The 144,179-nt window shown below is 37.2% G+C and overlaps 3 protein-coding genes and 2 long non-coding RNA genes across 5 annotated transcripts; 2 read left to right on the forward strand and 3 right to left on the reverse strand.

The window, feature by feature from the left end:
- Nucleotides 1-3,286: 3,286 nt before the first annotated feature.
- On the reverse strand, nucleotides 3,287-89,070 carry gas7a (growth arrest-specific 7a). Its single transcript, XM_065263160.2, has 14 exons — nucleotides 88,963-89,070; nucleotides 80,287-80,407; nucleotides 63,740-63,808; nucleotides 61,171-61,256; nucleotides 57,437-57,505; nucleotides 45,031-45,120; nucleotides 42,887-43,002; nucleotides 42,123-42,197; nucleotides 39,579-39,657; nucleotides 37,840-37,971; nucleotides 15,778-15,901; nucleotides 10,581-10,660; nucleotides 10,127-10,225; nucleotides 3,287-5,565 (listed from the first exon to the last, which is right to left on the reverse strand). The coding sequence occupies exons 1-14, from the start codon at nucleotides 88,963-88,965 to the stop codon at nucleotides 5,452-5,454; spliced, it is 1,257 nt and encodes a 418-aa protein (XP_065119232.1). The 5' UTR covers nucleotides 88,966-89,070; the 3' UTR covers nucleotides 3,287-5,451.
- On the forward strand, nucleotides 20,141-22,560 carry LOC135744883 (uncharacterized). Its single transcript, XR_010530871.2, has 4 exons — nucleotides 20,141-20,218; nucleotides 20,329-20,500; nucleotides 21,193-21,365; nucleotides 21,523-22,560. It is a non-coding gene; the product is annotated as an uncharacterized lncRNA (long non-coding RNA).
- Nucleotides 70,435-73,632, forward strand: LOC135744814 (uncharacterized). Its single transcript, XR_010530862.2, has 4 exons — nucleotides 70,435-71,050; nucleotides 71,708-71,775; nucleotides 72,683-72,799; nucleotides 73,488-73,632. It is a non-coding gene; the product is annotated as an uncharacterized lncRNA (long non-coding RNA).
- Nucleotides 89,071-101,650: 12,580 nt separating the features above from the next.
- LOC135744807 (immunoglobulin lambda-1 light chain-like) lies at nucleotides 101,651-103,930 on the reverse strand. Its single transcript, XM_073814163.1, has 4 exons — nucleotides 103,822-103,930; nucleotides 103,428-103,745; nucleotides 102,803-102,832; nucleotides 101,651-102,135 (listed from the first exon to the last, which is right to left on the reverse strand). Exons 1-4 carry the CDS (start codon nucleotides 103,901-103,903, stop codon nucleotides 101,816-101,818), a joined length of 750 nt encoding a protein of 249 aa, XP_073670264.1. The 5' UTR covers nucleotides 103,904-103,930; the 3' UTR covers nucleotides 101,651-101,815.
- Nucleotides 103,931-132,771: 28,841 nt separating this feature from the next.
- Nucleotides 132,772-134,948, reverse strand: LOC135744809 (immunoglobulin lambda-1 light chain-like). The gene is made up of 4 exons (XM_073814164.1): nucleotides 134,872-134,948; nucleotides 134,484-134,795; nucleotides 133,895-133,948; nucleotides 132,772-133,313 (listed from the first exon to the last, which is right to left on the reverse strand). The coding sequence occupies exons 1-4, from the start codon at nucleotides 134,909-134,911 to the stop codon at nucleotides 132,991-132,993; spliced, it is 729 nt and encodes a 242-aa protein (XP_073670265.1). The 5' UTR covers nucleotides 134,912-134,948; the 3' UTR covers nucleotides 132,772-132,990.
- Between the last annotated feature and the right edge of the window lie 9,231 nt (nucleotides 134,949-144,179).

The following is a 144,179-nucleotide window of genomic DNA, read 5'->3' on the forward strand; positions in this document are numbered from 1 at the left end:
TGATGATGATGTTGATGATGTTTTTTCAAGGAAATTACTTACCTACTTTTGTACACTATTGTTACAAAACAATCCTGTTTAAAAATTGATATTCCAATCAAGCTTTAATTACTTGATTGAGTTCAGAGTAAGGTTAAAGTCCTGAGACTGCAAACCAGTTTAGACTTACTAAACCTGAGTACAAGAAATGGCTTCAACCTCAAGTGTATCTTTATTATGTTGATGCTGCTTACAGCCAAAGCCCTAAGGACAAGCCCAAAACACAGCAGCTTACCTCTCTCTAAAGCCGTCTTTAGCTCAAGCGTATGCGTGGCCTGGTTTCAGCACTGAGATATTGAGCTTCAAAACAATGGCTGTAGATCTGCTGCTGACCTAAAGAAAACCAGGGACTAAAAGGTTAAGTGTCACTCCATATATGCCCAGCATTTTTTCCATTTTGAAAGTGTCCACGTATTCTAATAAAATAAAACATAATTAAAAAACATTATTAAATTAAAGTACATCAACAATTTCATTGTTGCATTTTTCTTAAGTCATTTTTCTCTTTTGCTTCAAATAGTTTTAATATAAGGCTTGTTCGACTTCATGCGGCGCTGTAAGAACTGACAGCCAGATGACGTCAAAGTTCCGCGAGAGCGATTTAAAAGCAAACTCCTTGTATAATTTCGCGAATTGCTCTCGCGGTCCTTTGCCGTCATCCGGCTGTCGATTCTTGCGCCGCTGCAAGAAGTCGAACAAGTCTTTCGTGTGATAATTCAAATGGCCTTTTTTCAGTTCACGTAATTTGGCTCCAATAATGTCTCCAGAAGCACAAGGTCACATAGCACACTGTAAAAAAACGTTGCTGCCTTAAAATTTCTTGTTAAATTAACTCAGATTTACAAGTCATGTCAACAACAATGAGTTGTCACAACTTATAAAATATAGTTGAGAAAAGTCAACTTAATTTTATAAGTTATAACAACTTACTATTAGTTATAACAACTCATCTCTAGTCAAGATAAATAATAGTAAGTTGAAATGACTTGTAAATCCGAGTTGATTCAACAGAAAAACCTAAAGGCAGCAAAGTATTTTTTACAGTGCAAAGATCGCAGCATACACTGTAAAAAATTGTCAGAATTAGAAAAAGTTGTGTTAAAATTGTTGTGTCAACTAATACTTTTAAGTTAAATTAACTCTGTAAATGTCTGTAGAAATGAGTACACTGTAAAAAAAATGCAGCATGAAGTTAAAACAATGTGGTTTTGCAAGTCAATTCAATCTACTAATTTAACTTTTGGCTTAAAAAGTTGACATAACTTATAAATTCAAGTTGAAATAACAAAAAAAAATGTGTTGATTTAAAAAATATGCTGTGAATTTGTTTACAGTGAATTACTGGCAGCTGTTTTCAAGTAACTCACTGTATTTATGTAATTTACTGGCAACAGTTTGTTTAAAGTTAAATGAACCTTAAACATGAACAAGTCTTTATCTTTACAAAAAAACTAAAGTACCAACATCTTGCAAAGCATTCTGGCAAACTAAATCTGAAGAAAACAAACAGAAAAAAGGTTGATGAGGATTTCTGGTTCCCAGAATGCTTTAAATGATGCTGTTATTTTAGTTTTATTCTGTAAAGAAAAAAGTTCATGTTTAACCTCCTAAGACCCCAGCTTTGGTCTGACTTGCATTTTAGATTTTGTCCAGCTATTTTGGGGTTAGGAAGAACCAATAAATATAATAACCAAATATTTTTCTTTGAACCTGAAGTAGTGTTATTGTCCATGTTCATGTACAACAGGTTCCAGTTATACAGAATTAAGTATTGTTGTGCAAAAAGGAGGTTAATGTTCATTTAACTTGGAACAAACTATTGCCAGTAAATAACATGAATTTAAATCTACAGTAAGTTACTGGCAAACACCTGCATAACCACAGCAAGTTTTAAGGTTTTTACAGGGTGTAGTACTGTAAGTTGAAAGTGAAATATGACATGTTTGTCAACTCTTTCCCCACCAGCGTTTAAAAAAAAAGTTGCCAGCCAGCGGCAGCATTTTTCAGGATTTTTGAAGTTTTGATTTGAAGTTTAATGCCTTCCAGAAAATGTTCTTCTTTAAATATATAAACATACAATATATCAAATGAAAGAACAGACCTTTGCTTTTAAAATAAAAAACATTTCATCCTACCTTCATTTGTTCTCTTTTTATCACCTCTCAGATATGGGTAGGTTTCTTCAAAAACACAAATTTTTGAGCAAAAAGCTGAGATAATTACATTTTTGTGAAGAACTTTTGATAGAGATCAAATGCAGAGCAATCTTTAAAACATACACGGAGTTCTTTATCTTTCACGTGAGGTGTTACTTTACCGGGTTGTAAAAGTTGCGGATGTGCGCCACCTGGTGGATAATAGCGGTATTGCGGAAAGCCGGAAATTCTCGTCATTGGCAGGGAAGCATTTTCTTTTAATTGACGAGATAACTTGTCAATGGCGGGGAAAGAGTTAAAGCTCGGTACACACCACAAGATAATTGGGCAGAATTTGGGGTGATATTCCCCCTTGCGACAATCCTAAGTAAGGGCCTGATCGTCTATGTGGTTGAACCAATTATCTTATCAGATATTACTGTGGTGCATGGTGTGTTAAGATAATCTGAATCTGTCCGATGACAAACGCACACACACACGAGCAGGCAGCCATAGGCCGGGAAGCAATAATAAGATGCCAATCAAACTACCAAGTATTACTAAACTTTTCACCATAACTTTTTCATCCTGCATTGCATGCTGGGTATCTTTATATTACATATGCTTTGTAGAAATACATGCACTCTAAAAATGGCTGGGTTATTTTTGACTCATAAAGGGAAAATATTGGACAGAACACGAGCTGGGTTAAAAATGTACCCAACTACTGGGTTATTATACCCCATGAATGCATAACAACAACCCAACATTGGGTCATTTTTAACCCAGCACGTGTTCTGTCCAATATTTACCCATTATGGGTCAAAAATAACCCAGCCATTTTTAGAGTGTGTTCTTGTTTGTTTAGTTTTTTCCAATACCATAAAGTCACAGTAAAAGTACAGTACATTTGAAAAATATTTACTGAAATTGACAGTAAAGAGTTCAGTTTGATACAAGAAAAGTCCTACTAACCTGGTATACTGTAATCGAATCAAACCCATTACTCAAATTAAGCTACAGGAACACTAAACACTGTTCTAAACAAGAAACTGATGATAAACAATTTGAGTATTTTTTCTTCACTATCTCAACAACATACACTGTAGTCATTTCCTGGGCATATTCAACAAAGACATTTTATTTTCGTAACATGTTGATAAATGAATATTATCAATGAAGACTATTAAGTTGAGAGCAAAAAATCAACATATACAATATAATATATTTATATTTATATATATATAAGATCTACTTTGGACCACAGAAATTCAGCTGAACAGAATACACAGAATGCACACCACTGACATCAATTCAATACGACTTTTGCAACATACTTCTAACAGCTGGGCAATGCAGTACAGTAAAACTTGTCACATGCTAAACCGAGCAAATGTAAACCTGTTATACTCTACAGTATGCAAGGTGAATGATTGTTAGTAATAAACTCATAAATCAATAACTTGAATGCATATCCTCAGGTGTTGCATGTTTACTTCTCAGATATTTCATATTGTCAAACAGTGTTTAGTTTTTTTCATAGCGTACAAGTGTGATAAAAACAAGTTTGACAACTGTAGTAATTTTACACATGAACTTTGAATATCTTCCCTGCCTCGAATGTAAACAACTAATAGTAAAATATAAATACAAATCTCAGAGTTAATATAATAAACACACAAATATTTTCTTTTCCCAAAATGTGCTGTAAGCTGTTCTTCAAACTAGTGTTATAAATGTCATATGAAATCTCTCTTATAGCGTTTGAGAAATTAAAGTAGTTTATCTGCCAGTAATAGAGCTGTAAAGTTTGACCAGTGATCAGCTGCCTGTAACATTGTGCATTCAGTGTAAAATCATAGTATACCATCAGGCAAACGTTACGTACACATATGCATGAATATATGCATATTAATATGCAAAACCTCTAAATATGCATTAGAGATTTCATAAAAATACACTCTGACAAAGACTACAGAAAAATGACAATGCTGTAGGATGTGCTTGACGACAATTACAGACACACACACACATTTACAATTATTTACAAACACTTAACAGAATAGATTGTGAACATTCCAAGGCAATTTTACCTTTAGGCACTAAAAGGTGTTACACAAATCATAATTAAATTGCAATCCAGCTTTGATTGACACCATATAATTTCACCCTTAGCAAACACTTTCCTCTAGAAATTCATAAAGTGTTCAAATTAACCTAACCATCTGCATAAGGGGTCTTAGCTTCACCTCAGATAAAGCATATGACTTTTCTATCGCACCCTGGGTTGTCTTCCATGAACACAATCAATGGACTAACCAGTACCACTCCAATAACACTAATTTACCATTAACCATACAGAACTAGTCCTACATTAAGACAAAACATGCTTTTCTGAAAAAATATGAAAATATATCAACTCCATCCTTATAATGTATTTGACTGATAATGCATCTGTTCAGACCTTGCTCAGGAAGCCTGTAGATTTGCCAGCAGTTTGTGAAAATAGCATTCAAATTTTGCATTGCATTCTTGTTGCAAAACAACTTCTTAGTACAATACAGATTTAACAATATAACATTTCATAGACAATATAATCTGTTCTTCCCTTAAATTTGATGCTGGTTATTTCTGCTCAAGGTTCATTTTTAAACTAGGTCATAGGGGACTGAACATCTCTAAAGCATCCTGGTGAATGTATTCAAATTGAAACAATCATATAATGTGCGTTTCCATACATCATTCAAGCATAAATATATCCAATTAGACGACGAGTTTGAGTACATGATTTCACTTTTACACCAAAAAGCAGAAAGAAAAATTGGTTGGATGAACTTTTGTAAATCTTTTACTCTACAGTTCTCGCTCTGATATTTATCAATGATGACACTTTTTAATCATATTCAGAGACCGGGAAGTAGCATATTAGAGTTATTCACTACTGTATATACTGTATATTTATATATATATATCTGTGAAAGGACATGCGTGATTATATGTTAAAACACAGCACAGGATGGCTAGTCAATATTCATAATGCAATCTGATCTTTTGCTGTGCTGTAGTCCCGTTCATCCTCACATTGAGAAACTCTTCTGTAAAGCTTTGATGTTGTATTTGTTGCGTTTTCCAGCAGTGGAGATCCAGAAAACCCGCAGTGCTTCCAGTGGAGATACCTGTATGGCTTTGGCTGAGGTTGAAGTACTCAGGTAGACAGGCATGCAGGTAGTTTCATGTTTAATGTGTACGTGGTTCTCATACAGTAGGTCAGTGTTATCTAGATGTCCATGTCCACGGGTCTCAGTTCTCCGGTCTTATGTTCTTTCACCCACAACTCTCTGTCTTTGGCGGGGTCCACACTTTGCAGAAGCTTGTCCACTGGCTCCAACGTCTACAACACAACCACAAAAACAATCAGAATAAGTTACACAACATTGGTCATTGAAAAATAAAACCTATACAAGCAGTGTCTTTATAACCATGCCTTTGCTGAATTATTTTTTGCACAATTATTACACCATTGTGATTAATGGTCATTAAAATACTTTATACCACGGGTCTGTTGAATGCTGTATTCTGAAATGTTCCGTGGGTATGCGTTAATTTCTGATAACCGCATACCTAACTTGTCAAATGTCTTAAAAATAGGCACCAGAGCAATATTTGTGGTAACTGTGGTATAAGAGGAATAATTGACTCCGGTCCTTTGAATTATAAGAAAATAATGCACACCCGCGGTGTGCCGCATTGGACCTTGGGTGTGCATTATTTTCTTATAATTCAATAGCCCGTCGTCATTTATTCCTTACTTATGAATGCCCTAAAAGACAGAAAGTAAAAACGCTACCACTTAATAGTGTAAACAGTAAAATCAGGAATGGACTATTATTCTCAATGCTTATGCTCCAGTGACAACAGGATTCAGAGCAGCATATATGTTACATTGCAAAAAATGATGTGTTAATTTTTTGCACATTGTGTGTTGCATGCCATTTAAGGCGTTATTTCATATTAAAATAAATGAAAGGGCCAACACAAGTTACGGGAGTAACGCGTTACAAAGTAATTCCGTTACTGTAATTCCACTACTTTTAGCGGTAATGAGCATGTAACGAAGTATTTTTTTTTTTAATCAAGTAACCCAGTTACAATTATTGAAATTTAAATGAGTTGGTTACTCGCGTTACTCTATTTTGTGATCAATTAACACTTTCAGACAAGACATTTCTGATTTAACATCACAGGACTGTGGTGAGCGGCACAATGAATAATAACACAGAAGGTGTGTAAGGTTAGGGACAACACATTTAATGGCACCTGATGAAGACCTGAGGGTCAAAACGTTGCCTTTACAATAAAAACTTGTTTGGAGCAGTACCTTTCAGTACTTCACTTTGCATTACCCATTACATGAAAGTCACCATTTCCAGCCATTATGTTTCTACATGCTTTAAAGAGCACGTTTAGTCACTATGATGGGTGCATCCCAATTCAGGGGCTGCGTCCTTCAAAGGCCGTATTCAAGGGCCAACAACGTCATCAGGACGCAACGAGGGCTGTCCCAATTCACACATGCAGCCCCAAAATGCTGCCTTTGTGTTTCCCTAAAACCAAAGATCCATACATGGTTTTTCACGGACTTGGCTATCCCAAGATTCAATGTTTAAAATAAACATTCATAACTGTAGTTAAATAAAAGTGTATAATTAAGCAATTTTAAGGTCCTTGTCACTGTTTTATATTAAAAATGTAGTCATGTAAATTAATATTATTGCTGCAATTGTGTGCATCAATAGCATCATATTCTCTAAAAAAAAAAAAAAATTGGCTCCATATTTATTTTTTTAAGTCCGAAACGTCTCTGCTGACAGGCATGGAGGGCGGGAACAGCAGGTGACACAACTCTCTCTGCAGGCTAGATTGCCTCATTTCAGTTCACTTCGTGGACTTCTAAAGCTGCAACCTTCAAAGATCGAGTCTCGCCTTCAAAGTTTGCATCCTTGACCCAGACCCTGAGTCACACTAGCTACAAAAGTGAGCGACAGTAAGTATCTAAAAGCATTAAAGTGCCCATATTATGAAAAACTCACTTTTTCTGGGTTATTTTTTGTCTCTGATGCTCCCAAACGCATACAAACTTGGAAAAAAATCCATCCATGCTGTTTTGAGTGAGATACAGGTTTCTGAATGTCCTCTGCCTTGAGTCTCAGATTGCGCAAGTTAAAACTCAGCTCCGTTGTGACGTAACAAAAAGTTTCGTCACATTCAGTTTGAATTTACCCGCCCACCACCCCACTCGCAGGTCTCCACCCACCAGGTAGCTAGAGAGCATAGAGCAGTCACTTGAATGAGACCCTCTGTGCTGTTATCATCTCTCACGGAAATAACAGCGCTATTTGGATATTATGGATTATACTCCCACCTACTTTTAAAAACAAAGTTTTAACGCGTGGCTATTGGAACCCGGAGTAATCTTATATACAGTGTGTTACGACGCAAACAGTCCTCAGATTGTAGGCGATAAGACCTTCATGCGAAATCTGATGTAAACAACAGACTATGTATCTATATTTCATGGATTATACGCATTTGTGGACAAAAATGGTCATTGGATGTATTTTATTGGACTTTCATGGATCATTCACACATCTGAAACAGACTGGATTCGATTCGCGATCGCGTTGTATCATCACAAAAGGTAAGAAGTCACATTATATTTTGCATGTTGTCATCTTCTGTCACAAAATACTACATTTATGATGCTAGAGCTAAAAGCTTTTTGCCAAACTAACCGAGACCGGTGGCCGGTTGCATAAACCTTAAAGACTAGTCTTAAAAGTTAGTCATGAATTTAGAAAGGTAGATTTGTTTAATTCAAATACAAATAATAAGACTGATTAGCCCTAACCAATTGCTAGTTAGTCAGAATCATTCTTAAGACGCAGTCTTAACATCGCGGCTATGTTTATGCAACCGGCCACTGGCCTTACGCCCCGGCTTTTCTGACCAGGCGAGCCTCTAATAACTTTACGGTCCGCATAGATATATACACGGTCCGGACCTCCCGCTAGCTTCTAGCAATTAGCACACGGTCCACAAGCAGTATACATCCCCCGCCAGGTCTTAATTTCTGTAATTTGCGAAAATAATGCGTTTGAAAATGTTTATAACGGGAATATGTTAGTATTGTCCTGGGAAAACGAGTGTATTGTTGAGACTGCTATATCACAATTTACGCTGGAATCTTTGTGTGTCATGATGAGTTTGACACACCGAGACTGGGCCTTACCGCCCCGGCTTTTCTGACGAGGCTAACCCCCGAGCCTCTTATAACTTTACGGTCCGGACCTCCCGCTAGCTTCTAGCAATTAGCACGCGGTCCACAAGCAGTATACATCCCCCGCCGGGTCTTAATTTCTGTAATTTGCGAAAATAATGCGTTTGAAAATGTTTTATAATGGGAATATGTTAGCATTGTCCAGGGAAAACGAGTTTATTGTTGTGACTGCTAACGTAACATCACAATTTACTCTGGAATCATTGTGTGTCATGAGTTTCTTCTCCTGTAGTGTACTTATTAGTGATACTTTTCTGCATGATTTATCTGTTGGCAACATAAACCGTTAATAAAAATAATTTATAAAATAATAACACAGTATGGTCTGTACTGCTCACGATACCACTGAGCACGCGCACGGGCACATGACGTTAGTAGTGGGGCGTGATCAAAGGAGCAGCAGCTCATAAATATGTAATGACTAGCTCAAAACGGCACAATCTGAAATGCCCTGAAACAGAGGCTACTAGAGATGGGTAACAATCTTTTCCTACAAGCTATTTCGAGCAAACAACTTTTGAAACATGCTTTATGGAACTCATACACCTATATAACTTGTGGAAAAGCAGTCATAACATGGGCACTTTAATAAAAGTCACTTCAGAGGTATTTTTAAGTTACAAGAACGATGTTTTTGGATTTAACAGTATTTATTTCTCGATAAAAGTTACAAAATATATGAGATAAAATGCAAAACTTATCAGATATATACAGAAAGACGCATATTCCGCCATCTTGATTTATTTTCTTCGACTTAAGCCACTGACCTACGTCGTGCTGCCCTTCACTCCGATTGGCAGTTGCTTTGTTGCATCGCTCAGCATTTGCATTAAATAGCCTTCTTGTCTATTTTGGCCCCACCTTGTTCGGTGCAGCAGTGAGCTCGTCGCTGGCAACCCGCCACTCCCATTGAAAATGAATGGTAGCCTGTCGCTCTGTCTCTTGTAGCTAATGTGACTGGGGGTAAGGATGCACCCATTGTCTCAGACGATGACATGTTTGTCCTGTGGTGGCTATCGTAGCTTCTCTATGCACTTCGAAAGGGAGGGGCGAGCTGTGGACTGAGCCGTTGGTTGCAAATCACAGTCTCACCACTAGATGTTGCTAAAATTTACACACAGCACCTCTAATAAAAGTGATTTACACAGATTACAGATCATGTAGAAATGGCTCAATGAAACTTATCTTTCCTATGAGTAGTAACAAGCTACAAAAAGTGTTAACTTCTGCTTAATGACACAGAGAATATCTGTGTTGGCAATTTCATCAGGTGTCACAGAAAACATGTTTGAGATCCATCTGTTGCTTCATATTCAGACTGTCACAGACAGTCTGCTGTAAATCCTGCTGTAAATGTCGCATCGCAAAAGCTGCCTACACTTAAACTACAGTTCTACAGTAAGACTTCTTGGGTTGACCTTTGCTTAAGACAAACTTTGCTTTGAATTTATACTGTATCTTAGGATCATGGAGTGTGCACTGAGAACAGAGCAGATTATATGTACAAAGAAGTAATAAAATGTGAAGTAAAAATAGTACCACAAAGCAAAGCCTTTAGTGCTGGATGTGAAAGGCTGGTTTGACTGAGCATTGCCGTAAAGGGCAAGTTACTCACACTTTGGTTGAACATGTCTGTCTCATGACGCAGTGTTGTGTACTGGCGCAGGTGTTGCTGTATCATCTCCACCCGCTCCACCTCCAATCTCTCCAACTCCTTTAGGGCACAAACACAGAAAGAATCACATTGAAATATAAGGTGTTTACTTGGTTTTAAAAACAGAAGGTTCCAGCTCCAGATTTCAGAATGGATGAAAGATGATAATAAAGGTCCATAGTTGAAATCTATTTTAATGTGTGCATTGGCCACATTGCTTTAGTATTTTATTATTATTATTATTTTTGCTTTATTATTTTTTAAGTTATTAGTTATACAGCATATACTACAGGTCAGCAGGGCTAGACTGTGTGACTGTGAAAGAGGAAATGCCAGCAAATTAACACGTGGTGCCAGTCAATGAGGTGTCATTTCACACAAGAAAACTGTGATGGAAAACATGATTTGTAATTACCATGCTTGTGGTGACCATCTCTTCAAACCATTTCGACTGAGCTTGATTGTAGAGGTCAACACAGCGCATCAGATCATCACCTATTGATATCAAACACAAACAGAGCATTATTATCAGTCATAATCAGTTACAATAACAAGAACACTGTTTAATAGATTCTCTAAGTGGACAGAAGATCAATTGGATAAACGAAGATGCGTAAAACAACCATGTGCCAGTCACATGGATCATAGCTCCACCTAATGTGTGATTTAGTTTTTATCTTTTAAATTCTGTCTTTCATCATTTGCAATGTTAAGTTGCATATTTAGCGATTTTGTTCTGACAAAAAAGCTTGCACGCACTGATTTAGCTCTTTTTGTTTAATACCAATGAAATGATTAAAGTGACATTTGTGAAAATAAGGAATTTTAATCACTGACTGACTAATAACCTTTTCATTGCCATTAAAGTGAAATTACTGAAACTCATTTACAAAAAAACATGTCAGATGCCCAGAGGGTTTTGCATCTGAACTCCTAATATACAAGTGCAGTATAATCAGGGTTATGCTTAAAACAAGTAGCGAATGTCAGGGCTAGTAACACATTTAACTCCATTAAATATTTTCTTAAAATCAATATATTTTTGAAAATATATTTTTGTAGGCACACATCATTTCATGTGTTGATGTCAAGAAAATTTTTACTAACTCTAAACATTTAACTGGTCGATCTTAAAAGTTTGAATGAAATTGATACTGTTGTACAAATGTCTTGATCTTGAAGATTTATAAGGCTTGATGCTCACAATACAAACAAAACTATTTAACTGCTTGGAAAATAAATACTGTTATCAATATATGAAAACAAACTTGGTGCTTATCAGCTATATTTATCTTGTAGGATTTACTGGTTTACTGAAGGCACAGTGCTTTTCTGTACCAGCAGGGGGAAGACTTTATTCATTTATTATTATTTATGTTACCCTGTATAATACATCAAGCACATGCTTAGCCTTTTAATAACATGCATAATTACAGGTAATCTGAGGCAAAAGGAAATCTATTGGCACCTTTAGACAGATCGCTCCATCTATATGTAAATGAGGCCCTGCCTTTAAAAGATATTTTCTTTAGTGAATTAACCCGTCAAGAGTTATTGAAGGCAAGCTGCTATTGACGTATGCTTAATGTTTGTCCATTGATTTAGACTGGGAACAGTGCGTATGAGAGATTCAGAGAGAGAGAGAGAGAGTGTGTGAGAGGTGGGGGTATCATACATCATACAGTGTTTTTTCTATTGAGCTCAGCTGCACAGAAAAACACTGTAAACATCTTGGCAGTGACACAATTAAACACAATCTACTGCACTTAAGCATTGCAAGATCTCTGCAAACAAAGCAAGCAAAGAATCTGTATTTATTTTTAAAACTATTCAACCCTGACTTATTTCATTTCATATAACTAAGTAACTTCAATAAGGAACTCATACTAACTGAATTTTCTGCTGAACCATGATAGTGGTGTTTGCACATGCAGACTATGGTGCTTGTATATGGAAGATCATGAGTGCCACTTAAAATGTTACAATTCAAACTTACAAATGAATATAATAAATAAATCGCTTTTTAAAAGGAAAAATCACATACATATTTAAAAATGTTTCTTAAATTTATGTTTTAAACTGTAAATAAATCTGAATTTGAGTCTGGGATTATCAGCCAGTTAATCTTGGAGTAGTCTTAAGCCCTGTCTGGGAAACCACCCCTTAGAGGTTTTCAGAATAAAATTAAGTTGGGTTTAAATGTCAGGAGTTCCTGCTGCTGGACCTTTTTTGGTAGACCCGCCCCACACACACACAACCCAGGCAATGATGTCAGTTAGTAGACATGCCACTTACTGCTGAAGTGTGTTTTGGTACTCAGCCCGACTCCTTTTTCTAAAGTGTTTTTCAAAAATCAAGCACCCCGCCTTTAAGTTCATTGTAAAACGTAAATTAAACAAGTAGTTTAAACCCTATTAAGCCTAATTAATAAAGAGTGCCTAATTAGCCTAATAATCTATTTAAAGAGTGATTTGTTTCTTTAAATGTTCTATTTTAATTATTAAATTGATAAATTGATTTATGGTTTTATGTTAAAGCAACACTATGTAGTTTTTTTTACCTTTAAATAATGTCTCTAAAATTATTTCAGTGATAGAACAACTTTTAACTGGACAAATTGGACTGTTGCTGCAATCTGAGCAACCTCCTAGCTGCTACAAGCACACTCTGAAAGTGGCAGTGGAGGGTAGAGCACACAGCCCCGCCCCTCCCCCTGCCTGCAGAAGAGTGTCGATACCAAGCGTGCCGCACAAGCCCTGAAAAGTGAAGCTAAAACGTCTCGATCGCCCCCCAGTGACTGGTCCCAGTATAGGTCATAAACCCCGCCTCCCCATGTTATTCAATGGGACTTGGGACCAACTAAAAAAATTAATTACACTTCAATTATCTTTTTTCCGAAGCTGGTTTCTGTCATTTACTGTAGTTTTTATCACGCTGATGTAAATTCAAATGTTTGTTTTTAAAATAGGTTTGTGTTTAGTTAGTTATTTAATGATATAAAAACGGTGGTGTCACGTCATGATTGACAGCTGTGATATCGTGTGATATGCGCATTCTACGAGAGCGAGGGCGGGGTTTTGACTTCGCAGCTTCCCTTCCTGCTCACTAGTGCGCATGATTGGTCCCGAAATCGCTAGTGCGCAGACTCAAGACCCAAGATGTCAGCGCCATATCGGGACACTTGCGGCTTCACTTTTCACCAATGGAAGAGAGTGAACAGGCGTCGTCCATCTTTTTTACAGTCTATGGTCGATACCATGCACTGTTGCGCTTTTCAACCACATGGGGGAGCTGTAAGTCATTTTTACATGGAAACTACATAGTGTTGCTTTAAAGCGGCACTGGTCCTCTATACTTCACTCTAAAAAAATGGTGCTACTACAAGCTCGTTATCATAGGGGAACCATTTTTAATGCTATTTAGCACCTATGAAGAACCATACGGGGTAATATAGCACCATAATATAGCAGGTGCTATATGGCACTTAAAATGGTTCCCTTATGGTTACAAGCCAGTAAACCACTTTTAGCAAAGTCTGTTTTTGAGTCTAACTTGTGTTTTGTATGCAGTTGCTATCATGTTGTAGCTTTTGACCATTGATTAATGTGTGCATATTACTTATTTACTTTACTACTCTTTGCAATGTGTTTTATTGTAATTAGAAAGTCTATTTGTGTACCTTTTTAACTAGAAGGTCTATTTGTACATAGTGTTTCTTTTCTGCACCTTTGAAAAAGTTAGCTTTTCTTTTAATTCCATTTTATATTTACCTTGTGAGAAATGCACAAGGTTTCCAATGTACCTGTACTGTAATTTTACATGTGCAAATAACTATAAACTAAACTAGCATGTTACCAAGGTGTTCTGAGTGGTTGCCAGAATGTTATGTACTGGTAAGTAAAAAAGAGTTCAGTATTAACATTTCTCCCTGATATTGTAACTCCTAAACATGCCTTGCGCCCCTCCTTTATTCCACCTCCTTGAATCATCCACCAAAAAATTTGCCCGTCAATCCAATCTTATTTTACAGGAAAACATACAATTATCTGAATGAAACTCCACACCTAAACCAAGTGTTAATGTGGTGAAAGGAGGTCCTAATAAAACATTTGAATGAGATCTTACAAATTAATACATCTTGTAAATTAGGCACATACTGCTAGACGATAGTTTATGTTCCCATGTCCAAAAAGCACAGTACTTTTTTGGTGATCTCCTGGTGACTAACCCGGAAGTGCTTATATTATTAATTAAGTCTTTTATGCAAATGAAAAGCATAAACACCTTCATTCATCACACAGAGAAGAGGTGTTTCAGAGGCTGTGCATGTTGACTGTCAGACTCATTCAACTCCTCAATACTGCATTAGACATTCCTGCCAGCAGGTCGTCCCTAACCTCAAAAGTTGAGAGACACATCCTACCAACAAGAGCATGTGAACCTCACAGCTGCCAGGACTTCTTACATTTAGCGTGAGAGACGGCCCAGGAAGAAACTCTTGTTTCTGCTGAATATGAGGCTGTATAAGCTGAATTTTCTCATTGCAAAAATAGATCATTACTCTATGCCTTTCCCAACTCAACGTCTGGAACCAATCCGGCTTGGCTCTTCTTAAAAATCAGCTTCTGGGATCCATCCAATGTCCCCTTCATCCCATGCACTATTCTTTCCCATCCTGGTCTTGCATCATGCTCAAAAAACACATTCCCAAGTCAACAGTCTCAGCCAGGCAATTTTTGGCCCATGCAAGATTACCTTATAAAAAGTTTCTTACTTGACATAAAAAAAGACTTGACGCTGGATTACAGAGGGATTGTTTAATTGGCAAATGAGCCATCAGCCATCCAGAGTAGAAGAGAATAACTTGAGGGTTTTAAAGTCTAGACCCCTATTGAAGAAGATGTCAAGCTTAATGCCTTTGTTTATCTCTTATAGCAAAATGGCAAAATGAAAGAACATAGCTGGGATTTGAGGACTATGATTGGACAGATGAAGGGAAACATCTTGTTTGGTTTCAATGAAACATGGGAAAGTGGCAACAAAAGTAGTTCATATGACTCATCCAGTACATCTCAAGTCATCTGAGGCCTTGATGCAAAACTTTGTGCAATGACTAAAATTCAAGTCGACATTCATTGGAAATCTTGGCCTCCGCAGCTTTCAAACTCGAAACTGCTGCTTTAATGAACTTTCACATTTTGAAATATATCCCCACCTGAGTCTCAGAGCTTTCATCTGAGCAAACAAATAATCTCGCATGTGTGTAATGTAGAGATCTCAACAATGTCTCAATCCAAGTTTGCCATCAAATGTAACATTTCAATATAAACTCCAATCTTATCAATGTCTACTAAAGCCAAATTATTTGAGCTATAATTTTATAGCATCATACTCTTACATTTGCAAACTCCATTAAAATGGAAACCCCAAGCAATACAATGACTGTTCGCTTATAAACTTAAACGTTTCTATCTGTAATCCCTCTTGTATAATATAAATTTAGTAACATTTCAGATGAATAAACCTGCTGTCGGGTATGTTCCTTATGGTAACATCAAACCAGCATCATTTAGTTTTTGTTTAATGAAATAAATGAGTCTGGACGCTCTGACCTGCTTGTGTAGATTTCCGTCTGGCCTTCTTGATGTCCTCCTCAGTCTTGTTGCTCAGTTTGATCTCAAGCTGCTGTGTTTTCACCTCCAGATCCTTTTGTCTGTCTGCCAGAGCCCTCCGTGCCTGCAACACATATCAACATATGGGTGAAGACTGGACTGAAACGTGACTACATCTGTGTATCTACAGTATGTCAGTTTAAAGTCGCCATAAAATGGAAGTGGAAATGGTCTTATTTTCCCCGTGGTGACGTATATTCGAGTGAAATGGCTTCCGAATTTATAAAAGATAGGGCTGGACTTGAATACATCTATTGAGAATTGATTGGATTGTTGGAAGTTGAGTAGTGTTGCTATTTGCTAATCGCTGTAAACTTTTCTCGGACCCCGCAAACCTGCTATAACCCATAGGTGTGTTTGACTGGGGTGCGTTTCCCAAAGCATCGTTAGCCAACTACTGTCGTAAGTTTCGTTGTTACTGACAAAGTTCAACGATTTGGTGTTTCCCGAAACCATAGTTCAAACGAATACTTGTGTGGTTTGAACGACAGCTCTTTGCCTGTCATTAGAAGCATAGTTCCTTGTTATTATAATATGTAGACTTACACTGATCATGCCTTTGAACAAAATAAGCAAAAATATGTAGTGCATTCTATATCCATCATTCTAAATATATACAAATTTAATTTTACATCTATAAGTTAGTAAATACGTTATTTACAGCAGTAATCTGACATCAAATCGATTTGAACAGATTAATTAGTACTCCACCTCCCACGTGACATCATCAACTATGTTGTTAAACTAACATGGATCAAACTATGAATGTGCGACAAAGTTACTATGCTTTCAGGAAACAGTCATGACAAGGTAGTTCGTTTCTCCAACTATGCATCGTACTATGGTGGTTCAGCAGCGAGTTGCGTCTTTGTTCGGGAAATGCACCCCAAATCGGCGGCTGGCTTAAAGCAGTGCATGCCGTTTAAAAATTTTGTCCGACTTGAGCTGCTGCCCAGGGCATGTGACTGTGACGTATGGTTTTAAAGTACAGCGAGAGCAATTTGAGAACAGCAGGCGCATCTTTCTTGCAAGCGGCTGCACGGAGTACTGATGACAATTGGCTTTTCGTGATTGGTCACCTCACTGATGATAACGATCATGTGCATTTCATGTTTAATGCAACCTTCACTTTCACAACATTATAAATTCGTATTTTTAAAACAGGCAAATGAACAAAAAATAGAAATGAAAAGTAGCAAAAGACGAAACTATTGGTATTTTAATAATATGTTTCCAGTTATTTTCAGGGCATACCTGTATAGTGTAAACAGCAACTAAAATATCCATTATAAAGGGATTCCGTTTTTCAACTTTTATTAAAAGATTTGAGTTTTTGACAAATTCACCAACTAATTCACTTCATTTGTGATTAAAAAAAGGAAACACGGCACACATGTCACTATGGCAAGCAGCTCGACTGCAAGCAGGAAAACCTCGCAAATAGGTCTGCAAAGCAACGCATGAACTCGAACACATTGTTTTGAGGAGGGGAGGGATTTGTGTTTTTGATAAAAAAAGAATCTAAGTCACAGATAAGTCATTTGTAAAAAAAATACCACAATATTGTAAAAAAATACCACTATTTCATTGTGACTTTGGGCTCTATCTTACACCCGGCGCAATGCAGCGCAATGCGCGACGCAAGTGTCTTTTGCTAGTTTCCACCCTGCGCAATTATCATTTTCACGTTGTAGCAACACTAAAGACTTATTGCTCTTTGCTCCCCCTACAGGTTAGACGCGTAATTGTTTATTACCACTGTCGTAAATACTGCAGCATAGCTGGCTCTGATTGGATTGTATCTGCCGTAAAGCAAGTTTTTGTAGTTTTCACTCGAACTACAGGACCACTACCCGACGGTTGGAAACTTCTTTAGTGCGGTTTTGGCCGATAGAGGCCTACAAAGCGAATGTGAAAGTGCCGTTCACCCTGTTTCGAGTGGATGAACCACTGAAACTTTTTTGGAAACGTTATTTTAAGGTAAAAAAAAACTCTTTGGTGTTTCTTTAAATAGCAAATGCATTTGCGCCCCCTTTTGCGCCCATGGGCGTTCTGGTCTGAAAACGAGGTGTGTTCAGGCGCATTGTTGGCGCGTTGTTATTTTGAGACAACTAAAATAGACTACTCCATTGACCAACTAAAACCTGGTATAAAGTCTAAAGTCAATGGCGCAATATGTTTTTTTGTTATTTAAAGAGCGCATTAGTAATATGCGCCTATAAACGGGACGACAACGCGGGTTTGTTTATCATATATGTAGGGTTGATGTTAAAAGTTTGTCCTCTAGAGGGAGCTGTATCTTGTGTGTTGTATATCTGGGTTCAGAGCACTTCCTTTGTGGGGGTGGAGCTATGACCTAGTCACATTTTCTCTTTCCTGTTGGAAAGGTAAGATATGCTCTGTTTCCCTCTTTTGCAATCCTTATAAATAATTCTTTTAAAATGACCATCCATGTTATTTGGGATCATTTTCTAACTTTATTGCTGTTAGCTAAAATATACATGGAGTTATTGAAGGCAGATGAACATTTAAAAGCAGTATTTTGTGCACTTATGTGTTGCACCATGATGTCTGGCCTATCCCATGTTATTGTTTCATTATTTTACTTGATTTAAAGACATTTCATTTTATATATATTTCAATATGTTTTGCATTTTTTGTATTTAATTGGATTTGACTTTAGTTTTGATACTTTATTCGAATTTACTTGCTCTTATATGCAGTTTTCTTCATAATTTGTGATTGTAACACATTTTCTCTTTCCTGTTGGAAAGTTGGAAAGCTGGGTGGTGATAAGAGTCTGCATCAGAGAAAATAAAGAGAGCTGCCCTGTTCAACCATCAGTCAAGCCTTGTGTCCTCTCCTTTCCCATAAAATTTAAACACAACGCAGAGACTTCTCACTACAGGCAAATAGGCGAGGGGACAAAGCACAAATAAGGGTTACATCTTTGGTGCCGTGACCCGGATGACTGATTTCTATTTAAACTGGAGTAAGCTCTCTGATTATGAGGTAGTGCTAAAAAATATATATATATGCTGTTGATGATCTAAAAGTGAACACACAATATTAATGTAAATTGTGGACTGAACTAAATTTCTGTTGGAAAAAAAGAACTGTTTTACCTCTGGATGTTTTTGTATTTGAATACTACACTGTAAGCAATTGCCATAAATTTACAGCCAATTTTCAACACTAAAATACTGTTTTCATGTTAAACAGTTTAGTACTGTAATTAGCAATGCATTGTGGGCTGCTTAAATTGGAGCAACAAGACAGAGGCCCTCAACAGTAAGTTCATGTTTTAAATTACAGGACAATACAGTATTTTCTCAAAAATGCATGTTGACTGGAGAATTTGGAGCACGGTCAGAAGCAATATTAGTTTTATAAATTGAGGCTAGCCTTTTGCTTTTGGTCAATTTTCTTTAAAAAAATACAGAAGTAATTTGTCATTAACCCCTGGATGGAATTTCGGGAACCATTATTTGGATTGGAGATTTTCCAGAAGAGGACGTACAATTTAGATGACGTGCTGCACATTCTCAAGTGTTCTTCATCAAATTCATCGGGTCTTGCATCTACAAATGAAACGGTAATTCAAATCTTATTCATATTGCCAAAAATGCTTGATATCAACTGATAGAAGCTTCTCTTGCTAGGGATTTAAACATGTCATTGAACAGTGAGGCTTAGATTTGAATAGCCAAAACAATATTACTTTTGAGTGGTATTTTGTTTAATTTTGGTAAAGTTAGCCGTAGGCTACTTCTGAATTTGAGAAACAACACTTATTAAAAAATTTACTTTAACCAAACCATAGGATTATTTGAACATCGACTATCCAAGATGGTTTTGGTGAGTTTTATTTTGTTTGTGTCGACTTTTAATGAAAAGTGTTTTACAGTTAACAAGAAAATAAAGCTAATTGTAGTTTGGTTAAAGTTGAATAGTCAAGGCTTTGCATTTTTCTTTTTAAACGCCTAATTGGTGTGAAAATATTGTCCTTCTGGACTCTTTGTGAATGCAATGTGTGTACTAGTTTGTGGGAGTACTACTACATATGTAAAAAGAGAGGTGTAAATATTTTTTTGGCTCAAAGGAAGCTGCATGTAAGCTACGTGTGACAACATGGAGTTAAAAAGATAAATTGTTACCCTTAAAATTTTGAATGTCAAATCTATTTAGAAGTTTGATTGTAGGTACCTCGTTCACGTCTTGGTTACATTCCACCTAGTGTTTACTAATTATTGTCCTTTTATAAATTTATTTATAAACTTATTATGGTAAGGATAATGTATTAGTTCCCTTCAGGTGTCTGCCACTGCAGCTGACGTTGAGACAACTCTCAGTCTTCCTGCAAGTCCTCGCCTGATACCTGGTAATATACATTTAATTTAGAATCATTGATAGACACATTGTATATTTTATCCATTCATCTTGAGTTTACAAATGTTTACACAAGGTAACAAGTATTACCATGTTGTTAAGTTTCAAGTGCAACAAGGCAAGTCACAATTAAGGGTTGGATGATCACCTTTAAGGGCTCTGAGGGCATCACACCAACATTTGCAATTGGACTTGCTGCTATGTTTGCAACCTACTACATTTTCAGCCTTCAGTATCAAGATGAGACAGCCTGCCCTCTGGAATTCATTCAGAGGTAAACCCCTTCAATCCCTGCCATCATTATATAGATATATACAATTAAATTAATGTGTTTGTATTTTATGCATAAAATGGAATTAGTACTGTACATTTCAAGCCTCAACACACACACACACACACACACACACACACACACACACACACACACACACACACACACACACACACACACAGGGTATAGACTTTATTATAATTCCATTTGATGTCATTAAAGGAATAGTCTACCCTTTTGCCATATTTAACTATGTTATTACCTCAACCTAGACGAATTAATACATACTGTATCTATCTTTTTTCAATGCGTGCACTGTACAGCGTGTTGTGAATGTGTTAGCATTTAGCCTAGCCCCATTCATTCCTATGGTACCAAAAAAAAGTTTTATTTTGTGGCACCATACTTACTGGTATAACTCCTCATGTAACAGTCTTTAAATAAGGAAAACATGGAAGTGTTTGGTGGCTTCCCTGTTTGGTACCATATGAATGAATGGGGCTAGGCTAAATGCTAACACATTCACAACATGTTGTACAGTGCACGCATTGAAAAAAAGATAGGTATGTATTAATTTGTCTAGGTTGAGGTAATAACATAGTTTAATATGGCAAAAGGGTAGACTATTCCTTTAAATCCACTCAATTTGTGCAATGACGAAAGACAAAAAAAACTATTAATTGCTTTTGATTTAGGCACTTCATTGATATAAATCAAGAGAGAGGAACAAATGCCAAAATCATCAGACAAGATTGTCTCTAAGAAGAAAGGTGTGATCGTCCAGAAGTCATCTTCTGCAGTTAAATACACACGTGGCCATGCTACTGAAGAATCTCCTTGACTTTTTAATGGAACTTCATATAGATCGGTGAGTATATAATCTTTCTCTCATTTTTTTGACAGTCTGGCATTGCCACAATTATACTGGTATTTTTAACTTTATAAGCATTCGCTTGGAGTTTATACTTTACATTCGTGATTGTTTAGTTTATTTATGAGTATGATTGTTTTTTGTTCTTTGACAGTGGCAGCACTGGAATAATGCTGCAGAGAGGAACAGCGGCTACTAAAGTGATGATCGTCTCTTCTGGATCCACAAGAACTAAGATGTAAAAACACAAACCTACCTCACAGGACAATTTTAAGAGGTAACCTGCAAGTCTTGCAGTGGCACATGTGCCTATACGGTTTCATCCTAAATGTTTTTTATGCTTATTATTGATACATCCTGACAAAATGTTCTACTGTACTATAATAGTTTCAAAATGGCCTTAGGTATGTTTTCAAAAAGTAAACTATAGGTTATGCCCTTCACATTTGGTTAGGATTAGGGGCAGTCTCTGACGAGCAATTTAAGAATGTACGTTTATTGCCATAGTCTAAAGCAAGAAACTACTGTTTCTGTTTACTACTAGAAAGCTATTTCAACATTGTCCAACAGGATTTATTTTCTTTCCTTTTTTGTATTCATGTTGACATTGACATTTCTCTTTGAAATAAAGGTGTTTGATTTGAAAGTTTTTGTTGCTTATTTTGCATAATATTCACAATAATGCATATCTTAAGCAGTTGTCTTTAGCCCTGGGAATTCATTGGGCAAGTTCATGGGAGACTGATATTTTAAATATCAATGAAGAATTTTTAGAGACTAAATTTATGTTATTTCAAAAATGCTGCATATTTCTGTGATTATTTGGAAATTACAATAATATTGTTTAGGTTGTTACTTTAAACCTAAACAATATTATTTTAGTTTCTAAATAAATCACAGAAAAATGCATTTATTTTTTACTGTATTAGACTGTGAAATTATTTAACAGTGTGACTACAGAAGTATTCTGTATTTCTGGTTTACAGACTACTACCGTAAATTAATTTTACATATGAATACTGTAAAAATAACGGTATACTGCTGGCGTCTCTGCTGCCAGCTCTTTACTGTAAATTATATAAATACAGAACAATACAGTTTTTCTGGTTTACAGACTACTACCGTAAAGTCATTTTACGTATAAATACCGTAAAAATAACAGTATACTGCTGGCGTCTCTGCTGCCAGCTCTTTACTGTTATTTTACAAGGAAATTTTTTACAGTGTAATTTTTTGTTGTAAAAGATTTTCAGTTTAAAACTATATTGATATTGTTCAACCTGTTCATGAATATTGTGATATAATTGAGTTTATGTATTAAGAGGTTTTCTTTCTTTTACAAAACAAGAAACAAACTAAGAAATACAAATACAAATTCATCTACATTACATTACAATACCATCACAGTTTGCACATTTCAGTCTGCAAGCACAACACATCGTACATTACTGAAACATTGCTTGTTGTGGAGGCAAGAAGGACCATAAAAAAAAAAAAAAAAAAAAAATGCAGAGATCTTTTGAAGACACTCCTTGTCGACCACCTGCCTGCCCTTCATTATCAATAAGGCAGCCTTTCCAGGGCACTCCATGGTTACCATCTGACCAGGATAGAATGCAAAAGTATGAAGTTAACATGCCTGTTGATTTGATTACAGAACCTGTATCCCAGCTGGATAATAAGCTGTTCGTTGATAAGTCTGTAAGGCCCAAGAGGACACTGCAAGCTGCTTATGCAAAACCTGTGTCACCATTAGCAGTAAGCCGGCACCAGGAGGACAATAGTTCCACACCTTCTATGCAGTTTCAGCCCAAAGTACATGTACAAGCCACAGCAAATCCTCCACAAGATCTCCCAGTCATCATACACATGCCTTCAGCTAGCTCCATTCAACCAACTACATTGACCACTAACTCCCAGGTGAGCATGCACAGCAATGTTGTAACCATCCAGACCCCACTAGCTCTTGCCAATGGACTGCCAAATGACATGCCCCACTCTCCAAACTACTTATATAAAGCTCCAGTATCAGCGGCATCACCCAAAACACATTTGTCTTGCTACAATGGGGCAAACCAAGTTCCATTTAATACCTCTTATCCATTGTCAGCTCCCACATGTGCATCTCCTTCTAGCCAGCACCACTCTGCTGCAGCTGCAGTTTTACCTCAGACCAACTTGCATAACACTTTGATTGCCATGCAGGCTCCTCCCTCCTCCTCCTATGGTGTTCCGCTAGCCATGTCCAACACCTTACCTGACTCGCATCTGCCTCCAGTAACTGCCATCTTAGCTGAAACTAACAAGCCTCAGAGAACAGACTCCATACCATCACATGAAACTTCAAGTGATAGGCTGCATCCTGTGCATTCTAGCCATGTTATTGTGCCTTCCTCTTCTCCTGCCTATGCCCCTATCGCAATGTCATCATATCCTGGTTCACATATGTATGCACAACAGCCTCACCTTGTGCCGCAACCTCATTCTGTGCCCCTGCATCTGTCTGATCAGAAAGCTGCACACATCCATGTCCCTACACTGACCACAGCACAACCCGGCTTTACACAGACACATCAGGTGCGAAATGTACAAGTATTCAGTGGTGGTCCAGACTGTAGGGTTCTTATTGAAGATTGGATACGAGACATGCAGTATCTCCTGGATGCCGGGGGAATGCCACAAAATTTGTGCTTTGCAACAATAGTGCGACATTTGAGTGGTGAAGCTAGAAAGCTAGTGCTGAACCTTCCTCCTCCAGAGCAATATCCAGGCAGAGCTTTTGAAGAATTAAGAGCTGAGTATAGTGATATGCAGACATCTTTGGACCCGTTAGCTGACTTTTATGAAAGAGGCCAACGTCCTGGTGAGGCAGCGTGCTCATATGCCATAGCACTGGAGTCTACCCTACGCTCAGTAGAAGAGACACAGTATGGAGGCCAACCGTTTCCAGATCGAGATGCCAAACTGACACGGCAATTTATGAGAGGGCTGAGTGATGAAGAGGTTTATCACAGACTTGCTCCAATGAAGCCTAGGCTCCTAAGTTTTCGTGAACTCCAAGCAGAACTTCGTAACCTGGCTCGTGAAACAAAGAAGTTTCAGATGCAGCCAAAAGCTAAAAAGATGTACAATCAAGTTCAGTTTACACCTACAAATGGTCACCAGAGTGGAGAAAATCTAAGAACTGAGAAAGGAAACCGGTCGAACACAGACCTATCTGAACTTACAGCCTTGGTAAAGAAACTGGTAAGCAGCCAGGAGGACCAAATTAGCAGGCTGACTCAGCTGGAAGCCAGATTTGGAGCTTTACCCAATACTGCGAGTTCTCAAAGACCTCAAGTAGTTTATGATGATGCAAGCCGAGGAGTGGTATGCTACCGGTGTGGAAAACCTGGACATATTGCTCGTCTCTGCAGGACGGTGCTGACAGATGATGCTGCTGGAGCTGAGGGTTTGGGTGAGGCAAGGAAAGATTTAAACGCGTAGAGCCTGTGGTTACGGGGGCGACCACAGGCATTGAACAGGTTCCCCAAAATCATTTAACAGGCAACCCCAAACCAGCTGGATCACCCTTGGTAGGACCATGTAATGAAGGAATGGTAGAAGTGAATGGTGAAATGTGCAAGGCTCTCATTGACTCTGGCTCTCAAGTGACTACAATTACTGATGAACTCTGGCACAGGCACCCTATACTATGTTCCCAGAAACTGCAACCTTCTGACATCCCAATTGAAGGTGCTGCTGGCCAACCTGTAACTTATGTCGGTGTACTTCTCATCAACCTTAAGTTTTTAGGAAGAGCATACTCGAATGTTCCCGCATTTGTTGTCCCAGTGACAGAGTATCGCTCCAATGTTCCATTGCTCATTGGTACTAATGTCATAAGAGCTTCTAGAAATGACCTCCAGGCATCATATGGAAGACAATATCTTGCCAAGGTGAAGCTGACAAACCCTGAGTGGCACTCGGCTCTGCTGGACATAAGTAAACATGAATCTGGGGGAGTTAAAGGCAAAGTGGGTCGTGTGCAATATGCTGGCCACAAAATACAAATCCCAGCTGGTAAGGAGCTGGATGTCACTGGCAGAATTGTAGGTGGACCAAAGAAAAAGCTTCATACAGTTCTTGTGGAGAGTCAGTCCTCTTTAAAGGTCCCAGAGGGTCTAGTAATTGCCAGGCTGCTTGCTAATGTGAAACGGGGGCGTGTTCCTGTTCGTGTTCTGAATTTGTCTGAGAAAGATCTTGTCATCAAACCCAGAACCTTCCTTGCAGATGCTTTCATGGTTCAAAGTGTTGTCGAAACAGAAGGGGAATGCCAAATGTTTAGTTGTGACCAATGCATGCCTGAGACACATTCTGTGAAGAGCCCAGTGGTGGAATCATGCCAAAGTCAGCAACAGGTAACCAGTGTTGGGGCAGAGAGTGAAAATATGTTTGGAATTGATCTTAATGATGCAGCAGTGGAAAGTAAAGAGCAGCTTTCACTACTGAAAGAGTTGTTGGAGAAAAATGAGGATGTCTTTTCCAAACATTTCATGGACTATGGACATACCACCACTGTGCAACATGAAATACCCCTGGTGGATCCAAAACCTTTTCGGCTGCCTTATCGAAAGATACCCCCCTCACAGTATCAGGAGGTTCGGCAGGCCATATCACAGATGGAAGAGGCAGGAGTTATACGTCCAAGCAAAAGCCCATATGCATCTCCAATTGTTGTGGTGACCAAAAAGGATGGTTCATTGAGAATCTGTGTGGATTACAGAAAACTCAATTCTTGCAGTACTAGAGACGCTTTTCCACTGCCAAGAATAGAGGATGCATTGGAAGCCTTGGGACAGGCAAAGTACTTCTCAACTCTAGATCTTACATCTGGCTATTGGCAGGTTGAGGTGGCTGAACATGACAAGCATAAAACTGCTTTCAGCACCCCCATGGGGTTATATGAGGCAAATAGGATGCCATTTGGTTTGCAAAATGCCCCCTCAACCTTCCAAAGGTTGATGACCTTCTGTTTTGGCGATCTGAACTTTGAAAGTCTCCTGATCTACCTCGACGACATAATAATTTTCTCTAGAACTTTTGAAGAGCACCTTGAGCGGCTGAAATTGGTGTTTGACCGGCTCCGCAAACATGGCTTAAAGCTAAAACCACAAAAATGCAATCTACTAAGAAAGCAAGTTCAGTACCTGGGCCATGTAGTGTCGTCAGAGGGCATACAAACTGATCCTGAGAAAACAAGTAAAGTTCGAGAATGGAAACGCCCATCAAATGTGAAGGAAGTGTTGAGGTTTCTTGGCTTCTCGGGGTACTACAGACGATTCATTAAGGGATATGCAACACTGGCAGCACCGTTATATAGACTCACCTCTGGAGACCCTAAGAGAAAGAAAAGAGGAGTTAAAGAGTCATCAGTGCCTGCAAAACCATTTGAGTGGACAAATGAATGTGAGGCAGCATTCGAAGCTTTGAAGGACAGCCTTACAACTGCCCCAGTTTTGTGCTACCCTAACTACAGTTTACCTTTTTTGCTGCAAACAGATGCGTCCAGGGATGGTCTTGGAGCAGTCCTTGCTCAAGTTCTGGATGGTGCAGAGCGAGTAATTGCATATGCAAGTCGGGGTTTGAGTCCACCTGAGACCCGCTATCCAGCACACAAATTAGAGTTTTTAGCTCTAAAATGGGCAGTGACTGATAAATTCTATGACCACCTCTATGGACACAAGTTCTCTGTCCAGACAGATAACAATCCACTGAAATATGTAATGAGTACAGCAAAATTGGATGCTACAGGCCAGCGTTGGGTATCACAACTTGCTATGTTTGACTTTGAGATTGAGTATAGGCAGGGGAAGTGTAATTCTAATGCTGATGCACTGTCAAGAATGTCGAGCCAAGAAGTCACAAAAGCCCTTCAGTCCTGCCCACAGCGAATTTCTTCCACACAGCAAGGGTTGGGCAGTGGAGCTCAGTCTGGGGAGCAAGAGACAGATGTTAACCAGCAAGAAGTGAGAACTGTGTTTACCAAAACCAGAGAGTTGTCAGAGCAAAGTGAAAGACAAGCAGATCCCTTTAATGGAACTGGAACTGATGCACTGCCTGCGATGACAAAGCTGGAGCTCAGGAGATGTCAGCAAGAGGACTCTGTTATTGGGCCAATCTTACACTGTTAGATACTGAACAGTAAGCCTAGACGAACTGAAAGGTTGGATAAAGGAAAGCATGCACTTCTTCTCTTAAAAGAGTGGAGGAGGTTGGTGGTCAGAGATGGAATTTTGTATAGGCAAGTGAAAAATGTTCAGGGACAGCCCATTGACCAGTTAGTCTTGCCAGAAAAAATGCGGCTCTTAGCCAAAACAAGTCTTCACGATGACTCTGGTCATTTTGGTTTTGATCGCACTATGAGTCTTGTCAGGGAACGTTTTTTCTGGCCACGAATGCATCAAGAAATCAAGGCTTGGTGTGAGCAATGTGAAAGATGCTGTCTCAGGAAAACTCCAGGCAATAGGGCCCCACTTGTGAGCATACACACTAGTGCTCCCATGGATCTTATCTGCATGGATTTTCTTCTTCTAGAGAAGTCTAAGGGAGGAATTGAGAATGTCCTGGTGATAACCGACCATTTCTCACGATTTGCCCAGGCCTACCCCACAAAAGACCAAACAGCAGTCACAGTGGCAAAGGTGCTGTGGAAAAATTTCTTCTGTCGATTTGGTTTTCCAGCCAGACTACATGCAGACCAGGGGCGCAATTTTGAGAGTAAAGTGGTGAAGGAGCTGTGCAAACTAACTGGAATCACAAGAACACATACCAGCCCTTACCATCCTCAGGGCAATGGGACCACAGAGAGGTTCAATAGAACTCTGATGAATCTGTTGGGCACTCTTGATCCTGATAAAAAACCTCGGTGGCATGAGTATGTTGATGCACTGACTCACGCTTACAATTGTACTCAACATGATTCAACTGGTTTCTCCCCATACTATTTGATGTATGGCAGACATCCCAGGCTCCCTGCTGACCTGATTTTTGGCTTGTCCACTGCCAAAGAGCCTTGTGAGTACAGTGAATATGTCCAAACCCTTCATGAGTGCTTGACTTATGCTTATGATCAGGCAAATAGAATGTCAAGGCATGCCAAAGATCTTCAGAAAAAGCACTACGACAAGAAAGCAAAAACATACAGTTTCCAACCTGGTGACAGAGTAATGGTGAAAGTGTGCCATGTCGAGGGGAAGCAGAAGCTAGCTGATCGGTGGGAGCCATGTCCATATGTAGTGGTGAAGAAGCAGCCAGGAATCCCAGTTTATGTGGTCTGTTCTGAAAAAGGTGATAAGGAAAGAGTCATCCACCGAAATCTTCTGTCTCAGTGTATGTTTTTCCCAGTGGGATCCAAACTCCCAGAAGCCAACAATCAGGAAGACTCTTATGCAGAGGAAACATGTGAAATGGAGTCCAGTGCCTCTGAAGTAGGAGAGGAGGATGCAGAGACAAATGAGGAAGGAGCAAGAGATGTAACACAAATAAGTATGGAATCATTGGACATGGTGGAGGAAAGGAGGGAAGTGGATGTGTGCCAGTTAGTAGGAGCAGAGAGTGAAAAGGAAAAACGTGGAGAGCAGATGCCTTTGGAAGCTACCAGAACCGAGCAGCCTGAACGGAGATATCCTAAACGGAAAAGAGCACCTCCAAACAGACTTTCCTTTGAGATTCATGCCCTCGAAGAGGAAATTGACAAGGATAAGATAGAAAGAGGAAGAAATATCTGGAAAAGAGCTAAAGCAAAAAAAGAAAGACTCCTCCACAACATGCACATACATGCACATTCTACAAACACTACATAAAGCTGAAACACTCAGAATGTTTTTTTGTTTTGTTTTCTTATTGTCTGTTTGATGATGGGGACACCATCATTTAAAAAAAGGGGTGGATGTAGGGTTGATGTTAAAAGTTTGTCCTCTAGAGGGAGCTGTATCTTGTGTGTTGTATATCTGGGTTCAGAGCACTTCCTTTGTGGGGGTGGAGCTATGACCTAGTCACATTTTCTCTTTCCTGTTGGAAAGGTAAGATATGCTCTGTTTCCCTCTTTTGCAATCCTTATAAATAATTCTTTTAAAATGACCATCCATGTTATTTGGGATCATTTTCTAACTTTATTGCTGTTAGCTAAAATATACATGGAGTTATTGAAGGCAGATGAACATTTAAAAGCAGTATTTTGTGCACTTATGTGTTGCACCATGATGTCTGGCCTATCCCATGTTATTGTTTCATTATTTTACTTGATTTAAAGACATTTCATTTTATATATATTTCAATATGTTTTGCATTTTTTGTATTTAATTGGATTTGACTTTAGTTTTGATACTTTATTCGAATTTACTTGCTCTTATATGCAGTTTTCTTCATAATTTGTGATTGTAACACATTTTCTCTTTCCTGTTGGAAAGTTGGAAAGCTGGGTGGTGATAAGAGTCTGCATCAGAGAAAATAAAGAGAGCTGCCCTGTTCAACCATCAGTCAAGCCTTGTGTCCTCTCCTTTCCCATAAAATTTAAACACAACGCAGAGACTTCTCACTACAGGCAAATAGGCGAGGGGACAAAGCACAAATAAGGGTTACATATACATGAATGCGCAGCAGCACAAAAACGCTTTTAAATATAAAAGATTAAAGGATTGAATGTAAAAGATTATTATTGAGTCTCTTGGACATAATTGAGGACCGATTATGAGACATTAGAACACGTAAAGAGCTGCTTCACCTGTAGCCTGTTAAGTAAATAAATGCTTTGCTTTAAACAAATGCATCTGTTTTTAAATGTTTTTTTTTTAAATGCTACCTCACAGATTTATTGTATATGATGAGACTGTACCTGTAGATATAGTGAGATGAAAAACAGTTTTAAGTAATGCTTAAAAAAAACTGACGCTGTCCAAGTGCTGAAACGTGCGGAGAGCCGTTTGTAAATTCTTTATCTCCTGTTTGTTACAAATAAAGTATTTTTAGAGTACAAACCTTTTCTTACATACTTGTAAATTATTTTTTGATGATATTTGATAGCCATACATTTAAAGCAATTAAAAGCCTGCTTTTTTACTTCCATGACTAAAAGAAAACGGGTTTTAAAGGTTTTAATAAAAAATAACAATTTCAATAGAAGTGAAAAACAACACAATTATTTAACATTAATCTTAAACTGGGGATCTTCTTCCTCCGCTTAGTTTTTCAGTTTACAAAGTCCGTCATCTAAATAGTGATTAGACATAGCGCCAGCGCAACTGACTTTTAAAGGGGATGAGAGCTGAGACACTCATTGGTTTATTGCACGTTACGCCCAAAATAATCCCATTACTCATTAAAAAAAGGACCAACCCTTTTCGACCATGCGCTCGGCGTACAAACCATTTTTCCCGTCGTTAAATTAGCAAAAGTGGATTCGGACACGCCCATTTAGAAGTTGCGCTGTGCGCTTTAGACAATTCGCTTACAGTAGATCGTTAAAATAGGACCCTTTGTGTCTAAACATGTGTCAGCCAGAGATGAAGCTGATGCTTGGTTTATCTCTTCTCTGTCTAACCACTAAAGCCTTTAGTTTATTCACTGAGGAGTTTCTAAGGTATTATTCAATATTAATTAATATTTGCTAAGGTAGTAGTTTGTTTGTTACAAAAAACAGAGAAATGCTGGAAGTGCTTCTTATGTGTAGAAGTGTGTAGTTTGTTTGGTGTCTGGTGAACACAGCTATAAAGTTACAACTAAAGTTTTCCCCTGAAAAATCTTACATAGACTTTCTTTGCACATTTACCTTGCATTATCCAAATACCTTGGACACACACTCTTTAAACTGTGTTGCCATCAGTCTGCTACTTTAGAGCTACGGTTTTCCCTCATGAACAGTTAAAAAGCCCACAAAGCCTCACTTCAATACTCCCATTGAATATATAATAATATCCTATTTAAATTCATTCTTACAATTTATATTGGCTCATCTCATTACCCTATGTGCAGTTATGCATACAGTAGTATCTGTAAATATTAGTATATTAACAGAATCTTCTGTATAATTGCCTGTATATTATTACTGTATATATTTTGCATTTTACTCTTTAGTTTCGTTATTATGTGTCTTGCTGTTGTATTTAAAGGTGCGGTGAATTAAGTCATATATGTGACCAGTCACGGAAAGTAGGGACACAAGTCGGATCTCAGGCATTTTGAGTTATTCATAGATTCTGAAAGTGCAGTTTCTACGCTTTCTAACGATGTGTAACACATGGAAATCTGATAAGATTTGGAGAAGTTGTGGCCATTTGAATGTAACACATTCAAGAAGGAGAATGTTGAGAAATTTGAGAAAGAAAAAAGTTAACACTTTCCCTTTTCCCTGGCTAGAGAGACAATAGGGCTCATTTACATCTCATTTAGCTAAGACATACCCCCTGTAAAGCCGTTTGAGATAGGCTACAGATGTTCTAAGCATCATATGTAGTATTTTATTACAGAAGTCCGAATGAACAACATGCAAAAATAAACAGGACTTTTACCTTTGTGGGGATCACAAGTCGAATCAGTCTGTTTCAGATGTGTGAATCATCCAATGATTTTTGTCCACAAATGCGTATAATCCGTGAAATATAGATATATAGTCTATTGTTTACATCAGATTTCGCATGAACTTCTGGTAATACAATATAATATACATTCTGAGGACTATTTACATCGTAACATGTAAGGTATATCAGATTACACCCCGGTATTTGCGTTCTGTTAAACACATGAACCCGCCTTCAAATTTTGTATTTAAAATAGGGTCTCTGTGTAACTTATGAGTTTTACTTCATGCTGCGCTGCAAGACGTCAAAGTACCGCGAGAGCGAGTCGAAATTAAACGGTACTTTGACGTCATCCGACTGCGGCGCCCCATAAAGTCAGTGACGTGGCTGACGTACGATGCGGCTGACTGTTATTTGTTCCGCCCCAGCTTCTTTTATCTTTCTTTTGTTTTGTGCGCCCGAGCTTCATTTACAGTCTGGGGAGACGCACGCTATAAGTTTGAAAAAAATAAATAAAACTAAGCAAACATGTCTGAGGAACAGTGCAGCGGGGTCACTACAGTCACGTGACTTCACGCTCGAGCCGGAAGAGAAGACAATGCTGAATAAAGTCGTAATTCTTGCTATTTTTGGACCAAACTGTATTTTCGATGCTTCACCACAATCTCATTGACCCACTGATGTTACATGGACTACTTTGATGATGTTTTTATTACCTTTCTGGACATGGAAACCGTACATAGATTTTCAATGGAGGAAACAGAAAGCTCTCGGACTAAATCTAAAGTTAAAACATCTTAAACTGTGTTCCGAAGATGAACGGAGGTCTTCCGAGTTTAGAACGACATACGGGTAAGTCATTAATGACATTATTTTCAGTTTTGGGCGAACTATCCTTATTCAGTAGTCACGCTGTTCCCTGTGGGGGCGGAGGCGAAAACACAAGCTTATCCAGTATGTAAATATACACACAGACAATGATGCCCCCCGCTGCACGCTAGAATCTCTGGAAAAACAAGCCTATTTCAACCGCAAAATTTACGCTTTTAAATATACATAAACTGCTATCTCAAACATTGAGAGGCTTCTTCGTGATCTCAACTAACAGATTCTGCAATAAAACGAAATTCACAAATTTTGAAAAAAAAAAACTTTGATTCTCATTTTCTCGAAACTTGTGCTGCCGACTTGTGCCCCTGGTTTCCGTGACGGGTCACATATACGTTCATTGTACTTAAACAAACATCTGGTAAGTTTCAGAAGTGAAAATTGCATTGTTATTGAAATATCAACTGTAATTGACACCAAGCCCAGCAAACGGCAGGTTCTGGAATGTGCCAATTTATAACATTGTATTTTAAACACTGCCTTCAAAGAAGAATGGCAACGACTACTTTTTTAGCCCCACCAACAGGTTCACGTGTGACATAGTAGGGAAGTAACACAAGTGGCGAGAGGGAAATCAGATGTTGTCTAAACTACAAACATGTTATTGGAGACATAATATTGTGCAGAATACAAAATATTGTGCAGTGCCTGATTGTGGAAGAACACAGTTGCTGCATAACCTTCCCTTGGAATCTGATATTTGAAAAACGTGGTTGATGTTCATTTTTTAAAGGGCATCTATGGTCCGATTCATGTTTTTACATTTCCTTTGATGTGTATTAGTACTTGTTAACGATATGCAAAAGGTTCAAATCCCAAAGTAAACGATGATGCGAGTTATCATCTCCAACATAAATCTCTTTTCTTGGACTACAACAAACACACGGATTGTAGGCAACAGTTTACTTCCTGGGATTGGTGATGTAGACAAGACCAACATATTCCTCCCGCTTCGGACTCACAACCTGTAAGTTAACTCCTGTCAGCATTGCATTGTGACCGAATCTTTAAAACATGGTAAGGAGCGTCAAATTTCCGACTGACGTCAGAGGTATTCAGATCAATCACAGCGTACAGATTAGCTGGCCAATCAGGGGCACAGCGCTTTTCAAATTGATGAGTTTTGTACAAAATCTGTGTGTTTCTCTGTGTTTCAATCTGAAGCTACAAAAATGTTCGGTATTGGAAAATAATGTTTTTTTACCATTAACCACACAGACATATTGTATTATACCAAATACACAAAATAACAATGTTTTTGAGCAATGAAATAGGTGCACTTTAAGGAGTTTCAGCTCACGTTGGTAAAACATTGAGCGAACAAGCCACAGGTCGATGCTGGATTTGCAAAGAGACTGTGATTAAAAAGCAATGCTGTTTTATCAATATCGGATCCGGACATAGGAACCGTATGTGAATAAAACACGGTCAAGCCAGACCCTATTTAGATTCTGATGCGCGCTTACTGTGTTGTTTACGGTTATTTCTAGGCCCATCGCATTTGAAGATTTGTTGTTTGCTACTTCACCCATACATATTGTCATTTATGTGAATCATCTAATTTTTCCACATCGGAAGTTTTTAAAACAATTTCCCACATGTAATGATGGAGGAGTTGAAAGCTAATTTACTATGAAAAACTGTTATCCAATCAAAACAGTGGGTGTTTATTTCCAAGTTGTCAATGTGGCCCACCCATCAAAACAAAGCATTTCATAAGCCACCCTTAAAACCAGGGTACAAAATAGCCTATACGTATTGCTGTTGATGTTTTTGAATGTAAAAAACACACAAACATCATAAGTAGACCTTAGACAACAGTATAAAACAGTAAAAACGCAGTTTGAAGCTTTACATCCCTTACGAAAAAGAAGTTTATTCAAGTGTGCTTAAAGTATACTTCTTTTAAACTTAAAATAAGAAAGTATACTTTCAGTTTACTTTTTATGTACTTCTCTAAAATGTACTTTAGGTACTTCTCAGAAATATACTTAAATTGTACTGAAGTATACTTGACCTATACTGACCGAAATGTCTAAGTATATTTGGCCTATACTTGTTTACTGACATATACTTAAAAGTATAAAGTAAAAATGCAACAACGAAAGCTACATCAAGAAAGCAGCAAAAAGCCATATGGATAGCCCTTTAAATAAATATACTTTATTGTAATTCAAGTATATTTAACTTTGCAATAGTACATTACAAATATACTTAGCAAGAAATGTACCATCTTTGAATATATTGAAAGTATGCTTACAACATATTTGCTTACAATTAAACTTTTAATATATTTCAAAATAATTATAATTTAGTATATTTTCTAAAAGTATACTTTAAAAAATATACTTGGAGTTAAAGTTCTGTGCAATTTTTAAAGTATACTAATTTGAACTTATTTTAAAGTTTATTTTAGGTATACTTTATCTGTTTAAGTTATCATTATAATAATGCACTGACAGCATATTTATAAAATACATTATTTAGCATCCTTTAGAAACAGTATATTTTAAGTACATTTTGAAAGTATATGTAGTGTACAAATGTATATTATCTGTATGGAGAATCTTTAGTGTTATTTTCTGATTTGAAGTTGTATATATATCTATATATATGGCTGAATCCCCTGAATATTAACTTTCGTTCTGGAATGGCCCAGTTCTGGATTACAGACAATAGCACATAACTGGCCCAGACCTGGGCCAGAACAGGCCCTACAAACAAGCCTACGATGGCCCTTGCAGCCCTTACTTAGCCTCCAGGAAGCCCTCATGCAGAAAAATCCCCAGAGTTAAATAAACACTGCTGGATGTATATATTGTCCCAATCTTACAGAGTGTTAAAAAGTAACAATGAAGCAGAATTAAAAGCTCTGTTATCCTCTCTCACGATCTCTGTCTGAAAATTGCATTTTACATCTTACTTGTAGAGTCATTTTCTTACTTTAGGTTTAGATTTTGTTCCATTTAAAGTCACCCTTATTGTGATTAGTGTTTGTTTTAGTTGGACTTGACTCTTGACTCTTCCGTTATTTAGTTTTTTGATTGCTTAAACTCTGTGTTTTAAGACATGTTGTTTACAGCAGGGAAAATACAATAGAGCAACTCTTTGATGGTGCACTGTTAATAAAGTCTAAACATCATCAACTAGAAAACGTATGTATTAATTTAATGTTTGAACCCTTTTCAGAAGTATCTTTCTCTGACAATAATGTGATACTACAGTATGAAATCCAGCTCTCTCATAGCAGTTTGTTATTCTGAAGAATTTTGAAACACTGACACTTAAAATTAACCGTTTGTTGTGTAGACACACAAACATCAAGAATCAGAGTATGAATCACAATGATGGTGACAATAAAAGGAAAAACTTCATGCTGCAATGCATGCTGGGTATCAACAAATTACACATCTTATCCAGGACTCCCATCATGCACTGCAGCATGGATAAATAATGAACTTTTTACAATTTTCTTTGTCACCATGGTTGAGATTCATACTCTGATTCTTGATATTTGTGTGTCTACATTACACACCAGTTAATTTTAAGTGTCATTGTTTCAAAATTCTTCAGAATAACAAACCGCTATGAGAGAGCTGGATTTCATACTGTATTATCACATTATTGTCAGAGAAAGATACTTCTGATAAGGGTTCAAACATTAAATTAATACATACGTTTTCTAGTTGATGATATTTAGACTTTATTAACATTGCTAACCACCATCAAAGAGTTGCTCTATTGTCTTTACCCTGCTGTAAACAATATGTCTTACAACACAAAGTTAAAGCAGTCAAAAAACTAAATAAGGGAAGATTCAAGCGTCAAGTCCAACTAAAACAAACACTAATCACAATAAGGGTGACTTTAAATGGAACAAAATCTAAACCTAAAGTAAGAAAATGACTCTACAAGTAAGATGTAAAATGCAATTTTAGGTTTCAGACAGAGATGGTGAGAGAGGATAACAGAGCTTTTAATTCTGCTTCAGTGTTACTTTTTAACACTCTGTAAGATTGGGACAATATATACATCCAGCAGTGTTTATTTTGCTGCATGAGGGCTTCCTGGGGGCTAAGTAAGGGCTGCAAGGGCCATCGTAGGCTTGTTTGTAGGGCCTGTTCTGGCCCAGGTCTGGGCCAGTTATGTGCTATTGTCTGTAATCCAGAACTGGGCCATTGAAGGGCCGTCATTCTTCGTTGTATGTGGGCCGAGGAAAACTGGTTTTGTGGGCCGGAGCTGGGCCGGAACAACATTGCTATGTGGGAAGCAGTATACATTAAGTAACCTACTAGTTTACTTAAAGTACAGTAACAGAACACTTGCTTGTACACTTTCAGTATATGACTAGTAAACTACTAGTTAACTAAAAGTATATTAAAAGAACACTTGGAAGTATACTTGCAGCACACAATAAGTAACCTACTAGTTTATTAAGAGTACACTAACAGAACACTTGCATGTACACTTTCAGTATATGACTAGTAAACTACTAGTTAACTAAAAGTATATTAAAAGAACACTTGGAAGTATACCTGCAGCACAAAATTAGTAACCTACTAGTTTACTAAGAGTACACTAACAGAACATTAGCATGTACACTTGAATGTCTAGAAAACTACTAGTATACTCATGAGTTCACTTGCAGTACAAATGAAGAACTAATTGGGCACAGGTTGTACACTTAAAGTTGACTACTCTTATATCATAGTACACTTAGAAGTATACTTTTATATACTAAAAGTGGGCCAATTTAGTCCCAAGTGGTATTCAATCAGTACACTTACAAGTATACTACTAGAACATAAATGTTAGTACACTTACTAAATAATTATACTTAAAACTATACTCCAACATTACTTAAGTATACTTAATAAAATGAACTTGAAGGTATACTTCTTTTTTGTAAGGGATAACAATGACGACTTCTTGTTAGTGCAAGCACACTTGACAATACAGCTCTCTTTACGATTCCGATTTAGGAAAGATTAAAAAAATAACAAAACCAAATTATTTAAGAGTCGTACCTTCTCTACTCCAGCATAACGACTGACAAGCTGTTTCCTCAGGTCGGCAATGTGGTGGTCGTATTTCTTCATGTCCTTTTTAAAGTTGTCCCCTCTGAAGGTCAGTAATGGCTTCTCTACTTCACTGTGGAGCTAAGAGACAAACCCCTCTGAATTAGTAAATCTCTTGAGACCCTTCACAAGCTTTGAACCCTGGCACCACAAGACCAAGCATTGCACATCTGAGCACAGATAAGCTCTTACTTTATTTTGGCAGATATTTGGAGCAGGTTCTTTACTTGATTATTGTGCTCTCCAAATGAGGAGTTTTTAATTTGTCATCTCCAGAGGTTTGAATGTAAATTATACGTGATCTGAAGGAATAAGACAATAAGGAATAAGAAGGAGTGTGCAATAACCTCAATCTTCCTGCAATTAATCACCCACATTGAAGCTAAATGCAGCACAGTTGTATGAGCGAGGGGAAGCACTGCAGTGAGAAAAGATGAATTGTGGCAATCTGAAGGAAGCTGTGTAGCATATTATATAGAGCAGCTAATAATATCCAGGGGCCTCATTTATCAAGCGTTCGTACGCACAGAAGTGAGCGTAAAGTGTGCGTAGGAACAGTTTTACGCAAAGTGTGGAATTTTTCAAATTGCACTTAAATGTAGAAATGTGTGTAAATACACGCACACCTCGGAGTATGCGTACACAGAGCATCTTGTGGTAGAATAGCGATACTACACAGGACCGTCCATCCCCAGCGTTAAAAGAACACTTTGTCTATTTATTATCCACCCCCAGGTGTTAAAAATGATTACTGTTAATATAGTAACTGCAAATCAGTGTTGAAGTTAATTAATGAAATTAGTTTCTAACCCCATGTAAGAAAGCTCCGTCAAATGCTTGACACAGTGCAATGGCTTATCTTGCATTATTGAAAGACTTGGCAAATAATCCACTCCGCCGGGAGCGCGTTTTCAAAGATCGCGCCGATGATGATGGTTATGCGGCTGTCCAAGTTATGTCATTGTCTGTCCTCCTACAGTTTGAGTGATTTCACGTAGGTGTGCTGTGACGCGGTTTTTTTTTTTTTGGCTGATAATTTAATGTCAACCCACTTTTTTATTTCTAGAAGTGTTCTCATACCAAATGGAATTAAACTCACTGGTAACATGTTCCCATGCAGATTTGTTTTCTTTTGTTAGTCATTCCTCCCTAAGTGAACCAAACAGATGTGTTATTAACCTCATCCACCAGTAACTCAATTTCTGTGTCTGTAAAGTTCCCCTTTTACGCTCTCTTTGCCATTATTGCGATGAGGGGAAAAAGCACAACCACGTGACTTATAACGAGAGGTGGCATCTGAGGCATTTCGGAATGGAAATGACCATGAACGTGCATGAGCATGGTGCCTAAGAACACATGGGATTTATCATCAAGGATTACTTACTGATGTGCGTACGAACCACGTGCCCATGTTTGATAAATCCCGATTTTTTTGTACTTAGGCACATTCTAAATTTCATTCGTAGGTACAAATATTGAGCATTTTCTATGCAATGTTGATACTGTAAATGAGGCCCCAGGAGTGTAAAGAACTATTCAGAACTACAGAAATGAAATAAAGGCATGACTTTCTCTTTCTAGCCAATGCACACGTTTGAAACAATTGAATTCAATTGTGCAGGATCGTATTTGGATCTTATATCATCACTGTTGAGAAATGTCATGAGACAGGATGTCTAAGTGCCCACCTTTGAAGAAAACTTGAGATGGACCTCAGCTTCATCGGTTAAACTCTTCTTAAGTTGGGCCCAAGCGTCTCCAAGGGTCCTAAATCACACAGTAATAAGGATGTTTAACACAAACCATATTTCTACACATAATCTCTGTTTGTTAACTCTGATAACCAGTCAAATATTTGAAACACTTGTTTTTCATCATCTTGGAAACTTTTTCAAATTTGTGTAGACAAATATGAAGTACAGTATGTTCACATGTTAATTAATTTAATTAATTTGTTTTTAAGTTAGAGGTGATTTACTATAGACTTTACTTTGGACTTCACCAAAAACCTTATTATAGATGTTGCTGTAGTCTTTGCTGTAGACTTTACTGAAAACTAGAGACTTAATAAAAGACTTTACTATAAACTACGAAATAATTTACTATAGACTTTACTGCTGATTTTACTACAGATTTGACTACATACTTTACTGGAGATTTTACTACATACTTTACTAAAAACTTAACTTAGTACAGACCTTACTGTAAATTTACTGTAGACTATTACAGACTTTACTCTAGACTTTGCTTTAAACCTTACTACAGACTTTAATGTGGACCAAACTACAGACTTAATTGTATAATTTACCACATATTTTACTGTAGACTGTACAATAGACTTTATTAAAGACTTTACTATATGCTTCACTGTAGACTTTATACAGACTTTGCTGTAAACTTTATTACAGACTTTGCTGTAAACCTTACTACAGACTTTACTGTAGACTAAACTACAGAGTTAACTATAAATTTGACAGACTTTACTCTAGACTTTGCTGTAAACCTTACTACAGACTTTAATGTGGACCAAACTACAGACTTAATTGTATAATTTTCCACATATTTTACTACAGACTTTACAGTAGACTTATCTACAAATTTTACAGACTTTACTGTAGAATTTACCACATATTTTACTGCGGACTTCACTGTAGACTGTACAATAGACTTTATTGAAGACCTTACTATAGGCTTTACTATAGGCTTCACTGTAGACTTTACTACAGACTTTGCTGTAAACTTTATTACAGACTTTGCTGTAAACCTTAGTACAGACTTTACTGTAGACTAAACTACAGACTTAACTACAAATTTTACAGACTTTACTGTAGAATTTGCCACATAATTTACTGCAGACTTCACTGTAGACTTTACAATAGACTTTACTAAAGACTTTACTATAGGCTTTACTATAGGCTTCACTGTAGACTTTACTACAGACTTTGCTGTAAACTTTATTACAGACTTTGTTGTAAACCTTACTACAGACTTTACAGCAGACTTATCTACAAATTTGACAGACTTTACTGTAGAATTTACCACATATTTTACTGCAGAGTTCACTGTAGACTTTACAAAAGACTTTACAAAAGACTTTACTATAGACTTCACTTCAGAATTTACTGTAGACTTTACAATAGACTTTACTAAAGACTTTACTATAGGATTCACTGCAGAATTTACTGTAGACTTTACAATAGACTTTACTAAAGACTTTACTATAGGCTTCACTGTGGACTTTACTACAGACTTTGCTGTAAACTTTATTAGAGACTTTGCTGTAAACCTTACTACTTCAGACTTTACTGTAGACTACACTACAGACTTAACTACAAATTTTACAGACTTTACTGTAGAATTTCCACATATTTTACTGCAGACTTCACTGTAGACATTACAATAGACTTTACTAAAGACTTTACTATAGGCTTCACTGCAGATTTTACTGTAGACTTTTCAATAGACTTTTCTAAAGACTTTACTATAGGCTTCACTGTAGACTTTACTACAGACTTTGCTGATAACTTTATTACAGACTTTGCTGTAAACCTTAGTTCAGACTTTACTGTAGACTAAACTACAGACTTTACTGTAGAATTTACCACATATTTTACTACAGACTTTATTGTAGACTTTACTACAGGCTTTGAACGTTGCACTTGCAATCTCAGACTTGCACTCAGACATGTGCTTTTTGAAAGTGATGTCACGTGCAGGCAAGAGCTTGACAAAAAACGGAAAAGTTCACGTTGCCAGTGGATGCTGGAATTGTTAAATTTACTTAATGTAACAAAAATATTTTCCTTGTAACTGTCCCAGGATTAGTACATTTTATATATTATTTGAAACTAAATTTAAATGTAATTTCACCTAAGAACATCAATATATTAACATACATCAACAGCACTATCATCTCTACGTTCAATGCAAAAAGGGAAAAACATGGACGATTTTTTTCTTTGTTGGCAAGTTATACTGTAATACCACAATCATTTTAAAATAGCCTAATGTTCAAACATGAAATCTGCAATTCGTAGACACATATAATAACATTTTTAAATATCAGAAATTAAAATTCTTAAAAACCCTAAATATTAACAACAATACATTACAGGACGTCACTGCCAGGAAGCGCATGTGTCTGAGATTGCAAGTGATGCAGTTACACCCTGTTGCAGGCTTTGCTGCATATTTTACTACAGACTTAACTGCATGCTTTACTGTAGACTTACCCTTCCTCTTGTGCTGCCATAGGAAACTGAGAGAGCTTGGCGAGATTCTTGGCATATTCCTCTTCGATTTTTATCCTAAAGCACATTTCAAGATGAGATAACAATGTGACATAAGGCCACACTATTGGCACAAACAAATACAGAATTACAAATACAGAAAACATCGGATTCTCAAGGTGAACAGTGTCATATTTATTTCTACAGGGATTTTACAGGAAATAAACAAAAACGATCTTCACTGATGCTGCTAATGTGAAACAGATATAAATCAGAGAGGTATGGTTTATGTTTTAGCTTCAAGCTTCTTTTGAGATGTTCAGGGTTTTTATTTAGAGCTTTGTAGCTGCATAATCACTAGCGGAAAAACACCACAAATAACCTGGAAACATTCCTCTTTTTCTAGGACAGGCAACATGATCATTTGCTAATGTCATTCCAGCTACCCGCTTGAATGAAGACCTTAACTTTATTTTTTATTCTCTTGTATTTATCCTTTCGGCCTGACTAGTTGCAGTGGCAAACACTATGTGCAACCACTGTTCTAAGAAAGTAATGGCAAATAGTTGCACTTCTGATTTACTGTGTTTCTTTCATTTTTCTAATAGAGTCACACATCATGCCTTTCAAAGAATGAAACAACATGGGAAACATATAGTCCAGTCAAGTGTAATATTTTGTCTGAGTTGGCACAGTGGCTTGGCGAAGGGGCCAGTGAATACAGAGTAGAGTGTTACATAAGGCTAAATGAGAGACTGTCTGCCCACCTTTCTCTGATGAACTCTGCCATCTCTTTCTGCATCTGTTTGCCTTTCAGCTGTTTCTGCAGCAGAACCTCGAACCCGGACACTGTGGTGGTGCCCTGAGGGTCCCTCTTATCAGCCTGCAGAGGATAGAGAGGTATTACACATGGCTGTGACATCACCAGCAACAGACTGTCAACAACATGTGACTGCGATCAGTTGTGTGTGAGTCATACTGAATCAGAGTGTGTAGGAGGGGGCGTACAAGCTTGCGGGTGTGTGCTTCAGATAAGGGCGTGTATAGGTCGTGCAAAGTATGACTAATGTAACATGAGTGCCCCTGATGCTGTGTTTCTGCATACTGTAGCATGTCAATGTGTGTGTGTAGGTTTAAGAGTCACACATCACAAGAGTGTCATAACCTCTTCACACGCGTGGTTTAAAAAACAACCCCTACTGAACTCATTCTGACTACTAATGTCAATCATTTCTTGTTCTCACACTTCATTACTAAGGCTGTGTTTTATCCCTATCACTATCCCTAGTTTGCTGAACCAGTTTATTTTGAACTTGAATTTGGGTACTAGCAAAGGTTTTAACATAGTAAAAACAGGGATACCAATGACTCGATTTGCAAGATTATGGGGGCGTGCATTAAAGTGTTGATTTCAGTAAGTAAACGTATGCAGATGCATTATTTTGTGATAGTTATTTTTGAGCAAATGCTTCAGGGCACTGGAATAAATGTGGGAATTGGATAGCCATAGAAATTCAATTCCCAAATCAGTATGCCAATATCCAATTTTTAGAATGAAAAGGGAAGCACTTTTTTTCTTTTTTTGATATAAATCACACCCTGATTGGATCAGCTTCGCTAGAGGGATGAAATTTGCAACAAGTTCACTAGTTACTGAATGAGGGGGATGATGGAGTATGGACTGTTTAGTCCGAATAGAAACTCCAAAAATAATTTTTAATTTTTTCACATCTTATCTCTTAATGGTTTAATGCACATAACTGATAGCAAAAAATGCAATTATATTTCCAAAAGTATTGGGATGCCTGCCCAACAGGACTTTAATGACATAGACTCAAGTACATTAGATTTTTATATGAAGTCTCCCCCCATTACAGCTTCCACTCTTCTTGGAAGGCGTTCCAAGATGTTGGATTGTTTCTGTGGGAATTTGTGGCCATTCATTTTGTAAAGCACTAATGAAGTCAGGCACGGATGTGGGGTGAGAAACCTGGCTCACATTCTCCATTTCAATTCATCCCAAAAGCATTCAATGGGGTTGAGGTCCGGGCTCTGTATGCTAGTAAAAAATGTTTACAGTGAACTCATCAAACCATGTCTAATGTGTTTAAAAGTGCACTGTTTATGGTGCACATCCACAAAGGGAGTTAAACTTTACTAGTACATAACTTAGTTTAAGTCTTGCATTTTGTGCAGATATATGCATGTTGTATAATACATTTATGTTGTATATAAGGCTTAATATTATGTAGAGTGCGTCATATAGAAAGCGCATCAGTTTGTGTTTATTAACCCTTTAGTTTCACTTCATCACGCAACTTTTCTTATTAGAGGTTTCTGTTAAGAACATATTTCAATATTTATTTCAATAATTCAAGGATTATTAGGAACACCATACTAATACTGTGTTTGACCCCCTTTCGCTTTCAGAACTGCCTTAATTCTACGTGGCATTGATTCAACAAAGTGCTGAAAGCATTCTGTAGAAATATTGGCCCATATTGATAGGATAGCATCTTGCAGTTGATGGACTGTGTGTGTGTGTGTGTGTGTGTGTGTGTGTGTGTGTGTGTGTGTGTGTGTGTGTGTGTGTGTGTGTGTGTGTACCTGGTAATTATCACGTTGTGGGGACCAATTGTCCCCATAAAGATAGGAATACCAGTGTTTTTGTGACCTTGTGGGGACATTTTGATGTCCCCATGAGGAAACAAGCTTATAAATCCAACAGAATGATGTTTATTGAAAATGTGAAGTAGCAGAAAGGTTTCTGTGATGGTTGGGGTTAGGGAATGGGGTAGGTAAGGGGAATAGATAGTTTGTACGGTATAAAATGCATTACGTCTATGGAATGTCCCCACAAAACATGGAAACCAGAATGTGTGTGTGTGTGTGTGTGTGCTGTGTCTCTCACCCAGAAATAGTCGCAATAGCTCCATTCATTGGGTTTGAGTAGCTGTTGCTCTGGTGTGGATGTGGACACAGGAAAAGTGACGCAGTTGATCTGTGGAGAGATAACAGAGGGATATTGAGTGAGAAAAAACTGGTGTGTGAGAGACTCACAAGGGAGAGAAATGAAAGGTCATGATATAAAAGTGCAAGACTGGTCACATACAACACAGTTGGCAGTGTATAGTTCATAACACACTGCAGGCTATTGAACATTTCAGAACATTAGCACAGTTTTCTTCCAATTCAAAAAGGAAGTCGGCGTGCCGTCCCTTTAAAAAGGCATCAGTATTTTTCATCTGTTTTCCCAAAAGAGAATGATTGTGTTTTGGACAATAGGTGTTCAGTTGATAGGGCATTGCAATAGTGCAAAATGGTCTGGGTTCAATTCACAGAAAAACAAAGTACTGACGTACTAAGAAAAAAAATTATAGCTTGAAGTCGCTTTAGATGAAAGCATCTGCAAAAATGCATGGATGTAAACATAATGTAAATGATTCAGTTTTATGCAAAATGGTTATTATAGTCAATGTTTAGGAAAAAAATTGTTTTTAGCCTTGAAACATTTTCGTTATATCTCTTGTGTTTAAAAGGCTCAACATCTAAAGGCAAAAGCCTGTGTGGGTTGTATGATCCAGTAAATACAGAAGCAATCATGCAGAAGACAATGTACTCCGGTACTAAAGACCACATACTAAATATATGTAAGAAATAATGTGATCATATTAGTTATACTGTATTAATAAGCAACAATTAAAAAATACCTCAAAGATATTGCAAGGCAATGTCCCTCAGGGAAATTTTGCAATGAACATTACTAAGGGGGCTGTTTATGACAGCTGTGTTTGTTGTTTAATATTTTGGGAGCAAATCAACTGAAACAGGGCATTATACCCCGGAGAGCTAAAACTCTGTTGTACATTTCTGCAAAGTGTGCAGAAAGTGGCATGCCATTGTGAACGAAGATAGAGATTCATCAGAACCACAAAACAGCCCAAGTTGTTAAGAGTAGGATTAGTCCCAAAAAATCTCATACGACGCAAACCCCAAAATGCTGGCTTTGACTGTCTCAGACTGCAGTTAGTGTGTACGCTCATAAAGTGTTTGAGTATACACTCTAGGGTCCATGGCGTCTCCAATTAGCCTGTAAGCACTGCAATTATGTAATGCTCACCATCTGTACCGCCTCTCTGCCTCGGCCAAAAAGGATATGCTGCCTACCGTAGCCCTTCAATGCATAAACACACACTCGCATTTTTTCTCTGTAAAGGCTAAAATTGTGTTTTGATAATTCAACAGTATGAGCATGTTGCATTTGTAACAATTTAAGTCTTTGTACCTTAAATGTAGCCTTTTAAATTCATTTTATTTGCAATTGCATTTATTTACTGTTGAACTTCAAAAGAAATTACATTTTCCACTTAGGGGCAAAAACAGTTATTTATTATTACTAACCCTGTAAAGCCTCAAAGGTACTTCAAAGCTGGTTGAATGATTTTAGTTGGTCTCTCATACAGAGTTTAGCTGGTTAAAGGAAAACACCACCTTTTTCAATATTTTACTATGTTCTTACCTCAACTTAGACGAATGAATACACACCTATCTTTATTCAATGCGTGCACTTAATCTTTGTACAGCGTGTCGTAAATGTGTTAGCATTTAGCCTAGCCCCATTCATTCCTTGGGATCCAAAAAGGGATGAATTTAGAAGCCACCAAACACTTCCATGTTTTGATGATACATGAGTAGTTACACAAGTAAGTATGGTGGCACAAAATAAAACATGGTGATTTTTTAAGCAGATAAAAAATTATAACTATATTGTATGGTGGAAGAGCACTTAGTTTGCAGCATTTCGACCTTGGGCGCAGTAATATCATCACTCCTGACTACTCCCCCTTTCGCTCAAATTTCCGTCAATATTACTGCGCCCAAGGTCTACTCGTGTAAGTCTTTAAATAGGGAAAACATGGAAGTGTTTGGCGGCTTCTAAATTCATCCCAGTTTGGATCCTAAGGAATGAATGGGGCTAGGCTAAATGTTGAGGTAAGAACATAGTAAATATTGAAAACTGTGGTTTTCCTTTAAGCTGGTGTTGCAGGCTGGATTTAGAAGGGTTTTGGCCACTTTTTTAGCTGGTCAGGCTGGAATACCAGCTGACCCTATAACCAGCTTTTCCAGGCTGGAAGGACCAACTTAAATCAGCTACTTCCATCTTAAACTAGCTAAGACCAGCCAACCAGCTTAGCCAAGCTTCCAGCCTGGTTAAGCTGGTCGGTCAGCTGGTCTTCCAGCCAAGCTAAAAAAGGCCAAAACACATCTGAAACATTGACCTCCATATAGTATTTATTTTGCCTGCTTTGGAAATCAATGGGTACCATCAACTGTGTGCTTACCATCATTTCTCAAAATATCTTATTTTGTGTTCAAGAGAATAAAGAAACTCATACAGGTTTAAAACAAGTAAATGATGCCAGAATTTTGGGTGAACTATCCCTTTAAGATTACATACGTTTACAGTAGAATTCAGATACAATATAATTAGCTTAACAGGTAAACATGAAGTAAACTGCCCCTCATTTAGGAGTAAAAGTCTATTGTGGGCGCCATATTGTCAAAGTGAAACAGGTGCATAAGTGATAGAGCAAAATGTGGGACGGAGATCAGTTTACCTGTCTGATTAGTGATTTAACAAACAGATTTAATGCACGACACAGTATTTACAGATAGTATTCTTCTGCTTTGACACAATATTTTACTATAACTATATCATTTTTAAATATACTGTATTTAGGCTCGATGAGGCCAATACATAATTACATTGAAAACCTGACTGTAAGACTATGAGACAAACCTATTTTTAGCACACTTTTAAACAGATAACTTGAAAAATATATATTTTTTTTAAATGTATGAACAATAAAAGGTAAATGGATGATGCTTTAATTTCAACACTAACAACATTCAGGTAAAATTATGTTTTTAATAACATGCCATATTCACCACAAAAACAAATACTTAAAGGTGCCAAAGAATGCATTAAAATAATATGTTTATACCTATCTACATAGAAGGTATGTAACTTTAATAAGTGTAAAAATTATCCAGAGATGTTTTTACATGTCCATTTACAACCCTACGATTTGTCCTTTGAATGAAATTGTCTATTTTTGCCTATTTGGAAGGGTCATGAATAATAATATTGAGCTCTGCTCTGATTGCTCTGCTTTGAGGCTCATGTCAGTAGCTCACATTAGCAAGCAGACCTTATTTTTGAGCCTGTATCAGACGGCAATACAGATTTTGAGGAAGAACTAACTATTAATACCATCAATACAACTAATTGTTTGGAGATTGTTAATGGACGTTTCTGAGTGGTAAGTTTGGTTTTTTTTCAGTATGGACCTGCAAAACTTAACTGTAAAGTCAATAATAGAACTTCAGCCTAAGCGCTATAGCATTAATTAGCAGCGCTAACTCAGCAGTCACAACTTTGTTTTTAGCGTTTACCAACTTTAAAATTAATTTAATGGGTAATTTAATGTTTGGGGGGGCGTTCATCTCAACTGTGACATCACAGTCAGTGTTGTGTTGAGATAGGCCTGTTTTCCAGCGGTCTTGAAGTGAAATATGACAAAATTCACTTCGTATCAGTATCATGAGGACACGCGTATCATAAATAGCTCAGTTTACTTAGAATAAACCAAAACCACAGTGACAGGTGTCAGCACATGCATTGCATGCTGGGAAATACATCTGATTTCTGAGGACTACAAGAACATAAAAATTGGGTTGATAAATTAGGACTAGCTTCTGAGCACAGCCTCTTATAGCATGTATCTATGCACCTCATTAGCAATGTTTTGGGCCGATAGCTGCATAGATAAAACCATTTAAAGGAATTATGTATGTGTGTGTTTCCAGCTCTGGCCAAATGCTGTTCTTAAATATTCATTCAGCAGTGAAATTTAGAAATAAATAGCCTAATTCAAATCTACAGCCAGAGAAAAAATAAGAACCACTCATGTTTTGCCTTTCATCATCATTTCTACATGTATCGTGACTATTTCAGACCAATATCCGTTGAATTCCAAAAAAGCAAACCTCAGGAGTGACATAAAGTCCCCCAACAGCAATAAAGACTGCACTCAAATCCATCAAATATTCATTCATTTTGAACTATTCCTAAGACTTTAGCCTTGTATTGTTGAAAAATACACGACCTGTACACGACCTGCAAAACGCGCAATTACAATCAATGCAGCGGATAAACGGGCCATAGATATGCACGCTGATAACACGCTCACATCCACTCGCCCCAGACGCCTCCTAATCTGATGGCGTTTGAGGTGATTTAGTCTATCGGTCCTCGTCACTTTGTTCATTTCATGCCTGGAAGATCATGCTGATTGTCGTGGCTAGTAGATTTTCCATTACAGTGCCATCACATCTATCACTCCTGTTGTTCATCCCTTTCCTCTCATCTTCCCCAAAATGAGCCCATTCATCAGACTCAGGCCCGTCTCCTCTCCTTTATAACTCCTCAGTGAAGTAAGCCGCCCTTATCAGCAGCTTATTACACCTTCTGTCCACATGTTTGAAATACAACCACATCCTCATGCTGAAATTCAGCCCTCTCTTCCACCTAAGCAATAACTCATATCAACATTTTGGAAACTGCGCAACTGGTTTTGGATCAGTGCAGAAATGGATAATACTCACGATACTGTGGTGGATTGGTGCGGGTGGTTCTGTATGCAGAAATGTTTTAAAGCCAGTGGGTGAGCTTTAACATTTTAAATGCATTTCATATAATTGTTTTCTGATTTTATTGTTCTTTTAGATGACGCAATTCATGCACATCATATAACCACACACTGGGGTTCAGGACACCCCCGCAGCCTCCACAGTATGGAGCTTCATCAAAATCTTTTGAGCCAATCATATTCAAGGTGGATTTGCCCAGCGGGTCAGGTTTTGGCTGGTTAGCAGTTAGGTACAGCTGGTACATGCTAAAACTACAGCAAACTCTGGATTAACAACATGTTTCGCATTGACAGCCATTAAAAAAGCTGTGTATTTTTGCCAAAATTAAAGAGAAGATTTTTTTGAGATACACTGCAAAAAAAATCATTTTCAAGAAAAAAATCTTAGTATTTTTGTCTTGTTTTCAGTAAATATATCAAAAAAATCTTTAGTTAAGATGCTTTTTCTCAATGACCAAAACGACCCAAGAAAATAAGTCTAGTTTTTAGATCAAAAATATAAAATTTAAGTGATTTTGTGCATAAAACAAGCAAAAAAAAAATCTGCCAATAGGGTAAGCAAAAAAATCGTGAAAATTACCCCATTGGCAGATTTTTTTTCTTGTTTTATGCACAAAATCACTTAAATTTTATATTTTTGGTCTAAAAACTAGACTTATTTTCTTGGGTTGTTTTGCTTATCAAGAAAAAGCATCTTAATTTAAGAATAAAGAAGACAATATACTAAAAAAGTTTTTTTTTTTTTTATAATTTTTTGCAGTGTATACCAAATGCTATACCTGGGAAACATTTATTTTATTTTATTTTATTTGGCATAAACATAAGGGAATTTAAAGATGTGATACATTGTATTCAGCAATAGTGATTCAAGTTCAAAATGCAACACCGACACACAAATGACATTGTATGTGGAGCCTGTCCATGGGCGTAGATTTAGGGTGGGACGCTAGTGACATGTCCCTAGCAATATTCAGGGAAGACTGAATTGTCCCTATCAATAATTTCGACCAAACAATTAATCTGTATTTATATATAACTGTCCGTCTTATTCTTGTGTTTTCTATTTTTTACTTTACTTTTTTAATTATATATTTTATCAGGAATCATTTAAATGAGATTAAAAATATTTTGCAATCCCGTTCTGTAAAAATGACGCTCTATGTGGTACACAAACGGTTAACAGCTTTCGTTCTCTGCAATGCCCGCCTCCGTAACTCACATCGCTAAAATGATTGGCTTTGCATTTCTTTAGTCCCGCCTCTCTACTCACATTGGTAATATGATTGGATTAGCATTTCTTGAGTCCCGCCGCTTTAAATCACATCACTTTATGGGCTTGTCTTTACTCGCTACGTGTGTTACGTGTACTACGCGCCAAAGTTCACTCAACAAGACGCGCGTGATTATTCGGGCTACAGGTAAGTGAGGAAGAAAGTATTATTATACCCACTGTAACTGTTTCATGCACAAAATACGGAACAAGTTGTGTCACATAATGATTCAAGGACAGTGTTTTCAACAATACACGACAATCCCATGTTAACCTGAGGAGTTGCAAACTTTTGTCAACCTTTTATAAATGGGGTAGCAAGGTTATTTACGGGGTCCCTAATCCATTAAAGAAAATAACCTCAACATGGTAAAAACAGGAAACAGCATGATATACTTACAAACTTCAACACTGGGATTTTTTTGGCAAAATTAAATTAAGAATTAAATATTAATTGCATATTCTTCATTGTTATAAAGTAAATATGGATTCATGTTACAATGTGATTTTCTTTTTTTTGACAAAGACTTAAACAGTTACTGTATATTACGAATTATATTATATTAACGAATTGTTATTGTTTATTATAGTACATTAAATTTGGGATGACACTGGGGGTGGCAAGTCAGATGTCACTGAGTAAAGTGCATACTGAGTTGTCTGTTGTTTATGTCAAGTAAACGGTGATAAACAGTTTTTGCAATGCGACCATTTTATTTATGTCCCCACCAATGCCAGAATCAAACCTACGCCCTTGAGCCTGTCTAATGTTTTTTTTGAGGGGGTCCGTGCAAATGTGCAACCATATGCACATATGTAAGCTAGTCTGGTGTATGTGATGTCTATACCTGTAAAAGCTTTTTAAAGTCTTTTATTATGTGCTTATATTTATTTGGGTAAACAAAATGACTTACACAGCCAGCTCATGTCTGGAATCAGCTCATGAACCCGCTGCCCCAGTCTCTTTTTAAATGGTGTAAAGAACGTGACTGTTGGAAACCTGCCATTTCTGCTGAACGACTGAAATGATAGCAAACGTAATGATAGCATGGATCATGCATCAGGGACACAAAATCACTCTGCAAGCAAATAAATAATTCTGTGAAAGACCAATCCGGTCAGCAGCTTTCAACCACAAACATACGCATACAGAGATTTTAACCATTGCTGAGACTGTAGGGCGCTCGGCTTCTGTTGCTAAGCGACAAATTGCTTCTCCTGTAAGGGCATCTTTCTCCCCTTACAAAACAATATTTGCTTTACACCAATAATACGTCACATCAGTTTTTAAAGTGTACGTTTTTCAAACATATCTCGTGTGAGCTGCTCTCATGTGTTTCTGGTATATTTTTGTTTACAATATTCAGTTGTACATGTGGCCTCTTAACAGCCAGCGCTACGACAGCTGACAGCCACCTATTATTTCAAGCACAGTTAAGTGCATGGTGATGGAGTGCAAACGTGAAGCAGTCAGCCTTCTGGTTTCACATTAGTGATACTCAAGAGATACTGAAGGTAAGCAAAAGGTGAAAGTATTTTAGGCTCAAACATCCAACAGCTCTTTACTATTGATTCAGCGAGTCTCCGGTTCAGTGGTTGTCATGGTGAACAGCTTGTGAGTTACAAAAACTAAAAATATGATGTAGTATATTTATGGAAATCCATAGATGCATTACACATTCAGTAACATGGTAAGTAATATTGATATTTTTTTCAATGCTTTTTGCCAAGTGTGCATTGCCAAGCTAAATACAAAAACATTACTATAACTACAAAATGTGCAGCATCACATTTTAGTGATGTTATGAAAAGGTAATGGCTGTATAGAACAGGGTGGCCAATGATAGCAAATAAGTTATTAACTCAAACTGGCCAGATGTCAGGCTGGGAGGTATATTAGTCTTTAACTAGGTACTGTAATACAACAGCTGTTTGCATTATGGTGCAGTTTGATCGCCATATTCAGATAAAGACTAACCAAAGCATTTAAACACGGCTGAAAATGACAGGCAAACTGCAAAAAAATATTTTCAAGTAAAAAAAATCTTATTTATAGCACTTAAAGGTGAAAAAAGGCAGATTTTCATGATATGTCCCCATTAAACCTTAATGAAATTAAATCGTAATTTCTAATTCTAATCAAATGACTTCTAGACTTCAGTCTCCTCAAAAAAAGCTCAAGATATTTTTCTTGCCGAGAGAGGTCACACTAAACACGGACCGATGCCCGAAGAAGACATTTAGTTCTGAGAACTCTTTTGTGTTTTTAATTTTGTATTTCCTGTTTTTTTCTGTTTGTATCTTAATAAAAAGAGTGAAACATAAATATGGATGGACATTAAAACATTGCTTAAACAACAAAACTGGTGGTAGTGGCCTAAGACTTTTGCACAGTACATCTGAAAAAATTCATGTTATGTTTAAACAATTTTTTTAACTTTTTTGGATGAATGGCCACTAAACTGCATGATCCATCATTCTAAGAAACTGATTTTCTTACTTTGCTAGTTAGTTTGTGAAATCATTCCACTCAATCAATATACCGTATTTTCCGGACTATAAGTCGCTCCAGAGTATAAGTCGCACAAGTCAAAAAAATGCGTTATGAAGAGGAAAAAACATATATAAGTCGCACTGGACTATAATTCGCATATATTAAGAAAATGATTATTCTTCTAGAGCAGTGGTTTTCAAACTTTTTTAGGAGCGACCCTAATTAAAAAAAATAAAAATTATGCGACCCACACTCTACCCCCCCCTTAGTAGCATGATGCAGGGCGGGGCCGAAAGCCGTCAGAGTGAAGTGAGCCCGGTGAAACGTGCACGCGCGCATCTTTATGTACATATAACTTACCTAATGAGCAGACCCGACCCCAGACACAAATTCACGGACGGGCATTTCATTTTTTCAGGGGGCACAAATGAGATCAACCTCACTGCAATTCATAATATCATTCATTATGATAATGGACAAAAAACGAGGAAGAACTGACATACGCTGCGCAACACAACGAAGGAGTCGTAAAGGTTGGACCTAACCTACTGAAGCAGTCTAAAAACACGTCGCAGGGCTCTACATCAACACTTGTCCGCTTATATGGGACTAGTAACATTAGGTTAAAACGCAAATAACAATCACCAAAACACGATCATGATTCTGCATCCTTTAGTCTCAATGGCAACCAAAAGTGCATAATGTAATAACGCTAAGTTAAACAAATAAGCGCAGCAAACACAAAGTGAGCTAACAGTGGGTTAAACATACTGCGGTAAAAATGTGGAGTTTTAAAAAACATGATACAGTTAAGCAGCATCACATCACGGTTGAAAATTTACAGATTTCATATGACAGTTCACTAAACAAGTAATTAATATTTAGTCACATATATTTTAGACGCAATGTTGACTGTTTTTGTTTTTTCAGCAGCGAAAATAGTTCAAAGATAACAGCAGAACCATAACGTGTCAGTATTACTGCAAAACTCAACCGTGTCTTAACGGTGGCGCTATGCTTAGCAAACAACTACACATTTCCGCGCTCACTATCGACAAACCAATCAAATACCTTTAAAATATATATATTTTTAAATCAGACCAAACTCATTTTTATTTTTATTTAGGATTTTTTATTTCCCCCTTGCATCATTTAAAAAATTTCTGTGACCCCGCGCGCAATTTAATACAGTAAGCTGTGCACGCAAATGGGTCATGTGACACAATGCTGGAGTATTTTTTTATTTCGTGTATTTAAAAGATATTTTTTACTGTGCTTTTATTCAAGTGTGTTGTAATTATTATAGTTTTTATAATAACATTGAATAAATAATTTTAGTAACATTTTTTTTTTAATCTTTCTGGCGACCCAGTTTTTAATTTCAGCGACCCACCAGAGGGTCACGACCCAGGGTTTGAAAACCACTGTTCTAGAGGCAGTTTGTTTGTTAAGTCTTTTTCCATTGTCTTTAAGATAATGTTTCAGTTAACAGTTTTTTTCAGTGGTAGGCTACAGGAGCAACATATAGCGTCCTTTTGTAGCTGTAGATGGTAATGTTTTCTTTTGGTGCATGTTAGTCAGTATGAATTAATTTTGACATATAAGTCGCACCTGACTATAAGTCGCAGGACCAGCCAAACTATGAAAAAAATGCGACTTATAGTCCGGAAAATACGGTAATATTTCATTTTCACTCATGTATCTGTTCAGCAGGAATAATTGATGACAGGCCATTGAATTATAAGAAAATAATGCACACCCAAGGTGGTTATGCGGCACAACACGAAGCGGAGTTACACCACAGGTTTTTTCGAATAATTCAAAGGACCAGAGTCAATTATTCTGCTTATACCACGGTTACCAAAAAAATATTGCTCTGGTTCCTATTTTTAAGACATTTTAAAGGTTAGGTGTGCAGTTATTGAAAAACAATCAACACCCATGGAACATTTCTCAACCAATCAGAATAAAGCATTCAACAGCCCCGTGGTATAATGCAAGATAAACCTTTAACATTGATCATGTTTATTGTATGATTATGTCAAGCTGACTGTACATTGTATCTTACATATAAAACATCTATGGCTTCAATCCAAACAGAATTCCTTTGTCTGAAGAAATTACTCTGTTATTAACACAGACCATGTTTGAATACAATCTACATCCTTCAAAACTTTCTAAAACACAGCATATGCCGTCCGTACAAACAATAACAGGACGAAGGACAGCTTTCTTTCATTTCTCATTCATTTTCTCACTTTGTCTGTGTTTTTTATTTCGACATCCATTAGTCTGTACTATTGCCTTTTGTCACCATGGAAACTGGACTAGCCAAGTCTTCCCCGGCTCTCTAGGCTTCTCTAGTTTACTCTTCCCCAAGTGGGCGGTCTCTATCTCCTATGACGGACACCCTACCTGCCCTATACACGCACCAGAATATCCAGCGCTCCCCAATCTCTCACCACTATCACGGTGCAGGTTACATAACACAAACCAACCCCCATCTGTTTTAAACCTCCTATGTGAATACACACAGTTGAGCTGAGAAGATCTTCATTATGCACATTAAACATTTAAGGCTCTCAAACGGCTCTGTGTTGGGATTTATGGTTTTATAAAAACCTGTAACATCCATTGAGCGCTTTTAAAGCACATCCTGAACGTTTAAATAGTGATTATTCCATAAAATTCCTCGGCACCTTCATTTTTAAGGCGGTTAGGACTAATTAGCTATAAAAATCATCACGTGTTAATAAATGAGAACATTTTTATGAAATACAGTAAATCAGCAGGCCATACGCATCCAGGCATCTCAATATAAGCTTAAGACTTTCACTGCGAGTCTCAGTTGTGAACACATCTGTGTGAAGAGTGACCCCGCAGTGTCATGAGCGTGCAACATCTGACCCTCATCGCTCTGATTTACAAGAAAAAGCTATTTTATTCTATTACACCGGTGTGAAATTCAAGCTTTTGATGATGTTTCCAGGTAAAGCTGGATCAAAGTGGGTTTCAAATGCAGCTGGAAAGCCACGTGAACGCACGCTGCATACATAATTTGAAAATGAGTGCAACGCCTCCGGGCACTGTGTGCGTACGCAAGATCTCCGTCGCCAAACATCAGCCATGTCGAATTTGGATACGGTGGTCTTCGCAGAGCTCTCATTGATATTTGCAAAGCTCTCTGTTTAGTGCGTTTGGCATATAGGGTCTTGTGCTGGCCTACAGCGTCTGGAATAGTAAATAATGGTCTTTTAGGGAAATCCGAGTGTTTCAATGTGTGTGCAAGAAAAGCCAAATTAGAGGGGTGCTGAAAAGAAAATGCAAAAATATGATTTATGTCGCGCTCTGATCTTTTCTTTCAAAGCCCTCAATTTCCAGATCTTGGGATGATTCGTTGAATTAATGCTTCCATTCTGTCATCGAATCCATAAAAACGTTGTAGTGCAAAACAGCAACGATGTGATGTGGTAGTCATAGTGCAACTTCCATCGGCATCACTAAGGAAACACATAGACATGCGCAGGCACAGATATACACAAACGCACACACAGTCAGGGCATTGAAGAGAGTGAGTGGCACGGCACAGAGAGCAGATGTTTCACATCTGCAAAACACTTCAGTCCACTGATTTAAAATCCCAGGGGCCAGTTAACTGCAAAACTCTTACACACTGGACCTATCTGATCCACATTATCATTAATAATTATCAGTTCAGGTGCCAATGCTAAGAGCCCTATAGAGAGCATCCACACAGTGCTTTCAATAGATGATGCTTCTTCATTATACAGTTGTGAATATGTGTGTAAATGAATGCACTGTAGGCATTGTCAATACTCACTGTGATTTTGGTCTCCTTGATCTCCTTCTCTTTATTCTGCCTCCTGGCTGGGGAGGTGGACCCAGGGCTCTGGGGGGACAAACACGAGGCATCGTCAAAACTGCCCTCCGCGTCAAAGCTTTCCTCCATCTCGATCGCTCTGTGCCTTCTCTCACTCTATTCAGCACTTTCGCTCTGGTACACGCTCGACTCCGGCACACAGTCTGAATGCTCTGGCTCTGTTGCTGTGGTGAGCGAGATGCAGAGTGGAGCGCGTGTGCGTGTGTTTGGTGGGGGGCGTGAGAGTGGGGGGTGCTCAAGGGGAGGGGGTGATCGTGGAAGCATGACGGAGTGAATGAGAGAGGGAGAGAGACTTGAGGAATGAGCTGGTGAGGTACACAAGACGCTCAGTAGATAAGTGTGTGACTCTCATAAAAACAGTCGGGTATAAACAAAACCACAAGAATAGAATGATGAGTTATATTTGGAGCAAAAACATTGCTTGTTTTTAGAACCATTTTAATGTTTTTACATTGCGACATTAGATTAATAGCAGGTATGCACACACTGTTGAACATTTCTGTATAAATGGCAGCTGTTTGCCAGTAACTTACTGCAGATTTTACATTTATGTTATTTACTGGCGACAGTTTGTTCAAAGTTAAATGAAAATTGAACATTAACAAGTCTTTATCTTTACAGAATAAAACAAAAAATAACAACCTCATGTAAAGCATTCTCAACCTCAAAATCTAAAAAAACAGAAAATGATTGATGAGGATTTTTGCTTCCCAGAATGCTTTGCATGAGCTTTAATTTGATAGTTTGTATTCATACAACTATTTATAGTTTGTATTCTGTATTCATCACGGTGCAAAGTTCGTCACAACATGTATGTAGCCCGTCGTGTGTGGTTCATAATTTCAAAATATGTGTTCTGCGTGTCGAGTGATCCTATGTGCATCACATGTCTAAATAAGTGTTTGCTGCAGACGCGTCTAAAGGGTTTATAATAAAAGAGAGGCTCCCGTTTGCCAGAAACTCGCATAATATCAGGTGTAATCAGAGTTTACTGTTAAGGGAGTGTCTTGCGTGTATTTTGTGAACGTGAGCGTCTCTTTTATCATAAACGATTATGACACGTGTGCAGCAGGCACTTATTTTGACAAATATTTTGCACATGGTTCACATGGCGCAACAAACACATATTTTGAATTTGCGCCCCTCGGAAGAGCAGCCACGAGCTGACCCTGATATTCATTCAACTGTTGCCAGTAAATAACATACATTTTAATCTACAGTAAGTTACTGGGAAACAGCTGAATAACTACAGCATTTTTTACAGTGAATGTTTCCAGCACAGTAACAGTTTATCATTTATTTATTTATTTACCCTTTATTATTTTTTTCACATTGTAAACTCTGAAGTTCAGTGTTAATAAATATATTATTAAATATAGTGGTGTAAACTTAATTTATTTGTAGTATATTTGGAGTACCTGTAACATTTTTTTTTTTGCTGTTTAAGTTAAGTTTAAAGCACTCATAAAAAATAATAATCATTATTATTATTCTGATTGTGCACCTTGTCCAATTTACTTAAATCAAATACGTTAATTCAACACCTTTTTTAAAAATTTATTGAATCAACTAACCTGATTTATTTAAGTTATTTATTTTGAGTTGGGACTACATAAATGATTCTTGTTGTGTTAAAACAGCACTAGAGAAACTGGATGAGGCATGCTTTTCATTTTAATAAGGCAACTGGTTTCCACAATTTTTAAAAGTAAAATTAACTAATAATTTTTTTTTACAGTGGACGATCACAGATGGTCACACAAAAGCATAATAGCTCATGACTGAAACAGTATTTTTTCGTCAGGTTAATGCAAATAAAAATGGGGGTACCCAAGAGGTATACTCAAAAATACTATACTGGATTTAAATATTAATACAACTTAACTTAAAATTGTCATAAAAGAATATTACAATGTAAATAAATCATAATTGTGGCATAATATGATTCATTTTCTTTATGCAGACTATCATATAATATTTTTTAACTGCTTTTTGGGATTAAAAAAACACATTATTTGCCATAAACCTCTGTACACTTGCCAAATAAAACTTAAAAATTTAACTTAAAAAATGCATAGGCATTCCTTATCACCCAACATGACGCAACCAGGAAGTAAAAAAATAAGAGATTGTGTCTATCATGCATGCATGAGAAAGATCTACACTGTGAAGAAAAACTGAACTTGAGACTGAGATACAGTATAGCAATGTGATGGAAAACAAGAAAGAGACAACAACAAATTCGGGTGTCATAGAAGAAGCATATCTGGTTCCCCAAAATAACCTTTCAGTCTTAAAATATGCATTGCTTAAGTCTATTAAGCCACCTCTTGGTAAAAATAATACTGTTTGTTTAAAAAATAATATAGGCACACCTCTCTGTAAGTATCCCTTCTAAGTGGTAAGATAAAAAAATCACAAGAAATTAGTATTTAAAGAAAGAAGATGCAAATCTGCAGAAACAGCACCACGGCCCCTTCTTCCTCTGACATGTACGTGTGTTTAAATGGAGCGTAGCGTAGATGAGGAGAGGGGGAGGAGAGAGAAAAATGGGCATGCGATGAGCACCGAAAGGCTAATTACCATTGGAGGTACGGCTGCAAACAACAGCACGCTGTCAAAACAGACAAACCACATGACCTGCAAAAACAAAGCCATTTCTCACCCTGTGTGTGCTGATGTGAGCTTATCTTTAAGACCGGGTGATGCTTGAAATGTATCTCTATTCAATCTGAGTTAGCATTAGTGAATGGAGAAAAGTGGGTGTATTGTGTCCATGGTTAGTGCCGGTTTGTGTTTTTTGAGCTCAAGACCCTGCATCACCATCTCTGTGTAAGCAAGCATTACAGACTGTGTGTTTTATGTGTGCAGGCAAAAATTTCCCAGCATGCAATCTAAATACATTAGCGCACTCTCATGCTTCTGCAGTATTAACTGTGCCAAGTGTATGAACACAATTATTAGATTCCCGTCCTTCTCATAAAGAAACATAGTCAGTATATGTCCAAAAACCAGCATGCATCACCCACCGCACAAGCCGATGACATCTCACAAACACGTTATGTCTCTCACCGTCCTGCAGAACATTGTAGAACAGGCAGAGAACCTGCTGTTCGGTTCCTCGACGTTTCTTCGCTTGGTCCTGTTCTGCACCCAACACTCTTTTCCTGGTCCTATCTGCCTTACTCTTCCCTGCTCCGATTAAACCCAACACCTTTCCAATCTTGGCCTGAGATCAAACTCAAAGCCTGTATCAGGATCCAGAACTGGGCCGACCATATGGCCCCGATCCTTACTGCTCCTATTCGGATGACACAAACTGCCCTTGTCTGGCTGCTAGGCAGTCACGTGAGCTGTGGATAGTTTTTCTTGGCCCTGGCTCACTATCTTCTTTAACTGTTAGTGTCCCCAGATTGGCACAGATGGTACCAGATCTACTGACTAAGAGACTTTTGTCTGAATCTGGGAAACAGTGGAAGATCACATGGTTTGGTGTTTGCAAATCATTTTGGTTACTGACTGAAAAAAATGCCAACTAACAGATTTTCTTGGTGAGACAGAGTTATTTTGAGGTGTTATCCACACATAAGCAAGTGAAAACGAGCCAATTATCGGCTTTCAATTACGTTTGTTGTCACAAGACTGTACAATGTTTAAGCAAAGCTGAAGTGTACCTGGTTGTTCATGCTGGTTTTCCTCAGCAACACATCTGGATGCTCCAACACCTTCCCAGTGGCTCCAACATTATGACGCAAATGTACTACAACAGGGAGATAGGAAGTGAGTCAAATCGAATCTAGTGCCTAAAATTGAAAGGTGACATTTTACAAGACTTTTTTTAAGATGTTTTTTGTGTCCCCAGAGTACGTATTTTGATGTTTTAGCTCAAAATATCATATAGGTAAATTATTATAGCATGTTAACATTGTAATTTTGTGGGTGTGTCTTTTAAAATGCAAATGAGCTGATATCTGCACTAAATGGCAGTGCCGTGGTTGGATAGTACAGAATAAAGGACGGTATTATCCCCTTCTGACATCACAAGGGGAGCCAAATTTCAATGACCTATTTTTTCACATGCTTGCAGAGAATGGTATACCAAAACTAAGTTACTGGGTTTGATCTTTTTCACATTTCTAGGTTGATAGATGCACTGGGGACCCAATTATAGCACTTAAACATGGAAAAAGTCAGATTTTCATGATATGTGCCCTTTAAAGCTGGCAACCACAAGAGTCCCACAAAATTTCGACCCATAAAACATCATTGCTGAGCCTCCTTGTGCGAGGTGACAAATCCAGGGGATTGTACCGTTAATGAACGTTGACTTCATAAACGCTCAGTAATGACGAGTTAAGGTTAATATGCAACATAATGCATCATATCCAAATGTTAACCCTATCACTGAGCCATGGCATGCAGATGGCCATCGATGAGCTCTCTGAGGCTGAGCAGTCTGTATGTGCGTGTCATGTCCAGCGGTTAATTTTTGTGATGATGGAGGCTGTGGCAAAGTGATGTATTTTGAGTTGTCCCTCTCCTTCCCTCAGGGTGGAGGAAACGCACCCAGTTATAGCATTAATAAGTCGGCCTTCACAGATATCAGCGCTGACATCCATGCATACACTACAGATCTTCAGAAACACTGGGACATTTTCTTCCAATGCGGTTCACATAATTCATCGTGTTTCAGAATCCACAAGTGTTTATGACAAATTGACAGTAAAGTGAATATACAAATCATGTTGTCATGTAAAGTTTGATTTCACACATTGATGATTTCATTCTTTGACATGATCATACTCAGTCAATGTTAAAGGTTTCAAGGTTATATTTTCACATAATATTCTTTACATTATGTAGGATGATTTAAGATGTAAGGTTGTCAAAGGGCTAATGGCATTTAAATGCAACACAGACCTCATGTGGAAGAGAACTGTGAATTGGTGTGTACATTTCAAAATAACATTTGGAAAACCAAAAAACAGGTAAATTAAAGTAATCCAAATAGTGTGATTGAGTCAAGATGTGACTGGACTGTTTCATTCAGACTGATCTCATGGAAAGTCGTGTTATAGTCACGCAAAATTTGATCAATTTATTTGTGTCCATGGCAAAAAATTCAGCTTTGTCTTTATTGTGACACTGACAAATTTCTAGTTTTTCGTGTGCATTGCACGACTTTCTTTTTCGTTTCATTTTATGTATTGTTTTCTCATTGTTTTTCCTATTTTCTTACCATTGTCGCTTGAGTTTGGGGTTAGAATCACCTTCTGTTACCTTTTTAGACATCCTTACCCCAACCCCGACTCTGACTCCAACTCCAGGCGAGAATAGTTTTAAAACAGAAGATAAACAACATGTAGAAATCAATACATAAACGTACATCCTAACTCAAACCCCAAATCTAACCCCAACCCCAAGTGACCATGATTTAAAAATAGGGGAAAAAAGGAGAAAACAATACATAAAATGACACGAAAAAGAAAGTCGTGCCACGGACACGAAAAACTATTTAAATTTTTTTAAGTGTAACAAAAAAGACATTCACGCTCAAGGCACAATAAAAGCTGAATTTCGTGCCATGGACACAAATAAATTCAGCAAATTATGCACGACTATAACACGACTTTCCGTGAGATCATGTTGGTTTCATTATATAAAAATGTGTAATGATATGAAATCCTTTGGAATCATAAACTATACAGACAAGTGTAAGTAAAATGTCAGACGAATATGTATATGTATTATGTTACACTGTATTTTTTTTGTCTTGAAATCCTGTACCTTGTAAAGCTTCCTTGAGGTTGTAAAGGGCTATATAAATTAAACATTATTATTATTATTATTTAAAAAAACACATGGTTACCTGGATGCTCCAAATCATTTTAACAGGTACAGTTAAAATATTACACAAAATTAAATATAAATATGTATTTTGAAAAATATTTATAAATGATTAAACCAAATAGTGTGTTTGTGACAATTAAACATCTTGTAAACAGGTTTTCCTCACGAAAGGTCTGCATTCGTTAAAAATGGGTAAATAAAATATTTTAAATCAATATTTAATGTTCCTTACCTTACTTATGAGGTAAATAGTCATTTAATAAGTGGGATAATGTACAGGGAGTAGGTTGTTACAGCGAAATAAGCCCCTTCAGTGTGATACAAGACCCTCCGCTTCAGATCCTGATCACGCTGTTGGGGCTCATTATCCCTTACATAGTGAAAATATTGTACCTGAGTTTCTGTGAGTCCTTGTGGCCTTCATAGTGGTGGTGGAATCACATGGCGGCTCCCACGTTGTCTCTAAAACAAACAAATACATTGTGACATCAATGACTCTGTGTGGTGCCTTTCAAAGTTGTGCTGGGCACCTTCGCCAGATAGCCCAGTACACTTACAGAAAAACGTTTACATTTTATCCCAAAAACCTGCACTGTATTCACTTACAATATACAGTACAACCCATATGCTGTCTACACAAAAAATGCTGGGTTATTTTCAACCTAGCGATGGGTCAATAAAGGACAAGCCCACCCTTGTGTTAAATTAACCAGAAAATGGTTATATTTGACCCAACAATGGGTTAAATTACAACCCAACGGGCTGGGATCGTCCCTGTTTCACCCAACACTGGGTTGAAATTAACACAGCATATTTTAGAGTGTAAGTAAAGTCCTTGTTGAATTAAAAACTCTGCCCCTTTCTCTGTAAATTAGGCTGATTATAGATCACGCCTATTCTCCAAAGTGTGCACTGCCTGCTGCGTGATTACATCTCCAGAACTCTGTGTACATTTTCAATTGATCACGACAGCAGTAATTCATCAACTGATGAAGTGATGATAAGCATGCATATATCAAGAGATGTTATCTACATCGCTCCTTCTGCATTTTTCAGATGCCTGAATAGCAGTGGTTTAGAGATGCTGTCAGTTGCAGTTAAACCACACAAACTGGTTCTCATTTTGTTTCTATGTTTGTGTCTTTTAATGAATTAATTAATACATTTTTAGTGAATCAGATGCTAAAGGAATGCAAACAGCACATGTAAATAAATGGAATCAGTTGGTGCAATTTATTCTTGACCCCCCCCCCCCCCCCCCAAAAAAAATATTTTGTGTATATAATTTAGGTGCAACCATAATGTAACTGTAGCAGTGGACCAAAGAATGGGGCAGTTTCCACAATATAACATTGTGCAAGCAATTTTTCTTTTTCACAGTCATGGCTGAAAATTGTTACCATATTTTCCCCGACACTGTTTTCAGTCAAGATGTATTTTTATACTAACTGTTGCAACACACCATCTCTCATTTAAAGCATTCTGTCAAATTGAAAATGTGGGAATGTCATGGGTTTCAGATGGTGATCATTCTGACAAGTTTCCACAGAAACCATTTAACATCATTACTGCAGATTTTGAGAGGTACAGTTCAAGCTAAAATTAGTCCTGGCCTGTTTTAGTTAATCGGATAAGGAGCAGCCTCCAGATGTTATTTGTTTTCAGGAAAGAAATACAGCGTAAAGTGAAAAACAGCAGTTTGTGGTCGTACAGTATACAGAAACTGTATATACTGTGTATAGAAACAGCCTCTGGATACTTCTGTGTTTACAGGCAGTCATGAGGTTTAGTGCCAGACTGTAGGATCACCGTACTGAATAAACAAACATCTATTTCACAAAAATAAATATGATTTCACCCCAACACTGTATTCTTGTTTGAATAGTCACAGTATTTCAGATGTGTTGTTCTTTAAGCAATAGTCTGTGAATCTTCATCTGGCTGTTATTCATCTTGCATTACGCAAAATCCTCTTTGGAAGTCACTCTTTAAACTGTTAATAGTTAAACAGAAAAGTTAGCAATGCTTCAATGGAAAACAAGAGGTCATCATGTCTGTATTTGTCCCAGGCGGTTTGCTGAGGTTAGCAAGAAAAGAGCAAGATGATAAAGCTCTAAACAGTGTGCGAGTTAATACATGAAAAGGAATATGAAAGTCTCCGATTATTGCAGATGAGCTTGATTCGCCCCTTTCCAGCTGAATAGGCTGTAAAGATGATAGCGAATGCTAATGAAGTTTTCCAGCCTGCGGCTCGGTGCGGTGATGAGCTGGATGGTATGATCACACAACAAAATACTGAGATACCTTATCACCTCTTTACATTTATTATAAGATGACAAGTGAAAAGTAGCCTTGGGTAAATGAATAAGAACTGTGGCATATAAAGCTCTGTTTACCTGACACAATGTGATGATAAACAGAAATTCACAGACACACAACTATGCTGTCAAAAAGATCTGCGTTTACACAGCTCCGCAAAGACGATTGAATTCGCTGTATTACATGTGCAGGCCAGTAGATGGCGATGTTACATTATAAAGAAACACTGCAGCTATTCTACAAGAGCGATAAATAAAAATCAATAAAGACGGCAAAGCATCAAGCAGTTTTGATTTAAAGTTGCATTGTGTAACTTTATGTTAGTACTGTGGTGGCTACCGTAGCTTCTTTATGCGTTTCGAAAGGGATTGCAATTCACAGGCAGCAAAATACAGTTATTAAAGGGCCCCTAACGTAGGTTTTTTTAACTATATAAAATATTCTCTGGTATCCCCAGGATGTGTCTGTAAAGTTTTAGCTCAAAATACGCTACAGATCTTTCATTATACGATGTTGAACATAAAAAATGTGCTGTTTTGTGTGTATCTCTTTAAATGCAAAGAAAGCTTCTGCCCCCCCTTTATGCAAAGTAGGGGGTAGAGAACTTCAAAACATGTGTCTCTGGCAGAAAATTGAACTACGTGCTAATAAGGCGGAGTCTGTGAGCGGTGGTTGGGGCGTAATCAATGTGACATCACATTGCTAGGGGATCCCCAACAGCCTTTTTTGTGTGTTGTAGGGGTTTAAAGGAGATTACACAAAGAAGAATAGATGGATTTGTATAATTACAGGTTGTTTCTGCACACACACTGGTGACTCATTTTCTGATAGAAACACTTTTAAAATTGATTTTATTTAGGTTAGGGGCCATTTAAGATATACTGCTTAGATTTATTGTACATACAGTATATGACCTTCATTGGGATTTGTTTAAATAAGTGATATATACAGTACAGTATACAGCATGTACAGATGTGGCCTTTAAAAATGCGCGTTTTCTCCCGCGGCATTCGCCAATTCGTCTCGCAGAGTCTCGCAGCATTCTGCAAGTGCTTTCGGGGGGGGCTACTTTCCATTTTCCCTTAATGTGTTTCGCTTCACAGAATATCCACCAGGTGGCGCATAAAAACATTGCATTGCGTTGTTTCCAGAAGTTAATAAGGGCATTGCTGAATATTTTACATTGCTACTGTATTAAAACAGCAAAGTGATATGTCAACCCATTCTTGCCAGCATAACAGCGCATACAATTATTAAGATACGTGCAATGCGAACTTATTGGAAGTGCAACAGAGAATTTAGTGTGAGCCTAATAAACGCGCCTCTATTTACAATGAATATCTTAATTATTTGTGTTGTCGAATTTTGACACCGTTTCATTGTTTGTTCATAATATTTATAATTGTCAGTTTTTCTAAAAGTATCAATATTTTAAACAGATTAATGTGGTATAAAAAAGACATGTTTTAAAGTTAAAAATGTTGTAAAAAAAAAAGTAGTATTCTTATATTTTAAGAATAACAATATGATACATTTATACTGCGCTAAAATGCTTCACATATGGAAAGAGGAATTCTTCTCAACCACCACCAATAAAGTTTACAAATTATTCTTTAGAAAAAAAGGCGTTTAAACCCATGCGGGGTGTACAGTTGGCATATGATATCTTTTTTATTTCGTTTTTACATATTTATATTTATAAAATCTTTAATAATAGGCTACCTTTCTTGCGCATATGCAGTCAGTGTTTCTACCTAATTTATAATTGTAAAAAATATTATTGTAAAATAGAATATCACTAAAATAATTTATTAAAGTAACTTAATAAAATGTCTTAATGTCACTTATGTGTTTTTTTAGTTGGTCAAACCAAAATAATTGACGCGAACAGAGAAACTGTGCCTTTTGCGGACGAAAAACACCTCCGAAATGTTGAGTTTATGAATTTTTACAATATGTACTTTGTGAAATGTGTGTGTAAAATAATCAATTTTATAACATGTGGCTGTAGAGACAAACACGCCGCATCGCCTTCCAGATATCTTACACGTTCGCATTCAACACTTTTCAAAACTTATTTATATTAAATCTAATTAATAATTATAAATTATGACATGAGAAAATTAGAATTGTGCAAAGAGCCAATTCAGATATTGTTAATTAAAGCTGTTTTATATACCTTTCTGTTATAAATGTTTTAAAAAATATATTAGTATTCTTATATATTAAGAATAACAATATGATACATTTATATTGCGCTAAAATGCGTTACACATGGAAAGAGGAATTATTCTCAACCACCACCAATAAAGTTTAAACATTATTCTTTAGAAAAACGCCTCCGAAGTGTTGAGTTTATGAATATTTACACTTACAATATATACTTTGTGAAATGTGTGTTTAAAATAATAAATTTCATAACTGTAAAGAAAAACACGCCGCATTGCATGATTTTATAAATACCGAGGTCCATATAAGTATTTTCCAGGGCATGCACCCCAGGAAAAAAAGCTTCTTATTTCCCTGCTCTACATATATGAATTTTAATACATCAGAAAACCAAAGAATCAAATACCTATAGATTTCAAACCATGTCAGTATGCAGAAGACTTGTGTTGGTCATTAGGAATACATTGTAATAATTATTTTACCATCCTGGGCACACTAGTTGCTGCACACTTTCTCTTCTTTTGTTATTTATTTAACTTTAATGACTTCAACAGGTACTGTTTATTAGGCTTTAAGACTGAATGCAATAAAATGTTCAAGCCAAAATATGAACATTTAAACTCCGTGCACGCGCGCTACGGGTGGATGAAGCGTTGTACCGCGCACGTGATGCATCGCGTTTTCAAGTTCAAGCTTAGCAGAAGTCCAGTGCAACACAGGGAATCTAATCATTATACAGTTAAAAACATATCTTCAAGAATTAAAGGGTGGCGTGGAATGTTGTTAATAAACATGCTGAAAAACGGAAAGTGTATTCTAGTGGTGTAGTCTACGTGATACGCAGGTATACGCCGTATACCCACTAGAAATTGTCAAGGATTTCCGTATACCTACTAAAAATAGCGCGAGGATGCGTAACAGCATGGTTTTGTGACATTTTTAAACTTTTAGTCATAATATAGATGTGAAGCACTGACCATTAAATGCCACACTTGCTACCTTAGCGGGTTGAAATACATATTAGGCAATATACTTCCTGCCGAACTGCCCGATCCGATCGGCGTATGAATTTCTATGAAATCAAATTACTATAGTGACGCGAAAGTGACTGGGGAGCAGACTGGTGTTGCGCCACAAGTGAGTGACAGCAAAGTACCGCGAGAGAGACTCCAGTTATCACATGGAGAAATCTGCTTTGACTCGCTCTCGCGGTACTTTGACATCACCATGAGGTCTGCTTAGCGCCAAATGAAGTCGAACCTGCAGTGTAGCTGCTCACTCGACACTGTAAACAAACAGTCCATGTGGAGAAGAGAACGACGAGTGGAGCAGTGCACAACATAAAATCCATAGAGTTTACAACGCACATGTGAGTAAACAACATTTAAATAATCAGTCCAGTTTATTACTTTATCTGGAGGTAAGGCTCCAAATACAATAAAATAAGCCCGTAATTATATCCTGATGGTTTTAGCTTTCAGTATGTTTGCTTGTGCTTCACAGTGTTAAACTTTCCTTCTCTGTGTTAATTTATATATCTACGTTCAAGATGTATATGATCTTAAACTTCTGTGAGGAAATTCATGTCTGCGTTGATGTTCAGTTCAGACTTGCAAATTAAAGATCATTTTCTTCACTTTGGTTTGGGTGTCTAATATGCTACATTATGGTCTTGTAATAATAATTAAGTAAAAGCCTATTTTCATTTTTAAACAATGCTTATATTATATGCAAAAAAAGCTTTTATATCAATGACTATGCAAATGAGAGTAACTTCATGGTCATCGTAAATGTGTATTAATTAAAAACATTTACACCATTAAATTAAACATGGTAATGTTATCAATAGTTGTCAGATAATACACTGTAAAAAATTACCGTTAATTTACGGCCTAATTTTACGGTAGTGAACTGTTTTATAAATTTACAGTTTCTTGCCGTAAATGGTTGCATGAGTGGTGAGCGTGGGGGAGGAACTGCACTGAAATTACTGAGTGGTATGTGTTGGCCACTTATTAATATGCATTTTCTGTCTGGACTTGTATTATAAAGACTGAATAATTTTGAAACGTCATCAGTAGATGGCCAAGTACTGTTCCAATTCAAAGTTAACTTCTAGCAAAGAACAGTTAAAATCCTATATGTGCTCCAGTACAGTAAACGTTTGTTTTGGACTGCATAACTCCTTTAATATAACCATAAATAATGTCATAAAAGGTCTGTTCATTCAATAAACCGGGCAAAATCTGTATGAACGTATACGTAGAAATAATATTGAGGACAGACTGCACGATAATGAAACCTTTAGTTTGATTAAAAGTCGATTAATATTTCTGTTTATATTTTTTATTAAATAAATATTCTATGTTGGCTCTAAACAGGCAACTTTCTTTCTTGGAAGCAACACTGGAAGAAGCACTTTACTTTCATCTTTTATATCTTTATTTACTTTTATTATGTTATTATTGGCGGAGGCGCGTAAGGCGCGTGTCCGTATACCGAATGCTTTGATCACGTGATTATTCAAACCAGGAGACGCGCAATCTGCATTAACCGCTGTTCTCCTCAGACGAGTGTTTCGGTGGTATTATGAGGTAAGTTTCTTTACATTCGTGGTTACTTTACTGAAATTAGTTCACAGTGATGTTTATTCAGTTGTCAGTATATTTCGATATGTCTAATATAATAAACCTTGATGTTGACCGTTGGTTCGTGTCGTTCGAGCGCTGAGTGGGGTGAGCTGAGCTCGGCGCAGCTGTGAGCTAATGGAGATCTTTTATTTGTCTTTATATCTTCTATAAAAATGTGTTATGCTTGTTCTTAAAAGTATTTAACATAGTTAAGTTAATTATAACGCAAGTTTTCTCCAAGTATTGCAATGTGGGCTTAGTTCAGCTCCCGCCTAGATTGACTGAGCTCGTGAGCTTACGTTAGTGGAGATCTTTTAACTTATTTGTTTTTTTATATATCTTTTATAAAAATGTGTTGTGCTTGTTGTTAAATGTATTTGACATTGTTTAGTTAATTATAACGCAGGTATTGCAATATGGGATTTGTTCAACAGGTCCCTCTTATGAAAAACAACGTTATCGTTTTACAGTAAACTTAAACGAGCTAAAGGCCATTCTGAATTAATAACTGTCGTATATTTATGGTTACTTCTTTCAGATCCCTTTCTTGGTGTGTCTTGATGTTTTATATTGGCTAAAGACAAGAGTAAGTATTGGTTTATATTTGCACAGCCACCAGAACCAAACACAAGTCAAGTGCTCAAAAGTGAAATAGCATGTTGGTCTTTATAATGCAATGGATAAATGAAATCGCAATAACTAATGAAATAGTCAGACCTCACTTTGACTTGATGTACAGTTTGAGCGAAGTCAGAACACAGCTCATTCACACAAATCAAATCACTTTCAAACTTAAAGGGATAGTGCACCCAAAAATAAACATTATGTTATCATTTACTCAGACTCATGTTGTTCAAAACCTGTATGAGTTTCTTTACTCCATTGAACACAAAAGTAGATAATTTGATAAATGATGAAGCGCACAGTAGATTGTACCCATTGACTTCTATAGTAGGAATAAATACTATGGAAGTCAATGGGTACAGTCTACTGTGTGCTTACCATCATTTATCAAAATATCTTTTTTGTGTTCAACAAAATAAAGAAACTCAAACAGGCTTTGAGGCTGTGTAAATGATAACAAAATGTTTATTTTTGGGTAAACTATCCCTTTAAGTTTGAAAGTAGGAGTACATTTCATGTATTCTCAGCACTCTACTAAAATGGCATTTTGAGAAGCTTGATAAATATGGACGCAGGTGTCTAACTTGATATTAACTTTAGTTTTTACCTTTCCTAACAGTATGTCTGCAAATGCTGGTTCCATGTCACATTGCTTATTCGAGACTAGATCTACAAATAACACTGCAGGTGAGTCGTCATCATCATGAGAAAACATCATGCTCACTGCGATGTTTAATAGCGGGTTGCGAGGTGCATACCACCACTAACTGTATTGGAAACCCCATATAGTGTATATGTGCCCTCATACAGTAGGTGGCAACCCGCTATTAAACATTAGATGAATAAGAAGGTAATGTGAATGCGCGTATTGCTCTGGGGATAGTGTTGTATTATGGCACTTTTCCATTGCATAGTACTCCACGGTTTAGTTTAGTTTGGGTGGGGTCATCTCACTTTGGCGTGGTTAGCTTTTCCATCGAGTTTAGTAACACTTCGGAGTGGGAGGGATTATAGGCGTCTCGTTATATTTGCGCTGCCTACTGCTGTGACATCATACAAGTGAGAGTGTCGCTGTACATTCCCATACATTTATTTATTTTTCAGTCCACCACAAAATTAAAATTGGCCACCACAAATAGATGTTTGCACATCGCGATTATCACTACCTATGTCTCACATGACAGTTTCTGTATAAACACCTGACCCGTGGCTTCAGTCGAATGCGCTGCGCTGAGCCTCATTGAAGTTGCATTTAAGCATATATAATGCTGACGTGCTCGTGTTTTCGTGTCACGTTTGGTATCAGCTCGGGTTGCTTGGAACCCCAACCGAGGTGGTACGAAAAAAGTATCGCGTACTACGCACTGCACCCAGTGGAAAAGCTCCCAAAAGTAAGCTGACCCGACCCAAACTAAACCAAACCGTGGGGTACTATGCAATGGAAAAGTGCCATTTGAGGTTAAAAAAATTATATAAATACTGTTCGGTTATTCACACAAACCAATTGTTTTATTTCTTAGTATATTAATGTGTTGTCATAAGCCACATGGTTTAATTTGGATTTGTCTGTGCATGTTTTTTTTTTCTATATTAGATTTTGTTACCATCAACTTGCATTATACAACTGACAGACTGAAATGGTTGGACTCAAAAATCTACATTTGTGTTCCACTGGAGAAACAAAGTCACCTACATCTTGGATGGCCTGGGGGTAAGCTGATAAACATAAAAAAAATTTTTTAAGATGAACTATAGCTTTAACTTCGAGCTAGAGTTATTTAAGTAAATGTCCAGGGATCAGGGAACATTTTCTGACTTTTAACCCCAAAAAAGTGCATTCATCCTTCACAGAGGTAATCCACACGGCTCCAATAGGTTAATAAAGGTCTTCTGGGGTAATGGTTGTGATTGTGTAAGAAATATATTTTAAACTTTATAAACTGTATTAACTAGCTTCCGGTAACGGCACCATCTTGGACTCACATGATTCACACGAGTTTTAAAGTAGTGAGCACTCGTTGACATGGGTATGTTGTGCAGTTACTCTTGAGTCCAAGATGGCATCATTACCGGAATCACTTAGGGTGTACTCACTTTTGCACTCACGAAGGAATATATTTTGAGTTATGTTTGTAAACAAACCGTTCATGAGCCCCACTCACTTCCATAGTAGGAAACAAGAATACTATGGAAGTGAATGGGGCTCATGAACGGTTTGTCTACAAACATTTCTCAAAATATATTCCTTCATGTTCATCGGAACAAAAATATTTAATCAGGTTTGTAACAACATGAGCGTGAGTAAATGATGAGAGACACACTATTACTGCCACGTGTAGTGTTAAATTTACTTTTAGCACACTGCTTACAAAGTTTTTTTTTTTATGTTTATCTTTCAGACTACCTGACCTGTTCCTGTTAAGAGCTAGTCACTCTTTGTGGAATGTTCCTGGCCCATTTTTCCCAAGTTTTTACAAAAGTTTTTTCAATGACCTCAAAATTGATGTGTAAAAATTATAATAAACTTGAATTTGTTTAAATATGTCTATAGACTGGGTTATTTTTGCACAAACCTATTTGGTAATTTTATGGTTCCTCATCTTATCTTTGCCATTCTATTATTTAATTACAAAGCAGCAATTTAGAATACGGTAATTAAACAGTAGGATTACAGTATGCAGCTGGAAACCCTGCTGCCAGTATTTTACCGTAAATTTAAAGAACAACCGTAATTTAGAATACGGTAATGAAACCATAGGATTACGGTACACAGCTAAAACAGGCTTGCGGTATTTTACTATTAATTTACAGAACAGCCGTAATTTAGAATACGGTAATGAAACCGTAAAATTACGGTTCACTGCTGGAACCCCAGCTGCCAGTACTTTACCGTAAAATTACGGCGGAATTTTTTACAGTGTAGCTATTGAAAGAGTGGATATTTTTCTCCTTCAATCCAAGTGTTTGCCACGGATTGAAGATTGTAAACAGTTTATTTAATTTTAATTAACAGTTGAGTAACTTTTGGCCCTGGGTTAGATGTTGATTAACACTAAACCAGTCTAAAAATCAGTCCAGTTTCCCCAGCTGTAACCCATTGGCTGTTAAAGTCTTTTTTTTCTTATAATAAACTGACATGTTGATAACACATTCAGTTTATGTGTTTATGAGTACACTTTAAGAATGCTCTTAGTTACATGAATATCTATACTGTATGCATCTGTGAGTGTGGTGGTGCTTATGGGCTAGGACGAGTGAGCATAAGGGTGAGAGGGAAAAATCACAGTATACTCACTACAAAAATCTAGACTACACCACTGAACGGAGGTATGGCAAGAATCAGCAGTGAAGCAACCTACCCATTACACAAAAAATGCACACGGCCGCGCCGGTCTCAGTGTGTCTGCATCTATGAAAAAAATGTGCACCACCTGCATGCAGCGAGCACGCGCGCAGCCTGCACGACATCCAATCACTGCAGTCCCACGTTGGTTTGGATGTTGGGACCGTACCAGTACAGCTCAGCAGTGGTGTAGTCTACTAGGAATTGTAAAGGATTTCCGTATACCCGCTAAAAATAGCGTGAGGATGCGTAACAGCATGGTTTTGTGACATTTCAAACTTTTAGTAATAGTGAAGCACTGACCATTAGCATGCTACACTTGCTACTTTAGCGGGTTGAAATGCATATACATATTAGGCTATATATTTGGTGTGTTTGACTTTCTGCCGAACTGCGCGATCCGATCGGCATATGAAATCACTATAGCGGCGCGAAAGTGACGGGGGAGCAGAGTGGTGTGGCGCTACAAAACCCACAGGCGAGTGACAGCAAAGTACCGCGAGAGCGATTCAAAGCGGATTTATCCACGTGATAACTGGAATCGCTCTCGCGGTACTTTGACATCACCAAGAGATCTATACCACTGCAGCTAAGTCACTACATTGACATGGCAGAAGGACAGAATGCCATTTTGTTCTGGGCACTCTTCCTTCACTCTTTCAAGTAGCCTTGGCAGTGCCTGCTTCTAGTGCTACAGTGGAGCGAGTTTTCAGCCATGGTGGCATCATGGCCAATTTGATCTTTTGAAAATGCAATGCAGTATAGGGGCCTCCCTCCACCTGTCCACAGCATGCATTTTATTTCTGTTGTAAGAGGACTTGACATGACTCGAAACTAAAATGGTAGGACTTTGGACTCGACTTGAGACTTGTTGGCTTTGACTTTTGACTCGACTTGGGACTTGCCTCATCTTTGACATGACTTGACTCGGGACTCGAGGGCAAAGACTTACTTGTGACTTGCATAACAATGACTTTGTCCCACCTCTGCTTATAGCTAGACGTCACATGCCGATTGGTCTGCGCTGCGCAGCAAGAAGCCACACGAGCGCTGAGCGTTGAGTCAAATTATAAGACGAGCGTAAGAAAATGACAGAGGTCTGGTCAGGGAATTAACCCAACACAAAAGTGAAAATGATAGCAATGACTCTTTAGATAAGATCTATAGACATGCACATCAGTGTTTTATTTGTCTGGAGAAAAGGACAATTTGATATCCAAAATAGTGTCCAACATAATACTTACTCTATCAATATACTCAAATAAGTAGGGCCTACATGCACTGCTATCAAACGTGATGTGTTTTTGGTGTTGTAATCTGGAACTTGGTGTATATCAAATGTGTTTGTTAAATGTCTCCACATGGAAACGGAATGCCCTCCCCCCGCACAGTCCTGCAATGAGAACCAGAAAAACCGGTTTCTAACCATTTTATTTACATGTGAATAGTGAGAGCACCCCCTCAGGAGCTGTAGCAGGGTTTTTGCGGGGTCTTTATAAGCTTAAGCCAGGACTTAGTTTAAATAGGAAATATAACTAGTTTTAACAAACATGCCTTACTAAAAACATTATTTGTCTGCATTTTGAGGCAAAAAAGGGCATGGCCGCCCGGACCTCGGTAATTTTCTGACGCGTGTCTTATTTGACTCAATGCTCAGCGCTCGTTTGACGACTTGCGGCGCCACGCAGCCCGATCGGACGGCATGTGACGTCTTAGCACCGCGAGACAGTAGGCCTACAGTATGCTTTTGAATAGATCTCGCGGTAGTGGGATGTCACAGGCCAACGGGTTTGCGCTGCGCCCCATTAAGTAAGATAAAGTGAAAATTATTCCTAGATGACCAATAAAATCATACCAGGCAGACAGCAAAGGAGGAAGGATACCTCAGTTAGTGGAAGTAATAGGTTAAATTGGGCCGGAGCGCACCGGAGCGCAGCTCCGCCTCCTCGGGTCCACAACACACCTTGCCGGAGCTCCGGTCCGTCTCCTTCAGCAACAGGGTTTGACGCAAAGCGAATAATAACGTTTTCATTCATAAAGTCACGTTTTCTTTGCATGCCTGATAAAATATCATAATTCTTGCAAGTTATTTTGGCAAAAACAAAATTTTATTAAATTCAAGGTTATTTTGGGCTAAACATGGTTTGTTCGTAGTCGGTCTATTTATGAGCTAAATAGTGGCTATATGTACGACGGTGCATAAAACACTTTAAAGAAATTAAACAAACCTTGTAATCGCTGTTAACTTTGCTTACAATGACATACCATACATCTCACAAGTTATTTTGGCAAAAACCACATGTAATTAAATTAATGGTTATTTCTGGGCTAAACGTGGGTTATTCGTAGTCGGTCTATTTGTAAGCTAAATAGTGGCTAGTACAGACGGTGTATAAAACACTTTAAAGAAATGAAACAAAATACCTTAATCGCTTTGAACTTTGTTTACATGATTAAATATCATACATCTCACAAATCATTTTGGCAAAACAACATGTAATTAAATTAATGGTTATTTCTGGGCTAAACGTGGGTTATTCGTAGTCGGTCTATTTGTAAGCTAAATAGTGGCTAAGTACAGACGGTGCATAAAACACTTTAAAGAAATGAAACAAAATACCTTAATTGCTTTGAACTTTGTTTACATTATTAAATATCATACATCTCACAAATAATTTTGGCAAAACAACATGTAATTAAATTCATGGTTATTTCTGGGCTAAACGTGGTTTATTCGTAGTCGGTCTATTTATGAGCTAAATTATGACTACGTACAGACGATGCATAAAACACTTTAAAGAAATGAAAAGAAATACCTTGTAATCGCTGTTAACTTTGCTTACATGATAAAATAGCATCCATCTCACAAATTATTTTGTCAAAAACCACATGTAACCAAATTAAAGTTTAATTGGGCTAGAAGTGGGCTAGGCACAGCCCGGCTATATCGGGTCTATACTGAAACGAGACGTTGAAATGACGGCTATTGCTTGCTGGGTATAGACTATTGTACTTAATTCCTGAATCCCATTCATTCAGATAGCCTATGGATTTTTTTCCATTCGGCGGAATAAAATAATTAAATTAAGACGAGCTGAATATCATACACTGTTAAGACTGGACAAAACCGTTAGTTTTGTAGGTGTTCAGCTTGGGAGTTATAGGTTTAACCAAAAATGGGAATAATAATACAACAGAATATTTTGAATTGGGGCAAGCAGAACATGAATTCACAAATCACAAAAAATGTAAAATTAGATAAATTAGTTAATGATATTGCGCAAATGCTCTCGGTCTCTTCAAGGTCTACGCGAATTAGAGGTTTGTTATAAGACTCCGTTATACATCACGTCTCTTCTAATTGCACAGAAAAAATGAATCAAATGATGCGCATTTAAGTCGTACATATTTACATATTTTATTTGATGTATACGCCTTAATAATATAAGTATTTAATTTACAGATTATTTTAATCAATATATTTGATAAGGTCAGAATTATATATTTAAGTTTTTGAAACTGTAATAATTGCTTTCTTCAAATTAATATTATTTGCATTTAACATCAACTTAAAAAAATGTACGTTTTACGCCTAACTTGAACTATGATGTACTTACTATTTTTACATTGATATTATTTGAGTAAATGTAGGCAAAAAAATAAATTAATAATAAGTAGAACAAATGTTAATTTAAAAAAATCCCATATAGCCAACAGGTTTTAATCAGCAACAGAGAAACTGCGCCTTTTGCCGATGAAAAACACCTCAGAAACTCCTCGAATTTATGAATTATTACACTCACAATATGATTTAATTTACTTACTACAAAAATATAACTCATTATACAAATTTATTCAACACCATTGCACACTTTATATCGAGTTTCATACCATGTAAAGGAAAACATGATAATATAAAAAGTACAGTAATGCAGAAAAGCGCATTACAACCATGTCCAAGCTATTAAAAACGTTCAGATGCAAAAATGAACTAAATGTACAATTAGATAAACTAGTTAATGATATTGCGCAAATGCTCTCGGTCTCTTCAAGGTCTACGCGAATAGAGGTTTGTTATAAGACTCAGTTATACATCACGTCTCTTCTAATTGCACAGAAAAAATGAATCAAGTGATCCGCATTTTAGTCGGATTTTTATGGAGAATAGGCTATGTGACCGTTTAACCCACGTGGACCGAACAAGAAAACGTATGCTTTCATGGAGTCCGTGTATGACATCTCTTTTATTTAGTTTTACATATTTTATTTATATGCATTTAATAATACCGTAAGATCACAATGTATACACTGTAAAAAATGATTCAGTGGCTTTGTAAATGTAGGCTATCTAAAATAAATGATTAAAGTAACTTAATAAAATCTTTTAATGTCAGTTATGTGTTTTTTTTAGTTAGACAAACCAAAATTAATGACTAGAAATAGATATTTTGTTTAAAATGTACATATTTTATTTGATGTATACGCCTTAATAATATAAGTATTTAATTTACAGATTATTTTAATCAATATATTTGATAATTTCAGAATTATATATTTAAGTTTTTAAACCTGTAATAATTGCTTTCTTCAAATTAATATTATTTGTATTTAACAACAACTTAAAAAAATGTACGTTTTACGCCTAACTTGAACTATGATTTACTTACTATTTTTACATTGATATTATTTGAGTAAATGTAGGCAAATAAATAAAATAATAAGTAGAACAAATGTTAATTTTAAAAAATCGCATATAGCCAACGGGTTTTAATCAGCAACAGAGAAACTGCGCCTTTTGCCGATGACAAACACCTCAGAAACTCCTCGAATTGAATATTTACACTTACAACATGATTTTATTTACTTACTACAAAATATAACACATTATAGAAATTTATTCAACATCATTTCACACTTTATATCGAGTTTCATACCATGTAAAGGAAAACATGATAATATAAAAAGTACAATAATGCGGAAAAGCGCATTACAACCATGTTCCAGCTATTAAAAACGTTCAGATGCAAAGATAAACTAAATGTACAATTAGATAAACTAGTTAATGATATTGCGCAAATGCTCTCGGTTTCTTCAAAGGTCTTTGCGAATTATTTTGTTATAAGACTCCGTTATCATCACGTCTCTTCTACTGTAAGTGTACACAAAAAAAATAAGACGAATGATCCGCGTTTAAGTCAGATTTTTATGAAGAATATTTGACTGTTTATGTAACTGGCAAAAGAAAACTTCGCCAACCAAATGTTTGTCAAAAAGCTTGCATGTGACATCAAAGTACTGCCAATGCACCAAGAATCCCTGTCATGTTACTTCGATATCATATAGTATGCTTAAAGCATAAAGTCGAGCACACATTGTCGTCAGTATGCCCTACTGTACTTGAAACACGACTGCCCTCTACAGGTTTTTTATTTCCTGCGTCCCCCACCGAATCACCCTTCTGCGGGATCTCGCAGAATTTCGGAAGTGCTCGCGGCATTCTGCTTTCAGAGACGCGCATTTTTAAAGGCCACATCTGTAAGGCTAGAACACCCTGAATGAATCCTAACTCACTTTTAATAAAAGCATCTGGCAAATAAAAAATATCACTGCCAATACAGCAATTCCAGACAGTGAGTGAATCCTTTGCAGTACGTTAAAAAAAGAGTAAAATTGAACAAGCTGATATATAACATATGTCTTTTAAAAAAGACTGACTTTTGGCTTGCACACTAGTCTGTCAGCATTGCTCAAGTCATTCTGTCATGATGCTTTTTTAAACACAGACTGCTCATACTGCAGGAAGTCAAACCGCTATTATTAAGTTTACTGACGCGTACAGAAGAGATCAGATCTACCATTAGTACTGGTGTTGACATAGTATTTCCTTCCCTCAGGTGACCTGTAGCTTTTCCAGCCTACAGGAAGACAAACACTCTTTACTTCGACTGGAACAGAGCAGGAGACCACCGACTGCTGCTGTGGAAACAAACAAAACAAACAACAGATACATGCAAAGACTTGATTTGACTAAATAAACATTATTAGAACAATATCTAAAAATATAAAGGCCAACGTTTTTTTATAACTTTTGCCATTTAGCCCTAATCATAAACATATCTCAGAAAATGTATAATTGAAAATGAATTGTTATTTTTATGGTTACGGTACTTTCAAACACATACATTTTTAAATAAGACTGGTTTTATTATATCCATAAAACATAACATTGGGAATCATCATCTCTCTCTCTCTCTTTCTCTCTCTCTCCCTCGCTCTATCAAGGCTTGCTTTCATGCTGCTTTCAAAAGATCATGTTTTTGTGATACTCTTATGTCATACGCCAAACAATCTGCGCAGTGCTGTATGCAGAAGTACTTGTACAGTAGCACTGCAATATGTTGTTGCTTTCTATCAAGTCACACTGTGGGCTTAAATAGGTTAAACAACTTCACCACATCAATCATCAACATGATTTGTGAGTCCTGTCAGATTGATTCCTATTGACATTGAAGGTGAAGACTTGTACTCCCATCACTCCTCAATCTATCACAGGGTCATCAACCTATGCTGTTGTTAAGCGAACTCTAGTGACAAAAACATAACATATTATGCCTTTAACAGAGAGCATTCAGGACACAGAAAGTATTTGCAGTCGCTTTTGTTATTATAAGCAAGACTGTCACTGGGGTCCCTCAGGGATCAGTGCTTAGTCCACTCCTTTTTATCTAACATCCTTTGGACCTATATCATACAGGCACATGGCTTCTCCTAGCACTGCTATGCTGATGACACTCAGATCTTATTCTCATTTTACCCAGATGATTCCACTTTAGCAGCACATATTACATCCTGCTTATAAGACATCTCGGCTTGGATGAAGAAACACAATCTCCAGTAGAACCTCGCTAAAATGGTGCTGCTTGTATTTATGACACAACCCACGCTACAGCAAAACACATTCATACAACCTGGCAACACAACTATTTCTTCTTCCAAAACTGCCAGAAACCTTGGTGTGGTCTTTGATGACAATCCTTCTATTATAACATTGAATAAAATACCTTACAGAGCACGCTGCAAAACTTCTGATCCAGGCCCTTGTAATCTCTAGGCTGGACAACTGCAAAGGGCTCATGTAACGCTGCTTTTCTTCTCTCTCCATAGGCTACCGTTTGAAGCATGTGTCAGGTATAAGATACTATTTCTCACTTACATAACTTTTACTGAGACTGCAACGGCAAACTTTCACACTTTCATATGGTGCTTTTTTATTGCATAATACTGGGGTCAGGTCAGTTCACTTCACTTTGGCTCGATTAGCTTTTCCATCGAGTTTAGTAACACTTCAGAGTTGGAGGGATTATAGGCGTGTCGTTACCCATATATTCATTTATTTCTCAGTTCGCCACAAAATCAAAATTGACCACCACAAAGTAATGTTTGCACATCGCGTTTATCACCACCTCTGTATCACATGACACTTTTTCTACAAAAACCTGTGGCGTCAGTCGATGCGGTCCGCTAAGCCTTATTTAAGTTACAAAAATATTGTGCATGCGAACCTGCATGTCGCGAATGTGCTGCCACAAACCCCAAGCCTGGAAAACACTGGTATGGTGTTCCTGATTCTCATAACAGTCTCACCCCATGTCGTCAATATTTGACGACACTTGACCATTCGTCATTTTTTGACGAACTGGGGACTTCAATACTATTACGTCCGTTGCATTCTCTTTCCTATTTTCTTACCATTTTCGCGTCGGTTTAGGGTTAGATTACGCAAAATTAAACAGTCTACGCGAAATTAAACAGTTGTCACCTGGCGTTGGGGTTAGAGTTAGGTACGCGAAATGAAACAGTTGTCACCTGGCGTTGGGGTTAGAGTTAGGTTTGGGTAGGGATGTCATTATGTAAATCTAACCCTAAACCGACGCGGAAATGGTAAGAAAATAGGAAAGAGAATACAACGGACGTAATAGTATTGAAGTCCCCAGTTCGTCAAAAAATGACGCGAAAGGTATACCCTTTGCGTCAACATATGACGAATGGTCAAGTGTCGTCAAATATTGACGACATGGGGTGAGACTGTGTTGATTCTCAACATGAGGATGTTTTTCACTGCTAAAAGGGAGTTAACTTACATCAAAGCACAGATGACAACAGGTTTGCTCGAGACAGCCACGCACGAAGGTAAAGCTAATCTTGCGTTCACAGTTGTATGCTCGCGATTCTCTCAGACCAATCAGTGATCTACAGTGTTTTCACATCACGTTTTAGTATCAGCTCAGCTCGCTTGGAACCCCAACCGAGGTGTTACTAAAAAAAGTATTGGGTACTACGTACTGTATCCAGTGGAAAAGCCCACAAAAGTAAGCTGACCCAACCCAAATCGTGGGGTACTATGCAATGGAAAAGTGCCAATACATTCCTACAGCCCATCTAGAACCTTACATTCAGCAAATGAGCAGTGCCTTGTGTTACCTTCACAAAGTAGTGATGGAGGGAAAGGTCTCAGACTCGAGACCGGTTTCGGGACCAATTTCTGCTTTCTCAGACTTGTCTCGGACTTGTCCCTTCAAAGACTCGGTCTTGACTCGTTCTCGGACCACAGTGGGAGGAGAAGGACTCATAATTTCTGACCGAGTCCTCGAGACCAACGCATTTTTTAATGTTCAGGCAGATGATGATGCATGTGGTAGGGATTTTTTAATGACAGTAAAAGCATAGTCCATATTAAGACGTTAAGACTGCTCCTCTAGACAATTCCAAATATAGCTTAGTCTGTATGCCTAACTGTTGATTATTAACAGGGGTGATATTAAATCATGAATATGAAAACTGACATGTTTTTATGGTCTTGGTCTCAACTTGGTCTCGACTCCTAAAGGACTCGGTCTAGACTCAGACTTGCTTCCTCAAAGACTTGGTTTTGACTCGGACTCGACTGTATTTGAAAACCAACGGACTCGGTCTCGACCCTTCAAAGACTTGGTCTAGACTTGGCATAGTTTTCAAAAAAACTAAAAATAAATAAATAATAACACTAACACTTTCTTTTTCTCTCAACAGGTATTGTTTCGGAATAGTGAAAACGTTTGTCTTGGTGTAAGCACCTAGTATTGCCTCCATATGAAATATAGCTTTATTGTTTCCTTGTAAGTCGCTTTGGATAAAAGCGTCAGCTAAATGCCTAAATGTAAATGTTTATTGCAAAACTACAGTGCAGTTTGTTTGGGACTTTACCAGAAAATTGGAATGAATTAGAAATGAGGTATTCCAACAAATAAACATTTTTGTTTATCAACAACTTACAGTCCAGCCAAATATATTTTAAATAGTTAAAATTGTAATATAAATAGGAAGTCTGAGATGGAAGAGTTTCAAATAAAATCATTTGCAGAAAATATGCAAAATATTCACAAATTGTTAATTTTCCTGATCTGCGTTTATTCTGAATTTGGTCGAAAAAAGTGAAATGTGTAAATGTGCAGATCAAGCTGCAAACACCAGCTCATGGAATAAAGCAGAAATACATAAAAAGCTTTTAACCTAAACCCTATTCACACAGACCTTTGGTCCCAGAAAATACCTGTAAAATTGCCATACAAGCGTCTGTGTGAACACAAACTCGTCCCGTTAATCTTCTTTGTTCGTTGCCGGAAAGAGGACCTAGTCAGATATACGAAAAAAACCCTCTGTGTGAACAAGAAGCCTAAAGAATGGCGTAATGGGCGTGTTGTAGTGAGTCATCACAACAAAAGTTATGGTTCAGCTCCTTAAAACGAGAGATAACATGCATATAAACATTCACCACGAGAAATTTTGCAAGCTAGATTGAAGCAGTTATCAGGAAATGATAAATGAGACGTATAAACAATGACGCACGTGCCGTAGTGAGGACGCGCGTGTCATGGCATCAAGTTGGTTCAACTCTTTAAAATGAGGGATTTACAACATTCACGACGAGAAATGTCAGCAAACTGGACTGAAGCAGATTTCAGCTAAGTTAATAGCTCATTACTTACTGCGTTGAAACGGAGATCATTCAGCAGCATAAAAGAATATCGTGTCACATGCTCATTTGAGCTATTATAAACTAAAATACCCGCGCGTCATTCCAACAAGATATATCGTTCAGCCTCTCAAATTGCGGGTTTTAAATGCATATAAACAATCACGATGAGAAATGTCTGAAAACTGTATTAAAGCAGAGATCAGGGCGCTCCTCAAATATCCACTCAGAAGCTGAGATCATTCACCAGCATAGAACTGTGCGTTCACGCGCTCCTTTATAGTCTTATCATAAACAAAAAATGCACGTGAGTGGTTTCTGGAGAGAGAAATAATAAATAATTTGCAAACTTCAGAGGCTGCGTAGAAGAGAGGGCGGGACTTTCAACAGGTCACGTCTCACCATCAGATAACGGGTAATCATGTCAGTGTGAATGAACAAAAAATCAAATGGTCCCGGAAAATTCCAGGATGCGTGTCCCGTGTATTTTACAAATGTCTGTGTGAAAAGGGCTCAAATAACACAGACTTTACAGCAGCAGACAGATAAGACCACTGTGGACTGATCCTCTCTTTTGATGTGTGACATAAAAGAGATTTCACACCCACTCCATCCACCCATCATCTCTCTCTCTCTCTCTCTCTCTCTCTCTCTCTCTCTCTCTCTCTCTCTCTCTCTCTCTCTCTCTCTGTATATATATATATATATATATATATATATATTCTCTCTCTTTCTTTCTCTCTCTCTCTCTCTCTCTCTCTCTCTCTCTCTCTGTATATATATATACAGAGAGAGAGAGAGACAGAGAGAGATAAACATGTAGATGGCCCCCAAAGCAAAGGTTGACAATAAACACTCTCAGAATGAATTTGATGCGACCACTCAGCCTGATCTCACAGGATTTTGTACAGGGATGTCCCTCGGGACCGTCCGGAGCTAAGCCAGTGTACGCGCTGCGCTGGTGCGTGTGAACTGACGTGAATAGTGACGTGTTTTCATTCATAAGCCGTCTTTCCACTGCACACGACATACGGAAACGACAGTCGGAGTTCTCCCCCTAGTAGCAGTCGTAATGAAGTTTCAGTTTAATCGTATATGGGAGGGAAGCTCATTCCAGAGCAAGAGGCTTCATTCTAATATATTTACCATGGTGGAATAAATAAATGAATGCAAATGAATGAAACAATAAACAGCTATGCATATATGGCAAAGATTGCCAATATTTTTAGGAGAACATATGAAGACAAGATTAAAATAATTACATAAACAAATTAAATTAATAATGTATTTATTATCACTAATCAAAAGTTTTTTAAAAAGGATTCTCTCACGAATTTCCGTGGCATAGTCACAGAACTTTTTACTAATTTTTCCGTGGCATTCTCACGGATCTCCTCATATTTCCGTGGCCCTACCACGGACTTTCTTTTCCGTGGCATTCTCACAGATTGATTACTCAACTGTTTTGTCCTATTTTCTTACCATTAGACCTGTTCGAGTCGTGACTCACTCGGATCTTTAACCCGGATCTTTAAATTAACTCATGAGTCACGAGTCTCTAGTGTCATTAACCCGGATCAGTTGAGTCCTACTACAATTCAATGTAAAACCATAAACAGCGCCACCACACACACAAACCTCTTTCAACATTATTGATGAGACTTCGCTCGCACTACAGATCCACTCGTAACCGGCTGATCTGCGCGAGAACTGACCCGAGATTCTCACTCAGAGCCGGAAACATTGCAAACTCGAGAGACCTGCGGATCCGCGCGAGCCGCAAATTGACCCGAGATTCTCACTCAGAGCCGGAAACAATGCGGACTCGAGAGACATGCAAATCTGCTCTGACTCGAGAGTCTCTCAACTCGTAACCGGTTGATCCGTAACCGGTTGATCCGTAACCGACTGATCCGTAACCAGCTGATCCACCGGCTGATCCGTAACCGGGTGATCTGCGCGAACTGTCTCTCCGGCTCTGGGGGCCACATAAGCAGGACAGTTTTTTTCTATGTTTTCTCTATATTATTATGCTATTGTTATTAGGCTTCTTTTTTAAATGGTCGACCATACACACCAAACCTAAAACCTATGTTATTTCAGAAGTGAAAGGCTTTTGTTATGGATTTGGTTTCCGGCTCTGAGAATCTCGAGTCGCGTGGATCAGCCGGTTACAAGTGGGTCTGTACTGAGTTTCCTTGGCAATTTAGCAATACTGACTCAAATGACTCAAGTGAATCACACAACCCGGATCACTTTAGTGAGTGACTCACAATAACCCGGATCCTTAAAAGGAATCGAGTTGGCCAGGCCTACTTACCATTGTCGCTTTGGTTTAGGGTTAGATTTACATAAAATTACATCCCTACCCAAACCCAACTCTAACCCCAACGCCAGGTGACAATTGATTAAAGTTTAGAAAATATAAAAGAATACATAAAAAAAATAGTATAAACCAATACTTAAAGTGAAATATTAACGCAAACACCAAATCTAACCCTAAACCGAAGCAACAATGGTTTGAAAATAGGAAAAAACAGTTGAGTAACCAATCCGTGAGAATGCCACGGAAAAGAAAGTCTGTGGCAGGGCCACGGAAATATGAGGAGATCCGTGAGAATGCCATGGAAAAATGAGCAAAAAATTCTGTGACTATCCCACGGAACTTCGTGAGATCATGTTGGTTACTAATAAAGTTAAACAAAAAGGATTAATCATTTTTACCTCACACACAGTTTATGATTGGAATACAATGAAATACATATCTTCCGGTCGGCATATCGCATGCGGTTTAGTCGCGCAAGTTAAAAAAATTTTAACGGATCCAATGCTCAAAACGGATCCGATATTTACGCATCCGCAGATGGTCGGCACTTTACGCAGACCCTTTGCGACTCTCAATAAGAAATGAATGACTTCCGAATGACTTGCAGTGGAAAGGCGGCTATAGGCTTCAAACACTCGTGCATCCACGACAAAACTGGGTTTTTACCGCTTAAATGACGCGTCGATCGTTTTTGTCACTATGTGCTCAGTTAATCTACATCAGTATGCAGCTCCGTGTCTCACTCAGAACCTCAAGAACGCGCATTCGCGCAGGAGGATCACATTACACATTGTAGAGATGAGAGATAGAGAGAGAGAGGTAAGAATGCTGCACACATCGAAAAAACTTAATAGAAGTCTAGAAACAAAGTGATAAAGTATGTATAGCCATATCAAACATCTTATTACAATATGTTAACTAGATAACTGGATACAACTTACTGTATAGTTTAATAAAATAATGTATTTTGATTATACAAATCAATTACGACCTAACTATAGTGATTGTTTAACTAACTGCTGACCAGCTTAGGGAATCTCTATGGCTAATTTATAAGACATAGCCTATTGCTGAATCAGTATGTTGTTTTTCTTGTTAATTGAGTCTTTTTGGGTAGCCTATCTGATGCCTAGAATTAGTTAAGGAGGTAGAGTCTTATAACTTCCTTCAAAGTTAGATCAATTGTGCATAATGACATGTGCAACAAATGCATATAGGGTGTCAGACTCATAGATTTGCATAATTTAAAGTTCAGGTTTTAAAGTTTGGGTAATCTGTGGCACAGCTTTAAAGCTGAAACTTATAAAATCTATCAGAGGTCCAAAATGTCATTGAAACACACCAGTGGCTTTGCTGTCATCAGGATAAAACATGTTACCCCTCAAACCCTCCCAATAGAGCCTCCCCAAAAATCAAACCCCAATTTAACCCCTAAACATATATTCTCATTATTTTTTTAACACATCTATAGTTATGCGCTGGCACAAAGTTAGACTCTTTTGACTCCACACAGAAACAGCAATGCGTGCGGCATGACATAAGGAGCATCCTGGATCTTTTTTTTCGCTCTTCTTTATTCTTTTTTTTATGTATTATAGAAGTATCGGATCGGGACTCGGTATCGGCAGATACTCAAAATCAAATGACTCGGACTCGGGGGCAAAAAAACTGATCAGGACATCCCTAGTACATATTTTATGATTTGGCTAATTCGTATGAGTTCGTACAAAGTTATGTGTGCAAAAATATACTATTGTCATAATGAAACCCAACCCCATCACAGGGCAAAAGCAAATCATACAAAAATGTACAAATGTGGTGGTATGAATTCATTTGAATTAGCCACCTCATAAATATGTACGAATTGCCATAAGAAAGTGTTGGATCACCTTAATGAAAAAGCTAGAATCTATTTGCATATTGGTAATTCTTGGGGCCAATATTTTAGGTGGACCAACATACAGTAGACATGCAAAACCATGCAAAGCTGGTGAACCAGCATAGTCTTTCTGATTGACTAAGGAAGTCTTGCTGGTTAAACAAGATAAGAAGGTTAACGCCAAACCAGCATGCCACAATGTGGTAGAAACATCAAAAACAACAAATACAGGATTGAATTAATTGCTTTTAAAAAATGCATATAAATACAAGTCTACAGGAATACACAAAGCTGCTGAAATTCTCAAATCTTACCATATCACTTCCCAACAAATGTGCCTTTTAGTGAAGTCTGGTTAAATACACTCTCGTGTGCATCCAAGGGCAGAGTGTCCCAGGAGAGTCAGCCAAGCTTCTCACACATATGGATCTTCTCACTCCTTCATGCATAAAATGAACCAGTCCAGGGTCAATGCAAAAAAACGCTGGAAAGAATGAACTTGAATGACTGTCACTCAACTCATCTTTTTCCATGTCTCGCTCTGGTTTCTGGGCTTGGAAGATTTCTAAAAGCTTTTGTTTTGGACTTCCAGATGTAGGAGACCTAAGGGTCTGCTGCCATAATCCTTCAGTTCTCTACGGGCCGAGACGTCGCACAATGCTTGATACTGTGTGGTTGAAGCAATGGCACTCTCTTGAGCAACAAGGCCTGTTTTGTGCCGTCAAACTCTCCATTTTTAATAAATCAAATTGACCCTTGTGTGTCATGCATGCTGCCCATACAGTCCCTCATTTCCTCCAGTAATGATACGTTTTAAGACAGTGGTAAAACTGCTCTTGCAACTGACAAGAGTGCTAAAACAAAGAGGACAAAATTCTGTCCTGATGCTCCATTCTATAGTTTCTCTGTGCAAACTCAAGCTGGCAGGATCTTGACATGAACTTGATGTGGCAGACGTTTTAGGAAATGAATACAACGACTGTTTGAAAGCACACAGAGCAGTCTGCTCTTGCAGTACAGAGCAGTTTAATGCTTTTAGAGGCTGTTAAACTGGTGCTATAAAACATTTACGATCATACAAAGAATTATGGACAGATTAAATTGAATGGACATCAATAAGCTAAATTCATTTTGCCATCAGAATGGTGTAGTTACAGCATCTACCAGCAGAGGATAAATGGATCTTGCTCACCAGCCAATCCGCTTGGTCTGCTTACAAACAAGTGATTGATTGGGTTCATTTTTAGTGCACGAAACAACAGCCGCATCACCTATTTACAGTTTTTTTCGATTGCTAAACGTCAGTGGGCACAACTGGAGCTACATGTGCAAAACTCTAACTACAACCTGCAATACCAAAAGTCACCTGAGCACAACTCTTAACATATGGCTCAAAACAGCTCAGTTCAGCCAAACACTAAACACAACCCTCACTGAGATAACACACACTGTCACTCACAACACACTGAGAGGAAAAACACTAACATCAAACACCAATACACAAAATACTAACTTTTATCTTTACAGTTTGAACAATTTCAGTGACTTCATACAAAGTAATATTTTCTTCAAATAATGATGTATTTATTGATTGATTTATCACATGATTTATTGAAATTTTTTGACCAGAACAATTCTTTAAGGTAAATGAAATTTGCAGTTTGCTTCAATAGTCTGTAGTAGTTTATGGAATTATAGTAATGAGGAAAAAAGGTAGAAACTAAAAGTACATACTGTAATTCAAACAAATAATTGAGGAGCTAATCCTGCCTTTCTCTAGCATCAGGCCACTACCTGCCACCCTTCTCCCTCCACGAACCCGTCTTCCTTGTTCCATTTCCAAAATTTGTCTTTCTAAGCTCTACCTATCATATTTATATAAAAAGTAATATTATATATAAATGAAATATATAAATGAAATTGGAATTTATATTTATATGAAATTGCAATCAGCAGTGTTTGAAAGGCACAAGGCTGAAATCAATTCTGTTTTGAATGTGTGGTTCACAGTTTTGACAGCAGTGTGTTAGCATTTGAACAAAGTGCTGTAAATCCACAGTGTTGTGCAGGTTGTGGTTAAAGTCATGGAATAAGTGTGTAAAGTTTTGAAAACTGTGTTTAACCAATGAAAAACGAACTAGAGTTTGGTCCACATGAACTGCTGCTGTGCAGACTGTAGTTAGAGTTTTGCACATGTGACTCCAGTTGTGCCCACTGTCGTTTAGCAATCGAAAAAAACTGTAATAGCACAAACAAAGCCCTAGACAAAAAAACATCTTGAAGTGTAAGTGAAGAACAGTTCACCATATTACAGTTTTTTTCGATTGCTAAACGCCAGTGGGCACAACTGGAGTCACATGTGCAAAACTCTAACTACAGTCTGCACAGCAGCAGTTCATGTGGACCAAACTCTAGTTCGTTTTTCATTGCTTGAACACAGTTTTCAAAACTTTACACACTTATTCCATGACTTTAATCACAACCTGCAAAACACTGTGGATTTACAGCACTTTGTTCAAATGCTAACACACTGCTGTCAAAACTGTGAACCACACATTCAAAACACAATTGATTTCAGCCTTGTGCCTTTCAAACACTGCTGATTGCAATTTCATATAAATATAAATTCCAATTTCATATATATATTTCATTTATATATAATATTACCTTTCATGTACTTTAAGTTTCTACCTTTTTTCTCATTACTGTAATTCCGTAAATTACTACAGACAACTGAAGCAAACTGCTAATTTTCATTTACCCTAAAAAATTATGATGTTCTAAAAAAAATATTGTGATAAATCAATAAATAAATCATTCTTTAAAGAAAACATTACTTGGTGTGACATCACTGAAATTGTTAAAACTGTAAAGATATAAAGTTAGTATTTTGTGTATTGGTGTTTGATGTTAGTGTTTTTCCTCTCAGTGTGTTGTGAGTGACAGTGTGTGTTATCTCAGTGAGGGTTGTGTTTAGTGTTTGGCTGCTCGGAGCTGTTTTGAGCCATATGTTAAGAGTTGTGCTCAGGTGACTTTTGGTAGTGCAGACTGTAGTTAGAGTTTAGCACATGTAGCTCCAGTTGTGCCCACTGTCGTTTAGCAATCGAAAAAAACTGTAAGAGAAGACAAAGAATGTCTGCAAACACTGTACAGAGAGCAGTCAGACAGGCTGAATTACAGCTGTGCCCTTTCCTTCAGACACAAGACCTTCATAGGGTTCCCAGCAGCTGTGTCTTGTGAAAATTAATGGCATTTATCAGGTGACAAACAAGTTTAAAGCCATCCACCAACAATTTGAAAAACATGAACAGTTTGTTAAAATGATTAAAAAAGCTGTAAAAAGCAACTACAAAAGCAATATAATTTTACAAACAGTGGAGCCTTGAAGCTTGTTATGCTTTACTCCATTGTGTATTTCTTAGGGTATATATTACAATACATTAAATTACATTATTACACGGCTTTCTAAAATGCTAGATTCTGATTGGCAAGATGCGACATTCTAAGGTTTTTTCTTTTCAGATAACTACCTCTCAAAACTAATAACACACGTTAACATGGATGCTGCTAATCATTTTGACAGGTACAGTTTAATAATACACAAAAAATAAATATAAATATGTAGACTCACCAAAAGGATTATTAGGAACACCTGTTCAATTTATCATTAATGCAATTGTCTAATCAACCAATCACATGGCAGTTGCTTTTGATGCATTTAGGGGTGTGGTCCTGGTCAAGACAATCTCCTGAACTCCAAACTGAATGTCAGAATGGGAAAGAAAGGTGATTTAAGATTTTGAGCGTGGCATGGTTGTTGGCGCCAGACGGGCCGGTCTGAGTATTTCACAATCTGATCAGTTACTGGGATTTTGACACACAACCATTTCTAGGGTTTACAAAGAATGGTGTGAAAAGGGAAAAACATCCAGTATGCGGCAGTCCTGTGGGTGAAAATGCGTTGTTGATGCTAGAGGTCAGAGGAGAATGGGCCGACTGATTCAAGCTATTAGAAGAGCAACTTTGACTGAAATAACCACTCGTTACAACCGAGGTATGCAGCAAAGCATTTGTGAAGCCACAACACGCACAACCTTGAGGTGGATGGGCTACAACAGAAGAAGATCCCACCGGGTACCACTCATCTCCACTACAAATAGGAAAAAGAGGCTACAATTTGCAAAAGCTCACAAGAATTGGACAGTTGTAGACTGTTGTAGATCCTACTTCCAGCAGGATAATGCACCATGTCACATGACAATGAGTTCACTGTACTAAAATTGCCCCCACAGTCACCAGATCTCAACCCAATAGAGCATCTTTCGGATGTGGTGGAACGGGAGCTTCGTGCCCTGGATGTGCATCCCACAAATCTCCATCAACTGCAAGATGCTATCCTATTAATATGGGCCAACATTTCTAAAGAATGCTTTCAGCACCTTGAATCAATGCCACGTAGAATTAAGGTAGTTCTGAAGCCAAAAGGGGGTCAAACACAGTATTAGTATGGTGTTCCTAATAATCCTTTAGGTGAGTATATTTGAACTCTTTCACCGCCAGCATTTTTTAAAAAAGTTGCCAGCCAGCGCCAGCGTTTTTCATGATTTTCACCAAAGTTTAATGCCTTCCAGAAAATGTTCTTCTTTAAATATATAAACATACAATATACCAAATGAAAGAACAGACCCTCTGCTTTCAAAAAAAAAAAAAAACGTTTTATCCTACCTTTAGTGGTTCTTTTGTAATCAGCTTTTGAATATGGGTAGGTTTCTGCAAAAACACCACATTTTGAGCAAAAAGCAGAGATAATTCCATTTCTGTGACAGACTTTTCATAGAGATCCCATTCAGAGCGATCTGTAAAACAGACACAGACACTTGCCATAGGGCAATACTTCCGGGTTTAAAAAGTATCCACCTGGTGGATAATAGCGGTATTGCGGAAAGACTGAAAATCTCGTCATTGGCGGGGAAACGTTTTCTCTTAAAAAAAGAGTTAATAACATATATGACATTATATTTACAAATGATTGAACCAAATAGTGTGTTCGTGACATTTGAATGTCTTGTCTTATCTTAAAACCGAAAGTGAAAATAAAGTGTTTTCCTCACAGAGGTCTGCTTTTGTTAAAAATTTGCAAATACAATATTTCAAATCAATATTTAATATTCCTTACCATACTTATGAGGTAAATAGCCATGTAATAAGTTGGATAATGTACAGTCAGCCGGTTGTTATCACAAAATAAGCACCTTTAGAGTGTGATACAAGACCCTTCACTGCACATAGGGCCCTGATCACACTATCAGAGTTTATTTCTGCGATAACAACCTGCTGCCTACATTATCTCTTACTTAACACATTTGGCAGAATCGCTTATTTATTCTATATTTTAGCAGTATGGGTTCCCCGTTTGAACTCATGACCTTTTATTCCTAACTCAATGCTCTACCAATTAATATTAATAATACAGTAACATATGCCTGGGACACATACAGTAGAGATGCATATGTCTACCTTAGTTATTAAGTACAAAAAAGCCATATGCATTTCAATTCTTATTTCTTATGAACAAAGATAGGCCTACAGTTCATTTATTTACATTATGTGGGCTACATTATATTGTACAAATACTATTCTTTTGAGTTGACCAAACCGGAATAGTGACTTGGACATCCTTGTACAACAACTTACCTCTATGTTTAACTCTCTGCCTATAGCAGGTCTCTTACAGTATCTGTCTTTGTATACTTTATAAACTATGCCAATGTTGGTATCTGTAAAGTATACAGACAAAACCATCCCCTTCCATTACCCCATATCTCAGTATTTCCTCACAACCTGCTGCAGGAATTAAGGCATGTCTCGCACATGTATTAATAATGATGCTGGAAATACACACAAGCGCACATACACATACCAGTCATTGTCAAGTCGCAAGAAATCATAAACATAAACTTTACCCTTATTTACCTCACAATTTTTTCTGTCGACCTACAAACAATAATATTCTTAAATGATGCATCATGTTTTTATCATGTTTTCTTGATGCCGATGTCAGAGTAGAGTTATTTCACCACTGTTATAAATAAAACAGTTTTGCACCAATCATCAAGTCCAAATCTGTTTAATAAATCAAATTTGAATATTTCTAAATATTTCAATATTTTCCACAGGCAAAATAGTTTAATTCTACACTTTTCAGTTTCAGTAGATCAGACAGAAAATCATGGGTATCATTTCAGACAACACACAAACTGATAAAAGGGACTTTATGTCACACTGGATAAAATGCATACAGTAAAGTAAGATTAGTACTTGAGCGCCCTCTAGTGCTGTAAGGTATGATTCCCAGATAAATAAATTATGCAATAAACAAATATACAGCAAACAAATCATTTGATCATTGCTTGTTGTTTTTTGAAGTTAATCAATTTAAGACCTTTTCAACTGCAAAAATACACTTTATAAAATGTGATACATACTTTAGCCTATAAACTTTTTGGCCAGGAAAAATATATTTTTGCCAAATGGGTTGTAAAATTAGAAATTTATTTGTTGCCCCTAAAATACATTTTTAAATATATGTTGATATATGAAGGTTAACACTATAATTTAAAATCCCAAAACTTATATTAAGCTTTACTTTCCACAAGATGTATTTAGCATATATTTAAAACATATTTTTGGACAGAGAAATGCACTTGTTGATGAAGCAACACCCTACAAATCTTGGGACTGACAAAGGCTTAAAAGAAGCGTGATAGTGCACCTGTGATAAGCATTAATGAGACTCAAACAAAGGGTCCTATTTTAACAGACACTTAAGGGGATCGCACACACCGGCCAAAATTGGAACACATTGTTTTCTATGAGTGTACGCACACCGGCGCCGACAGGTGGCGCCTGTCCGCGCCGCCCAGCTGTGACTAAGTAAGTTGTTCAAATCCCTAGTGCGCCACAGAGCGCCACTCACATAGTTTAACATTACATAACATCATATGTGTCCAGAATCATTAACAAGTAACATTGGCTGCTAATGTATATTTTGCATTTTGAAGTAGATGCTATCAGACGAAGCTTGCGCTATTTAATGTGCACTTCCGTTTTACAATACCTCCGAGTTCTCCTAGAGGCTGTTTACACTTGGCATTAACATGCGTTTTCGTCGATCGGATCACAAGTGGACGACGTTAATGCTAGGTGTAAACGGTGTTCAAAACGTTTTGAGCTCGTCCACTTTCGACCACTTTCAACCACATCCAGAGGTAGTTGAAACCACTTTTGATCGGATTGCTTTGGAGTTGCGGAACACACATGTGGTTCAATGCGTTCGAACAGACACACGCGACCGCCTTCTCTCCACCCATTTATCTAATCTGAGGTATTAAACACAAGTTTTACGTCTTTTTTACTTCTGGCGCGAACATACGGTGAACAGCGCTATTTTTAGCCTTTCATTGATAAAACTTCGTAACTTTCATTGATAAAATCGTTTTGAAAGCGTGTGAAAGTTGCGCGATCCTATTTCATCGATTGCGCTGAAAATTCAGAGAAAGCTCTTACATACACACGTACAAAACTCTGTGCAGCATGTTTACTTGCTAAACAACCAGTGGACTCCGACATAATATTAGTTTGCATCCATATAAACTCATAATTACTCCCACTCGGGTTTGAATGACAGCAGAGAGACTCGCCCACCGTCTCACAGACCACCCCCTCACAGTATTCAGCAATTACAGTTTTACTGGGTATTACTGGCAACTAGCTGCCAGTAACTTACTGTAGATTTTACATTTATGTTATTTACTGGCAACATTTTGTTCAAAGTTAAATGAACATGAAGCATTTTCAGACTTTATCTATACAGTAAGTTACTGGCAACCAGCTTCAAAATTACAGCATTTTTTTACAGAGATGCAATCTACGGTAAATCATCTTTAGCTAATGAAAGAATTTTAAAAACTCATAAAACACCTAGACTTTGTTCAAAGGCTATAAAAAGATTTTTATGTTACAGTTTTTCTCAGTCGCTTTGGTACATTTCTCGAATCATACTCACAATTTGCAAAACAGTAAGTGCATTTCTCACAACAATTTGTACAAATAGCAAAACATCATGGATAACCTGCAAAAGCTACTCTTTTACTCAAAATACTTAGTTCATCTCTCAAAATTAAAAATCTGTGTCAATGAACATGTCAGTGCCATCAGAATAACAAGTCATTGTGTCATTGTGTACGGATAAGACAGTCAAATTGTTTAGTCATGTTGTCAATATAACAGTTTACTCTGAAGTGATGTTCTGATGTAAACTATGGCTAAAGTTTAGACGACAAGTATTGTAAATTGTAAGTTACACTTACTATAAGTTATGTGTGAGTTTGATTGCAAGAGACTGGACAAAATTTACATTTACGCTTTTACTGTTTGTACTGTAATTCGTTGAAAGACCATGTCATTCCCATAAAGAAAGATAAAGACAGCACTGCAAGCACTGCATAGCATAAAGAGAAAAAAAAACAAAAGTAGAAATGTGAACATGACGGATGTCTAAAAGATGTCTAACCATAGCCCAAGAATAGATGATGCATATAACGTTACTTTTAGAACAATAAGAACATGTAAAAGAAATGAAAGCAAACACATTGAACACACTTTGCTTACATGTTGGAATATCATATCTTCAAGTTATTTTGGCAAAAATTGCATGTAACCAAATTCAAGGTTATTTAGGGTAGAAGTGGGTTACTCATAGCCGGACTATATTGGGTCAATAGTTAGCAGTCATTTCAACGTCTTGGTTTTTGCTTGCTGGGGACGTTTCTGTCTGTTAGAGAAAGTCAAGATTCACCTGGGAGCAATTTACCAATTCAGGACAGATTTAGAAAAAATGTCTAATGGAAATGTATAGAAATATGTTTGATGATACCCTGTATTTTGACAACATGTTCAACCATTTTGCATGTAAAGACTTATACTATGAACTTATGCCTAAATGTTGTGGGGGTGAGACTATTCAACAGAGACCCATTATAATACATTTTGATCTACATGATATAAGCAACTGATAATGTAGGAAAAAGCAGAGAATTGTACATAATCATTTGCATGGATGTACCAAAGCATTTGCAACTTGTTCAAAGAAATGAGAAACTGCTTTTTTGATGTGCACAAGTGACACAATGATGTGAGAATTGAACAAGCAGTTTTGAGAATTTCAATTCTGATCTGAGAAATGTACCAAAGCGACTGAGAAAAACTGTAAAAGATTATTCTCTGATGAGAACATTTGGTCCTCAAGAGAATCCTTTATTGGGAAAATGTATATGAGGTTATAATATTTCTTAATATTACAGTTTCAGGCTATGGAAAGTTGTTATGCCAGAGGAATATAATTTTTACCCTCCTTGAAATCGGACTCTATTTTCCACGGATTGCTCTTGTCTTTAGTGGTTGCATTGTGAATGCACTGCTGATTTTGGATATATGATAATATATGATAATGTAAATATTGTGTTTTGTGAAATTCAGGTTATGCAATTGTTAATTTTGAGATTTTTATCTGATATTGTATTTGGAAATATATTTTTAATGATGTTAATGAACAGCACCAACATACACATTTTACACTTCTGCACTTCTTTGGTTTATTTATTTTTTTCTTAAGTACATTTGTAATACATTATTGTTGGAATTTCATGTAGGAAAATACTGCACCATGGGGAATGTTCACAACGCAATTATTCATAAGCAATTCAAGCAGCATTAGCACTAAAAGGTTTAAGGTTTTATATAACTCAATTTATTTATTTATTTATATTTAGTCAAACAATGGGCCCTATCTTGCACCCAGCGCAATTGACTTTGTCAGTGACGCATGTATCATTTCGTATTTTGCACCGGCGCACAGCGGGTTTTTTCTACACAGATGCAACAGTTATTTTTGCTAATCATAAATTGTTACAATAAAAAATATTAACACATGAGATAAGGGAAATCATTGTGGTGAGCATTGTGTTGATAGTTTTTATTTATTGTGTGGCTGCATTAAAAAATTCTCATGCAAATAATGATTAAAATATTTTTATACGTTTGTTGTGTGGCTGTATTACGTTTATTTTATGTAAATAATAATGAAAATGTTTTCATAAGAAACTTTAATGTATGTGAACTTGATTTGTAAGTGTACTTTGGGGTTGGACTGCTTGCGTTTCTTGGCTTTCAGCGGTGAGGGTGGACGCAGCGATGTCCTCTGCTGGCGTCTGTGTAGAGGCAGATCCACCTCCCGTTACACGGCGTGCCCGATTTATGATGGCAAGCTTGGGATTCCCCCGTCTCCTGACATCATTGTAGCGCTTGGTGCAACGTCCTGGGGATGCCAGCTGATGAGACAATTGTGGCTATTTCCTCTCACGCCTGTTTAACCGACGCTGATTTGGGCGGGTTTCTCCCATCCCCATACAAAACAACTTCTCTGTCTTTGACTGCTCTTACAAGAACGTCGGTCTCCTCGGCTGTGAACCGCTCCTGGCGTGCGCCTGGTAAATCTGTCATAATAATAGCAACCCGCCATGGAACTTGCGCCCTTGCGTTTAAAGGGAATGTTGGATAGCGTTCTGATTGGTTTATTTGACGTTACACCCAACCACACCTATGAATAATGAACCTACTTCAGACCAACACCTTATTGATTTGCGCCCGGCGCAAGAGTTATTTCTCCCGCCGGGAAAATAGCAACAGCGCCCAAGATCCGCCCACAAACTCACTTGCACTTTGCGCTTCGCACTTGCGTTTCAGATCGTTAAAATAGGGCCCAAAGTGTGCTTCTCAAATTGGTCATCACTTGCCCAGATTCTTTTGTGAAACATTAATTTGAAACACTAACCAAAACAAGAAAATATAAATTATGTAAAGATACACAATGTGGCACCACATAAAGCGGAGATGCATTTTTGTCAAATAATTCAAAGCAATAATCAATAAGTTTATTGTTTAAGGTTGTGATGCTGTACATTCTCAATAAGCTCAATGCAAGCAAGCAGTCTATGAATTTCCAATCTATGCCCTCCTTCTTATACTTCCCTTGTTCCAGGCTTCAGCACAAAGATATGATGGTTTAAAACAGTAGCAGTTTGTCATTGGTAAAGTTGATACGCAGCTGATCCAATCTCTAAAACTAATTAAACAATTAAACTACTGTATAAGTCATTGTACCATCCACACGAGCTGTTAACAAATTAACTTTCATGAGTCATGAAGCATTAAGGAAATCACATCTTCCGACAGCTGTGACAGCTTGAAAAGTGTTGGTTGAATAGCAGTCTAAAAAACAGTCAAGCCTTCCGATTTTCATAAAAATATCTAAAAATGTGTTTCAAAAATGATCAAAGAACTTACAGGTGTGGAACAAAGTGATTTATAATAAAATTTGTTTTTGGAGTGATCTATCCCTCTAATAATTTAACAAATAGGGGCAGTTTCCCGGACAAGGTTTAGATTAATCCAGGAAGCTCAAACATTCATTTTTGTCTGGAACTGAAAGCGCCCCTAGTCTTTACTTACTCCATGACTTCTGTAGACTACATCCTCTCTTTCCATAGCCTGCTATTCATTGTACATAAACAGTATTTTTATATTTAATTGCACTTGCTAACCCATCTATCTATCTATCTATCTATCTATCTATCTATCTATCTATCTATCTATCTATCTATCTATCTATCTATCTATCTATCTATCTATCTATCTATCTATCTATCTATCTATCGCATAAGGGAAATTCTGTCACATTAAACTAGTGTGGGATGTGCAGATTCCTTTGAGTTCAATGGACAGTAACTAATTATGTACTTTGACAATAAATATAGTTGTGTATGTTGTTTCAGTGAGCCTTGAGAACATCATGTTTTTGATCAAATTCATGAGCCAACAGCGACATCCGTTGGTTATCTGTTGTCATTACAACCTTGAAAGTAGACAAACAGAGCTGTGGAAATTTGTAAATTGAAACCAAACCATCATTTACCATAAATTTGGGGAAAGGTCCAGTATTCAAGAAACTTTAGAGTTATCGTGGCCCCTGCCAACATGATACCTCATATCCTAAATATTCATTTATAAGCTAAATCAAAAGTTTTCATAAGATTTTGACTGTTGTAATTTCTGTATTTCTAGAAATCAGTCTCTCTGCCGTATCTTCATTAACTTCAGCGGCCCCATTTTGTACAGCAAAGAGGTAAATTTGTTAATTTTAGTTTTGTCTTTTGTTTTTCTCTCTTTTATTTGTCAACCGTCCCTGATCATTTGTGGTTAAAACCAAAAACAAGAATCTGTTTTAAGGTCATTACTCACATAATCTAAAATAATCAGCAGCAGGTGTTTCCTATGTGCAGAAAATCTCCACACATCACTGCATCTGCTAGAAGAGGAACTTCTTTTTACATGTACTGTATTTATTACAACTAATAATACAACAAATTTGTTACATTTTTGTTTACCATATTTGTAAGTCGCTTTGGATAAAAGCATCTGCTAAGTGACTAAATGTAAAATAAAAATGCAATCATTTTGAAGTAACATTTATTGATACAGAGAATAAAGTATGGCAGTATTTCATTTTTAAATCTAATCTGTAATTACAAGATTATTTTAATATTTTATAATAATTCCTGCATAAAGACACATTATTACGCTTTTTTTACTTATTAAGTGATGAACATTACAATTTGTACTGAAGAGTGAAGAGAGTTCACTTTACCCACATCGCAGACGTGTTTTAGTTTAGTACTAAACATTAAAGCTTTTATGGGGTCTTTTACAGTACTTATTTAGCACATTTGCTGTGTAACAAAAAAAAAATCATGTTTAAAAATTAAACTTAAAATGAAATTGGATATTTCGGGTATGTTAACATCAATTTTCTTTAAAAATCAGTAAAGCAGTTTATGAATTATGCAGTTTATTTCAGATCAAAAAGCACAATAATGTACAAGGATCATTTATAAAGAAATTCCCACATTTATTCAAGACAAAACATATTGTCAAAGAAATGAAGCTACTTAGATTAATTCTTAAATATTGCCTAGATCTTTGTTTTCTGCTACACACTTTTGATAAAAAAATATTACAAAAACAAGGACAAGGCAGTATACTTGGCATTTATTAATTGCATTCAGATTTCTTGATCTTTGTGGTTGTGATCTTTCCAGCAGCAGTCACTTTACATGTGAGATCTTTGTCTTTCTCCCACTCTGATCTCTCAATGGTTAAATAACTGCTCAACTTGAATTTCTCATTCGGCTGCTGTTCAGCAGATCCGGTGAAGACGCCATCAGTAACTGAGTTTCCATTCACAAACCAACTCACATCAGCAAATCCCACAGACATGTCATTGATCAAACACACCAGAGTCACTTTACTGGAGCTCACATCTTCACTGGATGGAGGGAAAATCTTCACAACAGGAGGAGAAACACCTGAATCTACACAACACAATTCATGAAGAAAGATGAAGAAATAAATGCACTTTATCACTAAATAAGAAGTGTTTAAGCTGTTTAACATTTTATATTTCACAACATTAGAGTCTCTCAAGATTAAAGATCAAGTTTAATTGATAAATTTACTACTATATTCTGTAAACAATATTTAATAACTGTGTTTGAGTTAATTCATCCATCCCATTCCAAAGTCCCTTTCAAATGTATTATTTATTATTATTCTGGGACTTATATAAATGGGTGTTTTAAAGGTTTCTAGAGAACTGAAACATCTGAATAAATGTAGTCATCTAAACAATGTGTCCATCACTTTTGTTCTTAACATTAATGTTTAGGTGATTCAATTGAAAACATTAACTATCATCCCTGCTCAAATGTAGAACAAATCAATTTGTGTGCTATTAAAAATCATTTGAGTTACAAAAAATACATAAATTCTGGAAAATTTATAAAATGATTAAAATTAATACTGGAAGTACATAAAACATAAATCCAGGAAAAATGCACATGGAAGCTTTCTAAGTGTTGATTAAGCAGTAAAATTCCAAAAATGAATTACACCAAATATCATTTTTGCATTTTATAAAATATCTCTACATACATTTAAAATATAAAAACAGTTTAGTATGTGAGTAGAAAGATGACTTACCGGTCACAATGAGTTTTGTTCCTTGTCCGAATACCACAGTGATAGATTTCAGATCTTCAGTCGTACAAAAACCTCCTCAGTCTCTGATGTGATACAAACAGAAGTGAAACAGTAACTCAACTTTAACTCATCTCTGTCTCCTTTAGTTATTTAATATTATTGTGACATACTTGTAATTTAAACACTTGTTTTATAATCATTAAATCTCAACACAAACTGATGTTGTGCTGGAGTTGACATTTTTTAAATTATTTATAATCCAGAGTCACATCAGTAAACTTCTTCAGTGAGTTTATTATAAGTGAAGAGTAACGCTGTAAAGAAACAGTGATTTGGATTTGAAGTCATGATTTGACTTTTAATATTGTTATGATTTGATTTTTGTTTATGATTACATTATTTTTCCAGTCAACCTTCACATATTTCCAATAATAGCCTATTGTTAAATAATCATCTGTAATATTAAATAAAAGTATATAAAACAAAAAAAACTGTTGTAAATTATACTGATACTTTCTAAATAATATTTTAATCATGTGTTTTGATCAGTAATAATAATGTCAGTCAGCTCTCAGAAGTGACTGTGAACAGTGAGGAGGTTTTTGTCATGATGTGAATCACTGTGATACGCCCTCATTACTGTCCCATGTCAGACAGTAATACACAGCTGAGTCTCTCACATCTACATTACTGATGATCAGCTGATAGTCAATTTTTGACTGAGCTTTAGATGTGAAACGGCTGGATGAAAAACTGGCACCATATGTAGGAGAGCTAGTATAATAGTATGTCAACACAAACTGAGGAGCTGCATTTGGAAGCTGTTTATACCAAGAAACCCAGGTATTATCCACTGCTACATTACAGTCCATAGTCACAGATTTTCCTTTTTCTTCTGTCAGTACTGAGGGTTTTTGTGTGACAACTTTAGCTGAACTGACACCTGAAATAACAAATGAGAAAATCCTTAATTTCATGTCCATGACATCAATATGTTAAGCGTGAAATGTGTAACTTACATGAGAGAAGAGTGAAGAGATTGATGAATATTATCAGCATCTTGTCTGTGTTTGTGAAGCTGTTTGAGTTTAGTGAAGACATGAAGACAATTTGATTCTCATATAGAGATTTTGAAGAAGAAAAACTCTGAAAGAAGGAAGTTCATTTAAATTCAGCCAATCAGCTTCACTTCCTGCTAGAGAGTAAAAGAGTTTCATCAGTCTGCCTGCAAACATCAATCTTCAAATAAATGTTATCTGAGCAAAATATCAAAAGCTCCTCCCACAAAACTCAACCTAGTGTATAATCTCTGACTGTTGTCTCTTTACTCTCTCATGAGAACAGACCGACCTGCATCTACAAACATGCTCTTCCTTCTCTTTACGATTTACCAAGGACCTTTGTAGACAGGTTGCTCAAAGTGTTTTTTTGAGTCAACCTAACTGGAACAGTGACTTAGACATCCTTGTACAACTTACCCCTATGTTTAACTCTCTGCCTATAGCAGGTCTCTTACAGTATCTGTCTTTGTATACTTTATAAACTATGCCAATGTTGGTAAAGCATATCTGTAAAGCAGTGTTTCCCAACCCTGGTCCTCGGGCACCCCCTCCCAGAAAGTTTTAGATGTCTCCTTATTTAAAACACCTGATTCGACTCATTAGCCTCCTTCTAAAATGGTAAACATGTGTCCCTAACAAGCTGATGAGTTAAATCAGGTGTGTTAAATAAGCAGACATCTAAGGGTGTATTCACAACTGCCTTGTTTGGTTAGATTAAGTCGAACTCAAGTTCGTTTCCCCCCTTGGTGCGGACCTTTTGGGCAGGTGTGAATACAGCAATTGAACTCTGGTGCGGACCAAACAACCGCACTGAGGCTATGTTTACACGTGGGCGGTTATTTTCATAAACGGACATTTCAACCTCTCCGGTTTCAAAAATAATATCGTGCACACATGTCAGTTTTCAGAAAAGTGTTTATTTACACGTACCCGTGCATATATGCCGTCAAGAGAAGCTCAAGCCCACGTAAGCCAATCACCGGCAGCGCTGGTGGTGACGCGAACTGGTTCTTCATGTTGGAGGGAGGAGTTGTTGCAGTAGGTGATCGATGACGTCAAAGTACCGCGAGAGCGAGTTGAGGAATCATACGTAGAGGTATAATTTCGAGTCGCTCTCGCGGTACTTTGACATCATCCGCTGCAGCGCCGCATGAAGTCAAACACGCATAAAATTGCTGACCTCAGAGCACTCGTCTCCTCGACATAATGGAGCAGCTGTATTTGCAAATACAAACACACGAAACGAGTTTGCACGAACATAAATGTGATCTTGGAAGCGTTCAGAGTAGCAGTCACATGTAAACATGGGTCGCACTTTTGACGTAGGTGCGAGCTCTGGCGCATACTCTGTGACGTTGCCTGCTTAAACATCCGTTTGTCTCAGTTTACATGCAACCGTGCAACCGAAGATTTTCAAGATCTCCACTCTGGCCGGAGTTCTTAGAAACAATCGGTTTCAGAGGCGAGTTCTCCGTTTGCGTGTAAACGAGGGCCACAAACGAAGGTAAATCTCTCAGTTTTTAAAAATAACCATGTACGTGTAAACAGAGCCTCAGACCCAGCTGAAGAGGTGGTCTCGGTCCGGTTCCAAACGAACTCAGTTTAAGGTGTGAACATGTACCGACCTCGATTCGCACCAAATGTAGGCTATTATATTATTGTTATTCTGCTAGTGGGAGACACCGCGGTCAAGCCAGCCGCTGTTCGAAAATACATGGTCAAGCCAGCCGCATTTCAAATTACGCGTGTGCGCCTATTACTATACATACGGTAATTTCAAGAAAAGCAGAAAGAACGCGCTTTTCAGAGCGCTTGGTTTCGTTTCCTCTCGCTCGCTTTCTCTCTCTCTCTCTCTCTCTCTCTCTCTCTCTCTCTCTCTCTCTCTCTCTCTCTTTCTTTGTCTCTTTCTTTCTTTCTTTCTCTCTCTCTCTCTGTCTGTCTCTCTTTCTTTCTTTCTTTCTTTCTTTCTTTCTTTCTTTCTCTGTTTTTTTCTCTTTCTTTCTCTCTTTCTGTCGTTCTCTCTCTGTCAATTTTCAATTTAAAGAACTTTATTGGGATGATTGTGTCACTTACTATATTGCCAAAGCATTATACATAAAACAAGAAACATACAGTAACACAATATTATCAAACATTAAGGTGCAATTAAGCTAAGGTGCTGGGTGATGGATGAAGTACTACTGCAAATAAAATAAAATAGAATCAGAGGATATTTGCAATATAAAGTAGACTTTGAAATATAAACATATGAAGTATACAAATGTACATTTATGGAGGCACATGAGAGGTAAAATAAAAGTACTGTACAAGATCAGGGCTGTAGATTATTTCTGATGGTGTGTAACTGATTAATGAATTTAGCAGCAGCTGATGGGTGTCTGTCTTCCCCCAGTAACATCTTCATTTGATCTGAATCTGAAGAGCTATGAAACTCTGCTATGAGCTTTGAGATTTTGTCTCTCTCTGTCCCTTTCTCTCTGTCTCTCTCTCTCTCTCTGTGTGAGTGCATGCTGGGAGCGAGTGCGGACGGAGCTGTTTGGCGTGAGTGAGAGCGCTGCTTTGTTGATGCAAACTTTTCTTCCTTTCTGGCTACTTTTCGTTGCTAGTTGCAGGATTAGTGTTTTTGTGGTTTCCCGCACTTCGGTCAGCGGGGGGAAAGGATGGGGTCGGAAGCGAGAGACCCCTCGTTTCTCACCCCCAGGCATGGCTGTAAATGCATGCCTGATGCTGATGTTTCAGTAGAGGACTGTTTGATAGCTGTAAGTACAGTAATTGGTGGAGGAAATATTCAATCTGCCTCACGAATGAATAAAGCTATCGTTTTTTTCCTCACTGACAGTCGTATGGTTGACGATTTGATAGAATCAGGCATAACTATTAACAATACTTTTGTCCCGGTGTTGCCTTTGTCAAGTCCGTCTAAAAAGGTTGTATTTTCCAATGTTCCGCCTTTTATAAAGAATGAAATGTTGGAATCATTACTCCTAAGGTACGGCAAAATGATAAGCCCGATTAAGATGATTCCACTTGGTTGCAAAAACCCCGACTTAAAGCATGTGATGTCTTTTCGGAGGCAGACTTTCGTGATTTTGAATAATCAGTATGATTCCATAAATCTCTCTGCTAAATTGAAACTCGATGGGAAAGACTATACCATTTTTATTACATCAGATTCTATGAAATGTTTCGTGTGTGGTGAATTTGGACATGTCAGACAATCTTGTCCGAATCAGAACAATCCGGTGGCCTCGGCTGTGGTTGCGGATAACAGTGGGAGGGCCGAAGGTGCGGTTGTTACTGCGGCAGTTGTGGTAGAGAAACCCCAGCGGGCCGGAGAGACTCCCGCGCCGGAGACGCCCGAAGGGAGGCCGGTGCCGGAGGCCTCCAAAGTTCGCTCGGAGGAGCCTGCTGAGGAGGTAGCCGGGCCGAGTCACACGCCCGCTGTCCCGCGGACAGACGCGGGGCCGCTGTTGATGCGGCAGGCGGCATCTGATGTCGACCAGCCTAATGCTGATGATCAAACGCTGACGGATAATATTACTGACGATTCGATTTCTCAAAGTCAAGAGGATTTTTCATCCCAGGAATTTGTGGATGCCAAATTATTGAATGAGGATTCTGATAAAGAGTTTGATGATATGGAAATGTGTGATTACGATGTGATGGATCACGAGTCTGCCTCCGGTAAGTCAAAACTTTATTCTGTTAAAGAGATTACTCTTTTTTTGGATACAACGAAGGGTCTTCGCAAGCCAAAGATTGAAAATTATTTTCCGGATTTGAAACTGTTTTTGATTTCATGTTCAACGGCAATGAGAAGCGCCTCTCTAGATGAACTTGACAAACCTAAGCGATACCGTCTCAAGAAGTTTATGAGCAGTGTCAGAAGTGTTTTAAAAACTAAGAAGTAATTATGGACATATTTTTTCTGAGATACTTTTTCGGATTCTTTTTACTGTGTGGGTTTAGTACTTATTTCTCTATGGCACCGCTGAGGTTTTGCTCTTTAAATATTAACGGGTGCCGTGATGCTGTTAAAAGAGCTAGTCTTTTTGACTATGTTTCTTTAAAATGTGCCAGTGTAGTGTTTTTACAAGAAACACACACTGATGTTCAAAATCATGTACAGTGGTTGTGTGATTGGAAGGGGCAGGTTTTTTTGAGTCATGGCACCAGCCTAAGCGCAGGTGTTGCCATCTTGCTGGCCCCTGAGTTTAAAGATTTGCCTGTGAATATTACTGAAGTGGTTCCCGGTAGATTGATTAGAGTGGATGTGACACTTCGGGGCTCTGATTTCTCTTTTTTAAACGTGTATGCGCCCAATGTTGGGGCTGAACGGATAGTGTTTTTTGAAAAGCTTAAGGATGCTATTAACGTAGTCCAGAGTAATAGGATTATTGTGTTGGCTGGTGATTTTAACTGTACACTAAACCATGTTTTAGATAGGAATCATTCTGAACCTCATAGCTCATCTTCTGATGTGCTTAGATCACTTGTTATGTATCATGATCTGGTAGATGTCTGGAGGGAGTCTTTTCCCTTAGCTAGACAATACACTTGGGTGAAAATTAATTCTAATATGATATCTGGGGCCAGATTGGACAGATTTTATGTACAAAAATGTATGAGGGAGAAGTTTTTTAACAGTTCCATTACTCCGACTGCTTTGTCTGACCATCACCTTCTCTTGGTTGATGTTGTCTCTGCTGAGAAAACCTATAAGCAACCTTATTGGAAGTTTAATAATAGACTGCTATTAGATCAGGCCTTTGTGCTTTCTTTCACTTCTTTCTGGGAGTTTTGGAGAGAGAGGAAATGTCAGTATAAGTCCTTAAGTCAATGGTGGGACATTGGCAAAGTCCACATTAAACTTTTCTGTCAAAACTACTCTGCCTACTGTAGGAATAATCTGGATAACACAATGATGCAGCTGGAGCAGGAGATTTTACACCTCAGCAATGAGGGGGACGGTGCAGATGTAAATGGGGCTCTGGAGCGGAATAAGTTTCTATTACGGAACCTTTTGGAGGAGAGGGCACAGGAGGTATTGACCCGTGCAAAATTTTTATCAGCTAATAGCATGGACGCTCCTACCTCCTTTTTCTTCAAACTTGAAAAGAAAACTGTGGACAAGAGAATTCTGGGCTGTCTAAAACTTCCTGAGGGGGGGAGAACTACTGAGAGTCATCGGATACTTTCGTATGCACGGTCTTTTTATGAGGAGCTCTACACTGCTGACCACTGTGAAGAAGAGATGGTTAATTTACTCCTCCAGGATCTACCTCAGCTTTCTAAGAGAGATCAGTCCTTGCTTGACATGCCACTTACTTTGGGGGAGATATCTTCAGCGGTACAGGAATTGTCACCCGGTAAAGCTCCTGGCCTTGATGGATTAAATGCGGATTTCTACAAGCGTTTTTGGACTATCATTGGGAATGACTTACTACTCGTTTTTAAGGAGAGTATTGAGAATGGTCTTTTACCAGTAAGTTTTAGAAGGGCGGTAATCACCTTACTTCCAAAAAAAGGGGATCTAGAGGACATCAAGTGCTGGAGACCGGTTTCGTTACTTGGAACGGATTACAAAATTTTTTCAAAGACCTTAACGAACAGGATTAAACTTTGCATCTCCTCTGTGATCCATGCAGATCAGTCTTATTGTATTCCCAGTCGTACAATTTTTGATAATCTGTTTCTAGCCCGAGACTTGATTTCATACGCCAAAATGCACACCTTGGACGTCGGCCTTGTTTCCTTAGATCAGGAGAAGGCTTTTGACCGTGTGGACCATGGTTTTCTTCTAAAAAGTCTTAAAGCTTTTGGTTTTGGTACTTCTTTCATTAACTATGTTAAGCTGCTGTATACAGACATTTTTAGTATGCTCAAAATCAATGGTTCCCTTACTAAACCCTTTAAAGTGGGTAGGGGTATAAGGCAAGGGTGTGGTCTCTCCGGCATTTTGTATGCTATCACCATTGAACCATTTCTGGTCCGTCTGAGGAACAATCTGAGTGGCCTATCTATAGTATGTCCTCGCAGTGCAGAATCTGTGTCTGTCAAGCTTACTGCTTATGCGGATGACGTTACGGTTCTTATAAGGTCTTCAAAAGATGTGAAAGAACTGGAAAATTCACTTGAGATCTTTCAGAAAGCTTCTTCCTCCCGCATTAATTGGGAGAAGAGTGCAGCCCTCTCACTGGGAGTTTGGGAAGATGGAGGGCCCCCGGCTCTCCCCCAACGCTGTGTATGGAGTCAGGAGGGCCTTAAGATTCTAGGCGTCTTTCTAGGAACAGAGAGGTACATGAGGAAAAATTGGGATGGCGTTTTTGAAAAAGTGACTGGACGCTTACGCAAATGGGAGTGGATTCTACCCAAACTTTCCTTCAGAGGAAGGGTTTTAGTGGTCAATAATCTGGCAGCTTCAATGATGTGGCACAGAGTGAATGTACTTGACCCACCTAAGGATCTGCTTGTTCGTTTACAGAAGGTGTTTGTAAATTTTTTTTGGGATGGGTTTCATTGGGTCCCTCCGGCGACTCTTTATTTTCCAGTGAATGAGGGCGGTCAAGGGTTGATTAATTTGGTTGCTAAAGTTGAAGCCCTGAGACTAAAGGCTGTTCAGAAGCTACTGTACTCACCAGGGTTTACTGGGGTCTCTGGGTCTTGCCCTTCTCAGATCTTTTGGTGGGTTGGGGCTGGACAAGCAATTATTTTTAATGTCTGAGTATGGTAAGGTTTTTCCCTTCAATATTAATTTTTATGGCTCCATTTTGGCTTCTTGGTCAGTGTTTAATATCCACAGACGTGACGATTTGCACTTTGGTGTTAATGAACCTCTGTTTTTTAACCCTCTTTTAAGTGGTTTCACATGCAAGTCTAAAACTGTTGTCAGCATCTTTTTGGAAAAAGGGGTATCTACCATAGCTGATCTAATCTGCCTTCCTTCCAAGTCATGGAGGACAGCTGAGTCTATCTGTAGCCAAACAGGCTTTAAATCTGTAAGGATGGTGGAACAGATCCTGGGTGAGCTGAAAACTGCTTTCCCAGCAACCCTTCTCTCTTTTTTAGAGAGTGTATTGTTTAAAGGCTCATATGATAGTTTTTTCCCAATACTGACTGTGTCTCCAAATGTTTCTCTGGATGGTGAGCGGGATACGAAACTGCTCACTTTTAAGTACTTGGAAGGATTTGCCCTTAATGAGGCTGGGAAGGATATACTCTATCAGACTTGTGTCAAAGTCAGGTTTTCCCAAGGAATCATGAACAGAGAGGACTCCAAATGGAGGGCCTATTTGCAGGCTCCCTCTAATTTTTTGCCTTCTTGGAGACTTTTTTATAAAGGCCCTCTGCCTAAGCGTTCTGGGGACTTACAGTGGAGGATTTTACATTGTATCTTACCTACTAACACTCATGTCTCGAAATTTAATTCAAATGTTTTGCCTAAATGCTTGTTCTGTGGTTTTCCTGAAACTGTTTTTCATGTCTTCTCTGAATGCACCAGATTGCTACCACTGTTTTCTGTTCTGGGAAAAATTCTTAATGATTTGGGTTTTGTTTTTGACATGATGCACTTCATTTTCGGTTGTAAATACTCAAGGGCGCTTATGAAGCAATGTACTGTGGCAAACTTTTTAACGGGTCAAGGGAAGTTAGCAATTTGGAAGTCTCGTAAGCTAGCAAATGATGGAACAAATGTGAACCTTCTTCAGCTGTTTATGGCTTTGGTGGAGTCCAGGGTTGTTGTGGAGCACAAGTTTTTTCAGTTGACAAAAAATCTTCCAGAATTTGAGTTTAAATGGTGTGTAAATGGGGCTTTAACATCCCTTGGTGAGGATGGAACACTAATTTTTAACTGGTAAACTTTGATTGGGTCAATCAATGTGTCATGTACATTTTATTTGTTTTCCAGCTGTGATTTAGTGTGAATGGATATGTTTTTTCTAATGATTAAATAAAGGGAGTTAAAAGTCAAAGTCTCTCTTTCTCTCTCTATCTCTCTTTCTTTCTTTCTTTCTCTCTCTCTGTCTCTCTCTCTTTCTCTCTTTCTTTTTTCTCTTACTTTCTTTTTCTTTCTTTTTTCTCTCTTTCTTTTTCTCTTTCTTTCTCTCTTTCTCTCTTTTTGTCTTTCTCTCTTACTCTCTCTCTCTCTCTCTCTCTCTCTCTCTCTTCCTTTCTTTCTCTTTCTTTCTCTCTTTCTGTCTTATAGTATAAACACTTAATTTAAATAAAGTATAAAAAACTATGATCTGTTTTTGAAGGGGACGTCCCATACAGTATGCATAGCTCATATTTAACCATTTCACTGCATCATTTTGGACATATATACCATCACTCCACTTCAAAGGCCTATAAACATTTCATTTCAAAAGAGTAGAAAAAAAGGATGATCTGTTTGTGAAGGGGACGTCCCATACAGTATGCATAGCTCATATTTAACCATTTCACTGCATCATTTTGGACATATATACCATCACTCCACTTCAAAGGCCTATAAACATTTCATTTCAAAAGAGTAGAAAAAAAGGATGATCTGTTTGTGAAGGGGACGTCCCATACAGTATGCATACCTCATATTTAACCATTTCACTGCACCATTTTCGAAATATATACCATCACTCCACTTCAAAGGCCTATAAACACTTCATTTCAAAAGAGTAGAAAAAAAGGATGATCTGTTTTTTAAGGGGACGTCCCATACAGGATGCATACCTCATATTTAACCATTTCACTGCACCATTTTGGACATATATACCATCACTCCACTTCAAAGGCCTATAAACACTTCATTTCAAAAGAGTAGAAAAAAAGGATGATCTGTTTTTTAAGGGGACGTCCAATACAGTATGCATACTTCATATTTAACCATTTCACTGCACCATTTTGGACATATATACCATCACTCCACTTTAAAGGCCTATAAACACTTCATTTCAAAAGAGTAGAAAAAAAGGATGATCTGTTTTTTAAGGGGACGTCCCATACAGGATGCATACCTCATATTTAACCATTTCACTGCACCATTTTCGAAATATATACCATCACTCCACTTCAGAGGCCATAAACACTTCATTTCAAAAGAGTAGAAAAAAAGGATGATCTGTTTGTGAAGGGGACATCCCATACAGTATGCATACTTCATATTTAACCATTTCACTGCACCATTTTGGACATATATACCATCACTCCACTTCAAAGGCCTATAAACAATTCATTTCAAAAGAGTAGAAAAAAAGGATAATCTGTTTTTTAAGGGGACGTCCCATACAGTATGCATACCTCATATTTAACCATTTCACTGCACCATTTTGGACATATATACCATCACTCCACTTCAGAGGCCTATAAACACTTCATTTCAAAAGAGTAGAAAAAAAGGATGATCTGTTTTTTAAGGGGACGTCCCATACAGTATGCATACCTCATATTTAACCATTTCACTGCACCATTTTCGAAATATATACCATCACTCCACTTCAAAGGCCTATAAACACTTCATTTCAAAAGAGTAGAAAAAAAGGATGATCTGTTTGTGAAGGGGACGTCCCATACAGTATGCATACCTTATATTTAACCATTTCACTGCACCATTTTGGACATACTGTATATACCATCACTCCACTTCAAAGGCCTATAAACAGTTCACTTCAAAAGAGTAGAAAAAAATATGATCTGTTTTTCAAGAAGACGTCCCATACAGTATGCATACTTCATATTTAATAATTTCCCTGCACCATTGGTATGCATACTGTAAGGGACGTCCCCTTAACAAACAGATCATCCTTTTTTTCTACTCTTTTGAAATGAAGTGTTTATAGGCCTTTGAAGTGGAGTGATGGTATAAACAGTATGTCCAAAACGGTGCAGTGAAATGGTTAAATATGAAGTATGCATACTGTATGGGATGTCCCCTTCACAAACAGATCATCCTTTTTTTCTACTCTTTTGAAATGAAGTGTTTATAGGCCTCTGAAGTGGAGTGATGGTATATATTTCGAAAATGGTGCAGTGAAATGGTTAAATATGAGGTATGCATACTGTATGGGACGTCCCCTTAAAAAACAGATCATCCTTTTATTCTACTCTTTTGAAATGAAGTGTTTTTAGGCCATTGAAGTGGAGTGATGGTATATACAGTATGTCCAAAATGGTGCAATGAAATGGTTAAATATGAGGTGTGCATACTGTATGGGACATCCCCTTCAAAAACAGATCATCCTTTTTTTCTACTCTTTTGAAATGAAATGTTTATAGGCCTTTGAAGTGGAGTAATGGTATATATTTCCAAAATGATGCAGTGAAATGGTTAAATATAAGGTATGCATACTGTATGGGATGTCCCCTTCAAAAACAGATCATAAGTTTTTTCTACTCTTTTGAAATGAAGTGTTTATAGGCCTTTGAAGTGGAGTGATGGTATATATTTCGAAAATGGTGCAGTGAAATGGTTAAATATGAGGTATGCATACTGTATGGGACGTCCCCTTAAAAAACAGATCATCCTTTTATTCTACTCTTTTGAAATGAAGTGTTTATAGGCCTCTGAAGTGGAGTGATGGTATATATGTCCAAAATGGTGCAGTGAAATGGTTAAATATGAGGTGTGCATACTGTATGGGACATCCCCTTCAAAAACAGATCATCCTTTTTTTCTACTCTTTTGAAATGAAGTGTTTCTAGGCCTTTGAAGTGGAGTGATGGTATATATTTCCAAAATGATGCAGTGAAATGGTTAAATATAAGGTATGCATACTGTATGGGACGTCCCCTTCACAAACAGATCATCCTTTTTTTCTACTCTTTTGAAATGAAGTGTTTATAGGCCTCTGAAGTGGAGTGATGGTATATATTTCGAAAATGGTGCAGTGAAATGGTTAAATATGAGGTATGCATACTGTATGGGATGTCCCCTTCAAAAACAGATCATCATTTTTTTCTACTCTTTTGAAATGAAGTGTTTATAGGCCTTTGAAGTGGAGTGATGGTATATACAGTATGTCCAAAATGGTGCAGTGAAATGGTTAAATATAAGGTATGCATACTGTATGGGATGTCCCCTTCAAAAACAGATCATCCTTTTTTTCTACTCTTTTGAAATGACGTGTTTATAGGCCTTTGAAGTGGAGTGATGGTATATATTTCGAAAATGGTGCAGTGAAATGGTTAAATATGAGGTATGCATACTGTATGGGACGTCCCCTTAAAAAACAGATCATCCTTTTTTTCTACTCTTTTGAAATGAAGTGTTTATAGGCCTCTGAAGTGGAGTGATGGTATATATTTCGAAAATGGTGCAGTGAAATGGTTAAATATGAGGTATGCATACTGTATGGGACGTCCCCTTCACAAACAGATCATCCTTTTTTTCTACTCTTTTGAAATGAAGTGTTTATAGGCCTCTGAAGTGGAGTGATGGTATATATTTCGAAAATGGTGCAGTGAAATGGTTAAATATGAGGTATGCATACTGTATGGGATGTCCCCTTCAAAAACAGATCATCATTTTTTTCTACTCTTTTGAAATGAAGTGTTTATAGGCCTTTGAAGTGGAGTGATGGTATATACAGTATGTCCAAAATGGTGCAGTGAAATGGTTAAATATAAGGTATGCATACTGTATGGGATGTCCCCTTCAAAAACAGATCATCCTTTTTTCTACTCTTTTGAAATGACGTATTTATAGGCCTTTGAAGTGGAGTGATGGTATATATTTCGAAAATGGTGCAGTGAAATGGTTAAATATGAGGTATGCATACTGTATGGGACGTCCCCTTAAAAAACAGATCATCCTTTTTTTCTACTCTTTTGAAATGAAGTGTTTATAGGCCTCTGAAGTGGAGTGATGGTATATATTTCGAAAATGGTGCAGTGAAATGGTTAAATATGAGGTATGCATACTGTATGGGACGTCCCCTTAAAAAAAAGATTATCCTTTTATTCTACTCTTTTGAAATGAAGTGTTTATAGGCCTCTGAAGTGGAGTGATGGTATATATGTCCAAAATGGTGCAGTGAAATGGTTAAATATGAGGTGTGCATACTGTATGGGACGTCCCCTTCACAAACAGATCATCCTTTTTTTCTACTCTTTTGAAATGAAGTGTTTCTAGGCCTTTGAAGTGGAGTGATGGTATATATTTCCAAAATGATGCAGTGAAATGGTTAAATATAAGGTATGCATACTGTATGGGACGTCCCCTTCACAAACAGATCATCCTTTTTTTCTACTCTTTTGAAATGAAGTGTTTATAGGCCTCTGAAGTCGAGTGATGGTATATATTTCAAAAATGGTGCAGTGAAATGGTTAAATATGAGGTATGCATACTGTATGGGACGTCCCCTTAAAAAACAGATCATCCTTTTTTTCTACTCTTTTGAAATGAAGTGCTTATAGGCCTTTGAAATGGAGTGATGGTATATATGTCCAAAATGGTGCAGTGAAATGGTTAAATATGAGGTATGCATACTGTATGGGACGTCCCCTTAAAAAACAGATCATCCTTTTTTTCTACTCTTTTGAAATGAAGTGTTTATAGGCCTCTGAAGTGGAGTGATGGTATATATTTCGAAAATGGTGCAGTGAAATGGTTAAATATGAGGTATGCATACTGTATGGGACGTCCCCTTAAAAAACAGATCATCCTTTTATTCTACTCTTTTGAAATGAAGTGTTTATAGGCCTCTGAAGTGGAGTGATGGTATATATGTCCAAAATGGTGCAGTGAAATGGTTAAATATGAGGTGTGCATACTGTATGGGACATCCCCTTCAAAAACAGATCATCCTTTTTTTCTACTCTTTTGAAATGAAGTGTTTCTAGGCCTTTGAAGTGGAGTGATGGTATATATTTCCAAAATGATGCAGTGAAATGGTTAAATATAAGGTATGCATACTGTATGGGACGTCCCCTTCACAAACAGATCATCCTTTTTTTCTACTCTTTTGAAATGATGTGTTTATAGGCCTTTGAAGTGGAGTGATGGTATATATGTCCAAAATGGTGCAGTGAAATGGTTAAATATGAGGTATGCATACTGTATGGGACGTCCCCTTAAAAAACAGATCATCCTTTTTTCTACTCTTTTGAAATGAAGTGTTTATGGCCTCTGAAGTGGAGTGATGGTATATATTTCGAAAATGGTGCAGTGAAATGGTTAAATATGAGGTATGCATCCTGTATGGGACGTCCCCTTAAAAAACAGATCATCCTTTTTTCTACTCTTTTGAAATGAAGTGTTTATAGGCCTTTAAAGTGGAGTGATGGTATATATTTCGAAAATGGTGCAGTGAAATGGTTAAATATAAGGTATGCACACTGTATGGGATGTCCCCTTCAAAAACAGATCATCCTTTTTTTCTACTCTTTTGAAATGAAGTGTTTATAGGCCTCTGAAGTGGAGTGATGGTATATATTTCGAAAATGGTGCAGTGAAATGGTTAAATATGAGGTGTGCATACTGTATGGGACGTCCCCTTAAAAAACAGATCATCATTTTTTTCTACTCTTTTGAAATGAAGTGTTTATAGGCCTCTGAAGTGGAGTGATGGTATATATTTCGAAAATGGTGCAGTGAAATGGTTAAATATGAGGTATGCATACTGTATGGGACGTCCCCTTCACAAACAGATCATCCTTTTTTTCTACTCTTTTGAAATGAAATGTTTATAGGCCTTTGAAGTGGAGTGATGGTATATATGTCCAAAATGATGCAGTGAAATGGTTAAATATGAGCTATGCATACTGTATGGGACGTCCCCTTCACAAACAGATCATCCTTTTTTTCTACTCTTTTGAAATGAAATGTTTATAGGCCTTTGAAGTGGAGTGATGGTATATATGTCCAAAATGATGCAGTGAAATGGTTAAATATGAGCTATGCATACTGTATGGGACGTCCCCTTCAAAAACAGATCATAGTTTTTTTATACTTTATTTAAATTAAGTGTTTATACTATAAGACAGAAAGAGAGAAAGAAAGAGAAAGGAAGGAAGAGAGAGAGAGAGAGAGAGAGAGAGAGAGAGTAAGAGAGAAAGACAAAAAGAGAGAAAGAGAGAAAGAAAGAGAAAAAGAAAGAGAGAAAAAATAAAGAAAAAGAAAGTAAGAGAAAAAAGAAAGAGAGAAAGAGAGAGAGACAGAGAGAGAGAAAGAAAGAAAGTAAGAGAAAAAGAAAGAGAGAAAGAGAGAGAGACAGAGAGAGAGAAAGAAAGAAAGAAAGAGAGAGACAGAGAGAAAGGGACAGAGAGAGACAAAATCTCAAAGCTCATAGCAGAGTTTCATAGCTCTTCAGATTCAGATGAAATGAAGATGTTACTGGGGGAAGACAGACACCCATCAGCTGCTGCTAAATTCATTAATCAGTTACACACCATCAGAAATAATCTACAGCCCTGATCTTGTACAGTACTTTTATTTTACCTCTCATGTGCCTCCATAAATGTACATTTGTATACTTCATATGTTTATATTTCAAAGTCTACTTTATATTGCAAATATCCTCTGATTCTATTTTATTTTATTTGCAGTAGTACTTCATCCATCACCCAGCACCTTAGCTTAATTGCACCTTAATGTTTGTTAATATTGTGTTACTGTATGTTTCTTGTTTTATGTATAATGCTTTGGCAATATAGTAAGTGACACAATCATGCCAATAAAGTTCTTTAAATTGAAAATTGACAGAGAGAGAACGACAGAAAGAGAGAAAGAAAGAGAAAAAAACAGAGAAAGAAAGAAAGAAAGAAAGAAAGAGAAAGAGAGACAGACAGAGAGAGAGAGAGAAAGAAAGAAAGAGACAAAGAGAGAGAGAGAGAGAGAGAGAGAGAGAGAGAGAGAGAGAGAAAGCGAGCGAGAGGAAACCAAGCGCTCTGAAAAGCGCGTTCTTTCTGCTTTTCTTGAAATTACCGTATGTATAGTAATAGGCGCACACGCTTAATTTGAAATGCGGCTGGCTTGACCATGTATTTTCGAACAGCGGCTGGCTTGACCGCGGTTGGGAGACGCGCTATCAAGCAGTTTATGTCGTGCATATACTGTACGGCAATGAATTTGAATATCTTTATTGTAATAATAAACTTTTTATTTCTTTGCTGAACTTAGGTGAGTTTGTGCATGTTTTATATTGTTGTAGTTTTATATTCATTAAGAAATTTGTTTTCGAAAAATCTTAAGCGAGTAATTTAACAAATTTATTCTTGTTCTGTTTTAATACAAATAATAATAAACACATAAGCATTATGGAAAATTATGAGATGTGCTATCAAGCTGTTTATTTCGTGCATATACTGTACGGCAATGACTTTGAATACCTTTATTGTAATAGCAGAATATTATGCATACAAACAGCGCATCTAAATCCGCATAATTGAACTTTTTTTCCGCGATCGCAGAACAAAACGCAAAATCAAAAGAAATGTCTTTCCAACCTGCATTTTTTATTTCATGGCAAAATAATAACAGTAATTTAAAATATCTTATTATATTTTTTATAAAATTATCTAATACTTTTTGATACAGAGTTAGACAACTTGGTAAACATTTCTGGCTTTATTTTACTTCAATCTTTCCTGCACCCTGCACCCCATCACCAGCAACACCGCGCCCCACAAACAACAGTCAATCAAAATCTCCTTTGCACATATTACTAAAAATTTTTTAAAGTTTTTAATTGTTATCTAGTATAATGAATTATTTTCATGAGGATACATACGTGAAAGGTCTGTGTGAGCTCAGCTGTGTGTCGCAACTGCTGTCTCACATAAATGACAAAAACTGGGTGAAGCAATGTCATAATGCATTTCAATTTACTGTTTTTAGTCCTTATATTAAGTTGTTGAAAACTTGGGACACAAAAGAAAGGCATCTGTCCATTACTATCTCATCTCAGCGTTAGCAAACTTGTGCATGCTGTCAGCGCGTGAGGACCGATCTTCTTCCTTTCAGGCTTTGAACTTGAACGGTCCGGTCACATACACGCATAATAACAAAGTAAACAAAGTAAAAACGTATTTTAGGGAAAATGTAGCTTTGGACTTGTGGCTATTGTGCATTACTGTAGATAAGTCATTATCCAACTTTTTAAGAAACAACCGTACACAGGAAAATCCCCAGTGTTAAATCAACTCTATCAGTGTTAAATCAACACTATTTGGTGTTTATATAATCCACACCAAGATCGGTGTTAAAAAAGACTGGGGCATGTTCAATCTCACACCGGTGCGCAACGTTTTGCTACGGTTTCCGGGTTGAACGACATGTTTCCTGGAAACGGTGTGCAACGGAATCCAACAGGTTTTAGAAGCGTTTTCTCTTGTTTGGTGGGTGTGTCAGAAATGTCAGCCCAATCAGCGGCAAGATGTATAAAACCACGCGATAGTAAAGAGACAGCTCGCTCAATGGGTTCAAGTTGGATGTTGTCTTTCATTCTGGACGGCAAGGTCAGTCACTGTAACATCGAGGGTATTTTACAGTATCCAACACACATTTATAACGATTTCATCAGGCTTCAGAAACATTTAAAAAAGAACACAAAGAATGGCCTCTCAGCTACCGTAGTTGCAACTCTTGCGTCATCACAACAGGGTGTTCAATGCATCACCGTTTCAGTTTAATAAACGTTGTGCAACGTTTTGTCGGGGCTGAACGCAGCCCAGGTGTTAAAAATATAACTCTGAATCAGTGTTAAAGTTAATGAGATAATGAAGTGATGATTAAGACATTAATGGTCAACACCTGCTGGTCATTCAAATCAATTACATTTTGGACATTTTCCTGTCTCAAAGTTTTTATTTTGATGACTCGTTTTCTGGAGAAAATAATACTAAAATGATAAAGAAAGACTAAATGCAATAGATGAATACTGTTGGGTGTATGCCTCCAAAAGCTGCAATCCTTCACGTTTGCCTCTCTATCATCATCTCTGTTTAAAAAATTAAAATGATAACTTGCAGAGTTATTTTCTAAATGGATAAGTTTGACTTCTAAACAGCTGTCAGAACAAAATACAAGTGCTCAACTATTCCAGCATCCACACGCGTGATTTATAGACAAATCTTCTTTCTGACGTGATGTCTCACAAGTCAAATAGACATTTATCACAAAATGTATCACATTAAATCTTACGTTTGTGTTTGTTATGAGTTCATTTGAAGTCACCATTACTGTGATTAGTGTTTCATTTAGTTAGGCATTTGTCCCTTGACCTTCACTGATCTAACTCTCCTCTTTTAGCAATAGCAACAATGTTTTAGTAAGATCACTTGTTCTTTGCTTCATGTAGAGGGAAAACCTTCCAGACCTTCTCAGTTTATTTTTATTATATTCTACTCTACAAATCATTGAAACGTTTGATCACAAATAAATTATGAAGAAACCGGCATATAAAAAAGCTCTACGCAAATGACATTGTATTGAATAAGACTGCCGTCATGCTTCAGTGTTTTGTTGTTGTTTTTTGCTTAAGAGAGACTTCATGATTTCTGATACAAATCTCAACAATGGTGACAGTTAATGGAAAGAAAGTTGCAAAATTTTTGTCATGTTGCAATGCATGATGGGATTTATGATTGAGTTTTCTACAATCCTGATACCCAGCATGCATTGCGGCATGAAGCTTTGTTGTTAATTGTCACCATGATTGTGTTTTATAGGCTGATTGTTGATGTCTCAGTGTGTCTGACTAACATCACAGATTAGATTTGGGTAAACAATATTTAACTCTACAGGGTATGTGGATTTTTACAGCACTGTTGGATTTCATTGCAGCCTCACAGGGTTGGCAGAACATAAATTAAACACTTATATTCAGTGATTACTTTTTTATGATAACATTGAATCCCAAGACTTATACTTTCATAATAATTAATATAGTAACAGTAGTATACTTCATTTCTCTCATCTTCCTCTGCTTTAGTGGATGTGTTTAATAAACACACTGCCACAATTAGCAGAAGAAAACTAACACTAAACTTCAAGACCCAAGTACCCAACTAAAGGAAACACTAATCGGAGCAATGGTGACTAACTTTATTAACCAGATTTACAGCAGTTCTTTAGAAGTTAAACCTATCATCCATGTAACTCTGCAAGCAAGTTTTAATTTTAGTTTTCAAACAGAGATGATGATAGTGTTCATTTAACTATATATGGTGATTTCATCTATTGCATTTCATAATTTGGATTTCTTCCTCAATTTAGTATTACTTTCTCCAGAAAAAGAGTCAACAAAATAAAAATTTTAAGACAGGAACAATTCCAAAATTGAGTTGATTTGACACGGAATGACCAGCAGGTGTTCACTATTAATGACTCAATCACTTCATTATCTTATTAACTTTAACACTGATTTAGTGTTTTTTTAACACCAATCTTGGTGTGGATTATATAAACACCGAGCAGTGTTAATTTAACACTGGGGATTTTGCTGTGTAAAAAACCAAGATTACGCAACGCACCTCTCTCAGTGTTGGCGATAAGAATTGATTGATATGTCCTCATTAATATTAAACATTTATCAAATATTTATGCGCCTTAATTGGTTAATTATTTTAATAACATTTTCCTTAAATCATCTTGGCAAACCACTGTATGACAGTTGTCTAGGTTAATCAAAAAACAAAAAAGTGTATCTGAGGTTGTATTTATTTTTCATATTTTCATTTTGTTTCTCTGTTCTTATTATATCACTGACTGTTTACTTATTATTTAATTACTTGAGAACTTCTCATTTAATATTATTCAAGCATTGGTATCGTATTGGAGAGAAAAATATCTATTTTTGCACAAATTTCTGGAAATTACTGCCACGCAGTTACTGCATCGCAAAAATAACAAAAATAAATCGCGAAATCCTGGAGGGACTGAAATAATTGTGTTTGAACAATCTGAATAGCTATATTTGTATGAATAACGAAAGCCGCGTATACAGCGCATCTCTCTATCTGTGCGCCGCAAAAGCCTGATAACTTTATACCTGACACATCTTCTGCACAGCACAACTGTCAAAACATGCTGTCTTTACAAAATATATATAATATATAATAATATAATATCGTTTAGATGAAATTAAATTGTGTGCTTCTCAATATAGTGTCGGTATTTTGGTTTACCTGCTGATATCACCAAATCAGTAACAGAACAAATATTGCATTAAAAATTATCTTTATTATTTTGCTCTTCCTGCTTTCCCCCACCTGATAATTTCTGTCCAATGAATGAATGACCTTAATACACATGTGGTTTTGTTTACAAATTTTGGTTCACTTGCAAAAAGGGCAGTGTGAATGCAAACCGCACCAATAAATAAAAACCAAAAGCAAGTGAACTAGCGGACTTCCCTGGTGTGAATATACCCTTAAACATTCTGGAAGGGGGTGCCCGAGGACCAGGGTTGGGAAACACTGCTGTAAAGTATACCTTGCTACCCGTTCTCACCAAGATGCGTACAAATGACACGCAGTGTGATTATCGTGCAATAGATACGCCAAGTTCCGATTTTGCGTGCATATGATACGCCAGTCCTTCCCATTCACTTATATGGCGAATCGTTTCGTGACGTTTTATTTATTGTTTTCTCATTTGTTTTCTGTTTTTTAAACCATTTTCGCACAAAACCATCCCCTTCCATTATCTCATATCTCAGTCTTTTCCCTCATGAGCTGTTGCAGGAATTAAGGCATGTCTCGCTCATGATGCTGGAAATACACACAAGCGCACATACACATACAGTACCAGGCATTGTCTAGTCGCAAGAAATCATAAACATAACATAAACTTTACCCTTATTTACCACATAATTTTTTTCTGTCGACCTACACTCTAAAAAAAATCCGTAAAAAAACGGACAAAGTACTGTGTAAATATGAAGGAATTTTCCGTATTTATGTTATACAGGCATTTATCCGTTTTTTTAATAACATGTTGCATTATGGGTGCAACAACTGCTGCAATCTTTCACTTTTGCCTCTCTATCACCATCTCTGTTTGAAACCTAAAATTACAACTTGCTTGCATAGTTCTTTTCTAAACATGGATGATGTTTAACTTCTAAACAAATGCTGTCAGAACAAGATACAAATGCTCAACTATTCCAGCATCGAAACATGTGATTTAGTAGACAAATCTTCTTTCTGATGTGACGTGTAAGTCAAATGGATATTTACCACAACATTTATCACATTAAATATACAGTTTGTGTTTGTTTTAGATTCATTTGAAGTCACCACTATGGTGATTAATGTTCCCTTTAGTTAGGCTTTTGTCCCTTGACCTTCCAAACTGACTCTGCTCTTTTAACATTGCAACAGTGTTTTTGCTTGTAGCAATTACAACTTGTTTGATGCTTGAGTTAGGGGAATTGTCTATGATGTTATATAAGCTTAGTTGTTTTTATGTTATGCTGCCTAACATTCAAATATGAAATGATAAAATAAGATTAAAGAACTAAAATGTATAAGAGTGACACTCCAAGTTGATCTAAAAACACACTTGAATAAGATGGCTGCAAGTATGTCAGCTGTGGTTTTTTCTTCAGAGATATCAACACTTTGGATACAAATCTCAACAATGGTGAGAGTAAATGTTAAGAAAGTTTTCTGTCCTGGTACCCAGCATGCATTGCGGCATGAAGCTTTGTTGTTGATTGTCACCATTGTTGCGTTTCATAGGCAGATTGAAGTGTTCCTAAAGGTTATGGACAATGTTCTGTAAATCTACCGACATTATTTTATAAATCTACAGAATGTTCAGTTTTTGAATAAACAGAAAAGTCTGTGAAATAACGGAAAAGGTGCCGGTAATTTTCTGCCAGGACATTATCCGTTTTTTTACGGATTTTTTTTTTAGAGTGTACAATAAAATAATATATATGTTGCATCATGTTTTTATCATGTTTTCTTGATGCACATGTCACATTACAGTGATTCCACTACTGTTTAACTAAATAAAACAATTTTGCAGTCCAAATCTGTTTAATAAATCTAATTTTAATATTTCTAAATATTTCAATGTTTTCCACAGACAAAATAGTTTAGTTCTGCACACTGTTTCAGTAGATCAGACAGAAAATCATGGGTATCTGATAAAAGAGACTGTAGGTCACACTGGATAAAATACATAAAGTAAGATTAGTACTTGAGCGCCCTCTAGTGATGTAAGGTATGATTCCCAGATAAATAAATTATGCAATAAACAAATATACAGGAAACATTGCTTGTATCATTGCTTTTTGTTGTTGTTTTGATCAAGTTGATCAATTTTAGACATTTTCAACTGCAAAAAGACACTTTATAAAAATTTATATATACTTTAGCCTACAAACTTTTTGGCCAGGAAAAATATCTTTTTGCCAAATGGGTTTTAAAATTAGAAATGTATTTGTTACCCCTGAAACACATTTTTAAATATATGTTGATATGTTATGAAGGTTATAACTAAATATAATTTCAAATCCCAAAAACTTCAATATGTAGTAAGCATATATTTAAAACATATTTTTGGCCATGAAGCATCACCCTACAAATCTTGGCACTGGCAAAGGCTTAAAAGAAGCGGGATAGTGCACCTGTGATAAGCATTAATGAGACTCAAACAAAGGGTCCTATTTTAACAGACACTTAGGGTGCTTCTCAATTTTTATTTGTGCATCCTTGTTTCCTTTCTTCGCTCTTCTCTTGTGTGATTTAAGATGTGATGACGTGAAGGTGACGTTTACGTGCACAAACACTTGCACATGTATTCTTGCTTATGACTCCTCATCTCCTTATGTTGAATTTAAAACAAGATGGCGATGCTCGATCAGTTTCTGGGTTATAGGATGTAGGACATAGGAGTGAAGAAACTAAAAAGCATATTAGGAAGCACCATTAGTTCAGTTCATGGAGCTCTCACCTGATGATGATCAGTGTTAAATAAGGGTTACATTAAAAGTGCAGAGCAGTAGATCCCTAGAAACAGGATTTAAAAGCACGGCTTTAGATTTGACATCCCCATACAGATTCTACTTATTGCCATTTAAAACTGCAAGTTTCTGGAAAAAAAACAGCTTCTCTATAAACCTCTAATGTATTGTAGCTACCAGAAAGTGTCAAAAGTGCATATTGTCCTGCTGAATCCTGTATGGAGATTCAAAGTCACATTTCTTGGTATCTGTAACTTAAAAATTTCCTGTATGCTAGATGCAATGTACAGTAAATCCTCTTTAGCTAATGAAAGCATTTTAAAAACTCATAAAACACCTAGACTTTGATCAAAGGCTATAAAATGATTTTTCTGTTAAAAGATTATTCTCTGATGAGAACATTTGGTCCTCAAGAGAATCCTTTATTTGGGATATAGTGTGAGGTTATTGTCACCAGGTGACTATGGGAGGGCGGGAACCAAAAGTGGCGGAGAAAGGTTCCGTGAAGATGGTTTCCGCCCAGACCCGATTTTAAAAACACCATTTCGCTTCCTGGTCTCCCTGGCAACACAGAGTGGGAGAAAATGAGCAACAGGTGTGGCAAATGTAGTTGAGAGACAAGATTGGAGGAGGGAGGAAAGCCAAGCAACATAAAAAGGTCCAAGGAGGCACAAAGCGGAGAGCTGTTTTCGGGCGTGAGTCCCTTTATGCCTTGGGCAAACTGAACCACACGCCCCGTCCCTGGAGGAGCCGAAAGGGCGCCGTTGATCCGCTATTCACCTATGGTGCAAGGAAAGAGTGCGGCTGCCAGAAGAGGCGAAAAGGACGGGGCTGTGCAAAATTAAAGGGACACCACACCGGTGTGCTTGTTATGTACTTTGTGTGCGCTGTGTTGCTGCTTTGCAGACGCTTGTGTTGGCCCGATCGTTCCTTTGGGGAAGTAAAGGAAGGAAAGTCAGCTAGCGAAGGAATACTGGGAGAGTTTTCACTCGTGAGTGAACAAGACACAGAGCCAACGGGATTATAGATACAAGAGGCTATTGACAACAAAGAGTGAGTAACGGCCATTGTGTTTACCGTGTAATACTTCGAAGAAGAGTTGCTTGGTGTGTGTCTTTCTTGTGTTTGAGGTCCCTGGCCCCACCGGAGAGGGAAGAGTGGGCGAGCCGTGGGTTGACCGGAAACACGGACGAAACATTTGAATAGGAAGCGCCGTCTACGAATCGATCAGTGGCCCTGTGGGACAAGAAAGCGTGGGTGAGCCAGAGAAGTAACAAACAACACATCGGGGCTGTGAGTAATATAAAGCCTACTCTCAACGGTGACCAAAACATCGCCCAGCTATCCTCCCGAGGGAATCGAAGCCTGGTGGCTAAGTCCATATATAAGATCACGTGAAGTGTGTACAAGAGTGTCGTGGGTGAGTTTCACTTATTACTTGGTGTCGTGCTGTGCTTGCTGTGTGTATGCTGTGCTCGTAGCGACCAAACCGCCGGCCTCGGACGAATCGTGAGAGGACTACATCTGTTGTTGGCCTGAGTCCTACGGAGAGAGTGAAATTAAGCCTTGGCCCCGGGTGTGTTAGAGAGAGCGTCACTCTTCGATAGAACGGACAGTGGTGAAACCCAGTGGTGGATAGGAGTGAGTACTTTATGAAGTGCACTGTGCGGATTGAGGGTCATAGTTGTGTGTGTGTTCGACCTATCCAACAGAAGCTCGTGGTGGCGGAGCCTCAACGAAAGTTCGCCCCAACTCGGGACCCCGGTCGTGGAAACCAGAGGGGGAGCTTGGGAAGCGTTCGACTCCGTGCCACTGGACCCATCAGTCCCTACGACGCCCGAGAAGTTGAGTGGACGGGTGAAGGAACACGGTGCACCGACGCTGTAGCGAAAGCCCACTGTCTGTGACAATCACTTACCTGTGTCTTAAGGAATGCTCTGTGTGAACGAAGACCCCCAGTGTGTGAGTAACCTACCTCTGTGAAGTGTCATTGACCTGTGCTTATAGCAATCACTCACCTGTGTCTCAAGGAATGCTCTGTGTGAACGAAGACCCCCAGTGTTGTGAGTAACCTACCGCTGTGAAGTGTCATTGACCTGTGCTTATAGCAATCACTTACCTGTGTCTCAAGGAATGCTCTGTGTGAACGAAGACCCCCAGTGTGTGAGTAACCTACCGCTGTGAAGTGTCATTGACCTGTGCTTATAGCAAACACTTACATGTGTCTCAAGGAACGCTCTGTGTGAACGAAGACCCCCAGTGTGTGAGTAACCTACCGCTGTGAAGTGTCATTGACCTGTGCTTATAGCAATCACTTACCTGTGTCTCAAGGAACGCTCTGTGTGAACGAAGACCCCCAGTGTGTGAGTAACCTACTGCTGTGAAGTGTCATTGACCTGTGCTTATAGCAATCACTTACCTGTGTCTCAAGGAATGCTCTGTGTGAACGAAGACCCCCAGTGTTGTGAGTAATCTACCTCTGTGAAGTGTCATTGACCTGTGCTTACAGCAACCACTTACCTGTGTCTCAACGAAGGCTCTGTGTGAAGCGAAGATCCCGGCCCTTGTCACAAGTGGCCCTGGAGGAAAGAAGAAGCCACACTAGTTTTAACTTCCCCTTTTTCCCTTTTTAAATATTTAAATAAAGTTTATTTTAAACGTAGTATACTCGTCTGTCTGGTCATTGGGGTGGTCTTGGGAAACTCCTCGAGGTGGTAGAGTTGAGAGGGGTGTGACCTTTAGTATATTTGGGTCCGCCCCCGGCCGTGACATTATAATATTTCTTAATATTACAGTTTCAGGATACGTAAAGTTGTTATGCCAGAGGAATATATTTACCCTCTTTGAAATCTGATTCAAAGCTGTTGCATTGTCAATACAATGCTACTTTTGGATATGATAATATATGATAATGTAAACATTGTGTTTTGTGAAATTCGAGTTGTGCAATTGTATAATTTTTAGAATATTTTATTGCATTTTTATATGATATTGTGTTTGGAAATATATTGTTAACTCTTTCACCGCCAGCGTTTTTAAAAAAAGTTGCCAGCCAGCGCCAGCGTTTTTCATGATTTTCACCAAAATTTAATGCCTTCCAGAAAATGTTCTTCTTTAAATATATAAACATACAATATACCAAATGAAAGAACAGACCCTCTGCTTTCATACAAAAAAAAAACGTTTCATCCTACCTTTAGTGGTTCTTTTGCAATCAGCTTTTGAATATGGGTAGGTTTTTGCAAAAACACCATATTTTGAGCAAAAAGCAAAAATAATTCCATTTTTGTGACGGACTTTTCATAGAGATCCCATTCAGAGCGATCTTTAAAACAGACACGGACATGCAGCAGCTTGCCATAGGACAATACTTCCGGTTTTAAAAAGTTGCGGAAGGGCGCCACCTGGTGGATAATAGCGGTATTGCGGAAAGACGGAAAATCTCGTCATTGGCGGGGAAGCGTTTTCTCTTAATTGACGAGATATCTCGTCAATGGCGGGGAAAGAGTTAAGGATGTTAATGAACAGCACCAACATATACACATTTTACACCCCATGCAGCACTTCTTTGGTTTATTTATTTATTCTTAAAGGATAATTCTGGTATTTAACACTTTGGGTCTCATTTCTGGTTTGTTTTTAATGAACTACAGTGATGGATACAGAAATTTTGACAGTGGGTCGTGTCTTGAGTTTTTGACTCGTTTAGAAGCGTCTCTTGACTGCTTCAGAATGGAAGTCAATGGCCATGCACGAAGAAGTCATTAAAACAACACTTAACGTTCATTTTCAAAACTGTACTACTCACCGAGTGGTTCGTGGTGTTCGTTGATTATTAAAAACAAGTTGTGTAGCGAAATACAGTTTCTGCCGTGTTTTATTTGGCATTTTGTAAAATTCCATTGACTTCTCTTGGAAGACTCATTGCTCGCTGATATATCACTCCGCCGTCGGGAAACAGAAAAGGGTCGGTTTACATGTGGTTGTAGTTTTTTCGCTCGGTTTCTCTCAGAAGAAATTTTTCCCATATTTGTAGGGCTGGACCAGAATATTCGAATATTCGTTATGAGGGTTGACATTCGATTTTCAGTTTGAGATTCGAATATATATATAAATATTTTACAGTATTAATGCAGAGCTTTTGCCAAGCAGAAAGTGCGCATCACGCTCCCGCTCTATAGGTGGCGCAGAGAGACCAACATCCATAGCCAACAGCCACCAAACGCCACCAGCAGAAGAGATCGCCTCGAACGGAAAGCATGCTTCCTGCTTTGGCATTCACGCTAATAGAGTTGTAAATAACGTTCAGTTTCTTGCAAAAAATTATTGATTTACTTCACAAGACGTCAACATGTCACACGGAGTTATGGGGGATTACTGTTGTATTGGATATATATGCTTTAGCTCTTAAAGTGTGTGGATCGGTTGACTTGCATGATGGAGCACTGTGGTTTCTGCAAAATATCTTCTTTATTGTTCTGCTGATGAAAAAAACATATTGGATGGTGTAAGTGTTATAAATAAACTTGATTTTGAAAGTATGCTACCGTTTTATTACAGTTTGTTGAACTCCGTTCATTTATTTTCGTTGTTTTATTTAAATAGCCTACCCTTTACGTTGTCAGTAATTACTGTGCTGCTTATTTCTGATACGGGAATGTTTGTTTGTTAGAAAAATGTTAGGTTACCTTATTAAAAGTATTGCTCTTGTGTTTTGTTTCACTAATGCTGTTCTCGCAGGACGCGTGACAGGCACGCCGCTTCCGGCTTGTGCTGTTCTGTAGTATTTTTAAAGTTTATTAATTCTAAACGTGTTGCATGTCCATATTGCACGAAAAAAAGGCACTACACTCCCTTAGTCCGCAGCAACACATCCGCCACATTATAAAACTGTAGACACACACACACAGAGATTCCTGCCTTTATTAAAGAGAAAAATATGTTCAGCCCCTCCTTCCGAAGCTTCGAATATTCGATTTTATTTCTACTAGAGCTTCGAAGCTCAAAAAATGTTATATGGAACAGCCCTACATATTTGATGGCTCAGTGACCAGCTTTAGGTTTGAAGTTGAGCTCGATTGTGACTGTCTATACGCTAGACACCGAGCGTACTTGTACGGCAAAGTGGTTGTTGTCGCCATCAAGTGGTTGGGAGTGTGCTAATGCTTCAGACTCAAATATAGAGCGGAAGTATATACGCGGTTGTAAGGTATCTGAAAAAATAGTTCCACTATAGCAAATAACACGGATTTAAATCATACATTGCGCCAATATATTTGTTTTTAATCATCAACGAACACCACGAACCACTCGGTGAGTAGCACAGTTTTGAAAATGAACATTAAGTGTTGTTTTAATGACATGTTTGTGCATGGCCATTGACTTCCATTCTGAAGCAGTCAAGAGACGCTTCTAAACGAGTCAAAAACTCAAGACACGACACGACCCATTGTCAAAATTTCTGTGTCCATCACTGTAGTTCATCCAAAACAAACCAGAAATGAGACTCAAAGTGTTAAATACCGGAGTTATCCTTTAAGTACATTTGTAATACATGATTGTTGGAATTTCATGTAGGAAAATACTGCACCATGGGGAATGTTCACAATGTTCACAATGCAATTATTCAAATGCAATTCAAGCAGCATAAGCACTAAAACGTTTAAGGTTTGAGTTTATATGTTTATTTATTTATATTTAGTCACACAAAGTGTGCATGTGTGCTTCTCAAGTTCCTTTTGTTTTTACCATAAATTTGGGAAAAGGTCCAGTATTCAAGCAACTTTAGAGTAATCATAGCCCCTGCCAACATGACATCTCATATCCTTAATATTCATTTATAAGCTAAAACAAAAGTTTTCATAAGATTTTGATTTGTTGGAATTTTTGTATTTCTAGAAATCAGTCTCTCTGCCGTATCTTCATTAACTTCAGCGGCCCCATTTTATACAAGTTTATTTTCACTTCGTTTATTTTTATTTGTCAACCGTCCCTGACCATTTGTGGTTCAAACCAAAAACAAGAATCTGTTTTAAGGTCATTACTTACATAATCTAAAATAATCAGCAGCAGGTGTTTCCTATGTGAAGAAAATCTCCACACTTCACTGCATCTGCTAGAAGAGGAACTTCTTTTTTACATGAACTGTATTTCTTACAACTAATAATACAACTAATTTGTTAAAATTCTGTTTACCTCATTTGTAAGTCGCTTTGGATAAAAGCATCTGCTAAATGACTAAATGTAAAATAAAAATGCAATAATTTTGAAGTAACATTTATTGATACAGAGAATAATAATGTATGCCAATATTTCATTTTTAAATCTTATCTGTAATTACAAGATTATTTTAATATTTTATAATAATTCCTGCATTAAGACACATTATTACACTTTATTACTAACTAAGTGATGAACATTACAATTTGTACTGAAGAGTGAAGAGAGTAGTTCACTTCACCCACATCGCAGACGTGTTTTAGTTTCGTACTAAACATTAAAGCTTTTATGGGGTCTTTTACAGTACTTATTTAGAACATTTGCTGTGTAACAAAAAAAAATCATGTTTGAAAATTAAACTTAAAATGAGGTTACACTTTATTTTGATAGTCCACTTTAGACTTTCTACTAACTATAAATAACTTTGCAACTACATGTCAACTAACTTTCAATAATTTGCAACTATACGTCAACTAACTGTCATTAGTGTATTAGTAGACTGTAAGGGTTGGGGTTAGGGAAGAGGTTTGGGTTAGTGGAATAAGTTGACATGCACCTGCAAAAACACTAACAGACAGTTGAATGTCTGTTGAGATATCATAACAATGAGGTGTTAGTAGACATTAAGCAGACAGTCTACTAATTCACTAAAGATTGGTAGTTGATAAGTAGTTGCAAAGTTACTTATAATTAGTAAAATGTCTAAAGTGGACTATCGAAATAAAGTGTTACCTAAAATGAAATTGGATATTTCGGGTATGTTAACAACAGTTTTCTATAAAAATCAGTAAGAAAGCAGTTTATGAATTATGCAGTTTATTGCAGATCAAAAGCACAATAATGTACAAGGATCATTTATAAAGAAATTCACACATTTTTTCAAGACAAAACATATTGTCAAAGAAATTAAGCTACTCAGATTAATTCTTTAATATTGCCTATATCTTTGTTTTCTACTACACACTTTTGATAAAGAAATACTACAAAAACCAGGACAAGGCAGTATACTTGGCATTTATTAATTGCATTCAGATTTCTTGATCTTTGTGGTTGTGATCTTCGATCCAGCAGCAGTCACTTTACATGTGAGATCTTTGTCTTTCTCCCACTCTGATCTCTCAATGGTTAAATAACTGCTCAACTTGAATTTCTCATTCGGCTGCTGTTCGGCAGATCCGGTGAAGACGCCATCAGTAACTGAGTTTCCATTCACAAACCAACTCACATCAGCAAATCCCACAGACATGTCATTGATCAAACACACCAGAGTCACTTTACTGGAGCTCACATCTTCACTGGATGGAGGCAAAATCTTCACAACAGGAGGAGAAACACCTGAATCTACACAACACAATTCATGAAGAAAGATCAAGAAATAAATGCACTTTATCACAAAATAAGAAGTGTTGAAACTTTTAAACATGAAAGATTTTACATTAAAGTCTCTTAAAACAAAAGATTGAGTTTCATTGTTTAATTTACAGATATGTTCTGTAAACAATATTTAGTAGTTAATTCATCCATCCCTTTCCAAATTCCCTTCCAAATGTATTATTTAATATTTTTCTTATTTAAATGGGTGTTTTAAACGTTTCTAGAGAACTGAAACATCTAAATAAATATAGACATCATCTATACGTGTCCATCACTTTTGTTCTTAACATTAATGTTTAGGTGATTCAATTGAAAACATTTACTATCATCCCTGCTCAAATGTAGAACAAATCAATTTGTGTGCTATTAAAAATCATTTGAGTTACAAAAAATGCATAAATTCTGGAAAATTTATAAAATGATTAAAATAAATACTGGAAGTACATAAAACATAAATCCAGTAAAAAAGTATCTCTATTTTTGAAAAAATCTTTACATACATTTAAAATATAAAAACAGCTTAGTATGTGAGTAGAAAGATGACTTACCGGTCACAATGAGTTTTGTTCCTTGTCCGAATACCACAGTGATAGATTTCAGATCTTCAGTCGTACAAAAACCTCCTCAGTCTCTGATGTGATACAAACAGAAGTGAAACAGTCACTCAACTTCAACTCATCTCTGTCTCCTTTAGTTATTTTATATTACTTTAACACACTTGTAATTGAAACACTTGTTTAATATCGAAAAACTGTGTTGAAATTGCTATACTAAACTACAAATGAAGTCTGTTCATATTATTTATAATCCAGAGTCACAACAGTAAACTAGTGCGTTTAATATAAATCAACAGTAACTCATACAAACTATTTACATTTAGGGATTTTAATTTCAGGTCATGATTTTATTGTTTAGATTTGATTTGTGTTTTATAAATACAGATTAATTTCTTCAGTCAGTTAGATCCACATATTTTACTAATAGTGTTTTAAATAATACTGATACTTTCTAAATAATATTTTATTCATGTGTTTTAAACAATAATAATAAGTCAGTCAGCTCTCAGAAGTGACTGTAATCAGTCAGGAGGTTTTTGTCATGATGTGAATCACTGTGATACGCCCTCACTAACAGAGCCGTCCCATGTCTGACAGTAATACACAGCTGAATCTCTCACATCTACATTATTGATGATCAGCTGATAGTCAATATCTGACTGAGCTTTAGATGTGAAACGGCTGGATGAAAAACTGTCACCATACAGGTCAGGAAGGCTATGACCATAATAGTATCTCAACACAAACTGAGGAGCTGCGTTTGGAAGCTTTTTATGCCAAGAAACATAGTTGCCATCACCCTTTCCTATATTACAGTCCATAGTCACAGAATTTCCTTTTTCTTCTGTCAGTACTGAGGGTTTTTGTGTGAGAACTTTAGCTGAACTGACACCTGAAATAACAAATGAGAAAATCCTTCATTTCATGTCCATGACATCAATATGTTAAGAGTGAAATGTGTAACTTACATGAGAGAAGAGTGAAGAGATTGATGAATATTATCAGCATCTTGTCTGTGTTTGTGAAGCTGTTTGAGTTTAGTGAAGACATGAAGACAATTTGATTCTCATATAGAGATTTTGAAGAAGAGAAACTCTGAAAGAAGGAAGTTCATTCAAATTCAGCCAATCAGCTTCACTTCCTGTTAGAGAGTAAAAGAGTTTCATCAGTCTGTCTGCAAACATCAATCTTCAAATAAATGTTATCTGAGCAAAATATCAAAAGCTCCTCCCACAAAACTCAACCTAGTGTATAATCTCTGACTGTTGTCTCTTTACTCTCTCATGAGAACAGACCGACCTGCATCTACAAACATGCTTTTCAAACTCTTTCTTCTCTTTACGACTCACCAAGGACCTTTGTAGACAAGTTGCTCAAAATGTTTTTTTTGAGTCAACCTAACTGGAAAAGTGACTACAGACAAAATTGTAATACTTACCGTTTAACTCTCTGCAGGTCTCTTACAGTATCTGTATTTGTATACTTTATAAACTATGCCAATGTTGGTAAAATATATCTGTAAAATATACAGACAAACCATCCCCCTCCATTATCCCATATATCAGTCTTTTCCCTCACGACCTGCTGCAGGAATTAAGACTTGTCTCGCTCATGTCTTGATCATGATGCTGGAAATACACACAAGCGCACATACACACACAGTACCAGGCATTGTCAAGTCGCAAGAAATCATAAACATGACATAAGCTTAATCCTTATTTACCTTACTTTTTTCTTTCAACCTACAGGCAATAATATACGTATATAAGGTTTTTATCATGTTTTCTTGATGCATATATCAGAGTAGAGTTATTTCACCACTGTTTAACTAAATAAAACAGTTTTGCACCAATCATCAAGTCCAAATCTGTTTAATAAATCTAATTTTAATATTTCTAAATATTTCAATATTTTCCACAGTCAAAATAGTTTAATTCTACACACTGTTCCAGTAGATCAGACAGAAAATCATGGGTATCATTTCAGACAACACACAAACTGATAAAAGGGACCGTATGTCACACTGGATAAAATGCATACAGTAAAGTAAGATTAGTACTTGAGCGCCCTCTAGTGATGTAAGGTATGAATCCCAGATAAATAAATTATGCAATAAACCAACGTGATCTCATGAGAATACGTGTGTATTTTTACGAAATATACAATATCGACGTTTTGACAGGACTAATACGTAAATTATTTACTTATTTACAGCTTTACAAACGTACAAATTTGTACGTAAGTTATTCCTATTCATAAATATTAAAATCGCGGAGATTGCCGTTTCTCATAACAATGTTTTTAGTCATATTTTCTGACTTATTTAAGATAGTTTACCCACTTACCTAATGAAATGATTATGATATTCAGAGAATTTCACAATATTTAACATTTTAAAACTTTAAAATTAATAGCATTTCTGTATTTATATTTATTTTGTTTGCCATGACACACAAAAACGCGTTTTCTCCTCCTGTCTTCTATGCAATACGTTGTTATTATTACTACTAAGCAATAATTACAACATAAATTCACAAAAGATGTTACTTTTATTCATCTGCTGTAATCCACATCTTTAAAATGCATATGATTGCGAGGTACAGATCCAAATTCAACCCTTTATCCAGCGATTTTGATCCGAGTTCTCATCAGCAACCGTAAAGTTATAACGAAATCGCGCTTTCGTTATTGTGAATTCAAATATCCCGCCTCAAGAAGCTTTACGACACATTGCTTTACGGCAGTGATATCAAAAGCTCATTGGCTCTTTGAGTGCCACGTGACATATTTGCGTCATTTCCATTTCCGTTGGTGTACGTTTGAAATGAAAAAAGCGCGCCGTGACAGAGGGAAGCCGGATCAACGCGGATCAAACTCTTGGAATAATAACTTTAATACTTCTCTTTACTTTACTTCATATACTCCAGGGGCCTCATTTATAAAATGTAGCGTATAAATCGTCTTAAATTTGATGTAAGATCATTTCTGAAATTTGCGTACGTGTGATTCAGTGAAAACAGACGTACGCACAAAAAACCGTGCGTACGCCTCTTTACCCAGATGTGAGATCTATAAATCGCAAATGATCTTATAATTGAGCGCAGCTGAACAGTTTTAGATCTCCGCCTTCTAAACGCCTCCTAATTAATATCATTACAATATAAAAGAGCACAGGTCAGTGTCCGATTTCCTATGTTGAAAATGACGAGTACAAAGAAAAAAAACTTTACTGAGCCCGAAATTGATGTCCTGCTGGCGGAGGTTGAGGTTCGTGCGGGGACGCTTTTTGGAAGCCTGTCCAGTGGGATTTCAAACAAAACCAAGTATGTGGCATGGCAATGTGTGGCACAGGCTGTGAACGAGGTAGGGGGGCAACAAAGGTCCCTAAAAGAAATAAAAAAAAATGGTCTGACTTAAAACTAAATTCCAAAAAGCGTGTTGCTCGTCACAGAAGAAATGTGCAGGCTACGGGAGGTGGAAGTGGCACTTTACACCTCACACCGGAGGATAACCGTATAGCTGCCATAATTGGTGAGAGTGCTGTTGTTGGCGTTTTTGCAGAAGGTGATACAGATCTTTTGTCTGCACAAGCTTCAGAAGGTATGTTATGTGATAAGTTATAGAATATCGAAACTGGGTGTTTTTTTTATTGATTGAACTTTATTGTTGTAGATGAAGATGAACAAATACAAAGAAAAAACGCTGCTGGAATATCGGACTCCCAAATTGCGACTGCGACAGCAACAAGCAACACTCCTGTTCAGGACGAATCTCCGATGCCTTCAACATCGAGCTTTCCTAGCCAGGGGAGAGTGCTATCTTCGGCCGTCCTGCAATTACAAAAAGAGCTGAATCAGTCAGTTTCCGAGGTTGTGACTGAACTGCGGCAAGTGCGTCAGTCTTTAGTTGAAATAAACAAAACTCTGTTGGGTCTGGTTGATTGTTTGAAAAAACGGTGTGTGTGAATAAAGTATTTAAAATTTGAAATTCTCAAAGTTTGATTCTCTACTGCTTCATGTAATTCGCAGCACTGTATAGAAAAACTTAAACAGAAAACATGAACAATGAAATGGCCTGGCCTATAGCTACTGCATGGTGTGGTGTTATAAAAAATGTTTTAGTCTTACCTGTTGAAATAGCATGTGGATTACCTGCCGTCTTCTAATTATTGCAACAGCATGTGCGTTCCAATTAGCGGGTAGTGGAGGGGGATCTTCTGGTACATCCATGCGCATTTCCTCTTCTGGCAGCTCAACCCCATAACCCAAGCAGATATTGTGCAGAGCACAACAAGCCAAAATAATTTTACACACTTTACTTGGATCGTATAGTAGTCTCCCGCCCGATGCGTCCAGACATCGCCACCTTCCCTTCAATAGCCCAATTGTGCGCTCCACGACCGACCGGGCGCAGGCATGGGCCATGTTATAGTGGACCTCCTCAGCTGTATGTGGCTGCGCTAGAGGCGTGAGAAGCCATGGCTTCAGAGGATAACCTCTGTCACCTATAATTACAGAGAATTATTTCTGAACGTAAAAATTGAATAACCGCCAAACACAGTTATTTAGCCTACCTAGAAGCCATCCATCTCTACCTGCTCCTGCCTCCAAACGATTTCCCACGCTGCTATTGCGCACAATGAAGGAATCGTGCGTAGACCCTGGCCATCTTGCAACTGCATTAATAATTGCCATACGAGCATTGCAAATTATCTGTACATTAATTGAATGGTAGTTTTTTCTATTAACATACACATATTCTTGCGCATAAGGTGCTCGTATGGAAACGTGAGTGCAGTCTACTACACCCAACACATTGGGGAATCTGTTTGGCGCATGAAATCATCCATAACCTGTTGCTGCTCCACGGCTGTGTATGGGAACTTTATGTAGCGAGCGGACAATCGGATAATGCCTTCAAGCACAGCTGGCATAAGTCTGCTTACAGAGGGCTGGGATATTCCTGATTGGTCACCAATCTCTCTTTGAAATGTTCCCGTGGCAAGGAACCCAAGAACGGAGAGCACCTGTATCTCCACAGGTATGGCATGGTTGCAGTTGGTGCGTCTTTGTATATTAGGGCTTATCTGTGCACAAAGATGTAACAGTGCAGCCCTTGGCAAACGGTACCTGCTTATCAGCCACTCATCATCATATGCTAGGAAATCTGCCCGATCTCTAAAAACGCGTTGTCTTCTCATTGCGCGGTTTGCAATATCTTCAAGAAGCGCAAATGCTGCCATTCTGCTTCTTGCAAATAGCCTACTTCATTATAAGCCGTTTTATAGGTCATAGATGCTTCGAAATAATTAACACGTGTGGATCCAAATTATTTAATGTGTACCCTAATTATTTTAAAACAGTTGTGTGTGGTTAATTTTTCCTGTTGATTATTAACAAAAAATAAAATTTCTAGAAACAACACAAATAATAATAATAATAATAGTAATCATAATACAATTATAGGCTTTCAAAAGTAAATCAAAAGTAAAAATTTCGAACACATTATAGATAGGTAAATAGATCTTACATAATAATACAATTTATTATGGCACGATTATGCTCTTCGGTCTGAAAAAAACTGTTATTGGGCATTTCTTTATATTTACACAGATTGTTTACTAATGCTGCTCAAATGTGCCATTAATGTAATGACAAAAAAAGAAGACGACAGCTGCTAAGACAAAAAGAAGACGACAGCAGCTAAAATAAAAAGAGTCAAAACTTTATTTAAATTAAAAACATATTTATGTGTGTACGTGTGTAAAAAACAAGACTTCAATTTCTCTTGATAAATACATGGAATAAACTATGCACACAAAGCGAGAAAAGACCTCACAACATTCCTAAAAAAAGATGTTTAACTCCCAGTAATAAAACATCTGTCTGACTACAGTTCTCTTGAATTGCATCTCTGTTGTTAAATGTGTAAATTACTTTTATTATTAGGGCTTTATTATTATTAGATATTCAAATAGTTGCAATACTCCAACTTTGCCACAAGGACGTACGTCTCCCCAGACCCTGACGTGGCGGTAAGCACTCTTCCACGTCAAAGACCGTTTTTATAAATATGAACGTTGCCGTGGATTTTAACGTACGCACACTCTAAGATCAAATCTGTGCGTACGCACGTTTTATAAATGAGGCCCCAGAGAGGACCTTGGCTGCAGCACATCGTCATTTTAACTACTTTTGGTACTGATTTTAATATTCGCAATAAATAAGTTGTTGTGATTACACTTGTCTGTCTGTTATGATTTTTTAAACAGTAACGTTAAATGATTTTAATAAACTTTTTTGCGTAGGACTGTAGCACCTTAAAATATCTTTTGAATGCTATATTGTTACTAATATGTTCCTAAACATTATCTGTCCGTTACGTTGCATAATTTAAAAAGAATACATTACGTATTTAAACATTTTGTATAAAAAGATTTTAGGTTTAGGGTAAGGTTTGGGGTAGGGTTAACCCAGCTTACAGAAAAAAGTTCTAAGAACGTTCCCTGAAGGTTCCCAAAAACGTTCTGCCAACGGAAAAAGTGTCCAGTTTTCTTGACGTTCTAAGAACGTTTTTGTGTTGTCTCAACGTTAGAGGAATGTTACATTTTACCATTTTTAAACGTTATGACAATGTCATGTTTTAATGTTCACACAATGTTTAAAACAACAACTGTTTATTATGCTGACTTGTTTGACTGTTATGTAAATGCTAGAGAAACATTGCATTTTATTATTTTATAAAACATTATTTCTGAATGTTCAGTAAATATACTGCTGTAGAAAACACAATTCACTTATTAGGTTTAGATGTTGGTGTTTTGTTTAATTTTAAGTCACAATTATTGTGATTAGTGTTTGTTTTAGTTGGACTCTTGACTCATGACTTTTTGCTTGCTAGTGTTTTCCCTGGTTGTGTTAACTTTGTGTTAATACACCACATTTGTTATGAACATGTAAAGTTAATAGTGTAATTCTGTGGTAGTTGGTACATAATGGTAAAGATCACTACCTAATTAATTTACTAATCAAAAGTGTATTTTCTGTCAATGATGTCAAGATCCAGTACTTTCAGAGCAGTTTGTAATTAAGGAGTTTTAGAAATTTAACACAAAAAATATCTGCTGTATAATTGGGACACACAAATCTCAAGAATCAGAGTATGAATCTCAACCATGGTGACAAATAAAATTGCAAAAAAACATTATTTATCCATGCTGCAGTGCATGCTGGGAGTCCTGAATGAGATTTGTAATTTGTTGATACCCAGCATGCATTGCAGCATGAAGGTTTTCATTTATTTGTCACCATGGTTGAGATTCATACTCTGATTCTTGATGTTTGTGCATCCCAATTATACAGCGTATGTTTTTTGTCCAAAGTTTCTAAAACTCCTTATTGACAAACTGCTGTGAAAGTGCTGGATCTCATTTACATTATTGACAGAAAATAAAATTTTGATTAATAAATTAATTAGGTGATGATCTATACCATTATGTACCAACTATCACAGAATTACACTATTAACTTTACATGTTCATAACAAATGTGGTGTGTTAACATAACCAGGGAAGAAACTAGCAAACAAAAAGTCAAGAGTCAAGAGTCCAACTAAAACAAACACTAATCACAATAATGGTGACTTAAAACTAAACAAAACATCAACATCTAAACCTAATAAGTGAATTGTGTTTTCTACAGCAATATATTTACTGAACATTCAGAAATAATGTTTTATAAAATAATAAAATGCAAAGTTTCTCTATCCTTTACATAATAGTCAAACAAGTCAGCATAATAAACAGTTGTTGTTTTAAACATTGTGTGAACATTAAAACATGACATTGTCATAACGTTTAAAAATGTAACATTCCTCTAACGTTGAGATAACACAAAAATGTTCTTAGAACGTCAAGAAAACTGGACACTTTTTCCGTTGGCAGAACGTTTTTGGGAACCTTGGGAACTTTCAGGGAACGTTCTTAGAACTTTTTTCTGTTAGCTTGGAAGGTGGTAACATATCGCTAAAATGGTTAAAAAGAAATTATACAGCAATCTTTATGGAATGAAATATACATAAATGTTTTACGTTTTTTAGCTGTCAACACGTAAAAATGCTACGTTTAAATGTTTAAATGTTAAATACGTCTATATTGTACGTTTTAGCATCTTTTAAACGTACAAAAAATACGTTTTTGGTTGTTTAAAGTTACGTGTAAATACTACGTATTAACAGTGAGACCAGGGTGAATAAACAAATATACAGCAAACAAATAATTTGATCATTGCTTGTTGATTTTTGAAGTTAATCAATGTAAGACCTTTTCAACTGCAAAAATACACTTTATAAAATTTTATACATATCCTACTTTAGCCTATAAACTTTTTGGCCAGGAAAAATATATTTTTGCCAAATGGGTTGTAAAATTAGAAATGTATTTGTTGGCCCTGAAATACATTTTAAATATATGTTGATATATGTTAAAACTATAATTTAAAATCCCAAAACTTATATTAAGCTTTACTTTCCACAAGATGTATTTAGCATATATTTAAAACATATTTTTGGACAGAGAAATGCACTTGTTGGTGAAGCAACACCCTACAAATCTTGGCACTGACAAAGGCTTAAAAGAAGCGTGATAGTGCGCCTGTCATAAGCATTAATGAGACTCAAACAAAGGGTCCTATTTTAACAGACACTTAGGGTGCTTCTCAATTTTTATTTGTGCATCCTTGTTTCCTTTCCTCGCTCTTCCCTTGTGTGATTTGAAGATGTGATAACGTGAAGGAGACGTTTACATGCGCAAACACTTACGTGTGTATTCTTGCTTAACCCCTCATCTCCTTATGGTGGAATTAAAACAAGATGGCGATGCTCGATCAGTTTCTGGGTTATAGGATGTAGGACATAGGAGTGAAGAAACTAAAAAGCATATTAGGAAGCACCATTAGTTCAGTTCATGGAGCTCTCACCTGATGATGATCAGTGTTAAATAAGGGTTACATTAAAAGTGCAAAGCAGTGGATCCACAGGAACAGGATTGAAAAGCACTGCTTTAGATTTGACATCCCCATACAGATTCTACTTATTGCCATTTAAAACTGCAGGTTTCTGGAAAAAACAGCTTCTCTATGAACCTCTAATGTATTGTAGCTACCAGAAGGTGTCAAAAGTGCATATGGTCCTGCTGAATTCTTTATGGAGATTTAAAGTCCCATCTCTTGGTATCTGTAACTTCTGTATGCTAGATGCAATGTACGGTAAATCATCTTTAGCTAATGAAAGAAATAAAAATAAACTCATAAAACACATGGACTTTGTTCAAAGGCTATAAAAAGATTATTCTCTGATGAGAACATTTGGTCCTCAAGAGAATCCTTTATTGGGGATATAGCAATGTATATGAGGTTAAAATATTTCTTAATATTACAGTTTCAGGATATGGAAAGTTGTTATGCCAGAGGAATAGAATTTTTACCCTCCTTGAAATCTGAATCTATTTTCCACGGATTGCTCTTGTCTTTAGCGGTTGCATTGTAAATGCACTGCTGATTCTGATATGATAATATATGATAATGTAAACATTGTGTTTTGTGAAACTCAGGTTATGCAATTGTTAATTTTGAGAATATTTTATTAAATTTTTATATAATATTGTATTTGAAAATATATTGTTAATGATGTTAATGAACAGCACCAACATACACATGTCACGGTAGGAAATCCACTGTTTCCTCCGTGTCATGTGTGTGTGTGTGTGTGTGTGTGTGTGTGTGTGTGTGTGTGTGTGTGTGTGTGTGTGTGTGTGTGTGTGTGTGTGTGTGTGTGTGTGTGTGTGTGTGTGTGTGTGTGTGTGTGTGTGTGTGTTTACTCACCTCAGCCATGTGCTCATTAGAGCGATTCAGTTCACCTGTGTGTTGATTGTCTCGCTCCAGCTGTTCATCATTACATCACCTTCATAAATACTCACCTGACTTTCTGTTCCCTGCCAGATTCTATTGTTTGTTCGGCTCCCGTGTTGCTTGGTTGTCTCGTGTCATTTGGATTACTGTACGTGTTTCAGTTGGATGTGTATTGTCGTCGTCTTCGTGTGGATGTTCCTGTGTTCAGCCTGGATTTCACCACTGCTCACCACTCCACCAACGCCGCACTCAAACACCAACTTCCACCGTAGTCATCGCCACCATTGCCCACAACACAGGACTGGATTACTTCCGCATTTGACTTTGAATACTCTCTCTTTGTTTACATTGAAATAAACATTGTCTTATTC

This window comes from Paramisgurnus dabryanus, chromosome 3, assembly GCF_030506205.2.
Source record: "Paramisgurnus dabryanus chromosome 3, PD_genome_1.1, whole genome shotgun sequence".
NCBI lineage: Eukaryota > Metazoa > Chordata > Actinopteri > Cypriniformes > Cobitidae > Paramisgurnus > Paramisgurnus dabryanus.

What these genes read in the sequence shown, in the direction of transcription:
- gas7a (XM_065263160.2), bottom strand. An exon ending in GCTATTGCGACTATTTCTGG is followed by an intron (nt 43,003 to 45,030) that starts GTGAGAGACACA and finishes TATCCTCTGCAG; the next exon opens with GCTGATAAGAGGGACCCTCA. An exon ending in AGATGGTCACCACAAGCATG is followed by an intron (nt 10,226 to 10,580) that starts GTAATTACAAAT and finishes TGTGCCCTAAAG; the next exon opens with GAGTTGGAGAGATTGGAGGT.
- LOC135744807 (XM_073814163.1), bottom strand. Translation starts at nt 103,903, where the DNA reads ATGTCTTCACTAAACTCAAACAGCTTCACAAACACAGACAAGATGCTG. An exon ending in TCTCTTCACTCTTCTCTCAT is followed by an intron (nt 103,746 to 103,821) that starts GTAAGTTACACA and finishes TTGTTATTTCAG; the next exon opens with GTGTCAGTTCAGCTAAAGTT. An exon ending in GGACAGTAATGAGGGCGTAT is followed by an intron (nt 102,833 to 103,427) that starts CACAGTGATTCA and finishes TCACTGTGGTAT; the next exon opens with TCGGACAAGGAACAAAACTC.
- LOC135744809 (XM_073814164.1), bottom strand. Translation starts at nt 134,911, where the DNA reads ATGCTGATAATATTCATCAATCTCTTCACTCTTCTCTCAT. An exon ending in TCTCTTCACTCTTCTCTCAT is followed by an intron (nt 134,796 to 134,871) that starts GTAAGTTACACA and finishes TTGTTATTTCAG; the next exon opens with GTGTCAGTTCAGCTAAAGTT. An exon ending in AACAAAACTCATTGTGACCG is followed by an intron (nt 133,314 to 133,894) that starts GTAAGTCATCTT and finishes TGTGTTGTGTAG; the next exon opens with ATTCAGGTGTTTCTCCTCCT.